This window comes from Oryx dammah, unplaced genomic scaffold (assembly GCF_014754425.2).
Source record: "Oryx dammah isolate SB20612 unplaced genomic scaffold, SCBI_Odam_1.1 HiC_scaffold_19, whole genome shotgun sequence".
Lineage (NCBI taxonomy): Eukaryota > Metazoa > Chordata > Mammalia > Artiodactyla > Bovidae > Oryx > Oryx dammah.
The window spans coordinates 42,293,298-42,437,476 of NW_024070203.1; the positions used below are offsets into that span (position 1 = coordinate 42,293,298).

Genomic DNA, 144,179 nt, shown 5'->3' on the forward strand with positions numbered 1-144,179 from the left:
CAAGGGAACATGCAGATTATACTAAGATCTTATGAGGAAGGGAAACTGCTGAATGCCTACATCTTTGTGATTCCCACACTGAGGCAAGACAGAAACACAGACAGCGGCCGACCAGGAGTCCAGCTCCTCCTGACTCTGCACATACTCCATCACCACATGTCCTGGCAATGGCACGAGAATGAGAAAAATCACGTGAAAACACTATAAACAGTCTTTCAGGCAGGACATGAGTAGCCTGTCTATCAGCTGTAGCTTGAAGGAAGTCCTAGGAGAGTTTGGGAGTGATGTCATGAAGGGAGTTGTTATGTATAAAATGATATCAAGCCTGGGCACTTTCGTATCCTCTGTTTTGCTTTGGACATTGGCGTTGTGGCCTGAAAGGTGACTCTGCAGATTATTCTTTCCATTAGCTTGGCTTGGCAAAGGAGGAAAGAGAACTGAAAGTAGCTGTCTTGGGGAAAGGGGTCTGAGTTTAAGAGAGGGTTTGTATTTTTATAAATAGAAGAGACTTAAGAATGTTTTTATGCTGGGAAGAGAGTCAGCATAGAGAGAGAGAAGAGAGGAGAATGTTTTTATGTTGGTAAGGGGAGTCAGCAGAGAGAGAGAGACACAATGTTAGAAATTAGCTACAGGGGTAATTTAAGGAGTAAGTTCCTTGAAGTAGCCCCTGAGTGCTATATCAGTTCAGTTCAGTCAGTCCGACTCTTTGCAACCCCATGAATTGCAGCACACCAGGCCTCCCTGTCCATCACCAACTCCTGGAGTTCACTCAGTCTCACATCCATCGAGTCAGTGATGCCATCTAGCATCTCATTCCCTGTCGTCCCCTTCTCCTCCTGCCCCCAATCCCTCCCAGCATCAGAGTCTTTTCCAATGAGTCAACTCTTCGCACGAGGTGGCCAAAGTACTGGAGTTTCAGCTTTAGCATCATTCCTTCCAAAGAAATCCCAGGGCTGATCTCCTTCAGAATGGACTGGTTGGATCTCCTTGCAGTCCAAGGGACTCTCAAGAGTCTTCTCCAACACCACAGTTCAGAAGCATCAATTCTTCAGTGCTCAGCCTTCTTCACAGTCAACTCTCACATCCATACATGACCACTGGAAAAACCATAGCCTTGACTAGACGGACCTTTGTTGGCAAAGTAATGTCTCTGCTTTTGAATATGCTATCTAGGTTGGTCATAACTTTCCTTCCAAGGAGTAAGCGTCTTTTAATTTCATGGCTGCAGTCATCATCTGCAGTGATTTTGGAGCCCAAAAAATAAAGTCTGACACTGTTTCCACTGTTCCCCCATCTATTTCCCATGAAGTGATGGGACCGAATGCCATGATCTTCATTTCCTGAATGTTGAGCTTTAAGCCAACGTTTTCACTCTCCTCTTTCACTTTCATCAAGAGGCTTTTTAGTTCCTCTTCACTTTCTGCCATAAGGGTGGTGTCATCTGCATATCTGAGGTTATTGATATTTCTCCTGGCAATCTTGATTCCAGCTTGTGCTTCTTCCAGCCCAGCATTTTTCATGATGTACTCTGCATATAAGTTAAATAAGTAGGGTGACAATATACAGCTTTGACATACTCCTTTTCCTATTCAGAACCAGTCTGTTGTTCCATGTCCAGTTCTAACTGTTTCTTCCTGACCTGCATATATGTTTCTCAAGAGGCAGGTCAGGTGGTCTGGTATTCCCATCTCTTTCAGAATTTTCCACAGTTTATTGTGGTCCACACAGTCAAAGGCTTTGGCATAGTCAATAAAGCAGAAATAGATGTTTTTCTGGAACTCTCTTGCTTTTTCCATGATCCAGCGGATGTTGCCAATTTGATCTCTGGTTCCTCTGCCTTTTCTAAAACCAGCTTGAACATCTGGAAGTTCACAATTCACGTATTGCTGAAGCCTGGCTTGGAGAATTTTGAGCATTACTTTACTAGCATGTGAGATGAGTGCAATTGTGGGGTAGTTTTGAGCATTCTTTGGCATTGCCTCTCTTTGGGATTGGAATGAAAACTGACCTTTTGCAGTCCTGTGGCCACTGCTGAATTCTCCAAATTTGCTGGCATATTGGCAGCACTTTCACAGCATCATCTTCCAGGATTTGAAATAGCTCAACTGGAATTCCATCACCTCCACTAGCTTTGTTCATAGTGATGCTTTCTAAGGCCCACTTGACTTCACATTCCAGGATGTCTGGCTCTAGGTGAGTGATCACACCATCGTGATTATCTTGGTCGTGAAGATCTTTTTTGTACAGTGCTTCTGTGTATTCTTGCCATCTCTTCTTAATATCTTCTGCTTCTGTTAGGTCCATACCATTTCTGTCCTTTATCAAGCCCATCTTTGCATGAAATGTTCCCTTGGTATCTCTAATTTTCTCAAAGTGATCTGTAGTCTTTCCCATTCTGTTGTTTTCCTCTATTTCTTTGCATTGATCACTGAGGAAGGCTTTCTTATCTCTCCTTGCTGTTCTTTGGAACTCTGCATTCAGATGCTTATATCTTTCCTTTTCTCCCTTGCTTTTTGCTTCTCTTCTTTTCACAGCTATTTGTAAGGCCTCCCCAGACAGCCATTTTGCTTTTTTGCATTTCTTTTTCTTGGAGATGGTCTTGATCCCTGTCTCCTGTACAATGTCACAAACCTCCATCCATAGTTCATCAGGCACTCTATCAGATCTAGTCCCTTAAATCTATTTCTCATTTCTACTGTATAATCATAAGGAATTTGATTTAGGTCATACCTGAATGGTCTAGTGATTTTCCCTACTTTTTTCAATTTAAGTCTGAATTTGGCAATAAGGAGTTCATGATCTGAGCCACAGTCAGCTCCTGGTCTTGTTTTTGCTGACTGTATAGAGCTTCTCCATCTCTGGCTGCAAAGAATATAATCAAGTTTTTGCTAGATAATTATTTTAGCCTGAATGGGGCTCAGGGCACAGAGGTATCAGCACTGATCTGGAGGAGGGATGGGTTTACAACTGAGCTGAAGGAAGGAGTGAAGAGAGGGTGCAGATACGGGTGTGTTCAGAGAGGTATGGGGTTTAAGTTGGGAGAGATAACACAATGACATCTGAGTTCTTTACAAAGGAGATAAGGTTCACTGCCTAGAGTGAGAGGGAAATAGGTAAGGCAGAGGGCTTCTGGAGATTGGGGGAGGTTAACAATAACTGTGAAATGGACAATAGAAGAGCTGCCTTGTGTTGAGGGCATAACTGAGGTTGCAGACCATTTGTAGTGTGAACAGTCTGTATGGTGTTAGGATTTTCTTTACCTGGGGTAACTATTTATGGGAAAGAAAGGGGAGAAGAGGCAGATTTACCAAGAGCTGAGCCATTGCTGGGCTTCCCAGGTGGAGCTAGTGGTAAAGAACCTGCTTGCCAGTGCACGAGATGTAAGTGTCGTGGGTTCAATCCCTGGGTTGGGAAGATCCTCTGGAGGAGGGCACGGCAATCTACTCCAGTATTCTTGCCTGGAGAATCCCATAGACAGAGGAGCCTGGCAGGCTACAGTCCATAGTGTCACACAGAACTGGACATGACTGAAGTGACTCAGCACACATGCACGCATAGGCATTCCTATATAATTTTTATTTTTAACAATCCTGTTATATGTGTGGATTAATCAATATTTTCTCTCAAAGACTTCAGGTGGATACAAATAAATGAATATCCTGAAGTGCATTTTGTAGCACTAAGACTTTAACTGATTAGAATTATTGATAAGACAAGCTCTAACTCAGCTATGCCCTGAAATTCCTTCTCACCTGTCACTCTCATCTTACTCATCCTGGACTTCCCTGGTGGTCCAATGGTTAAGAATCCACCTGCCAATGCAGGGGACACAGATCTGATCCCTGGTCCAAAAAGATCCCCCATGCCACGGGGCAACTAAGCCTGTGCGCCACAACTACTGAGCCCCCATGCCATAACTACCAAAGCCTGCATGACTGAGAGCCTGTGCTCTGCAACAAGAGAAGACACTGCAATGAGAAGCCTGAACACCGCAACTAGAGAGTAGCTCCTGCTCGCCACAGCTAGACAAAGCCCTCGAGCAGCAACAAAGCCCCAGCGCAATCAAAAATAAATGATGAAGAATAAACAAAGGAATAAAATAAACGAATGAATAAAGTACCCATCCTTTCACTCATTTCATATGTCTTCTGCTTCATGAAGCTTTCCTTAACTGCTGGACCTAGATGTCAGTTCTCTTTCCTTTAACATCTCATGGCACTTTGATGATAATTCTCTTACGATACTTATACACTGCTTTCTGTAGTAGAGGTGTTTTTTTTTTGCTATTTAACTCCTGCACCATTAGGCTCTAAGCTCTCTGAGGACACTGTATTCAATGCATCCCTGTAGCATCTGGCATGGTGCCTTGTGCCCCATAGGTTTGAAATTAACACTTGAGGAAGTGAATGGATTATGAAGAGGAAATCCCAACTTTACAAAGGAAGTAAGTTAGGATGTGAATATTCTCTTTTTCAACAAAGCTTCATGCTTTTGCTAAATAATTAGTTCTTATAAGGCATTTAATGGGCTTCCCTAGTGGCACTAGTGTTAAAGAACTCCCTTGCCAATGAAGGGGACATAAAAGATGCGGGTTCAATCCCTGGGTTGGGAAGATCCCCTGGAGGAGGGCATGGCAACCCAATTCAGTATTGTTGCCTGGAGAATCCCATGGACAGAGGAGCCTGGTGGGCTACAGTCCCATAGTGTCACAAAAGAGCCAGATATGACAGATGCAACTTAGCACGCCTGCACATACAATGCATTTAATATATAATTTACAAAATTTCAATTGAACTAGAAACACTTCAGTTTCAAAATTTGAACTGACCTAGAAACAATTTCTTTGTACAAAGTACATGTAGGAAACCACTAACTTTGGATTATTTGCTAGCTCTCATGTTTTCGTTAACAGAAATTGTTGAAACTGAAGGTCTTTGTTCAGACTTTTCACTTTCTCTTGGTTATTTGTGCTCCTCTTGGAAACTCTAGCTCAGCTTTTAAGGCCAAACATAATTCTCCAAAGTAGGAGAAGGTGTAAGCAATAGACCTCATTTTAGGATGATTCAGTCTGGGTGAGAGAGCACAACCTCTGGAGTCAGGTATTCCTCAGGTTCAGTCTCGTCTCCACTCGCTACCACGGAGTTCAAGGAAAATTGTACTTCCCTGAATTATGTCCTTAAAAATTAATGGCAGTAATAACACATCTAGCTCACAAGTGAGTGGTGAGAAGAAAGTATATGTTAAGTACCTAATCCCAAAGCTCAATAAATGATATATTCCTTAACTCCTGAGCCATGATTGTATCTGCTTCTTTCATGGGTGTAAGCGGTAGTGAAGACGGAAATGGCAACCCTCTCCAGTATTCTTGCCTGGGAAACCCCATGGACAGAGGAGCCTGGTAGGGCTGCAGTTCACGGGGTCACGTGACAAAGGACACATGCATGAGGAGGGTGGAGGAAGATGTGCTGGTGATAATGCGTTGGCAGTACACAGGTGGAAAAGTTTTCTGAAAAGGTGCCTTGGTGAGAAAATTAGATCAATATCAGCCCTAGTCTTTGGAGATGTAGATCTTCACAGTGTGCCTTTATATTTGGCTTAAAACCTGTTCTTTTCTGAAAGAACAGGTTATTATGCCAAAATGGGATTACACAAATACATTACAAAACAAAATATAGTTTTTGAAAATTTCCTAAGATGTCTGTGTTATTGGTCCTGTATATAACTTTCTGTTCTTCAGAAAGAGAGGAGTCACATAGCAAAGGAAGTCCTCAAAGGATCACCTTACAGGATCTACACTGAGGAGTCCCTACAACTTTAGTTATGACACAGTAGAAAATGTCTCTGCTAATGACTTGAGCATTTTATTTCTTGGATCTGTGATCACTTATTATTTTAACCTTTCAAACCCAGTAATTTTAAAGCATTCGACTCAGCTACAGTACTTTTATTGGCCTGGAAATGTTTTATTGCAGCTTGGCTGACATTTTCCCTTACTAATGTCATTAGCACTACTTAAAAATGAATTATGTAGGGGTGTACAGTACTACCTTTGTTTTGAGAAAATATTACAATTTTTATGAGCACATGAGGTGGGTCTCGTGGGAGTAAACATTAGCAACATATATCTTTCTGATTCTCCAGGCATGCTTACATTTCTAATAAGCACAAGTAGTTTGGCTTGGAAAAAGGCCTAGAGTTAGATTTATTTTTTCAAGATCATGTTGATTTTCATAACATCCCTTAAAGAAAAGTCCGGCTTCAGAGTCACTAAAGCTTAATTAAAATCTCTAGCACACAGTGTGTTAATATCCCTTACCGATTTTGGAGTTTTAGCTTCTGGTAATTATATGCTAACACTGGTGTTCAATAGGTCATTGAAATCAAATTAATGCAGGCATCTTTAAAGTCAGCTATTAAGTTCATCTACAACATTTTCATATTTAAAAAGTACAAAATAAAGGAAAAGGGTTGTTGTTTAACCTTGGAGAACCCTGAAGGGACGGACGAAAACAAGCATTTTCATGGGAAAATAAACATTATCTGTGGAAAGAAATCCTAAGTAAAGAAAATGGAAAAGCAAAGAAAGAACAAAATTCCTTAATATGCAAATGATTTGCTGAGTCTTTAATAGGTAAAGACTCAGGGTCCCAAACTGTGTTTCCTGGTTCTGTGATAGTGCCTGTAGAACTTCCAGTTTCTGGGTGGGACTCTCAAAGCGACGTCCTGAGGCCTCAGAACTGGAGTTCTTGAGGGCAGGGCTGGTGATCTGTGTTTTCACAAGCCCTCCAGACTCTCTTGGGCTTCCCTGGTGGCTCAGCTGATAAAGAACCTGCCTGCAATGTGGGAGACCTGGGTTTGATCTCTAGGTTGGGAAGATCCTCTGGAGGAGGAGATGGCAACCCACTCCAATATTCTTGCCTGGAGAATCCCATGGACAGAGGAGCCTGGAGGGCTATGGTCCATAGTACTGCAAAGAGTAGAACATGACTGAAGTGACTTAGTACACACCACGCACTATATAGAAATCTGTTATAACATTTCTGGCTCAACTGAGGAAAACTTGATACTCATTCACTATATTTACAAGTGTATTCCTTTCAACATTTTTCTGTTTTATTTTCTGCTTTATTAGATTTTTAAAATATTAATAGCAAAAGTCATAATGCTTGTTAAAGAAGTCAGGCACTACAGAGATGTATATATGAATATAAATGTGCCATATCTGTGTTTCAAATAGCCTTTTTTCTTAATTTAAGTACAATACATGTCCAATCTAAAACATTTAGAAAAGGTAGCCAAGCAAAAGCACTGAATCACACACAGTCTCCTATTCTGAAATAACCCCTGTTAATATTTTGGTGTAGCTCTTTCAATTTTCCCAATACTTGTATTTATTAAAAATGGTACCTACTTTTTTGCAATGGATCTTTTTTGCTCACTACTGTCTTCTGGGCATTCCTCTGCATCATTAAAATGGAAAATCTTGCATTTCCTAGAGCATGAAATCATGTATTTCCTAAAGCATGATATGTAATATGTGCCAGAGTTGATGCATAAAGTATTTTTTTAGCACTACATAAATACATTTTAAACATTTTTAATGGTTGTACTTTTTGTTTGTGAGTAACTGAAAAATACAACTAGTATATTGAGCCTGTAATTTTGCAGATATTGTTGCCTTTAGTAAGGCTAAAGAAGGTACCACTGTGATCATCGACCCTTATGAAGGCTACGTGGATTACACTGTGATCCTTGGTTGTGCCCATGAATGTTTCAAGCAACTTCTTGCAGTCGATGACAGTGAGGCGCTCATCCTATCAGTCCCAGTGTTCCCTTTCAATGACGAAGTTTTAACTGGCCTTGTCCAATCCCAAAATGAAAATCAGAGCTAGCCTATCTATGTAATTTAACAAAAATCAGTATAATGCTCTATCCTAGATAAAAAGGAGAAACAAGAGAGAATAATTTATATAAAAGAATATATATTTTAGCGAATTAGGTGGCTGGTCTTGACTACTATGGTGGACCTAATGGGAGATTCAATGAGAATGTGAGGTTGTGAGTACAGACATAAACAGATGAGTTTCAAGGTAACTCAAATACTGTGAGTGGCATGGCCATTGGTGATGTTGATTTTCCAAAATTGTGAACAACTTTTGGTAAAGTTCTGAACAAGATAAAGAATGGTCTTCCCTGATGTACAAGGTAGCTGCATTTCTGGAAAAATCAGCATATATTATATGAAAGCTGGGCAAAAAATTTTGCATTTACATATTAAATGGATTTAGGTCTGGCTTAGGTAATTATGGGGCTTCCCTGGTGGCTCAGCTGGTAAAGAATCCACCTGCGATGCGGGAGAACTAGGTTCGATCCCTGGGTTGGGAAGACGCCCTGAAGAAGGGAACAGCTGCCCACTCCAGCATTCTGGCCTGGAGAATTCCATGGACTGTATAGCCCATGGGGTCGCAAAGAGTCAGACACGACAGAGTGACTTTCACTTTCCCTTTCTAGGTAATTATGGGCTTCCCTGGTGGCTCATACAGTAAAGAATCTGCCTGCCAATGTAGGAAGCCTGGGTTTGATCCCTGGGTTGAGATGATCCCCTGAAGAAGGAAATGGCAACCCTCTCCAGTATTCTTGCCTGGAGAATTCCGTGGACAGAGAAGCCTGGTGGGCTACAGTCCATGGGGTCACCAAGAGTCAGATACAACTGAATGACTAACACTTTCACTTTCTTTTTCAATCATTTCTCCAAGTTTTTATGAAGACATTTAGAGGGTTAGCAAAGAGGTATTTATGATCTATGGGAATAATTTCTTCTTCATTTCTCAAAGGACTGCTTAATGGAATTGCCCTCTAGTGTGTTCAGGGACCAAAGGACAATTCCTCCCATCCCTACAGAAGCACTATGGTGGGGGAAAAGTTTGGTTGGAAGATCTGGTTTGTAGTTAATGTTACCCTTTTCACGTAATGAGCTTTGTGATCTTGTGCAAGTCACAACCTCTGTAAGCTATAATTTTCTCACCCATAAAAATGTACTAAAAATACACTGCCTCACCGAGCTGTGAAGATGAAATGAAACAATGTATGTGAAGGTGGCTTGTAAATGCTAAAGCATGATATAAAACGTTAGTCGTTGGTATTATAAGAGTGCAATATCTAGTCCCACCTTGAGAGATTTTGAAAGCACAATTCTCTAGCTTCACAGATACAAGTTTCGTGCAATGAATGCAGGTAATTTTTGAATACCATATGGGGACAGTATCTAGAGAAAGTGAAGAGTATGAAAGGAAAGAAATAAATTCCAGTGAGAGGCTCTCTCTTTACAGCTTATTCCTTCCTGTGCCCTCCTCAGCAAACACTGGGGCCTGATTTGGCACTGCAGCAGCACTAATCTCGGGCTTTTGAGCTTTTCTCCTTATCATCAGATCTCATGGACAACATCGGGTTACCCAGAAGTCACATTACTGGTTAATCTAGGATTGGTCTGCTAGCTCAGGATTTCTGAGTTCAGGCTAGGACGAGAATTTGCTATTTCTGGCAGCCTATATATTGTTGGGAAAATGAATGATTTTCACTGAGACTCTGTTCTCTTTCTATATTTCAAATTATTCGAATGGTCTCTTTCTGTGAGTGGATTCAGGTAAGAATTAGCCCCATGAGGTGCTTATCGGAAAAGATAAGATCCAGAGAGTATAGCCTAGAGTGAAAACGGCATGTTCAGAAGGGTAGGGGACAACACTGAAAGCACCCAGCTTTGAGATGTATCTCTGACACTTAACCACCCTGGGCCTTGATTTCCCAGCTTCAAAGTCAGGCAGTTAGACCAAAACTGAGTCATGAGGTCTCCTACGTCTCTGCCCACATTTAAGATTCTATCATTCCATGGGTCAGTTTAGAGATTAGGGAGTATACATTCCCAACCTCCTACCATGGGCAGGAGAGGAAGTGCTCCACTGGAGGGTCCCAGACGGACCTTTGGGAGGAGTAAGGATTCCACTCTGTGACATCACAATGTCCAGCCCAGGCTCAACCCTGGCTACTGAGAAGGAGAAGTTATCTGATATATTAAAGGTGGGATGCTACCTGATGGAGCTAGAAGGAATCAGCCAGCCATGACTCCGGTTCAGGTACGTGACATTTGCTAAACTCAGAACAAATTTACTGTGTCTAAAGGAACAAGGGGCTTTCCTGGTGGCTCAGACAGTAAAGAATCTGCCTGCAGTGTAGTAGACCTGGGTTCAACCCCTGGGTCAGGAAGATCCCTGGAGAAGGGAATGGCTATCCAGAGGACAGGACTACAAGATAGGTGTATCTCCAGGCTTAGGAGTAAGAGTGTTAAGCACAGAGATGATGCACCAGTTACTTTCAGGCAATGTGAAAGATCCAAATGAGCAGGCCAAATGCCGCAGGAGCTCCCAGCAGAAACACAGCTGTGGCATCTTCTCCAAACAGCCAGACTTCCTACTGTGAAGACAGACCACAAGGACATTTCCAAGACGGTTGGTGCCTAGTCCTCTCCCTATCCACTGAGGGGTGCAAAAGAGGCAAGGGAACCTCAACAGGTCAGTGTAAAATTACTTTCTAAAACCGTCTTCAATTAGTGCCTGGTGATGTCTATTCTTTTATCTAGGTATTCTTCTTTTAAAAGCTTCTCCCCAGAATGATGTGAGTGGGTGCTAAGACGCTTCAGTCGTGTCTGACTCTGCGTGACGCTATGGACTGACCGAAGCCTTCCAGGTTCCTCTGTCCTTGGGATTCTCCAGGCAAGAATATTGAAGTGGGTTACCATGCCCTCCTCCAGGGGATTTTCCAAATCCAGGGATCGAACCCGAGTCTCTTATGTCTCCTGCATTGGCAGGCAGCTTCTTTACCACTAGCGTCCCCTGGGAAGCCCCAAATGAGTAAGATACTCTTTGTGACCCCATGGACTATAGCCCACCAGGCTCCTCTGTCCATGAAATTCTATGGGGAAGGATAAACTAAATGAAAAACAAGTTAACTGAAAGAAGTATTTTAATAGAAGGGTGTATGAAAAAAATGCAAACAAAATAAAAGGGAGGGAAAAATATTATGGATTAGCAAGCAATATTGATTCTCAAGTCTGCTTTTGAAGTTTCAAGGCTTAAAAGGCAGAAGGTCACTCCCAGAAACAGTGAAAGGGAAGGGCCTTCTGGTTGAGAAGAAAGTAAAACAGTTCAGAGACTGTCTACCACTCCTCCCCCTAAAGAACTCACACTAGTGAAATCATCGCTGGGGAGGCAGACAGTTCTGTTTTCTTTACCTTGCCTTGGGGTTTTGGCTTCTAACTTATTTGTTTCTTCCTGGAGTCTCGAGGCCCTGGGAGGCTCTGAGTGACGGCAAATAGCTGCTCTGTTTACCAGGAGGGCGGAGGGTGGGGTGGGTGCCAGGCTCTGACTCATCCACATTGGCTGCCCTCAGCACACCACGACCCCAGAGCCAAGTGCAGGACTGCTCGAGCAGGCACGCTGAGATTCGCCTGCGAGATCCCAGTTTATTGCCATGTTCCTTTCCCAAGTGGAAGCAGCAGTCCAATGTTCTGACAGGGAGATTAGTTGCCCGCCAGGGACCCCAAGAGGAACAGACAAGCCGGGGAGACCCAGTCTCTATCCACAGCACACAGTTTTAACACTCTGACCTCCAACACCCTGGGAATAAATATATCTCAGCTGCAAAGCTAATATTCACTCACTCTATAAAAGTAGTAATAATCCGAAGCATGTAAATAAACCCAGAGGCTCAGATAAAAACAAAACGTGTTTGCACATCGACTCTAGCACATATTCAACTTCCATCTAGAGAAGCCACTATGATTTTCACAATTAGATTATGACCCCATCTCAAGTCCTTGGAAAGTAAAGGCTCACTGGTCCAGTGTTTAGACTTTATTCATTTTATAGTCATTGAAAACGACATTTGTGCTGTGCTAAGTTGCTTCAGTCGTGTCCCACTCTTTGTGACCCTATGGACCATAGCCCACCAGGCTTCTGTCCATGGGATTCTCCAGGCGAGAATACTAGACTGGGTTTCCATGCCCTCCTCCAGGGCATCTTTTCCCAATGCAGGTTTTGAACCTGCAAGTCTTATGTCTCTTGAATTGGCAGTTCTTTACCACTGGTGCCATCTGGGAAGCCCTGAAAACTATGTTTAAGTTTAACCTAAAATAACATCCACAAAACACAGAATATTCTAACTTGTCTACATTTACATTTATTGACTATAATGTTCTCTGACCCTTGTGTTAGTCACACACCACAGACTTTTAGAGTTGTGGGGGGATGGGGAGGGTAACTAAACGATCATCCATTCCAATGTCCTAATTTCCAGAAAAGGAAACCAGTAGAGAGAGGTTAAATATCTTGACTTAGGCCATTGAGCTAGTTAGTGCTATCTGGAGACTAAGGCTTAAATCCTCTCACTCTCAGCCTGGTGGCCTCTTCATACTCCCTGCCCCAATTCATCCTGAAGGAATTTACTGGTTCACACTTGGACTATTTTAATTTCTAAGTCAGAATATTCTAAGGTAAGGAAATCTCCTTTTATCACCTTAGTGTGGTTATTGGTAAACTCAGGTACTCTAGGTAGGTGACACTATTCACCAAAGTTCGCCCAGCCTTCAGCTCCAAACAAAACAAGCTTTGACCAAGGTCAAGAGAAAGCACCTAAGACCTCATTCAAAAGGCTGAGAATACAATGAAAATGAATCCAGGGAAACGGATTGCCTACTCTGCCTTCTGACCTGATTCAGTTCAGTTTAGTCCATTTCAGTTGCTCAGTCATGTCCAACACTTTGTGACCCCATGGACTATAGCACACCAGGCTTCCCAGTCCATCACCAACTCCTGGAGCCTGCTCAAACACATGTCCATCAAGACGGTGATGCCACCCAGCCATCTCATCCTCTGTTGTCCCTTTCTCCTCCTGTCTTCAATCTTTCCCAGCATCAGGCCTGATTAGAAGTAGTCTATTTGGGGAAAAAAAAAAAAAGGCATTTATACAGTTAATGAGCATTTTGCTTTATATTAAATATACAAACTTTCTGTGGCCTTTTCCAGTTTAGGTAGATCACTTTTCTTGTGTGCAGTAGTAATAGTTGTTCAGTCAAGTCTGCCAGGCTCCTCTGTTCATGGAATCCTCCTGGCAAGAATACCAGAGTGGGTTGCTATTTGCTATTCCCTTCTCTAGGGGATATTCCTGACCCAGAGATTGAACCTGTGTCTCCTGGGTTGCAGGCAGATTCTTTGCTGTCTGAGCCACCAGGGAAGACTTTGCTTATGTGTATGCATGTGTATACTCTGTGGTATGTATGTGTGGACTCTGTAAATGCACGTGAGTAAACTTAATCTGGCGGGCATGGAGGTTTACACCATCAGTGGTAACTGACCTATCTTTATTACCTAGTTTGTCCCCTATATGAGGCTTTCCTGACTTAAACCATGAATTAACATTTTGTTTAGAGTTATTGATAATTTAGGAGCAATCTTAGGCATGTCCAGAGTTCATTTTATGTAGAGTTGTCTATGTCTTGCAGCTCTGATTAATCTGTAAGTTTGAGTCCAGGCACACCCTGATACAGATACTCAGAGTTTTCCCCAACTGAATTCATTACAAGTGTATTAACCTCAGCCTAAAGTACCCAAATCTGAAAGAAAATGAAATGAAAAATTGTTTGATATAAGCACAGATCTCATTTGTATAGCCATCAGCTCCAAAGATCTGATTAATATTTTCTAGGTCACTAGCTTGTTTTTTAACTCACTGAAATGCATTTATCCTATAAGGATCTTCTATAGGTTTCTGGTTTTCCAGACAGATTGTCTTTAATAAAAGAGAATTATGAAATGATTACCAACAGGAAAGAAGATTCCATCATGGCATAGGGTTTAAACAAATCAGTGGTTATATCTTTCAGCTTCCATATTCATTTCAAAAGTTGTGCAATAGATTGAGTAATTTTATACATCTTATCGCACAAAATGGTAGGAGAAAGCTTGACTATGAAAAATGGAGAGATAAGAGGAGCTTTCGTTTCAGATTCTCCCTTGTGGGTTCTGAACTTTCAAATGTCTCCAGTAAACTGAAACACAGGTATGCCGACTGTAGTTCTGAAAAGCTTTCCACCTGAGAAAGGCATCCTGACAAGTGTTATTAACAGCTGTGGGAGAGAAAAAAGAGAAAGGGAATCTGCCTCCCCAGAGATCCTGAGACATTTGATTCTCTCCCTCTCTCTGTCCCCCACTCCTCTCCTCCCTCTCTCAATGCCGCCACCTGGGGAGCCTTGGCAAACGGCCACACCTGGATGGTGGACACATGCCAGACACTCCCCTTCAACTTAGCCCAGCCCCCATACCCATTCTCCCAAGGATTGTGCAACAAGTCCTTTGTAAGCCAAGGTCTGTGAAGTCTGGAAAGGAATGTGACCTGGAGCCAACAGGCGCTGCTGCCACCAGGGCCAAGAAGGAACTCTCCTGCTGTTTACCTTGCCCTTGGGGGAATCACAGAAAGTGCAAGATGTGCTCTAAGAGGAAAGAGAATGGAGCCCTTGGCAGGAGTGAGAAGCAGACACCCCAGGGCCTTCTGCCCTCGTCTCTGCCAACCTCCAGAGGCGAGCTTTGGGTTGCTCTCAGGAGAAGACTCTGAATCAGTTTTGAGTCATTCCACTTCCGGTTGTGCCTCTACTGAACGCTGTGAGTGGTAGGGCCCATTCCTCCAGTTCCCCAGTGTAGGATGAAGGGTGATCGTACTGGTTTATATGTGTGTGTGTGTGTGTACTCAATTGTGTCCAGCTCTTTGAAAACCCATGGACTGTAGCCCACCAGGCTCCTGCCATGGGATTTCGCAGGCAAGAATACTGGAGTGTGTAGCCATTTCCTCCTCCAGGGTATCTTCCTAGTGCAGGGATCAAACCCACATCTCCTATGTCTCCTGCATTGCAGGAGATTCTTTATCTGCTGAGCCATCAGGGAAGCCCCACGATGTAGTATAGTTAACTATTGTATTATTTTACCAATACTGCTTATAAACAAAAGGTGGTCCAAGAAAAACAGACTTGTTAGCCAGTTGAGAAGACCACTCACTTGACAACTATAATGCCAGTATTCTTCTGCTCCTTTCAAGCATGTTTAGAATGCAAAGCCATTTCTGTCAGCAGAGGTGAAAGCTTTCCCTTCGTGTTAGAATCAGTTCTTTGTATGCTAGGAACGAACACTATCTTACTCCTCTCACCAGCATATAACTTCTTGTATCCTGTCCTTCCAAGGTGGTTATTATCCTTTCTTCTTTCTACCCCAAATGAATTCAGTGTCAATCAAATCTGTAGTTTTTGACAACGGACGAGGACCCAGTATACCAGGCAATAACAAAATACAATGTTTGCCATAAATTGGGTTCTTTTAACAATTAAGGATTTAGGTGAGGAGATGAGATATATACCTGTGAAGAGTTCAAAAGCAAAGGAAGAACTGCATAACCATGTGAGAAATGATTTTATGGACGTCAGAGTGCCCAGGACTTCAAGGTGCCCAGGGCAGAGGCAAAGTTGTCTCCAGTGCTTAGGTTGCTCCTCACAGCACAGTTAGGACTTGAGAGAACTTTTGAAGAGAAGCAGAACAGTGACTGATGGAGGAAGACCATTTTCTGGCACAAATTTTGGCCCCCGCACAGTGGGTCTTGTCCCGCTCAGCCCTCATCTCCACCCTCTCCCTGTGCTTTCACAACTCCTTCTTTGCATGTGATGTGAACAGCTCACCAGGTTGCTTTGGAACAAGGAAACTGGAGTCATGGAAACATGACACTCCAGGAAGGATGAAACCCACCCTGACAGGTGCTCTCTGTGAAAGGGCCTACCTGCCGTAACCAGAGTTGTGTTGGACTTTAATTATGCACCTGGGCTTCCTGACTTTACATCCCAAGTCAACATGTTCTAAATCTGATTCATTATCTTCCTCCAAATCTGATCTCCTTTTCTGACTCCCATCTCGGCCCATGACCTCAGCATATTCCCAGCTATTCTGGCTAGAACCATGAGTCCCCCCTGGCACTTGGCCACCAGGCCCAGGAGGTTATGGCTCCATATCTCTTTGGAATCCATCACTTCCTGCCGGTTCTGCTGGCTGCTACCCTGGACCAGGCTGTTTCCCATCATGTTTCCCGGGGTAAGTCATCTCCCCGGCTTCATTCCTCTGCACTCTGCTGGTCACATCTTTCTAAAACAAACTCTAGAGTTTGTCACTTGCCAGTTTAAAAACAGTTCAGGTTTCCCACTGTTTAAAAAAATGAGGACTGAACTCATCTTGGGCTTCCCAAGTGAATCAAGTGGTAAAGAACCCATTGACCAATGCAGGAGACGTAAAGGACGCATGTTCAATCCCTGGTTTGGGAAGATCCCCTGGAGGAGGGCATGGCAACCCACTCCAGTATTCTTGCCTGGAGAATCCCATGGACAGAGGAGCCTGGCAGGCTAGAGTCCATGGGGTCACACAGAGTTGGACATGGCTAAAGTGACTTTACTTCCCTGGTGGCTCAGACGGTAAAGTGTCTGTCTATAATGTGGGAGACCTGGGTTTGATCCCTGAAGTTGGGAAGATTCCCTGGAGAAGGAAATGGCAACCCACTCCAGTACTCTTGCCTAACTCATCTTGGCTTTCAAGAGGTCTTTCACTGTCTCTAGCCTCTCTGGGCTGCGCCTCTCCTCGGCCAGCTGTTCACCTGGTCCTCCCCACCCTGTGCACTGGATGGATCCCTTTGCTTCCCTTTCTCCAGCTTGCCCAGAACTTTCCTGCCCCTGTGTTCTTTCTTATGCGAGTCTCTTCTGACAGCTAAAATCCTGCACGAGTCCTCCTCAAAGGGGTGACCACTTTCTTCCCCCATTATTTATGATCTCCTCATGACATTCTTATTATGTATGACCTTTTATGCTGAAGGAGTAAGCTGGGTGTCGTTGGAACAGCAGGGAGAAGGGAGCAGAAGAATGTTTTAAGACAGGGATTAACATGTCAAAGATGATTCCCAGGTAGCGCTAGTGGTAAAGAATCTTGTCTGCCAATGAAGGAGATGTGGGTTCAATCCCTGGGTTGAGAAGATCCCTTGGAGGAGGGCACAGCAACCCACTCCAGCATTCTTACCTGGAGAATCGCATGGATGGAGGAGCCTGGTGGGCTACAGTCCATGGGGTCACAGAGTTGGACACGACTGAGCCACTGAGCACACAGCATGTCAAAGACTCAGAGGAGACATTCTGTCTCTTCTGACCAGTTCACAGGAGTTGGTGGAAGTCGAGTCTGAGTCAAGGGGATGGAGCTGGGAGGAGATGGCTCTGGAGAAAGATGCAGAGGCTAGCCCTGCTATGGAGCTGGGACTTCAGCTTGACATCAGCAGGCCACTCTAAAGGGTTATAAGCAGGGCAGGGACAGGATACTAGCATTTTAAAAGAATGTAGTGTTCAGAGAAAAGACGGGAACGAAGAGAGACTAGAGAAAGCAGTCTCAATTAGGACGCTGGCAGGGTAAACCAAGGAGGTGATGAACTGGGTCTAGATTAGTGACAGTGGAAAGAGAGGAAGACAGTGGGCTTCCGGAAGCTTTAGAAAGGAGGACTAATGAGGCCTGGTCGATGGACCAGGCCTGGGTTACTTGGAGGAGAAGTGAAGGAAGACAGCCAGAAAAGGCCCAGCAGACACTGTCCTTGGTGCAGTATCACTTCCTGATAATGCCTCGCACCAGGAAGACTTCATATTATCCTGAAAGAAAGAGGAGGCAACAAGGATTTCTTGCCTTAGGTAACTCTACTTTTTTTTTTTTTAATTTATACTTATTTTTAATTGGGGGATAATTTGTTGACAATATGGTGGTGGACTCTGACATACATCAACATGAATCAGCTCCAGGGATACATATGTCCCCTCCCTCCAGAACCTCCCTCCTACCTCCCACCCCATCCCACCTACGTTTCTGAAAGAGAAAACTGGAAGTGGTGTGGAGCATGGCCAGAAAGGAGAAGACTGGCCATAGACAAGACTAGACGGCAGAGCTACTGAGGTGGGGTGTTAAATGCTGACAGCGCACAGCTGCTCAAAGCAGCGGACCCTTCTTGGTAATTCTTCCTCAAACATAGCTTAATGAAAAAAAAATAGTGTTTTAATTGAAAAGTTATATATGCATGTTGTAAAAAAAAATTAAACAGTGGCTACGTAATGAAAAACAATTCTCCCCCCACCCCCCAGGCCCCAGTCCTTTTCCTCCATGGAGATTCTGCAAGTTTTACATACTCTCCAGAAAGGTTTTGTGCATATACGAATGTGTCTGAGTATGTATTATGAGTACTATGCGCATGCTGCATCTCTGTGTACGTATGTGTATACACAGATGCACAGATCTACTTTTTAAAATGAGATCACTATACAGAAGCCTTGTGTGTGTTAATTGCTCCGGTCGTATCCGACTCTTTGAGACTCCATGGACTGTAGCCTGCCAGGCTCCCCTGTCCATGGAATTCTCCAAGCAAGATTATTGGAGTGGGTTGCCATTCTCTTCTCCAGAGGATCTTTCTGACCCAGGGATTGAACCCTATACTGTAGGTCTCCTGTACTGCAGACAGATTCTTTAGCATCTGAGCCACCAGAGAAGCCCAAACATAGGCCTTCCTTTTTTTAAAAAATGGGAAACTGTGTTGCGTTATACCATTTTTATGTCAGCTTCATTCTCAGTGTCTACTATGGCTATGCTCCTATGGTGATCTCACAAACCCCCTGTTGATTAACATCAAAGTCAAACTTGGTTTTGAAGTGTCCTTTTCCTTGTACCCCATCCTCAGCTCCTCACGCGGTGGCTGCTTTAAGCTCTTCCTGGCTCCACTCTGGGGGCACTCTCTCCTTTCACACACCTCTTTTCAAATCTGGAGTAAGAGAACTCCCCCTGCAGCCACATGAATTTAGCACAAGCTAAATTTTCTTCCATCATGGAGTCAACTGGCCAACCTGGCTTATCAGATCATATTTCTTGGGCAAAAAGATCAGTCTTTTCTCTAAATCTATGAAATGTGCTTAGAACTATACTTATACAGGTGCAGCAAGGCAGGTTATCAACTCTAAAATGTCAGAGCCCCACTGCCAATCAGAGTTAGGCTCAGAGCAGCAGATATTTTTCTTCTCAGAGATGATGCTTTCAATAAGGCTGGCCAAGGACTCTCCAGACACTTAGCTTTTAGAGGACACTGTAGTTGATGCAGGCTCCGGATCTCTTTCTTTCATTTACTAGAGTCCCTGGGGCTCACAGGTATTCAATGAATCTTGGTGAATAGACATCTATGCCTATAAGTATCATTCCTGATGGTCTTCCTGTTATTTTGCTTTTCAAAGACTCAGTGAGCATTTTATCCTCCATTGCCCTTCACAGTGTAAACAGTAATCAGACCCTTTTTCCTCCCCAAGTTGGATTTCAGGGTGTGTGTGCTAAGTCGCTTCAATTATGTTCAACTCTTTGCGACCCCATGGACTGTAGCCCACCAGGCTCCTCATTCATGGGATTCTCCAGGCAAGAATGCTGGAGTGGGTGATTATGCCCTCCTCCAGGGGATATTCTCAACCCAGGGATCAAATCCTTGTCTCCTGCACTGGCATGCAGATTCTTTACCACTAGCGCCATGTGGGAAGCCCTTCATCCTGTTCTACCCATCCCCAAAATCTGCCCATAAGGCCAAGATAAAATGTACATGAATCAAAAATTCTACAGGGGTGCCACCTGCTGATTCACTCAGGGGACAGGCCTGGGCTTTCCCTTTGTTGGGTCTGCTCCTCGGCTTACAAGTTGCTGCTCCTTACTTTCTACCTCCACAAGCACTGTCAGGAAACACTGTACTGGGAGCCCCTAAACCAACCTTGTATAAAGGGGACTCCTCTGTCCCCTCTCAGGGCTGCTTCCTGCGAGTCCCCTTCGTTGGGACAACATAGGCAGTCCTAACAGTGCGGCTGAGTTGGGTAGGTCACAGCAAACCTCGGTTCCTAGAGAGGAGGAATCAGAGGTTCCTCTTGTGTCTTACCCAAGTTTACAGTCACGGGCTGAGTCATCTGTCCCCCAGGCCAGTGTTCCCCAGAGATATCAGTTCTGAGAGGGTGGGGGCAGGGCTGCGGGGGCAGGTGAAGAACAGTTTATCTCCAAGGCAGCAGCCGAGGGGCAGAAAGACATGCAGGCTACGGCAGACGACAAGGGAGGACAGCACCCTTCTTGCGTGTCTGCCTCCATGTACACTGATGTATGATAACTGGACCATACAGAAGGTTGAGCGCCAAAGAATTGATGTTTTCAAACTGTGGTGCTGGAGAGGACTCCTGAGAGTCCCTTGGACTGCAAGGAGATCAAAGCAGTCAATCCTAAAGGAAATCAACCCTGAATATTCATTGAAAGGACTGACGCTGAAGCTCCAAAACTTTGGCCACCTGATTCGAAGAGCAGACACATTGGAAGAGACCCTGATGCTGGGAAAGACTGAGGGCAGGAGGAGAAGCGGGAGACAGAGGAGGAGATGGCTGGATGGCACCTTCGACTCAATGGACATGAGTTTGAGCAAGCTCTGGGATTTTGTGATGGACAGGGAAGCCTGGCGTGCTGCAGTTCATGGGATCGCGAGGAACTGGACGTGACTGAGTGAGTGAACAAGAACAAACAACAACAGCACAAACAAAGCAAGTATTGCTCGAGATGCTGGGATGGGATGGACCTTTCTTATGAACAGAAGCAGATCCCCTTTAGTCTTCATGTTTTACTGGAAGGGCCTGGAAAGGGCTGAGATTCCCATCTGTCTGGCATTGAAGTGAATGACTCACTATGGACCCCATTCCCAACGGAAGTGGCTTTGGCTTATACCATGTATTCACAGAAACTCAGCTTGACTGTTAGTTTGCAGGGATCCACCCAGAGAATTCTCCATGGCAGGCCAAACAGGCATGCATTTGGGCTGCATGGGATGACGTTTCTAGATTAGATCCCTGGCCTGGCTCCCTTTGTTTTGTTGTTGGTCTTTTTCCAGAGCCTGCAAAGCTAATGACAAGAGCTGAGGGCAGCTGTGCTTGTGTCAGCCAAGGCTCTGAGGACATCGCCCTATATATGCACAGAGAGACAGTCCTTGGTGGGGACAACTTGGGGAAAAAAAAAAGTAAAATAACATTGCTTATTTTTCTCAACATCATTCTACTTAAAAAAATTTTAAGCCTAAAAGGGGGGCTGCCTTGGTGATGCAGATAGTAAAGAATCTGCCTGCAATGCAGGAGATGCAGGTTTGATCCCTGGGTGGGGAAGATCTCCTGGAGAAGGGAATGGCTACATACTCCAGTTTTCTTGCCTGGAGAATCCCACGGACAGAGAAGCCTGATGGGCTACAGTCCATGGGGTCACAAAGAGTCGGATATGACTGAAATGACTTAGCACACACTCTCGCATGCACGAGCAACTAACACACATACACAAACATAAAGGATAAATGAACTTCAGGTGCTTTGAGAGTAATAGAGCCATTGTTGTGAAGGCAGCACACCCTAGAGGTGGATAAAGAATCTGGAAGGTACACAGAGACATGGTTGCTCATCCTGGCGGCTAAGGACTCGCTCATGCCCTTGGACAAATATCCACTTCACTGCCTGACTCGGGGTTCATGGACCTGGGAGACCTGTGCACCAACCAAAGCTTTGCTAGTAACTGTCTGGTGTTAACATGAAACTCCTGAGCCTCAGAGGAGTCTCTTGGCTTATGAAATGGGAATAAGAACTCTTTCCCTGCCTGCCTGACCCAGCTTCTGTGGAGGTCAAATGAACATATGTGAAGATACCTTTAACCATCGAGTACTCTATGTTTTTTTCCTGAGTGGGACATAATGTCTTTTGATGGAAGTGAAGAAGTTTGGGATGAGAGTGGTGGATAATGGTGAAAGGATTAGGGTTCCCCTAGGACACACAGGCAAACTCTGGGAGATAGTGAGGGAGAGGCAGGCCTGGCGTGCTGCCTTCCATGGGGTCTCAAAGAGTCAGCCAGGACTTGGCCACAAGACACACAGAAGGTATGAGGCAGGGTTGCAGCTGGTAACAGAGATCATGGGTTTGTGGTGCTGACATCTGCCTCAGCCATGGATGCACAACTGGATGTTGGCTGGGGTGGTGAAAGGAATTGGGAGCATGGACAAGGGAATATTATAGTTACAGTATCTAGGCTGAACAAAGAGAGGGCACAAGAAAGGAACAACTGATAGATTTGGGGAGCTGGGGGGTACTAGTGAGATGGTAGTACCATGAGCACAGGGAAGTTAGCTGGTAAGGTGGGCAGTAGTGGGTGAGGCTGGAGTTCAAGGTTTGTGAGCTGGAGAACATCCAGGTATCTGAACAAGGCGTCACAAGGGAGGGTGTGCTGGCTGGGAGGGCTACATAGGAGCTGAAGGACCCCAGGTCAAAGGTCAGTGACAAGACTTGGGGTGGAGAGAGTGAGAGCCGAGTGCCAAGATCCTGAGGAATGTGGGTGAGTTGATAGGCTTGGGGATAGCCATGGGGCAAATGGGACCTGTGGATGGTAAGGACATCAGAGGTGGGGGGCAGAGTGTCTGGAAGGCTGGAAGGAGAATGCTGCTGCTATTTTGTAGGGAGGCCCACAAAATAGAATGGCCCCAAAGCATGCTCAGATTTAAAAGTTGATATGCAGTATACATGAAGTGGTCACTTTATGTACAGATCATCAAAAGTTGTAGGGGCACCTTGGCCTCAACAGGTAAACCTATACGTGTGTGTGGTCAGTCGTGTCAAACTCTTTGCAACCCTTCGGACTGTAGTCCTCCAGGCTCCTCTGTCCATGGAATTTTCCAGGCAAGAATACTGGAGTGGGTTGCTGTGCCCTCCTCCAGGGATTAAACCCGCATTTCCTGTACTGGCAGGAAGACACTTCACCACTGTACCACAAGAGAAGCCCATGTAAACATATAGAACAAACTGTTTTGGAAAACTCCTTTTAGCCATTGACATTTTAAAATATTGTAGGCTCAACAGCATGTGGGAGTTGGTTTGCACCAGTGGATGAGGGATGCACATCAATACATTTTCTGGAATTTTGACAAGCTGAGTGTTATGTTGGTTGCTTGAAGCAGGCCTGTGAGGGAATAGGTATGCCAAGAAAATTTGCAAACACTTCACCACTAGGGCTTTTTCTCCCCTGGAAATCTGGTTGTTGAATATTTTCTAGCACACCACTGAATAGGCCTAATGAGAACCTCCAATTTGCCCAGCCTTACAGTCCTGTTGTGGGTTTAACTGTGTCACTAAAGGAGAAACGCCGTAATCCCCAGCGTGTATGAATGTGACCTTCTTGAAAGTACGGTTCTGCCCATGTAATTAAGATGTCAGTTACGATGAGGACGTCCTGGATTAGGAGTTGCTGCTGTTTAGTCGCTCAGTCATATGACTCTTTCGTGACCCCATGGACCGTAGCCCCCTCAGGCCCCTCTGTCCATGGATTTCCCAGGCAAGGATACTGGAGTGGGCAGGGTGGGTCCTTCATCCCACATGACTGTAGCCTGTAAGAGGAGCCGCAGAGACAGACTCACACAGAGGGGAGCACGGTGTGAAGACAGAGCAGGGAGGACACTGCGGCGATGGAGGCAGAGAAGGAGGCGTGCCAAGGATGGCCCCACGCCCGAAGCCAAGAGGGTGCCGCGAGCTTTGTTCCCTCGGAGCTGCCGGAACAAACCCACCTGGCCCGCAACACCTCGATTGCACACTTCAGCCCCCCAGGACTGTGAGATGATACGCTTCCGTTGTTCTAAGTCATCCACTTTGTACTAGCTTGTTCAGCATGGCTAGAAACTGACATACCTGCCATGCCATCCCATCTGGGCCCCAGACTGGTGGAAGTTCCCCAGTGAGAACTGTGGAGGGAAGGTCCCTGTTCCCGTGCTCTGGCTCCCAGGGAACCCCTCCTCTCCCCTCCCCAGCCCGTCTGTCCTGCACTGTGATCTGCTCCTCCTTGTCAGCTGCCTCGGATTGTGGAGTGTGCTTTTTTTTAAAAAAATTTTATTTTAATTGGAGGATAATTGCTTTACATTATTGTGATGGTTTTTTGCCATACGTCAGTATGAATTGGCCATAAGTACACGTGTCCCCCTCATCCTGAATCCCCCTCCCACCTCCCTCCATATCCTATCCCTCCAGATTGTCACAGAGCACCAGTTTTGGGTGCCCTGCTTTATACATCAAACTCACACTGGTCATCTATTTTACATACGGTAATGTATATGTTTCAGTGCTATTCTTGCAAATCATCTCACCCTCTCCTCCTTCCGTTGAATCCGAAAGTCTATTCTTTATGTCTGTGGCTTCTTTGCTGCCCTGTATGTAGGATCGTCAGTATCATCTTTCCAGATTCCATATATATACACGTTAATATATGACATTTGTCTTGCTCTTTCTGACTTACTTCACTCTGTATAATAGGCTCTAGGTTCATCCACCTCATTAGAACTGACTCAAATGCATTCCTTTTTATGGCTGAGTAACATTCCATTGTGTATATGTACAACTTCCTTATCCATTCATCTGCTGATGGACATCTAGGTTGCTTCCATGTCCTAGCTATTATTGTAAATAGTGCTGCAGTGAACACTGGGGTACAGGTGTCTTTTTCAAGCAAGGTGAAAAGACAGCCCTCAGAATGGGAGAAAATAATAGCAAAAAAAACATCTGACAAAGAATTAATCTCCAAAACATACAAGCAGCTCATGCAGCTCAATACCAGAAAAATGAACAACCCAATCAAAAAGTGAGCAGAAGACCTAAACAGATATTTCTCCAAAGAAAACATAACAGGTGCATAATAAACACATGCTGCTCAGCATTGCTCATTATTAGAGAAATGCAAATCAAAACCACAATGAAGTATCACCTCACACTAGTCAGAATGGCCACCATCAAAAAGTCTACAGACAGTAAATGCTGGAGAGGGTGTGCAGAAAAGGGAACCTTCTTACACTGTTGGTGGGAATGCAAATGGATACAACCACTATGGAGAACAGTATGGAGAGTCCTTAAAAAACGAGGAATAAAACTAGCATATGACCCAGCAATCCCACTACTGGGCATACACCCTGGAGGGTGCTTTTAAGCATAGATGAGTTGTCTCCTCTTCTAACTGGTAACGAGAAGCTGTAAATTCAAGGTAGCTGAGGGTGAGGCCAGTGCAGCCATTTCAGACTGCAGTGTGCTCCTGCCTTTAAAACACCTAACCCCTCTTGCTGGTTGAGGAACACCTGACTAAGATCTGGTGTTTCAGAACCTCTGTGATGTGCCAGAGAAAGAGAGAGCGAGCGAGCGAGAGCAGGAATGGCTCCTGGCCTCTGCCTCCCCCAGCAGCAGCCAGCAGGCACTGATGTGCTGGTTGTGGATTTGCTGCCTGGAGCTCTTGGGTCTTCTGCTCCGGCCCAGTCAATGGGTGTGAGACCTCTGAATTGCAGAAACTGCCCCAAAATTTCCCCCTTCAGACAGAAACCTCAGAACAGATTTTTATAAGGTTATGTTTTAAATCCCCCAAATGCCTGGCTCCTCGACACTATTGCAAAACTTCAGCTCCAGAAGAATGCAGCAAAAGGGCGGTGTCCCCTCTAGCCATGCCTTGCCCCACCCTGATATTTCCGTGAGTGTTTTTCTTGGTGATTCTCAGAATCTCAGGTAGCTGAGGGAGCTGCGTCAGCGATGAGTTATCTGTCTGTGCGTGTGTTCAGTCCTGTCCAACTCTTTGTGACCCCACTGTGGCACGCCAGGCTCCTCTGTCCATGGAATTTTCCAGGCAAGAATACTGGAGTGAACTGTCATTCCCAACTCCAGGGATTTCACCCATCCAAGGACTGAACCCCGGTCTCCTGCATCTCCTGCAAGCAGATTCTTTACCATTGTGCTACCTGAGAAGTCCAGGGATATTAAATAGAATGGGTGATTTGGGGTGAGGACTGTTCAGAAGCTGAAATTCCTGTTTATAGTTCATTACATTTTGAACACCAGAGGGCGATACAGTCACAGGGAATAGCTGCTCGGCTTCATTTTCTTAATGTGAGATCAAATGTTGAAAATTGTTCTTTTGACTGTTTCGCTCTGTCTCTAAGAAAGAAACAGCAAAGGCTTTTGAGACCACTTTCTGGATGTCCAAGTCCTGACACCTGGTCCTGGGACACCCACCAGAGGGTGCTGGGCAGGGTTACAGCTTCCTCTGTGGGGAAGCCCTTGTCACTGACCCTCCCACCCCAGGCTGAGACTGTCCGTGCTTGGCTCTTTGGGAGGGTGTGGATTGTGTCCCAGGTAAGAGCTACTTCGTGTGGGGACCCGGCTTGTTACTTCCAGGGCCAGTCATTTAACTGGTTTCCTGAGTTCTGTACTTAGTGTCTGGCCCTGATAGAATGGAGAAGCCCGAGAGAGAAGACCCTGCAAGGAGGGCTGAGGGACTGCAGGGGTCCTGTGGCTCCCCTGGAGGCTCAGACAGTAAAGAATCTGCCTGCAATGTGGGAGACCCAGGTTCGATCCCTGGGTCGGGAAGATCCCCTGGAGAAAGGGAATGGCTACCCACCCCAGTATTCTTGCCTGGGAAATCCCATGGACGGAGCAGCCTGGCAGGCTACACAGTCCATAGGGTCACACAGAGTTGGACATGACTGAGTGACCAGCGCTCTCACTAGTTTCACTTTATCGGTTGTTGCCCTGACAGGTGGTGGGTCTTTGGTGGTGGCCAGCTGGCCAGTCTGTGTGTCTGTGGCCCTGGATCAGCTCTCACCAATGGTCTCTGGCTGCGAGGACATTCTGACAGAACGTTCATGGCTTCCGGAGCACTCTGCACAGTGGTGTAGGACCCATGGAAGAGTCTGGGAGAAGCAAGAGCAGAGCAGTTGGGAATGCCCAGGGGAGGCTTGACAGGGGTGGTGAGGGCCCTGGAAGGGGTGACAGGGCTCAGCTTTGGATCTTTGAGCCTTTGAGGAGAGCCCAAGCTGCACAAGTGCCCACCTTGGTAGACAGGAGGGAGACAGCATCAGAGCCTATCTAATCCTGCAGGCTTAGAAGCCATGGATGTGTGTGTGTGTGCCCCTGACTACATAACTCACTCAGAAAGGAGACTGTCTATGGGTGGTCCAGTGGCTAAGACTCTGAGCTTGCAATGCAGGGAATCGGGGTTTGATCCCTGGTCAGGGAACTAGATTCCACATGCCTCAACTACGAGTTCGTGTGCCACAACTAAGACCCAGTGAAGCCAAATAAATATAAAAAGAAGAAAAAGAAAGGGACCTGTATACTTTCACCCACTGGGAGAGGCATCTCAGCTCTAGCTATTTAGTCTGTGCACCTTCCAAAGGCATTCAGCAGACAGCAAGACTGTGCTTAGCAATGACATGTTGTCAGTTGTAAAGTACCACTTACTCCACAACAGAAGAAGGTCGTGCAGACCAAAAAGCTGTGCCAATGAATTGATTACAAGTTAGTGGGCCCTACCTGTTCATCTGAAAGTCAAACCTTTAGCAAACTGAGGGGGAAATGTGTATTTACAATGCTGCTGCTGCTCCAAAGCCATTTCAGTCGTGTCTGACTCTGTGTGACCTCATGGACCATGGCCCGCCAGGCTTCTCTGTCCATGGGATTCTCCAGGCAAGAATACTGGAGTGGGTTGTCATGCCCTCCTCCAAAGGATCTTCCTGACCCAGGGACTGAACCTGTGTCTCTTATGTCTCCTGCATTGGCAGGCAGGTTCTTTACCATTGGTGCCACCTGGGAAGCCCTGTACCTACAACAGAGGGCACAAAGTCATTGCCATTATCCCAATGAATAAGTTGAAATGTTCCCCTGGAAAATCCACTGTGGACACTAGAAACTGGTGCAAGTTCAGAGGACTGCCCCGCTTCCAGGCCTCTGGTTTTTGCAGGAACTGCTTGACCACGTGCACGAATTAGAGAGGATTCTCGGCTATTTATGATTCTGTTTCTCAATTGAGCCTTTTAAATTAACAAGGATATAAAAGGACAGATTTGGAAGTAGAGTACGTAGGTGGGGCCCTAGTTCCAGCTTCCTGCCCCTCAGGATTGATGTTCATGCCTGGGGAAAGTGACATGACCACAAGTAGTCAGTTAGCTCTTTCCTAAAACAGACACTCAGTGTCAGATAATGTATCTGACATGTGAAAAACCTTAGGAAATTACCAAGTATGATATAAGGGCAGTTATTAATCTCTAGAAGGAATCCTTTAGTATTTCTCTCTGTTTCAAATACATGTCTGTTACCTGTGCTGGGTGAGGCTTCATTTGAAAGTGGGCCTTATGGCACTAGTGGTAAGGAATCCACCTACCAATGCAGGAGATGCCAGAGACGAGGATTGGATCCCTGAGATGGAATGATCCCCTGGAGGAGGAAATGGCAATTCACTTCAGTATTCTAACCTGGAGAAGCCCATGGACGGAGAAGCCTGGCGGGCTACAGGCTACTGGACATGACTGAGCAATTAGTGGGTTTATTAAAGACATATCTATAGGCCAGTGCTATTAAACTACTACTTAAATGCAAAAAAAAAAAGAGAGAGAGAGAAATGACTACTATTCTGGTAGCTGTGTGCTCTGTTGGTTTTGTAGTCTGTTGGCCACATTTATATGACAATGTGCAGGATAATCACTATACTGGAAACCATATTGAAGGGAAATTTTGCCTTGAGTAAAGGTTTTTATCTTTGTTTTTGTCCTCTATCTCTTTTAGCTAATTAACAAAAGAGACATCTTGAGCTAATGTGAATGGGGAACAACTACAGGCAACATCAAGGATCAACGTTCTGCTTAGAGACATTCTGTCAAATAAACACTTCTGTTGGACTTGACGTCTCCTTGGTTTATCACAGCAAGTGCTTACTGTAAGTAAGCGACAAGGTGTTTAAATTTCACATCTGTGAAGTCCATGTTATGTTTCCTAGCAGGGGACAAGACACAATCAATATTTTTTCAGTAATACAGGTCTCAGATTCAGAGCTTTATTTAACCAAACAGATACTGTCCTTGACATTGAACTACATATTGAACCTCACTAAGGAACAGGCTTATTGATACTTCCTTGTTTAAAGCCATTACTCCAATTTTTTTTTCATGAACTTTAAAACATACACCATCTGGCTCATTCACAGATTGATAAGCAAGGGAATATATTAATAGACTGTGAACTCCTGAAGCAAAGCTCTCTGGTGAGTTAGAGCCTGGGATGTGACATCAAAGCTCGGGTCCACGGCTTCAGTTCAGTTCAGTTCAGTCGCTCAGTCGTGTCCGACTCTTTGCGACCCCATGAATCCATGGCTTACTAGCTGGTGAATCTGGGCAGTTCATCAGCCTCTCCAATCTTATATTCCTCCTCTGTAAAATAAGGATAGGAGTATACCCTCCTCATACTTTGTAGGGTTCCAATAAAAAAATCTAACTAACATGTAAGTTACCAGCATCACCAGCACCATTATTACCACCTCTAAAAATGCCACAACCCCCAGTACAATGTCTTGCACTATATGCATCGCAAAGCTCATTCTGCTTACTGATGGATTAGAGATCTGGGGTGAAATCTACCAGGATTGCACATTCAAATTATTAAAGCACTTTCAGCATACTCTGTTTCAATTTTAGGGGGCAGAGAGAGAGCAATGATTGTCTTAACAATTGCTCAAACCCCAACCCTAGAAAATAATCATTAGATTTGTGTTTATGAAAGTCCCTAGTGTCATTCTTGGCACATCTATACTAGACATTTGATAAAAGGTCTAAGAGATAAAAAGGGTTCATATTTTATGACCGTTTGCAGAGAAGAAAAGCGGATTAAAGTGACTTGCCCAGAGTCTACAGGATTGTTGTTTTTGGATAATTTTTCTTGATTTAAACTATGAGAAGCCAAATTTTATTTTCTGTTGAATCACACAGATGTCATTATTTTACCCAAGTGCTTTCTTAGGAAACCCAGGCAAAGGAAAATTCCTCCAGACAGCTGTTTGGTCAACAAGCGCTTCTCATGTTACTTAACTAAAGTTGTCAGGTCCAGTGAATCTGGGAACCGGTCAGCATTGCTCTTAAAGCAGTCAGCTCTACAGAACCACCTGGAGCCCCAAAAGTGCCTGAGCGGAGTCCACTGTGCAAGATGTTGTGTTGGGTTAAATCCAGGAGATTTTTGCTTTAGGACACCATGGGTGTCACCTAGACATCAGAATTCTTAAAACCTTTCCCAATGATTCTAGAAAGAGTTCCTCTCTAGTTCTTCCCTCTTTGGGTCTTCTATAATTCTTTTTAAAACTGAAGTACAGTTGATTTACAATGTTATATTAATTTAGATGTATAGCACAGTGAGTAAATATTTTTATAGACTATATTCCATTTAAAAGTTGTTGCAAATAACAGATATATATTTCCCTGTACTGTACAATATATCCTTGTTGCTTATTTATTTTCTACATAGTAGTATGCATATCTGAATCCCATATCCCTATCTTGTCCCTCCCTTTCTCCCTCCCCACTGGTAACCACTAGCTTGTTCTCTATATCTATGAGTCTATTCCTCTATTGTTATATTCATTTGTTTGTTTCAGTTTTTAGATTCCACATACAAATGATCACAAAGAGTAATTGTCTTTATCTGGCTTATTTCACTAAGCATAACACACTCTAGGTCCATCCACATTGTTGCAAATGGCAGAATTTTTTCTTTTTACAGCTGAGTAATATTCCATTGTGTGTGTGTGTGTGTGTGTGTGTGTGTGTGTACACACACACATCTTCTTTATCCACTTATCTGCTGATGGACACATAGATTGCTTCCATATCTTGGCTATTATAAATAATGCTATGAACACTAGTGAGAATGTATTTCTTAGAATTAGTATTTTTGTTTTCTTTGCCTAACAGTGGAATTGCTAGGTCATGTGGTAGTTCTTCTCATACTGTTCATGGGGTTCTCAAGGCAAGAATACTGAAGTGGTGTGCCATTCCCTTCTTTAGTGGACCACGTTTTGTCAGAACTCTACACCATGGTCCATCTTTGGTGGCCCTACCTGGCATGGCTCATAGTTTCATTGTTAGCCAAGGCTGTGGTCCTTTTTAGATTATTAAGAAGCCTTAAGATATTAAGATACCTTCTTATATATCTATATTCTTAGATATTAAGCCTTAGAAGAGCCAAGGCTTTTGGCTCTTCTTATGTATTAAGAAGAGATGGCAAGAATACACAGAAGAACTCTACAAAAAAGACCTTCATGACCCAGATAACCACAATGATGTGATCACTCACCTAGAGCCAGACAGCCTGGAATACGAAGTCAAGTGGATCTTAGGAAGCATCACTACAAACAAAGCTAGCAGAGGTGATGGAATTTCAGTTGAGCTATTCCAAATCCTAAAAGATGATGCTGTGAAAGTGCTGCACTCAATATGCCAGCAAATTTGGAAAAATCAGCAATGGCCACAGGACTGGAAAAAGTCAGCTTTCATTCCAACCCCAAAGAAAGGCAATGCCAAAGAATGTTCAAACTACTGCATAATTGCACTCATCTCACATGCTAGCAAAGTAATGCTCAAAATTCTCCAAGCCAGGCTTCAACAGAAATTCCAGATGTTTAAGTGGGATTTAGAAAAGGCAGAGGAACCAGAGATCAAATTGCCAACATTTGTTGGATCATCAAAAAAGCAAGAGAGTTCCAGAAAAACATCTACTTCTGCTTTATTGACTATGCCAAAGCCTTTGACTGTATGGATTACAACAAACTGTGGAAAATTCTTAAAAACATGGGAATACCAGGCCACCTTACCTGCCCCCTGAGAAATTTGTATGCAGGTCAAGAAGCAACAGTTAGAACTGGACATGGAACAACAGACTGGTTCCAAATAGGGAAAGGAGTACATCAGGGCTGTATATTGTCACCTTGCTTATTTAACTTATATGCAGAGTACATCGTGAGAAATCCTGGGCTGGATGAAGCACAAGGTGGAATCAAGACTGCCGGGAGAAATATCAATAACCTCAGATATGCAGATGACACCACCTTTATGGAAGAAAGTGAAGAGGAACTAAAGAGCCTCTTGATGAAAGTGAAAGAGGAGAGGGAAAAAGTTGGCTTAAAACCCAACATTCAAAAAACTAAGATCATGGTATCTGGTCCCATCACTTCATGGGAAATAGATGGGGAAACAGTGGAAACAGTGTCAGACTTTATTTTGGGGGGCTCCAAAATCACTGCAGATGGTGACTACAGCCATGAAATTAAAAAACGCTTGCACCTTGGAAGAAAAGCTATGACCAACCTAAACATCATATTAGAAAACAGACATTACTTTGCCAGCAAAAGTCCATCTAGTCAAAAAACAAAAACTTTGGTTTTTCCAGTAGTCACGTATGGATATGAGAGTTGGACTGTGAAGAAAGCTGAGTGCCGAAGAATTGATGCTTTTGAACTGTGGTGTTGGAGAAGATTCTTGAGAGTCCCTTGGACTGCAAGGAGATCCAACCAGTCAATCCTAAAGGAAATCAGTCCTGAATATTCATTGGAAGGGCTGATGCTGAAACTGAAACTCCAATATTTTGGCCACTGATGAAAAGAACTGATTCATTTGAAAAGACCCTGGTGCTGGGAAAGATTGAGGGCAGGAGGAGAAAGGGACGACAGAGGTTGAGATGGTTGGATAACATCACTAACTCAGTGGACATGAGTTTGAGTGAGTTCCCAGAGTTTTTGATGGGCAGGGAAGCCTGGCATGCTGCAGTTTGTGGGGTTGCAAAGAGTGGGACATTACTGAGTGACTGAACTGAACTCAACTGAAGTGATGGTAGTTTTATTCTTATTTTTTTAGCAACCTCTGCACTGTTTTTCATAGGGACTGCACAAATTTTCATTCCCACCAACAATGCAGGAGGGTTCTCTTTTCTCCACATCCTTGACAAATGTTATTTGTCGACAGCTATTTAGATGGGTGTGAGGTGACATCTCATTGTGGTTTCAATTTTCATTTCTCTGATGATTAGGGATATTGAGCATTTTTTCAAGAGTCTGTGGGTCATCTGTACATCTTCTTTGGAAAAACATTTATTCAGTTCTTCTGCCCATATTTTTCATCAGCTGTTTGTCTTTTCATGTTCAATTGTATAAGCTGTTTATATATTTTGGATATTAACCTCCTGTCAGTCACACCATTTACAAATATTTTCTCCCATTCCATAGGTGGTCTTTTCATTTGTCACTGGTTTCCTTTGCTGTGCAAACATTTTAAAGTTTAATTAGGTTCCATTTTAAAATTTTTGTTCCTGTTTCTTTTGCCTTAAGAGACAAAGCCAAAAAGATATTGCTGCTATTTATGTCAAAGAATGTTCTGCCTATGTTTTCCTTTAGGAGTTTTATAGTATTTGGTCTTACATTTAGGTCTTTAATCCATTTAATCCATGAGTTTATTTTTGTGTATGGTGTTAGAGAATGTTCTAGTTTCATTCTTTTACATGTAGTTGTCCAGTTTTACCAGCACCACTTACTGAAGAGACTGTCTTTTCTCCATTGTATATTCTTGCCTCCTTTGTTGTAGATTAAATGACCATAAGCTTGTGGGTTTATTTCTGGGCTCTCTATTCTGTCCCATTGATATATCTGTTTTTGTGCCAGTACCATGCCGTTTTGCTTACTGTAGTTTCAGAGTGTAGTCTGAAGTAAGGGAGCTTGATACCTCCAGCTGTGTTCTTTTTTCTAAAGATTGCTTTGGGAATTCAGTGTCATTTGTAGATTCCTGTAAATCTTAGGATTATTTGTTCTACTTCTGTGAAAAATGTCATGGGTATTTTGACAGAGAGTGCATTTCATCTGTAGATTGCTTTAGGTGGTATGCCCATTTTAACAATATTAACTCTTCCAATCCAAGAACATGGAGTGTCTTTCTATTTTCTTTGTATCATCTTCAATTTCCTTCATTAATGTTTTACAGTTTTCAGAATATAGATCTTTCATCTCCTTGGTTAAGTTTATTCTTACATATTTTTTTCTTTTTGATGTGATTTTAAACCAGATTTTTTTTGTCTTTCTGATAGTTCATTATTACTGTTTCAAAAAGCAATAGATTTCTGTATATCAATCTTGTATCCTGCAAATTTACAAAGTTATTTATTAGTTTCAACAATTTTTTTTGTTGAAGACTTTAGGGTTTTCTAGAAATAGTACCATGAAATCTGCAAATAGTCACAGATTTAGTTCTCTTCCAATCTGGATGCCTTTTATTTCTTTTCCTTGTCTGATTGCTATGGCTAGCAGTTCCAATACTATATTAAATAGAAGTGGTGATAGTGGGCATCCTTGTCTTGTTCCTGACTCTAGAGGAAAGACTGTCAGATTTTCACAGTGAGTATGATGCTAACTGCGTTATTGGTCTTTTTATGTAAATGCTCTTTATTCTGTTTGAATTTTTGTTGTTCAGTCACGAAGTCATGTCCAACTCTTTGGACCCCATGAACTGCAGCATGCCAGGCATCCCTGTCCTTCATTATCTCCTGGAGTTTGCTCAAATTCATTGAGTCAGTGATCCTATCTAACTATATCATCCTCTGCCACCCCCTTCTCCTATGGTCCTCAATCTTTCCCGGCATGAAGGTCTTTTCCAGTGAGTCAGCTCTTCCCATCAGGTGGCCAAAGTATTGGAGCTTCAGCTTCAGCATCAGTCCTTCCAATGAGTATTCAGGTTTGATTTCCTTTAGGATTGACTGGTTTAATCTCCACGCTGTCCAACAGACTCTCAAGAGTCTTCTCCAGCACTACAATTTGAAAGCATCAATTCTTTGGCACTCAGCCTTCTTTATAGTCCAACTCTCACATCCTTACATGACTACAGGAAAAATCATAGCTTTGACTATATGGACTTTTGCTGGCAAAGTGATGTCTCTGCTCTTTAATACGTTGTCTAGGTTGGCCATAGCCTTTCTTCCAAGGAGCAAATGTCTTTTAATTTCATGGCTGCAGTCACCATCTGCAGTGATTTTGGAGCCCAAGAAAATAAAATCTGTGACTGTTTCCATTGTTTCCTCATCTATTTGCCATGAAGTGATGGGACTGGATATCTTTATCTATACCCACTTTGATGAGAATTTTTATCATGAATGGATGTTGAATTTTGTCAAATGCTTTTTCTGCATTTATTGAGATGATTATGTGATTTCTTTTAGCCAGATCTTATTGTGGTGTATCACACTGATTGATCTGCAAATACTGGACCATCCTTGTATCCCTGGAATAAATCACACTTGATCATGGTGTATAAGTTTGATTCTTTTAACATACTGCTGAATTCAGCTTATTAATATTTTGTTGAGGATTTTTGCATCTATATTCATCAGAGATACTGGCTTTAATTTCCTTTTTTTGTAATGTCTTTGTCTGGTTTTAGGATCAGGGTAATAGTATAATGAATTTGGGAGTGCTTTATTCTCTTTTTTATTTTTTGGAATAGTTTGAGCAGGACAGGTATTAGCTCTTCTTTATATGTTTTGTAAAATTCCCCTGTGAAGCTGTCTGGTCCTGGACTTTTGTTTCCTGGGAGTTTTTAAATTATAAATTCAATTTCACTACCAGTGATCAGTCTGTTCAGATTGTCTATTTCTTTCTTATTCAGTCTTAGAGAGTTGTATGTTTCTAGAAATTTTCCCATTTCTTCTAGGTTATCCAATTTATTGGACTATCACTGTTCATAGTATTCTATGATATTTTGTATCCTTGTGATATTATTGGCTGTTATGTTTTCCTCTATCATTTCTTATTTTGTTTATTTGGGTCCTGTCTCTCTTTTATAAGCCTGGGCTAAAAGTTTATCAATTTTATTTGTCTTTTAAAAAAGACTACTGTTGGTTTCACTGATACTCTCTTTTATTTTGGTATCTACTTTATTTTCTCTCTGATCTTTATTATTTCTTTCCTTCTGCTGACTTTGTTTTTCTTTTTCTAATTCCTTTAGACATTGTTAGGCTGTTTATTTGAAATGTTTCTTGTCCTTGAGATAGGCCTAATCACTATACACTTCCTTCTTAGAACTGCATTTTACTGCATTCCATAGGTTTTGGAAATTGTGCTTCCATTTTCACTTGTCTGGAGGTATTTTCTGATTTATTTCCTCTGTAATTTCTTCATTGACTCATTGTTTTTATGGTAGCATGTTGTTTAGTCTCCATTTTTTCCCCTAGTTTTCTTTCTGCAATTGATTTCAAGTTTCATACTACTGTTATCAGAAAAAATGCTTGATATAATTTCTGTCCTTTAATATTTGTTGAGACTTATTTGGTGGCTTAGGATGCGATCAATCATAGAGAATGTTCCACATGTACTTGAAAAAAAATGTATATTCTGTTTTTAGATGGAATGCCTTGTAGATATTTATTAAATCTAGTTAGTCTAATATAATTTAAGATCACAATTTCCTTATTGATTTTCTGTCTGGATAATCTGTCCATTGATGCAAATGGGATGTTAAAGTCCTCTATTACTATTGTGGTTTTGTTTCTCCCTTTATGTCTATTAATATTTGCTTTATATATTTAGGTGTTTCTATATTAGGTACATATATGTTGATAAGTGCTATATTCTTTCCTTATATTGATCCCTTTATCATTATATAATGCTCTTCTTTATCTTTTGTTAGACTTTGTTTTAAAATCTGTTTTTTTCTGCTATGAGTATTGCTATCCTCAGTTTCTTGTCATTGCCATTGTTTAAATATCCATTTATCAAATATTGAAATATCTTTTTGCATACTCTCATTTTCAGTTTGTGTGTGTTTTTACTTCTGAAGCGAGTCTCTTATAAGACAGATCCTGTTTTTTTCTTTTTTTCTAATCAGCCACCCTATATATATTATCTTATTAAAACATTTAGTCTATTGACATTCAGAATTATTATTGCTAGGTGTGTACTTATTGCCATTTTGATATTTCTTTCTGGTTGCTTTTGTAGTTCTCTGTTATTTTCTTCATTTAGTTTCTTTCTTTGTGGTTTAATAATTTTTTTTGGTTATGTGCTTGTTTTCCTTTCTCTTTAATTGTATATCTGTTGTAGGTTTTTGATTTGTGGTTACCATCCCCCTTAGCCTTCTATGATCCTATGCTTTCTTCATATTTATAGATCTAGGCACTTTAAAATTTCCATCCTCTTTGTAACCTCTTTATATTTATTTATTTATTTAATTTTTATTTTTACTTTATTTTGCTTTACAATACTGTATTGGTTTTGCCATACATTGACATGAATCAGCCCCAGGTGTACATGAGTTCCCAATCCTGAACCCCCCCTCCCACATCCCACCCCATATCATCTCTCTGGGTCATCACCGTGCACCAGCCCCAAGCCTCCTGTATCCTGTATCGAACATAGACTGGCGATTCGTTTCTTACATGATAGTATACATGTTACAATGCCATTCTCCCAAATCATCCCACCCTCTCCCTCTCCCTCAGAGTCCAAAAGTGTAACCTCTTTTTAAAAGGGACATTTTTTAACTTTGAAAAATTATGAAATGTAATAGGAATTAACCAATTTGCATTCTGAAACATGAACACTTGGTTTTACCAAAATGCCAGAATTGTTCTGTAATTTTGTTTGAGGTGCTGCTGGACTGGTAGCCAATAATCTCTTAATTTTACATAGTCAAAGGAATAACTTATCTTTTCCCTTTCTAAATTCACTTAACAGAATGAATTTTACCCAGATGACTCTTCCCTTTGAAAAGTGACCTGAATTCCATATAATAGCAATAATAACAACAACAATGTAGTGGGGTGATAACAGTAACAGAGATAGCAATAATAATGCCTTTGTTCATTGCATTGGGTTCTTTAGATTTGTTTTAGATTAGGCCTCCCCTGGTGGCTCAGATGGTAAAGAATCTGCCTGCAATGCAGGAGACCTGGGTTTGATCCCTGGGTAGTAAAGATCTCCTGGAGAAGGAAATGGCAACCCACTCCAGTATTCTTGTCTAGAGAATGCCATGGACAGAGGAGCCTGTCCATGGCGGGCTACAGTCCATGGGGTCATAAAGAGTCAGACATGATTGAGCAACTAACACTATTTGTTGGAACTACGTGCCCTTGTATATCACATGTTCAAAAAGAGTGGTGTTTTGATCTGCTGATTATATGTCAGTTCAGTTCAGTTCAGTCGCTCAGTCGTGTCTGACTCTTTGCGACCCCATGAATCACAGCATGCCAGGCCTCCCTGTCCATCACCAATGTTTATGATTCTTAGGTTATTTTGGTTGAATATTAAAATTCATCTAGTACCTGTTGCAGATTCTGTGCTGATGTATTGATACTAGCCATTGATTATAATAACCCTAACCCTACGTGGCAATTGAGAGAGGTATATAAAAGGCCTCCAGGAGCACCTAAGGGAATAGTGAAGACCCCATAAACAGAATGCACATCTATGAGTGTTAAGTTGCTTCAGTTGTATCCCACTGTTTGTGACCCCATGGATTGTATACTGCCAAGTTCCTCTGTCCATGGGATTCTCCAGGCAAGAATTCTGGAGTAGGTTGCCATGCCCTCCTCCAGGGGATCTTCCCCACCCAGGGATTGAACCCACATCTCTTTCATCTCCTGCACTGGCAGTCGGCTTTCTTACCACTAGTGCCACCTTGGAAGCTCATAAGTAGAATACACAGGGAAAATTAGTATGTAGTGTCCCATTCCCCAATACAAACAGACACACATAGACTTCTCTCTCCAATTTTCTAACTTACAGAAAGGCCACATTGCTTAGCCTTGGAATATTTTCTAAATTCCCCTCTTTAAACTTCAATGATTATACTAATTTTACAGTATATTTAGTGCATTTTGCATCAAGGAGTTATTGATGTGCTCCCCATGAGTTATGTCCTTTAACAAACATCATTTAAACGTCACCATTTCTAGGAAGCCTCACCTGTTTAAGCGGAATTTCCTGCTATATCTTCAGATTATATATCAGAAGCCATACATATATAGGCATGTGCTGACATTCTATGTGTTAGAGTGCACCTCAGCATGAATGTTTTACTTCTTCAATTTAAGTGCCTAGGCCCATTGAATATGCTCTTCCTCCTGCCTAGAGTATGCTTGCTTCTCAAGTATACTTGAGAAGTACACAAACCCAGTCATTTGGTTCTTTTTAGATATTTGCTTGGCTGTTTTTGTTCAGGGAAGCTTTTTCTGATCTTCCTTTGTATGGTCTTAACATTTACATGGTCTTGTAACATCTCTCCAAATTCTTATATTTATTTGAGCAATCATTTGAATAATATCTGTCTCTGTTAGTAGGCTGTAACTCTGTAAACCACAAACCCAGAGTCTGTAATTCTGTTTACCAGGGTATTTCTAGCATTTAAGCAATGACTAGATCTAGTAGGTAACCAACTGGTGAATGACTAGATGAACAAGAAACTATGTTTTCTCTCTGAAAAACAGTACAGTTCTACTTCACCTAAGAGTTTTGCAATATTTAAAAAATTATAAACTTAGAGCTTTTGTCCTTGTAATTAAACTTAAAAGTTTCTGGACAGCAAAGGAAATGATAAGCAAAAGAAAAAAGACAATCTATGGACTGGGAGAAAATATTTATAAACAATGCTACTGACAAGGGCTTAATTTCCAAAATATACAAAAAGCTCATACAGCTTAACGTCAAAAAACAAACAACTCAATCAAAAAATGGGCAGAAGACCTAAATAGACATTTCTCCAAAGAAGACATTCAGATGATAACAGGAGTGTGAAAAGATGTTCAATATTGCTAATTTGACTTGAGAAATTTAATTAGGGAAATCCAAATTAAAGCTACAATGAAGTATCACCTCAAAGCAGTCAGAATGGCCATCATTAAAAAGTCTCCAAATAATAAATGCTGGAGAGGGTGTGGAGAAAAGAGAACCTTTCTACATTGTTGGTGGGAATGTAAATTGGTGCAGCCACTATGGAGAACAGTAAGGAGGTTCCTTAAAAAAATAAAAATAGAGTTACCATATGACCCTGTAATCCAACTCCTGGGCATATATCCAGAGAAAATTCTAACTGAAAAAGACACAAGCACCCCAAAGTTCATACAGCACTACTGACAACAGCCAAGACATGGAAACAACCTAAATGTCCACTGACAGATGAATAGATAAAGACACGACATACCATATAGTAAGTGAGTGAAGTCGATCAGTCGTGTCCGACTCTTTGCGACCCCGTGGACTGTAGCCTACCAGGCTCTTCTGTCCATGGGATTCTCCAGGCATGAATACTGGAGTGGGTTGCCATTTCCTTCTCCAGGGGGTCTTCCCGACCCAGGGATCGAAACCGGGTCTCCTGCATTGGAGGCAGACGCTTCAACCTCTGAGCCACCAGGGAAGCCCTACATATAATTATTACTCAGCCATACAAAAGGAATGGAGTAATATTTGCAGCAACATAGATGGATTTAGAGACTATCATATTAAGTGAAGGAAGTCAGGCAGCAAAAGACAAATATCATATGACATCATTTAAATGTGTAATCTAAAGAAGTGATACAAACAAACTCATTTATGAAACAGAAGTAGACTCCCATAGAAAACAAATGTATAATTACCCACAGGGAATAGTGGGGTGTGTGGGAGAGAGATAAATTAGGAGTTTGGGATTAATGTGTATACACTACTATATAAAAAATAGACAACAAGGACCTACATATAACACAGGGAATTATACTCAGTATCTTCTAATAACCTATAATGGAAAAGAATCTGAAGAAGGATACATACATACATACATATGTATATCTATATGGGCTTCCTATATATATATATATATATATAAAATCAATATACACACACACATATATAGCTGAATCACCAAGCTACACAGCTGAAACTAAGGCAATGTTGTAAATTAACTATGCTTCATTTTTTTTTTTTAAGGACATTTTTCTTAAGCTTAAGTGATGCTGGAACTTCAGTATTTATTTCTAAATGTCTTTAGTTCCACACCACCCCTCCCCCACATCCTCATCCCATTCTTTGCATGTTGATGGGCTGCTTTCTAAACTCTGGCTGGAAATCAGGATCTATGAGAAATGACCATTGTATCTGAAGAAAAAATACAAAACAATGCTATCTAGAAGCGAGAGTGCTCTGAAATATTTGCACAAAATAGCACTAGGATTTGTTGTGTGTCATGCTAAGAAGCAAACTTAAACTCTACAGTCAACTTCAGGAACAAGATCCCATTTTGCAGAATTCAAGAGTAACACCTGTTTCATTTAACCCTTGTTCAATCTTTATGGTCTTACTCAAAATCACAGGGAACTATTCTCTCATGTGATCTTTTTATGTTACATGAGAGTTTTAACAAGAAGTTTCTAATTCTTAAAACCACCTCAGTCACCTCAATGCCTATTAACTAAGATTAGAGTAAAATGTTCAGATATGAAAACTGTTGGATTAATGTAGTGAAAAATTGTAGTTTTCCCCTTATTAATGTTATATGGTCCTTCCAGTAATTTTAAAGCAATTGATTAGTATTAGCCTTAGACCAAAGGAAAATAAAACTTAAAAGAACTCAACTTGACCCTGAATATCCAAAGCAACCTTCCGAAAGAACCACCAAGCTGGAGGTATCACACTCCCTGATTTCAAACTATATTATAATGCTATAGTAATCAAAATAGGATGGTATTGGCATAAAGACAGACATATAGATCAGTGGGACAGAATACAGAGCCCAGAAATAAACCCAGGCTCATATGGTCAATTAATCTATGGCAAAAGAGCTAAGAATACACACTGGGGAAAGGACAGTTTCTTCAATAAATGATGTTGGGAAAACTGGACAGCCACATGCAAAAGAATGAAACTGGATCACTATTACACCATATGCAAAAAATCAACTCAAAATGGATTAAAAAGTTGAATGTAAGACCTGAAGCAACAAAACTCTTAGAAGAAAATGTAGGTTTGGAAGTACCTTTTGACATTGGTGTGGGTGACAATATTTTGGATTTGACATCGAAAGCAAAGACTAAAACAAAAATAAGCAAGTGAGAATACATCAAATTAAAAACCTTCTACGCAGCAAAGGACACCATCAACAAAATGAAAAAGCAACCTACCAAATGGGATAAAGTCTTTGTAAATCATATATTTGACAATGGGTTAATATCTAGAATATATAAAGAATTCATAGAAATCAACAGCAAAACAGCAAGCAAGCAATCCAATTAAAAGTGGGTAGAAGATCTGAATAGGTATTTTTTCAAAGAAGGCACAGAGGTGGTACATGAAAAGGTGTTCAACATAACTAATCATCAGCTGACACAGTAAGGTGTCACCTCACACCTGTCAAACTGGCTATCATCAAAATGTCCGTAGCAAATGTTGATGAAAATGTGGAGAAAAGGGAGCCCTTGGTGCACTGTTGATAAGAACGTAAATTGGTGCAGCACCTATGGGAAAGAGTACTTCAAAAAATAAAAAAAACTACCACATGATTCAGCAGTTTCACTTCTGGGTATTTATCTGAAGGAAATAAAAACATTAACTCAAAAAGACACCTGTACCTCCATGTTCATAGCGGCATTTTTTACAATAGCCAAGATATGGAGACAACCTGTGTGTATCAGGGGATAAAGAATATATGGCAGAGAGCACTTAACCATAAAAAAAGGAAATTCTGCCATTTGTGACAACATGGATGGATCTTGAGGGTATCATGCCATGTGAAATAACTGAGACAAATACCATATCATCTCACTTACATGTGGAACTTGAAAATAACCTGAGCTCACAGATATAGAGATCAGGTTGGTGGCTGCCTTAAGCAAAGCGGGGGCGGTGGGGGCGGTAATGTAGCAGTGGTGACAGTTGGAGGTGGTCAAAAGGTACAAACTTCTAGCTACAAAATAAATATAAGTCATGAAGATGTAATGTATAGCATGGTGGCTATAGTTAATAATACTGTGTTGCCTATTGAAAGTTGCTAAAAGAGAAGATCTTTAAAGTTTTCAAGAGAAAAAAATTTATAACTATGTATGGTGATGGATGTTAACTAGACTTGGTGATCTCTTAGCAATATATATAAATATTGAATCATTACATTGTACACCTGAAATGAATTAAATATGTCAACTATATCTCAATAAAAAAAAATTAAAAGAACCCAGTTTGCATGTCAGAGGATAGCCCATTTTCTTGATTGACAGTTCTGGTGGAAACCTGGAGGCAGTTTCATACCAGCATTTGGTTGAGCCCAGCACCAGCTGACTAATGATCCAATTAGATACACAGATACAGCATGTATTTTGGTATCACTGGGTATGCCTTGTAATGGCAACCTTTAAGTTCATGCATGTTTTATTCTCTCTCTGTTGTGTTTTCCAGAGGGATAATCTATTGGCTGATAGAGTAGCAAATCAAAAGTAACTCGACGCCATTGATTCGCTTAAGCTCGTGTGGGAACAATGGAAAGAGGCAGCTACTTACTCTGAAAGAGTGGAACAGGTATGAAATAGTTCCTTTTGTTGCTGCCTTTCTTTATCTCTTTGCACACCTATTTCCAGACCAGTTGAAAACAGCAGTGGTTCCTGTTTGAAAACACAGGATCGGAGTTATACGAACAGGTACTGGGGATTATTTGTGACATTCCAAGTTGTCTTGTCTTAAGGATGCTGTTTATATAAGTACCAGTGCAGTCAAGAGGTAATTATTTTTCAATAACAAATTGTAATCACACTAGGGAAAGTTAATACTTTAAAACAGGCTTAGCATTTTGGATGTGTGTTTAGCTTTAAGATACAATGCTCTCTGAATAAGATCTTGCTCCAATAAATAGATTTCTATAGAGGGTTTACAGATGTAATAAGAAATGGTAAAACATGTTGGTTTCTCCAATCACAGCCATCAAAAGTGTTTTTACTGTTTAATGATCTAATCTCCTCTGCCAAGAAAGGCAGAGTCTGATTTTTTTTTTCCATTTTCAAAATTCACATAATAGATAGAGGTGAAACTTCTTTTATTCTGAAGGAAACATTTCATGTCACCATGAAGATTTTAGCACAGCATTTGTAGGACTCCTCGAGTTAGTACCTTTAAAATATGTGCTTATTTTGAATTGGATGTTTGTCACCATTGGAGCACTGAGCCTTCTTTCAACTGTATCTTTATCAAGAGACAGGTGAATGTGGTTTGGTAGTGACTGTTCAATGGTTATGATATTCATGGATTGTAATGCAGCTAGGTGACTCAGATGGTAAAGAATCTGGCTGCAATGCAGGAGACCCAGGTTCAACCCTCTGGGTGGGAAGATCCCCTGGAGAAGGAAATGGCAACCCACTCCAGTATTCTTGCCTGGAGAATTCCATGGACAGAAGAGCCTGATGGACTACAGTCCGTGGGGCTGCGAAGAGTCAGACACAACTGAGCGACTAACACAAATGCAGCTAGAAGGTAATTTAAGTTCAGAAGATTAAGTATCATATACCTATCATGATCAAAATTAAATTACTTAATAACTTTACATAATAATTTTTTCTCCATTGGATAGTATAGATGAGAGACTATGAATAAATAATAAAGACTTGAATTTTACATAGGAATATGAGCATTCAAAAGGCTAAGAGAAAGAACTCATAAAAATTATATTTTATATAAGGCATTAAACAAAGGTATGGCTCCATTACTTAAGTTTAAGGAGAGTTTTCAGCAGATGTTTGAACTATTGCCCTGCAGTTAGTAGGTTCTTAGCATAATGTCTTTATTTTCACAAATTGAAACAAGTAAGGGTTTCAATGTATTGCTCTATTGAATTTGACACTAAATGTTATCTACATTAATAATATATGAAGAGTCTGGTTTCTAGCTCACCAAGGGCACAGAAAAATAACAGGTTGTTGTTTGACACACAAAAAAGCAGACGTGCAGTCTTTGTGTTCCTTTCTGTTTCCGTTTGTAGAATAAGCCAACTACTAACAACACTGACCAACTGTTGACCAACTATCTTTTCTTAGATGTTGTCTAAAAGAAAATAATTTGATATTTTGGGAATAGGGCAAAGAAGGTGAAACATAAAATAATCAAATTTCAAACTCTCTGTAACAACTCATTCTCAGTATTAATCAACCCACAACATAAAGCCATCAGCTACTGGATTTCTTTTTTAATTTCATTTATTTTTAAAATTTATTTAATTGGAGGCTAATTACAGTATTGTAGTGGTTTTTGCCATACATTGACATGAATCAGCCATGGTTGTACATGTGTCCCCCATCCTGACCCCCCCCCCACCTCCCTCCCCATTCCATCCCTCAGGGTCATCCTAGTACATTGGCCCTGAGCACCCTGCTTCATGGATTGAACCTGGATTGGTGATCTATTTCACATATGGTAATATACATGTTTCAAAGATATTCTCTCAAATCATCCCACCCTCACCTTCTCCCAGAGTCCAAAAGTCTGTTCTCTTTTATATCTCTTTTGCTGTCTTGCATATAGCATTATCATTCCATCTTTCTAAATTCCATATGTATGCGTTAACATACTGTATTGGTGTTTTTCTTTCTGGCTTACTTCACTCTGCATAATAGGCTCCAGTTTCATCCACCTCATTAGAACGGATTCAAATGTGTTCTTTTTAATGGCTGAGTAATATTGCATTGTCTATATGTACATCTAGGTTGCTTCCACATCCTAGCTATTGTAAACAGTGCTGCGATGAACATTGGGGTACATGGGTCTCTTTCAGTTCTGGTTTCCTCGGTGTGTATGCCGAGCAGTGGGATTGCTGGGTCATACAGCAGTTCTATTTCCAGTTTTTTAAGGAATCTCCACACTGTTCTCCATAGTGGCTGTACTAGTTCACATTCCCACCAACAGTGTAAGAGGGTTCCCTTTTCTCCACACCCTCTCCAGCATTTATTGTTTGTAGCCTTTTGGATAGCAGCCATTCTGACCGGCATGAGATGGTACCTCATTGTGGTTTTGATTTGTATTTCTCTGATAATGAGTGATTTTGAGCATCTTTTCATGTGTTTGTTAGCCATCTGTATGTCTTCTTTGGAGAAATGTCTGTTTAGTTCTTTGGCCCATTTTTTGATTGGTTTATTTTTCTTGTATTGAGCTGCATGAGATGCTTGTATATTTTTGAGATTAATTCCTTGTCAGTTGCTTTGTTTGCTATTATTTTCTCCCATGCTGAAGGCTGTCTTTTCAGCTTGCTTATAGTTTCCTTCATTGTGTGAAAGCTTTTAAGTTTAATTAGGTCCCATTTGTTTATTTTTGCTTTTATTTCCATTACTCTGGGAGGTGGGTCATAGAGGATCCTGCTGTGATATATGTCAGAGAGTGTTTTGCCTATTTTCCTCTAGGAAAGCAACGTAGATTACAGTGTGATTAGATTTCTCAACAAAGAGATGATTTGAAAAAAAAAAAAACATAAATGAAAGCAATAGCCAGCTACGACGTCTTCTTGGGGGTGAGTTTCTATGTATGGAACTATTCGAGAGATGGAATCTGCCTTCTTTTTTCCACTGGGGAGAGGAGTGTGCAAAGAGATGGCCGTGGGGCAGGGAAGGATGAATCCCAGATTGTTTCCAGGACTATTTCAGCCCCCAAGTAATCCCCTCTCTTGTTCCACACCTGCAATAATTTTAGGGGGCAACCTTGGGGGAAAATAAGGCCCAGTCAAAATTGAGAAATTGTGCATATTTGTGCTTTGTTGAAACTGAGTTTAGGACAGTCTGTTGATTTATGAGCCATGGCATCTCTCTTATTTCATGAGATAGATGATGAAGAGTGAACAGATTTTATTCCCTCAGTTGAAACTCTTTCTTTTGAATGCTGAATATAGAGTAAAATACATAAAGCAAAGGTATTTCTTTTATCTCTTAGCTCTCTTGAATAGCTTTCTATAAATTTCCTTTATGAAAATGTCTTAACCCAGATTTACCACTGCTTCTTTTATCCATAGTAGTAATGTCTACATAACTGAATCTGTTTGGTTTGAATATCTTAGTGTGTGTGTGTGTGTGTGTGTGTGTGTATTCTGTTTGTAGAATAAGCCAACTACTAACAACTCTGACCAACTATTGACCAGCTATCTTTTCTTAGATGTTGTCTAAAAGGAAATAGCTTGATCTTTTAATTGAGGTACATGACACTAAGCAATGTTGGTTGACCAGAATCTAGTGAAGCTATACTCAAAAGAAAACAATGTATATAAATTTGTGTATATGGAGGAATTTCGCTGGCTCAATCCAAGGAAGAATTAATTGACAAACTGTGGGAAACAAGGAGCTGCAAGGGTACCCAAACCCCATCTAGGTTCTATCTCCATCTCTTGCTCCTGCTCGTCCTTGGCAGGTCTGTTTCAATCTCTCTCCTTTCAGGCCAGCCAACAATACCCAAAATTTACATTTGACAGGTTTTTACCATGAGAGATTGTTCCACATCCAAAAAAATAAAGAAACTTAGGGAAGGACTCTGACTTGGCTTGGGTAAGGTACCTACTCCTGGTCTAGTTGGCTACAATGATCTCTGGTCAGAAGGCCCCAAAAGGCATTTGTTAAGTTGGCTTGTCCTGTGGTGTGCTTAGCTACTCAGTCATGTCCAACTCTGTGACCCCATGGACTGTAGCCCACCAGGCTCCTCTGTCCATGGGGATTCTCCAGGCAAGAATACTGGAGGGGGCTGCTATTTCCTCCTCCCAGGGGATCTTCCTGACACAGAGATCAAACTTGCATCTCTTGCATTAGATGACCATCTAAGGTCATCCAAGTTGGCTTAGATGACCTATAACTCCATATTCTACGGTCTTAGGATTTGATTCATATTCTTAGTGACTTGGGGATCTTGCTACCCAGTGAGATCTTACAATCTCAGAGACAAGTATAATTACTGTGGTTTATTCCTTGCCGACCAAGTCACACAGAAATCTCTACTTTCCAAATCCCATTCATTCATGGCAAGTAGTGTGACCTGTCTGTCTGCCAGTTGTCTCCATTTCTGGGAGCAGTTAGGTAAAGTGTAGGGCAGAGTATCAGTGTCCTGAGTTAATATGTGAGGTGGCAGCAGGAGAGAGGGGACAGGAAAGGAAGTAGGGAGTATGTCAGGCAATTTTTCCTTCAGTTGTGAATACTCAGCTGGGCTGTGGTTCCAAGAGAGGGCTGAGCTGCAGACCTGGAACACAGGGGTGAATGACCCAGCCCCAAGTCCTGAATTGTTTATCTGCTAGGGAAACTGTGATGGAAGGCGAGAAAGGTAAGGTGGAGCAGTAACTAGAATATGTGTTATGATTTACTGCATGGCTGCCAGTCAGTTTGAACATCTGCTAGATTGTTTGTGTGGGTGTGCTCAGTCATGTCTGATTCTTTGAGAACCCTTGGACTGTAGCCTGCCAGGCTTCTCTGTCCATGGAATTCCCTAGGCAAGAATACTGGAGTGGGTTGCCATTTCCTTCTCCAGGGAATCTTCCTTACACAGGGATCAAACCCACCTCTCCTGCATTGGTAGGTGGATTCTTTACCAATCAGTGCCACCTGGGAAGCCCAGATTTTGTTTGTGCTAAGTCACTTCAGTCGTGTCTGACTCTGTGTGACCCCATAGATGGCAGCCCACCAGGCTCCCCGTCCCTGGGATTCTCCAGGCAAGAACACTGGAGTGGGTTGCCATTTCCTTCTCCAATGCGTGAAAGTGAAAAGTGAAAGTGAAGTCGCTCAGTCGTGTCCGACTCTTGGCGACCCCATGGACTGTAGCCTACGAGGCTCCTCCGTCCATGGGATTTTCCAGGGCAAGAGCACTGGAGTGGGTTGCCATGTTTAGTGGCAGGCAAAATTAGAATTCCTCCTCTTGTTCTTGTGTGTACCAGACACTAGGAACTAGGGCCTCTCTGGCCTCTGGAAGCTCGACTTGCATGGACAGCTAACTGAAAGGAGACAACATAGTCATGCCACCAGATGAGGCTTTATCCTTGGGTTGTTGTCCTTGTTAAGTCAGTTTTTTCCTCAGTGCCTTGGGGTCTACAGGATTTTTGACTGAGGTCTGACTCTCTTCAGCACCAGCTTCCTTTTCTCCTCTCACGGAGCTAGATGCTCACAAAAACATTCTGAAGTTCTTTACACTGTTCTTAATTGAATTGCGTAGGACCACAAGTGCTTGCTGTGCCATGCTGGAATCTCAAGGGCCTCTAAGACCACTGGAACCCACCAGGCAACATCCAGAAGGCTCTGTTCTTATCTTTGTTGGTTCAGTCTAGTCTGGTGGGAGCAGAGCTTGAAGGTTGGCTTCAACCAAGCCCACCCGTCCCTGGGATATGCCTGTTTGGGTCTGCAGCTTCACTGTTGTCACCAGGGGCTCCTTGTGTAGAACATGAGAGTCTCCCCAGCCCTGACACCATCTCCTGAGCCCTGGAACATTCATTCATCCACATTTATTCATTCTTACAGCACTTGATGCACAAAGCCCAAAGCTGGAAGACAGATGATAATTTTCAAGGAACTTCTGGTCAGAGGAGCTTGAAATCTAAGTAGTTTTGTTTTTTATCTTGTTTTGTTTTTGTGATAAAATATAACAGAGTTTACTATTTTGTTTTAAAGTGCACAATTCAATTACATGAAGTAAAATCGCTGTGATATTTAACCATCACCATCGCCTGTTCTAGGTACTCATATAAGAGGAATCATATACAATATTTGTCCTTTTGTGACTGGCTTATTTCACTTAATGTTTTCAAGGTTCATTTTATTGTAGCATATGTCAGAATTTCTTTTCATAACAATAATATTGCACTGTATTTATATACCACATTTTCATTTATCTGACTTTTATGAATAATGCTGCTATGAACATTGGTATCTTTTAAATATATTAACTCATTTAATTCTTATGACAGCTCTATGAATTTAAGTACTTTTTTGGTCTCCAATTTATAGATAGGGATAGTCATGTAGCTGGTCACGGCAAGGCCTATATTCAGACCTATAGTCAGAATGCCGTGCACACTCTGAATTATACACTGTGCCTCCTTTAATAGAAATAGTTCTTTAAAGTCAATATGTCCTCGGTACATCATCTGCATTATTTCTAAATCCTTAAGATGCCCTTATGATGTGGGCTTTATTATCCTCGTATTCCGAGTGAAGATATTAGGTTTGGCAAGACTGCATGATGGATGCAGGAATGCCCCAGTGTGTTTGCCTCTCTGTGCTTCCCCCACAGCCAGAAAACAGCAAAAGGCAGCGCCATGGGACATGGGGCAGCACAACCCCTTCTGTATAGACCACAGGGAGAAGAGTATCTTGGATATAGAACTCATGAGCACTGTGGGGGGACTCGGTACCCCATAGTTGCAGAGATGGTCTAACCAGGCTCTCAGATGAGACTAGGAACATTGTGTTTTGTTTTGTTTTTGATACTTACAAAATGTTGGGGTTTAGTTTTTTGTTTGTCTTTAAGAACTCATACTCTAACAATGGCTACGCCGATAGAGTCAAAGTTAAATCGATGATTATTTCCATTGTTGGCTACATTTGGAAAAGATATTTTAAAAAGGACAAATTCTAACCAAAGAAATCCTGACAGAAAAAAGTCTACATATTACATATGCCTGACCTGAGAGGATCAGTTTTTAACAACTCTAAGTTAGCTGGCTATTTAGATAACATCTTGCTTCTATTTAGCCATGTGGACAAAGCCATATTCCATTGGCATGACTGCGTGTAGCCCTTAGGATCCTGACCTGAAGCTCTGGTGTTGGCTTCCCTAATCCTTTTCTCCCCTCCTTTCTCAGCTGACACAAAGACGTACTTCAGATCAACATTTTACAAACACTCAGAAACAAACTCTCTTCCCTTTAGAGATCCGGCATGCATAACCTTCACAGCCATCTCCCTCTTTGGTTTTGCAGTTTGAGAAAATGGCATGTAACGTACCTAACCAACGACAGCGGACAATGTCAACATCTGGAAAAGCTCTGTATGAAATTCTTGGTCTGCATAAGGGAGCATCAAATGAAGACATTAAAAAGACCTACAGGTACAGAGGAAGTTCAGTGATGGCACTTCTTGTACTACTAGTGATAGCTATGTTGTGATTGGTGAGTTTCAGAGACATAAGCTTCCGGCTGAGGCCTGGTAATCAGAGCTTTGGAACTCATGTTCCATTCCCTATTCCACAGCTGAGCAGTTGGGAACAGAGAAGCATGATGCTGATTTTATGAAAGAACTCTCCTGTGATGCTGAAAGGTAGTCTTGTGTTCTAATGTTGTTAGAGAGAGAGACAGACAGACAGACACTGCGAGTGACCAGGAATTGTGCTTAACTGACATGATAGCACGACCACACACGGCAGAGGGTTTTAAATAAATAAAGGGGGCTTTCTTGCAGTTGCTGTATTGTGCTATGCTTTTCAAGTCTTCCATTTTGATCTTTCATATCTGATCTAGTTCCAACTTAGCTCTTGTTGGGGAAAACTGAAATAACTTTCTTAAAAGCATCAAGGAATTTTAAAAAGGATTAAGTATAATTATTTTGCAAAATTTGGAAATTACTAAAAATGAAGATAATAACATTTATCCATATCTTCACCTCTACTGACAATCACTGAAATTTTTATTCCAGTCTTTTAAAAAAAATCTCAATAATACAACCCCAACCTCTCGGCCTCTGGTAACCACCAGTTTGTTCTCTATATCTGTGAGTCTGCTTCTTTTGTGTTATATTCACTAGTTAATTGTATTTTTTCACTCTTAAATTTTTTTCCAGATTCGCGCCTTTTATATTTTAGGAAAACAATTTTTTTCTCTGTTTTATTTAATTTTTTATCTTTATACAATTTTTAAAGGTTACTTTCCTATTTACACTTACTACATATTGGTGATATTCCCTGTGTTGTACAATACATCCTTGAGCCTACATTCAGTAGTTTGTAAGTTGTAACTTACATTCAGTAGTTTGTAACTCCCACTCTCCCACCCCTATACTGGCTGCAAGTATCTTTTTGAATCAGAGATTTTGATTTTTTTCGGATACATACCCAGGAGTGAAATTACAGGGTCATATGGCAGTTCTATTTTTAGTTTTCTAAGAAATCTCCATACTGTTTTTCACAGTGGCTATACCAATTTATATTTTAAAGAGGATCTATCGTGAATATAGGTGCTGTTTAATATTGTGATTTTTAATGCCTGTAGCCTAGGCTATTCTGTAACTTAATTAATTTAATGTAAGCCATTAAAAAATATTTTAACTTACTTATTTGGCTGCAGTGGGTCTTAGTTGTGGCATGTGGGATCTAGTTCCCTGACCAGGGATCAAACTGGGCTGCCTGCACTGGGAGCGCAGACAGCCACTGGACCACTGGAGAAGTCCCATGAGCTATTTTTCAACATGTAAATTCTTTTAATTTACCCTATACTTAATATCCTTGTACATAAATGGTAATCATATTTCCAATTATTTCCTAACTTACTGAAAAATAAAACTGTGCCTTTAGAAGAAAAATGAATCAAAAGACAAATGAAAGTTTCAGATTTTAATCAGTTACTTCTTGATTTGACCTTGATTTAGGAAAACTTTTTTTTTTTTTTGCTGTATGGAAGTTTAAAATCTTTAAGTAGGCAAATTTGTTAGTCATTTTCTTTATGGCTTTTGCTTAATCTGTTGTGGTCAAAAAGCCTCTCTCGATTATAATATTATAAAAATATTTAACCATTATCTTCTTATAGTACATTTATAATTTTGCTTTTATATATTCAATCTTTGATCCATTTGGAATTTATTTTGACATGAGAAATGAAGGTAGGATTCCCAATTATTTTTTTCTTAAATCACTAGCCCACCAAAATTTATTGAATTCTCCATTTTTATCTACTGATGGAAAATTCTTTGGCTTTGGATTAGAACCTTCACCATGTGGTAAGCTGTGGGACCTGAAATGCCTTCAAGAAGCACATGTTGAAAAATAAATGACAGTTGTGAAAACTGCCATTTGGACCCAAATAGTTCTGTGAAATGGTATATTTCGATCAAAGTCAATATCAAACTTCTAGTTTACTTAACTTAATGTGCTAGAAAAGTCTTTTCTGTTTCATTGCTCCCTAGAGTTACCCAGGAGTGTGGCTAGAAGCTGTTTGGCTTCCTGTGCTTAGATGTCCTTGGTGAAAGGTCATTAAACTTGACCTTTAAGGCTCTGGGCTGAGACATTGTGCTGGGGGTGAGACTAGGAATCAAAGTAAATGCACAATACGTATAATAGCTAAAAAGATGCTTCCCAAATTGGGAAAAAAAGTGATGCCTAACTATAAGTTCTAGAACCCACTTTACAAATGTGACTTTTAATTGCCTTTATTTTGTAAACAGAAATTTCAGGTCATATCCTAATTAAGGCACTAATTATGCTGAGTAGTTTGCAAGTTTAATCATTACAACCTAAAGTCTCTTCATGTAATCAGTGTCTTCCTATTAATTTTGTTTTAATGTCATACAAATATTATTTTTTCAGCTGATTAGGATACTAGTATGCTGCCAAAAGTCTCTCCTTCTAACTAAATTACACATTTGTATTCTGCTAGTTATTCAAAATGTATGAGCAGGCTGAAAAATCCACTGAGAATATTATTCTTATATTCAGGGATCTGGATCAAAGCAGTGACAATACAGTGAAATTAAAAGTCAGTGAAGTTTAATAAAATTACCAACTGTTGAATCTATACACTGCTTGACCTCTGTTGTAATCCTTGGTTGTGCTCTTGAATAAAGTTGAGCTAGAAATTTTATTTTGTTTTTGAATACATAATATATTCACCTGATTAACATGAGATCACATAAAATGAAAGTGGTGGTTGCTCAGTCGTGTCAGACTCTTTGTGACTCCATGAACTGTAGCCCATCAGGCTCCTCTGTCCGTAGAATTCTCTAGGCAAGAATACAGGAGTGGGTTGCCATGCCCTTCTCCAGAGGATCTGCCTGACCCAGGCATCAAACGTAGGTCCCCCACATTGCAGGCAGATGCTTTACTGTCTGAGCCATCAGGGAAGAACACATAAACAGGCATGCAAGAAAAAAGTCTCCTTCCTACCTCGTATCCCCCAGGTTCCCTCCCCAGGAAAACAATCCCCTGTGTACCCTTCCACAGAGAGATCTTACGCCTATATAAGCATACACAGAGACCTCCTGGTCTAGGCAAGATGGTATAGGCTTGTCTCTCCCAGTTCCTCGTGCTAGACATGACAAAAAGCTTTGGAAACAACTCAAGAGACAAAAAAAGAGAGCCTTCGAAAGGTAGAAGGAAGAAGAAAAGGGGAATTAGTTAGGGACCACAGGAGCAAAGGAACAGCACTGTGACAAGGCCTCTGATGACTCCACATCTAAGAAAAGGTAAGCCAGGCCTGGCCTTTCCTGGCACCCGCCATAGCAATGGAAGGCAGCCAGGTGGTCCTACACTCCCTCCAAACTGAACGGGAGCCCTGCCAACAGCTCTAGGCAATCTCCACAGAAACGGGGACCCACTGAATGTCTCCCAACAACAGCCAGACAGGGGACTTTCCCCAGCCTGAGACTCCCCTCTCTTACCAGAGACCCCACTTTACAGGGGAAATTAACACCAAGGGATTCTACCACAACAAACACCCACCCCAGGAAGTGTTTTTGTCTCTGCTCCTGGAGATTCTCTTTCCTCACCTAAAGGCACCAAGACACCCAGACTGAGGAGGCTCCTTTCCCTTCTTCATCTAGAACCAACAAGCACCAGTAGGGGCCCCAGAGGCAGGAGACAGACCAAGCTGACCAAAACAACACCATAAGGGTCTGAAAATTAGATTGTCATTGGAACCACTGACCACAAAAGTAGGCTAGGACCTGCAAGCTAAGCTCTAACAAAGTGAATGACTGTTAAAGTAAAACATTTAAATAGGACCCAGAGGGGCTTCCCTGGTGGTCCTGTGGTTAAGAATCTGCCTTGCAGTGCAGGGGACTCCGATTTGATCCCTGGGGTGGGAAGATTCCACATGCCACAGGGCACGTAAGCCCATGTACCACAACTACTGAGCCCATGCCCTAGGGACCACGAGCCACAACTGCTGAGTCAATGCATGGCAACTACGGTAGAGCTGGTGCTCCACAACGAGAGAAGGCACAGCAACGAGAAGCCGGCACACGGCAACTAGGGAGTAGCACCCACTCACTGCAACTAGAGAAAAAGCCCGGACAGCAACAAAGACCCAGCAAAGTCAAAATAATAAATAAATAAATAATTTTTAAAATAGTGTTTTATTTTAAAAAAAATAGAAACCAGGGTCTCATAATAGCCAAAGTGTCTAGATTAAAATCACTCATTGTATACAAGGAAAGAAGGAAATCCCAACTTGCATGAGAAAAGATAATCACCTTACTCCCACACAGAGATGAACCAGTTATTGGAATTATCTAGGTATCCCAGAGTAACCATCAAAAAAGATTCAATAAGCAATTGCAAATTCTCTTGAACCAAGTGAGAAAAAAAAAGAAATTTCAGCAAAGAAATAGAAGTAATAAAAAGAACCAAATGGAAATTAAAGAACTGAAAAATTATAGAAATAATACAACTAACTGGATGAGCTTAGTAGTAGACTGGGATAACAGAGAACAGAAATCAGTTGAGGGCAGATCCATGGAATATATGCAAGCTGAACAGCAGAAAGAAAATAAACTGAAAACAAACAGTCACAGGAAACTGTGAGGCCATTAACCAAAGAGCCAACTTTTATAGCACTGGTGTCCTAGAAGAGGTGGAGAAAGAGTGGCATGGAATGAATATTGAAAGAAATAATGACTGAAAATTCCCCAAATTTGGCAAAATATACAAACCTATAAATCAAGAGGTTAAGTGCATCTCAAATAGAATAAATCTAAACAAATTCATGCCAAGATACATCATAATTAAACCTTTGAAAACTAAAGACAAAGAAAATATCTTAAAAGCAGACAGAGAAACTATATAATACCTATATGGGAACAGTAATTCAAATGACAGCAGATTTCTCATCTGAAATAATAGTGACCAGAAAGAAGTGATACGATAGCTTTCAAATGCTTAAAGAACTGTGAATTCTATGTCTGGTGAAACTATCAGTCAGTCAGTCAGTTCAGTCGCTCAGTCATGTCCAACTATTTGTGATCCCATGGACTGCAGTTTACAAGGCTTCCCTGTCCATCAACAACTCCTGGAGTTTACTCAAACTCATGTCCATCGAGTCGGTGATGCCATCCAGCCATCTCATCCTCTGTCATCCCCTTCTCCTCCTGCCTTCAATCTTTGCCAGCATCAGGGTCTTTTCAAATGAGTCAGATCTTCGAATCAGGTAGCCAAAGAACTGGAGTTTCAGCTTCAGCATCAGTCCTTCCAGTGAATATTTAGGACTGATTTCCTTTAGGATGGGCTGGTTGGATCTCCTTGCCGTCCAAGGGACTCTCAAGAGTCTTCTCCAACACCACAGTTCAAAAGCATCCATGCTTCAGTGCTCAGATTTCTTTATAGTCCAACTCTCACATCCATATATGACCACTGGAAAAACCATAGCCTTGACTAGATGGACCTTTGTTGGCAAAGTAATGTCTCTGCTTTTTAATATGCTGTCTAGGTTAGTCATAGATTTTCTTCCAGGGAGCAAGTGTCTTTTAATTTCATGGCTGTAGTCATCACCATCTGCAGTGATTTTGGAGCCCAAGAAAATAAAGTCTGTCACTGTTTCCACTGTTTCCCCATTGATTTGCCATGAAGTGATGGGACCAGATGCCATGATCTTAGTTTTCTGAATGTTGACTTTTAAGCCAACTTTTTCACTCTCCTCTTTCACTTTCATCAAGAGGCTCTTTAGTTCTTCTTCGCTTTCTGCCATTAGGGTAGTGTCATCTGCACATCTGAGGTTATTGATATTTCTCCTGGGAACCTTGATTCCAGCTTGTACTTCATCCAGCCCAGCGTTTCTCATGTTGTACTCTGCATATAAGTTAAATAAGTAGGATGACAATATACAGCCTTGAAGTACTCCTTTCCCTATTTGGACCCAGTCTGTTGTTCCATGTTCAGATCTAACTGTTGCTTCCTGACCTGCATACAGATTTCTCAAGAGGCAGGTCAGGTGGTCTGGTTATCCCATCTCTTGAATAATTTTCCACAGTTTGTTTGGCATAATCAATAAAGCAGAAGTAGATGGCTTTTTTGCAACTCTCTTGAATTTTCTAGATCCAACGGATGTTGGCAATTTGATTTCTGGTTCCTCTACCTTTTCTAAATCCAGCTTGAACATCTGGAAGTTCATGGTTCATGTGGTGTTGAAGACTGGCTTGGAGAATTTTGAGCATTATTTTACTAGTGTGTGAGATGAATGCAACTGTGCGGTAGTTTGAGCATTCTTTGGCATTGCCTTTATTTGGGATTGGAATGAAAGCTGACCTTTTCCAGTCCTGTGGCTACTGCTGAGTTTTCCCAATTTGCTGGCATATGGAGTGCAGCACTTTCACAGCATCATGTTTTATTTGAAATAGCTCAACTGGAATTCCATCACCTCCACTGGCTTTGTTTGTAGTCATGCTTCCTAAGGCCCACTTGACTTTACATTCCAGGATGTCTGGCTCTAGGTGAGTGATCATACCATTGTGATTATCTGGGTCATGAAAATCTTTTTTGGATTGTTCTGTGTATTCTTGCCACCTCTTCTTGAGATCTTCTGCTTCTGTTAGGTCCATACCATTTCTGTCCTTTATCGAGCCCATCTTTGCATGAAATGTTTCCTTGGTATCTCTAATTTGCTTGAAGAGATCTCTAGTCTTTCCCATTATACTTCAGGAATTAAGGGGAAAGAAAGACATTCTCAGATTAAGGAAAACTAAAACAATTAATCACTAGCAGATCTACTCAAAGAATGGCTAAAAGGTGTTCTTCAAAAGAAATAAAATGATGAAAGAAGGAATCTTGGATCTGAAAGGAAGAAAGAACATGAAGGACACAGAAATATTGTTGTTCAGTCGCTAAGTCTGACTGTTTGCAACCCTAGGGACTACAGAAATATGGGTAAATACAATTGACTATCCTTCTCATAAGTTTTTTAAATTATATATGATGATTGGTATAAAAATTATGTGTACTTAGTCATTCAGTTGTGTCCAACTCTTTGCGACCCCATGGACTGTAGTTTGCCAGGCTCCTCTCTCCATGTGATTCTCCAGGCAAGAATACTGGAGTGGGTTGCCATGCCCTCCTATAGGAGATCTTCACAACCCAGGGATCCAACCCAGGTCTCCTGTATTGCAGCCAGATTCTTTACCATCTGAGCTACCTGAGAAACCCATGAAAATTTTATAGCACCATCTGATATTCAATGCAATGACTTTTAAAGTGGAGAGGATAATGGGATCTAAATGGGAGTAAAGCTTCTGCACATCATTCAAATTGGTATAACACTGTTATCAGTAGACTGTGATAAATATATACCCAACCACTAAAAAGAGTAGACAAATTAATAGATTCCAAAAAATACTACAAGTAAATCAAGATTGAATCCTTAAAAATGTTCAAATAACCCCCAGGAAGACAAGAAAAGGGAAATGGGGAAATGAGAAACAGAGGAAACAAGCAGAAATCAAATAGTAAAATGACAGACTTACGTATTAGTAATTATATTAAATGTAAATGGTCTAAGAATGTTAAAATTTCCCTTTCTTGTTATACAAATGGTGATGTACTATCAGTCCTATCTTGTGTGTTGCATTCTTTTTTAATATATCTTGGAGATCATTCTAAGAAATAATCAGTTCATAAGGAAGTTTCATTGTTTTCACAGTGCTGTATAGCCATACGGTGAATGAATCCTTTCTCTGTCAATGGATATTTAGGTTGTTTTCCATCAGGGCTTCCTTTTTAAACCAACTTAGAGCTGCTCAGAGAAGGAAACAGAACGTTTTCCATAGTCCCATAAAGGTAGACAGAGGTGGGAAGAGGAGAACTATTTTGGTTCTTATCCACTTTTCAGCTTTCATAAGTCCCAATTCTCAATTCCTGAGCAAGTAGCTAATGGACTCAGCTAGATCAGATGCTCACTCATGAATGCCTGGCTCAGGCTAGAGATCTGGAATCACAAATCCCCACTACCACTTAGCAAGGACTGTGGGATCCAACTCTATGGGAAGGAGAAGTGGTAAGGTTCTCAAAGAGGGGATACAGAGTTGGATGGGAAATTATCAATATCTTTAGCTCTTTATTTTTAAGAGAGTATCATAGACAGAAGCCTCACATATCTCTCTCCGTCCCTTTCTGGGTCTATTTAGAAATCTTTATCCTAGAACTTTTCTGTGAGTAAACCATCTCTTTTCCCCATATCATTGTTTTTCCTGTATTATGAGTACAATCATGGTTTGTTAGTCACCTGATAAATTGGAGCCCCCAGCTCTCTCAAAGGACATCAAGGAGTATGACAAAAGGAAGGTTTCTACTGTGTCAATCCACAATGTACCAAAAGCTCTTGCCTCACTCAGATTTTGTGAAGAGATCATTTTTTCAAAGTGCATGGAGCCCTTTGTGGAAAAGCACAATGAAATTACCAGGTACTATTATGAATGGACAGATACTCTCATTATCCTTAAAAGTCTGAAATTATCCTGCTATTTGGTGCTACTGTTCAAAAACCATTTATCTAGCACAAGGTGAGTTTCTGTACCATGTCAAAAGTGCCACATCACAGAATGAGATTATGCTGTGAGTCTTTTTTTTTTTTTCCAAACTTTGAACTTTTTATTTTATATTGGGGGTATAGCCAATTAACAATGTTGTGGTAGTTTCAGGTTTGTGCCATGAGTCTTATCCAGGGCCTTCCTTATGAAATAAATCTGCTTTTGGTATCATGGAGTGTAATAACTCCTAAGAGTGTGAAGTCTGAAAAAGTGAAAAAAAGTGTTAGTCACTCAGTTGTGTTGGACTCTTTGCAACCCTATGGACTGTAGCTCCTCTGTCCATGGGATTCTCCAGGCAAGAATGTTAGAGTGGGTTGCCATTTCCTTCTCCAGGGGATCTTCCCAACCCAGGGATCAAACTCAGATAATTGCAGGCAGATTCTTTACCATCTCAGACACCATAATTCCCAGGAGTTTGAAGTCTAAGCCTTATTTAATCCAATTTTCCCATAGCTGGGTCATGTCACTTGATCCCAACAGGGTTTCATAAGATGAAGAAAGATTTCCCCCCATTCTCCCACAGCCTAAAAGTCTTTACTCCCCCTTTTTCAAGCTGTCTGAAGAAGACTTACTTGAGTTAATCTTTTAAAGTTCAGATATACCCAAAATAGTTAAGTATTTACCCATCTTTCCCATATTTGCTGCAGCTTTAAACAGACATGCTTTTCCCTCTTGCCTAATTTAAGCAGCACCTCTGAACCAACAACATTTTTGAGTTAGGAAGCTGGTGAAGAAGGAGACAAGACAATAGTGAATGGAAAACTAGCAAATAGAGCCAGCTGTGCAATTTAGAGAATCTAAGTCTTGAGTATTTACAATCTCATCTGTAACTTAAATGGTAGTATTTATTTACACTGATGTGTACACTGATGTGAAGTTACTACATGTGTACTAACTTCACTCATGTGAGGTTAGATAAAAACAAACTTAAGATGGTCGAAAAGAAGGCTGCTTGGTCTCCATGGTGTTTATGGCACAAGAGCCTAACATATGGTTGGCCAACTGGAGGAGAAATCAAAAATTGAGCTCTTTCTTAAGTCCTCAGAGAACCACAGAATCAGAATGAATCATTTGTACGTTAGTACCCGGGTCTCTTTGTCCAAGGATGAGCTTAATTTCTCCTTGTAGACAAGGTACCAAAACCTTGGTTCCCAAGGTACCAGGGACTCAGTTGATTCTTCTGTTTCATTCAACTTCACCTGGAACTTTCTGGAAATTGTCTTCCACCTCTGAAGAGGTGAGTTGCCTCAGCCTAGACTGAAGTGAGGCAAATGGTGTTTTCACAAGAGGAAGGAAAGATTGTCATTTCCATAGAGATCTGTGGTAACCCAATATGTGGTGCTTTTACCCATCTTTATCAGCAATTACAGGTCATAAGAGAGGTGCTTATGAATAAAGTTTAAATGTCAGGGGAGTGCATAGCTAATAGAAGAATTGTAAATATTTACAAGGCAAAGTGATGATTCAAGCTCACAAAATAAATTGAAATTAATCTCTATTGAGCACTAATTTGCTTCCTGAATTCTAAACCTTCCCCTGAAAAGAAGAGTAGCTGAGGCTATGCCAGAGTGCTCCTCCAGGCTAGTAGGAACTTCCCTTCTGTAGCAGATCCTCTTAGTTCTTCCTCTTAGCTGAACTTGATCTAACTTGATCAAGTTGAACTAACTTGATTCTCTTCATTCTTCATGCAGCATCTATTTTGATTATTCCTGGGCTCTAGAATCATTATGATCAATGATTTTTTTCCCCACTCACTCATTCACTCAATACCTGTTTACTTTGAATACTTATTATATTACACTGTGAGAGATGAATATATTTCTATATCTAGATATGTATATTCATCTCTCACCATGATGGAATACCAGCTGAGCTATTTCAGATCCTAAAAGATGATGCTGTGAAAGTGCTGCACTCAATATGCCAGCAAATTTGGAAAACTCAGCAGTGGCCACAGGACTGGAAAAGGTCAGTTTTTATTCCAATCTGAAAGAAACGCAATGCCAAAGAATGCTCAAACTACCGCACGATTGCACTCATCTCACACGCTAGTAAAGTAATGCTTAAAATTCTCCAAGCCAGGCTTCAAAAGTACTGGAAATGAGAACTTCCAAGTGTTTAAACTGGATTTAGAAAAGGCAGAGGAATCAGAGGTCAAATTGCCATCATCTGTTGGATCATAGAAAAAGCAAAAGAGTTCCAGAGAAACATCTATTTCTGCTTCATTGACTACACTAACACCTTTGATTGTATGCATCAAAACAAACTGTGGAAAATTCTTAAAGAGATGGGAATACCAGACCATCTGACCTGCCTCCTGAGAAATCTGTATGCAGGTCAAGAAGCAACAGTTAGAACTGAACATGGAACAACAGACTGGTTCCAAATAGGGAAAGGAGTATGTTAAGGCTGTATATTGTCACCTTGCTTATTTCACTTGTATGCAGAGTATACCATGCGAAATGCTGGGCTGGATGAAGTACAAGCTGGAATCAAGATTGCCGGGAGAAATATCAATAACCTCAGATACGCAGATGACACCACCCTTATGGCAGAAAGCAAAGAGGAACTAAAGAACCTCTTGATGAAAGTGAAAGAGGAGAGTGAAAAAGTTGGCTTAAAAGTCAACATTCAAAAAACTAAGATCATGGCATCTGGTCCCATCACTTCATGGCAAATAGATGGGGAAACAATGGAAACAGTGAGAGACTATTTTCTTGGGCTCCAAAATCACTGCAGATGGTGACTGCAGCCATGAAATTAAAAGACGCTTGCTCCCTGGAAGAAAAGCTATGATCAACCTACAGCATATTAAAAAGCAGAGACATTACTTCACTGACAAAGGTCTGTATAATCAAAGCTATGGTAGTAGTCCATATGGTAGTAATCCAGTAGTCAAGTATGGATGTGAGAGTTGGACCATAAAGAAAGCTGAGCACCAAAGAACTGATGCTTTTGAACTGTGGTGTTGGAGAAGACTCTTGAGAGTCCCTTGGACAGCAAGGAGATCAAACCAGCTAGCCTTAAAGGAAATCAGTCCTGTATATTCATTGGAAGGACTGATGCTGAAGCTCCAATACTTTGACCATCTGATGTGAAGAACTGACTCATTGGAAAAGACCCTGATGCTGGGAAAGATTGAAGGTGGGAGGAGAAGGGCACAATAGAGGATGAGATGGCTGGATGGCATCACCGACTCAATGGAAATGAACTCCGGGAGTTGGTGATGGACAGGGAAGCCTGGCATGCTGCAGTCCATGGGGTTTCAAAGAGTTGGACATGACTGAGTGACTGAACTGAACTGATTTCTGTATCTATGTCTACTGATGGTGCTAGTGGTTTAGTCACTAAGTTGCATCTGACTCTTGTGACCCCCATGGCCTGTAACCCACCAGGCTCTGCTGTCCATGGGATTTCTAGGCAAGAATACTGGGGTGGGTTGCCATTTCTTTCTCTAATGTCTTTTTCTCTAATGCCATTTCTTTCTCTAATTGATATATATCTGTAAATACAAATTTTGTGCCATTTAAAGAGGTTAACTTATAAAGAGTTAGATTTAGTAAGGTTTAAAAGATACATATTAAACAACAAGCAAAACAAGGGAAGCTGTGGTGCAGGGGGATAGATTAATTTGAGCATAGAATTGATATCAATCATTTAATGAAAGTGAGTGCTTCATGCCCTTATTCGTTTCTGTTCCAGACACTATGGTAGGTCCTGGGGGTACAGTTCTAAGCGAACCATGGTCACTGATCTCATGTAACCTAATGAAGGAGACAAGAATTAATCAAATGGTGACAAAAATGAGTGCATAATTACTGATAAGGAGATCTAAAGGAAAAAAGGATGGTTCCATGAGAGTATATGACAAAGCCGATGTGGACCAAGCATTAGAGAAGTCTTCCACAAGAAACTTAATGCAGACTTAATTTTAGGACAAATTATACTAATTTTAGGACAATTTACACTGGCTTACCTGTTGGTCAGCAGTAAAAGAATCCACCTGCAATGCAGGAGATGCTCGTCTATCCCCAGGTAGGGAAGATCCCCTGGAATAGGAAGTGGTAATCCACGTCAGTATTCTTCTGGAACATTCCATGGACAGAGGAGCCTGGCAGGCTATGGTCCATGGGGCCATAAAGAATAGGACTCGACTGAGTGACTAAGTACAAATAAATACATGCATGAAAAGTATAAGTGAATAAATCAGTATAACAAAGCAATGCTTGTTTTCCTGGGTTCTTGAGCAATGGCCCTCAAGCCAAAAAACACAATATAGCAATTGAAAGAAATTATGTAGATGTAAATGTGAAAGCAAGAGTAGGAAGGTACAAAACTAACATTGTTTTCCTCGTTGGACGTTGCTACATCTTTTAGGTACCAAAATGTTCCTTAAATCTGCTTTATGTCTAGCAGTATTCTTGAAACAGAAGCATAAAGTATAAAAGTTTACTTTCAAAGAAATGTTTTCTATAAACTTTAAAAATACATTTTATTGAAATTCATATATGTATTAAAACTATTGATAAGTGATAACATAACTGGAAATAGTTGAATAAGGGACTCCTAAAGTCTGCTCCACCATAAAAACAACTAAAAATCTGAAAGATTTTTCAACTATCAAAAAAACTATTAGAATCAACCTTTTCAGAATCTGGAAACTGTACAAAAGTGGGTGAAGTGAAGTCGCTCAGTCGTGTCTGACTCTTTGCGACCCCTTGGACTGTAGCCCGCCAGGCTCCTCTGTCCATGGGATTCTCCAGGCAAGAATACTGGAGTGGGTTGCCATTTCCTTCTCCAGGGGATCTTCCCAACCCAGGGATCGAACCCAGGTCTCCCACACTGCAGGCAGATGCTTTATCCTCTGAGCCACTAAGTGATGATATCACTGGAAATAGATGAATAAGGGACTTCTAAAGTCTGCTCCACCATAAAAACAACTAAAAATCTGAAAGATTTTTCAACTATCAAAACTATCAGAATCAACCTTTTCAGAATCTGAAAACTGTACAAAAGCTTGTGGCAATTGGGGTGTACTTATTTTTAATTAAGTTGAATCATGGTAAGAACAGTGAATTTCATGGCATTTTAAATTATCCTAGTCCCACAACTTGCTCCTGTGCTCAGTTGTAACCTTGAAAATAAACTGCCTGCATTCATGGTACTCCTGGTACTAGAAGAAGCAGGAAGGACTTCATTTGCAAATAATTGTCATTGGATGATCTGTCTGGTGGCTTTCTGGAAGACCTATTTAAGAGATTTGTTTTATCTCACCTAAATGAAAACTCACCTAGTGCTAAAGTTGCCATGGAAAGGAGTGGGGGGTGAGGGGGAAGGGCGGGAGGAAGGGGATTTGTTGAAAACATTTATGGGCAAATTTGTAGTCATTGCTGCCTGAAGTAATGATAACAGTTGGGGTTAACAGTAGACTCACTAAAGAAACTTGGGAGGAAAGGCTAGGGAATGAGATACTTTGGGTAAAAAGGGCTTTGGAAAACTCTAACATATTTCTGGGAATCTATAAGCTACTCTCATGCTCAGGGCTCTGCATATGCTCAGAAAAGATCCAAGAAAGCCCTATTGGACTCTGAGGGAGAGGGAGAGGGTGGGATGATTTGGGAGAATGGCATTGAAACATGTATACTATCATGTAAGAAACGAATCGCCAGTCTATGTCCGATGCAGGATACAGGATGCTTGGGGCTGGTGCACGGGGATGACCCAGAGAGATGTTATGGGGAGGGAGGTGGGAGGGGGGTTCATGTTTGGGAACACATGTACACCCGTGGTGGATTCATGTCAATGTATGGCAAAACCAATACAGAATTGTAAAGTAAAATAAAGTTTAAAAAAAAAAAAGCCCTAGGGTCCCACTTCTGGCTGACCTTGAAGAGGTGTGCAAGCAGGAAGTGAAGGCTATTATAAGGCACAGTTGTAAACTGCCTAGCTGAGTGCTGAAGGTGTGTCCTAACAGACAAACTCAGAGCCCATCTGCAAAGACTGAGTGATTTTTGGTTCCAAATGTGTAAGAAAATCTGTTTAATCCTTAGCTCTGACCATCAAGCTAATGGAATAGAGACTTCAGTGGCCATACATGACTAAGAATACAGACTTTATAGAACTAGGTCAGAAATGTTACTAAACAACAACTACCACAAGTTAACAACTGAAAACCATAAAGAAGAGAATCTGATATGTACAGTTGCCAGATTATACTATTCAAAATGTCCAGTTTTCAAAACAAAATATTATGAGCCATGCAAAAACAAAAAGCAAGATAATAAGGCCCATATGCAGGGTGAAAAATAATCAATAGCAACTGTCCCTGAGAAAGCTCCAAATTTGGACATGTTAGACAAAGGCTTTAAATAAGCTAATATGTCAAAGGATAAAGAAAATCATATCTGAAGAACTAAAGGAAAGATGAAAATGGTATCTCATCACATACTGAATATTAATAACATAACAAAAATTATATAAATGAACAAAAATAGAAATTCCAGAGTTAGCTGAAAAGTATAATAACTAAAATGAAAAATTCACTAGAGAGTTTAATAGTAGATATGAGCAGGCAGAAGAAAGAACCAATGAAGTTGAAGATAGATGAATTTTTCCACATATACCATCATGCACACCAACATATACATATGAGTCCCAGAGGAGAGAAGAAAGAGAAAGGGGAAATAAGAATATGTGAAGAAATAATAGCTAAAACTTTCCAAATAAAAAAAATTAATCTACATATCCAAGAAGTTCCATAATTTCTAATTAGATAAACTCAAGAAAATCCTCACTGAGATACCTCATAACCCACTGTCCAAAGCCAAATAGTATGTTGAAATCAATGAGAGAAGAATGAATCATCATTTATAAACAGTCCTCAATGAGATCAACAACTGATTTCTCATTACAAACTATGAGGCCAGAAGGCAGTAGACCAATATATTCAAAGGCTGAAAAAATATATGTCAACCAATAATTCTATATTTACCAAAATAATCCCTCAAAAATGAAAAAGAAATCAAGATGTTTCTAGATAAATAAATAACTGTGTCATTAGTAGACTTCCCCTATAAGAAATCCTAAAAGGAGTCCTTCAGGCTGAAATGCAAATACACTAGTCAGTAACTTGAATCCACATGAAGACTTAGTGGACACCAGTAGAAGTAACTTCATAGGTAAAGATAGAAGACAAATTAATCTGTTTGCAATTCCTATTTTTTTCCCACCTGATTTAAAAAACAACTGCATACATCACACAACTCAGCATCAAAGAAATAAACAACCTGATTGAAAAGTGGGTGGAAGAACTGAATAGACATTTTTGCAAGGAGGAAAGGCAGATGACCAATAGGCTTATGAAAGGATGCTCAACATCACCAAGCATCAGGGAAATACAAATGAAAACCATAAGGAAATATCATCTCACACCTGTTAGGAAGATCGTTTTCAAAAAGATAAGAAATAACAACTGTTGGCGAGGACGTGGAGAAAAGGGAATTCTTGTGCAGTGTTGGTGGGAATAAAAATTGGTGTAGCCACTAGGAAAACAGTATAGTGGTTCTTAAAAAAATTAAAAAGAGAACTACCATCTGATCCAGCAATTCTACTTTTCAATATTTATCTAAAGAAAGCAAAAACACTAACTTGAAAGGATATCCATACCCATGTTAACTGCAGCACTATTTATAATAGTCAAGACATGGAAACAACCAAAGCGTCCATCAATGGATAAATGGATAAAGAAAGTGTGGTATATATTCAAGAAAATACTACTCAGCCATGAAAAAGAGAGAAAGCTTGCCGTTTCTGACAACATGAATAGACCTTGAAGGCATTATGCTAAGTGAAAAACTCAAAGACAAAAAGATGTGTGATCTCACTTAAATGTAGAATCTAAAAAACGCCCCAAACTCATGGATACAGACAGCAGACTAGTGGTAACAAGAGGTGTTGGGGCTGCGTGGAGTGAGTAGAGATGGTCCAAAGTTACAAACTTCCAGCTATAAAATGAATTAAGTCCTGAAGAAAAATACAAAGTAAAAAAAAGCAAAAAGAACAGACTTAAATGTTTTAACAGAGATTGAATTGCCATAACTTGATGTTGTATGTAGCTTTGCCATTAATATTATATGCTTAACTATTTACCATAAGGGGAAAAAAAATCAAATAATTAGTAGCATAATAATATTCCAACAAAGCTGTTGAGAAAGTGTTAGATAGCTTTGAAACTAGCAATTCATGTATATGTTAAACAAAACAAAAACAAATTTCTGTCTAAAGTAGTCAAGCTCACAGAAAAAACACAGAATTGTGGCTTCTATAGAGGAGGAAATGGGAAGTTGTTTAATAGATACAGAATTTCAGCTTTGCAAGGTAAAAAAAAAAACTCTAGAGAAAGTAAAAGAAAGAAAGATTTATGGCATGACATGTGAGTTTTTAAAAAAGAAAATCCCTTCACAGATGACTGTTAATACCAGATGTTGAAAACCACTGATTAAACTGGTGGGCAGAGGAGAAATGGGGCTTCCCCGGTGGCTCAGTGGTAAAGAATCCACTTGCAGTGCAGGAGACCTGGGTTAGATCTCTGAGTCAGGAAGATCCCCTAAAGAAGGAAATGGCAATCCATTCCAGTATTCTTGCTTGGAAAATTCCATGGACAGAGAAGCCTGGCAGGCTATAATCCATAGGGTCGCAAAGAGTCAGACACGACTGAAACAACTTAGCATGTGTACACATGGGGAAGAGAAAGAGGAGATAATTAACAGTCCAAAAGTTTGAAGGGGAGGTGAGGACAAAAAAAAAATAGTTTCCTTTTATAAAAAATGATGAATGTGTTTGCTTGCTGAGAAGGAGCTGATGGAGACATTACTGAAGCTACTGGAGTTGGGGGTAGGGATTGATGACTGATGGACCAGGATTTAGGAAGGTGCACAGTTAAACAGATTCTAGAATACACTGGAAATTTTAATTGTAAAAAGGAGAGGTTCTTCTTTTCTCTAAATAAAAGAAGGAGGGAAAGATGAATGCAATTATGCACAAGTATAGAAATAAAAGTGTGTGAAGGAGTTTCTTTCTAATGACCTCTTAATCCTTTGAAGTAGGAAATGAGGTTTCTTGTGGAGAGGGGTGAGGGAATGAGGAAGAGGAATCAAGAAGTGGCGAAAGCTTGAACACCTGCCACAGGAGACTTGAAAGGGAACTTACTGAGGTCAAGCAACAGGATTGGCCAGCTGAGGTGGGAAGCTTTACTGTTCCTGGTTTGCATGTTTTTGCAATCCTCTCCAGCAATACTGATCTCCCAGAAACAGGAGTGGAAGCAGTGGATTGCTAGAGTGTCATATGTTCCTGGGGGTATGTCAGGAAATCAGAGCTTTTAAGAAATTGAATGTAACTGATCTGAGTAGCACTACAAGAGTATGGCCATGCATGAAGTTGTTTGTCTAGTCAAGGAAATTGACTCAGTGAAATGGACCGTTTAAAAGAATAAGTGTTAATTGAAAAGAATAAGTGTTAATTGCTTTGTTGAGTCCGACTCTTTGTGACCCCAGGCTCCTCTGTCCATGGAATTCTCCAGGCAAGAATACTGGAGTGGGTTGCCATTTCCTTCTCCAGGGAATCTTTGCAACCCAGGGATCAAACCCACGTCTTGTCTGTCTGCACTGGCAATCAGATTCTTTACCACTGCGCACCTGGGAAGCCTCTCAGAGGCCCAGAAATTTTCTGTATCTGAGCCAGATACAGATATACCCTGTATTATATGTAGCTCTTGAGTCCTGGGTGAGGTGGTGGGCTATGGAGGAAAAGGATTAAATAGAGCACACAATCTTAGCGGCCCACTGAAGGCTGTCAGAGGCCCACTTGTGTCCGAACTTCCGGTCCTCCTCCCCTAAAGTAGTATTTTTATGATTGGTATAGATAAATACTTCTAATGTTGGCCACATTTTATCTACTGTGTTTGCACAAATATTATGGTCTATTCTATTTTATTGAGGAGGGTAAAGAGCTGCTCTTAAAATTAGTCATAGAATTGTAATGATCAGAAAACTATATAAAACAAGACTCTATCAATTGGCATTTGAACTTTAAAAACTTTTAAGTCTCACAATGAGAAATGACAAGCATAATGCCTCACGGAGTCAGGTAAAAATCCAGCAAAGGATCATTTTAAGTATGGTGGGATCACTGTCTCAACTGCCACTAGGGGTCAGCACTGGACTCTTGATGTGATTCTGTTATGCGAGAAAAGACTGATTCTCTGAAACAGATTATCACTAGCAGATAATCACAATGAGATAATAGATCATCACAATGAGATAACCACTGTTATCTCATGAAACCTGTCTTGAATCGTGAATGTGACTGTAGATCCCAGAAAACTGGAGAAATCATGAACCATTGCTGGGGTGAGCTGCTCAGATACTCCGTCTGTAAATGTGAGGAAATGATAGCACTGTGTAATGTGGCCTTCAGAGGGCCCTGGGTGAAGCTTGCCTGGGTAGTCAAAGTACTTGAATCATACACTTGAACCATATGGCAGCCGGTGTTTCGGAAACAATTAGACAGTAGGGGTGGTGCTGGCATCATTCTTTGCGATTCTGTTCCTTGACTCTGGTGGCTCAGCAGGTAAACAGTCCGTCTGCAATGCGGGAGACCTGGGTTCGATCCCTGGGTTGGGAAGAGCCCCTGGAGAAGGGCAAGGCTACCCATTCCAGTATTCTGGCCTGGAGAATTCCATGGACTGGATCGTCCATGGGGTCCCAAAGAGTCGGACATGACTGAGAGAATTTCACTTCACTTCACTTCCTTGACTCTACACCAATCCTGGCCCAGTGGCTCCAGCTTCCTTGAGTCCCACTTACACTCTTGTTCCAGCTTTCTCTCAGCAGCTTATTATACTAAAGTGCCTTGTGAGGAAGAAAGCTGTACTGAGTGCCAATGTCTGAAATGCTTGTGGCGGTTTAAGAGATTCAGGGGCTGATCAAGGGCAAAGATATACTCATGAGAGCTAGTAACACAACAGGTCTCACTGGATGGGGCCTGAACAGGGCTGCATGAGAGGGGAAGTCTCTGACAGCATGAGCCCATCCAGAGGTGTATGGCATGGAGGTTACCACCAAAAGGCAGGAGGCCAAGGGAACACCCAGGCGAGGAGAAGCTTGCAAAGGGGGTTACGTAGCTAAGTGATGTCACTCAGGACCACAGTGGGGAGTTTCTGAGTCAGAGAGTTCCAAGGGCCACAGCACTTTGAAGTCTCAAAACCACAAGACTCTCTTACCAATGACTGGCAGACGTGGGGTGAGTCTTGCAGATATGTAAAGCATATAGGCTCTAAATGGCTAACAATCTACTTGTTTGGATTATTTTAAAATTAACCGAGGAAATTCCCTGGCGGTACAGTGATTAGGACTCTGCTCTCACCGCCGAAGCCTTGGCTTCAATCCCTGGTCAGGCAACTAAGATCCCACAAGTCTCGCAGTATGGCCAAAAAAGTTAATAAAAAAAATACCTGATTGTGTGTAAATTTGTGTTTGGCACTGACGGGCTTTTGAGCTAATGGGTGTCAGTCTACAGCAAAGAAATAAACAATAAATTATTACACAGAGGCTCATTCATATAACAGTGGTCAAAAGCTCTTTGTGGAGTTAACATAGAATTGAAAGAAGGGAATATTGCTGCTGACTAGGTCACAATCTAGGAGAAGAGAAGCTGAGAGGCTGAGCGGGGCTCAATCTTCAGAGAAGGGAGAACAAACCTGGACACTGGCCCTACACGAATAGAAATCCTGCAATTCTATTTAGATGCCAAAGTACTGCAGCCCAAGGCAAAGCGCAAAATGGAAGGAAACCATCTGTGGTTGACAATTACTCTGGTGGTCCTCCATAAACCATATCCCCTGGACTTCTATCCTTGTGTAGTGTTCTTGAATTTGGGCCGGCTTTCTGACCTGATTTAACTAATAGAATGTAACAGAAGTGAGGATTACCTAAATCACAACAAGGCCTAGCAACTTCTACTTTTGACATTTGAGAAGTAGGACTACTACCCTGACATCATCTTGCTGTGAGGCATCTTACCCAGCCATGTGGAGAAGCTACATGGAGGGGAGCAGAGTTCCCAGCCAACAGCATTCACTGAGCTTCCACCACAGCAGCACCAACTTATCAGCAGGTCAGGGAACCCATCCTGGAAGCAGATCCTTCATTTCCAGTCAAAGCCAAAAAGAGCAAAGAAAAAATTGTTCTCACACAGTCCAACCCAATGACAACATTATAGGCAAAAAAATAAAATACTGGTTTAAGGTACTAAATTTTACTATAGCTTATTATACAGAAATAGACAGTGGCAACACCACCCTTGTATGGACGGTAACTGCACTTTGAGCCATCGGGGTGACTGAGAAAGTCTCAAGTCTTAATATTGGATCAAGATGATCCCAGTTTTGTAAGATCCTCCAGACATTTGAAAGTCGAACCTAAAAAACAACATGATCTTAGTATTCCAATGTGAAACCTGAAAATAAGAGAAAAGTATATTCCATGTATGTTAGTTCAGTTAGTTCAGTCGCTCAGTCCTGTCTGACTCTTTGAGACTCCATGAATCGCAGCACACCAGGCCTCCCTGTCCGTCACCAACTCCCCGAGTTCACTCAGACTCAAGTCCATCAAGTCAGTGATACCATCCAGCCATCTCATCCTCTGTCATCCCCTTCTCCTCCTGCCCCCAATCCCTCCCAGCATCAGAGTCTTTTCCAATCAGTCAACTCTTCGCATGAGGTGGCCAAAGTCCTGGAGTTTCAGCTTTAGCATCATTCCTTCCAAAGAAATCCCAGGGCTGATCTCCTTTAGAATGGACTGGTTGGATCTCCTTGCAATCCAAGGGACTCTCAAGAGTCTTCTCCAACACCACAGTTCAAAAGCATCAATTCTTCGGCGCTCAGCCTTCTTCACAGTCCAACTCTCACATCCATACATGACCACTGGAAAAACCATAGCCTTGACTAGACGGACCTTAGTCAGCAAAGTAATGCTTTTGAATATGCTATCTAGGTTGGTCATAATTTTTCTTACAAGGAGTAAGCGTCTTTTAATTTCATGGCTGCAATCACCATCTGCAGTGATTTTGGAGCCCCCAAAAATAAAGTCTGACACTGTTTCCACTGTTTCCCCATCTATTTCCCAAGAAGTGATGGGACCAGATGCCATGATCTTCGTCTTCTGAATGTTGAGCCAACTTTTTCACTCTCCTCTTTCACTTTCATCAAGAGGCTTTTTAGTTCCTCTTCACTTTCTGCCATAAGGCTGGTGTCATCTGCATATCTGAGGTTACTGATATTTCTCCCGGCAGTCTTGATTCTAGCTTGTGTTTCTTCCAGTCCATTGTTTCTCATGATGTACTCTGCATAAAAGTTAAATAAGCAGGGTGACAATATACAGCCTTGACATACTCTTTTTCCTATTTGGAACCAGTGTGTTGTTCCATGTCCAGTTCTAACTGTTGCTTCCTGACCTGCATGCAGATTTCTCAAGAGGCAGGTCAGGTGGTCTGGTACTCCTATCTCTCTCAGAATTTTCCACAGTTTATTGTGATCCACACAGTCAAAGGCTTTGGCATAGTCAATAAAGCAGAAACAGATATTTTTCTGGAACTCCTGCGTTTTCCATGATCCAGCAGATGTTGGCAATTTGATCTCTGGTTCCTCTGCCTTTTCTAACACCAGCTTGAACATTGGGAAGTTCACGGTTCACGTATTGCTGAAGCCTGGCTTGGAGAATTTTGAGCATTACTTTACTAGCATCTGAAATGAGTGCAATTGTGTGGTAGTTTGAGCATTCTTTGGCATTGCCTTTCTTTGGGATTGGAATGAAAACTGACCCTTTCCAGTCCTGTGGCCACTGCTGAGTTTTCCAAATTTGCTGGCATATTGAGTGCAGCACTTTCACAGCATGATCTTTTAAGATTTGAAATAGCTCAACTGGAATTCCATCACCTCTACTATCTTTGTTCATAGTGATGCTTTCTAAGGCCCACTTGACTTCACATTCCAGGATGTCTGGCTCTAGAAGAGTGATCACACCATCGTGATTATCCAGGTCATGAAGATCATTTTTGTATAGTTCTTCTGTGTATTCTTGCCACCTCTTCTTAATATCTTCTGCTTCTGTTAGGTCCACTTCTGTCCTTTATCGAGCCCATCTTTGCATGAAATATTCCCTTGGTATCTCTAATTTTCTTGAAGAGATCTCTAGTCTTTCCCATTCTATTGTTTTCCTCTATTTCTTTGCATTGATCACTGAAGAAGGCTTTCTTATCTCTTCTTGCTATTCTTTGGAACTCTGTATTCAGATGCTTATATCTTTCCTTTTCTCCTTTGCTTTTTGCTTCTCTTCTTGTCACAGCTATTTGTAAGGCCTCCTCAGACAGTCATTTTGCTTTTTCGCATTTCTTTTCCATGAGGATGGTCTTCATCCCTGTGTCCTGTACAATGTCACGAACCTCCCTCCATAGTTCATCAGGCACTCTATCTATCAGATCTAGGCCCTTAAATCTATTTCTCACTTCCACTGTATAATCATAAGGGATTTGATTTAGGTCATAGCTGAATGGTCTAGTGGTTTTCCCTACTTTCTTCAATTTTGAGTCTGAATTTGGTAATAAGGAGTTCATGATCTGAGCCACAGTCAGCTCCTGGTCTTGTTTTTGTTGACTGTATAGAGCTTCTCCATCTTTGGCTGTAAAGAATATAATCAATATGATTTTGGTATTGACCAAATTAAATTCATCTGGTGATGTCCATGTGTAGAGTCTTCTCTTGTGTTGTTGGAAGAGGGTGTTTGCTATGACCAGTGCATTTTCTTGGCAAAACTCTATTAGTCTTTGCTCTGCTTCATTCTGCATTCCAAGGCCAAATTTGCCTGTTACTCCAGGTGTTTCTTGACTTCCTACTTTTGCATTCCAGTCCCCTATAACGAAAAGGACATCTTTTTTGGGTGTTAGTTCTAAAAGGTCTTGTAGGTCTTCATAGAACCATTCAACTTCATCTTCTTCAGCGTTACTGGTTGGGGCATAGATTTGGATTACTGTGATATTGAATGGTTTGCCTTAGAAACGAACAGAGATCATTCTGTTGTTTTTGAGATTGCATCCAAGTACTGCATTTCTGACTCTTTTGTTGACCATGATGGCTACTCCATTTCTTCTGAGGGATTCCTGCCCGCAGTAGTAGATATAATGGTCATCTGAGTTAAATTCACCTATTCCAGTCCATTTTAGTTCGCTGATTCCTAGAATGTCTACATTCATTCTTGCCATCTCTTGTTTGACCACTTCCATGTATAAACGTACCCAAAGAAAGCTGGTATAGCTTAATAATATCAAAGACAAAAAGTATTACTAGAGAATAAAGGTGTATATTTCATAATGATAAAAGTTCAGTTCACCAGGAATATATAACAGTTGTGAATCTGTATGCTTCTAAAGACCATGGCCTATAGAAAGCAAAAAGTGAACTATAAGGAAAAGTTTGCAAACCTACAGAAATAGTGGGAGATTTCATTATACCTTGCTAGTAGAACAATAAAATGGAAAAGAATACAGAAGATTTGAACAAAAAGAATTAGAAAGAAAATTTATGTTTTTATATGAAAAAAGCACTGAACAAGTACAGAATGCATATTTTTTAAAGTAGACATGAAACACATAAAAATTGAACATGTAATGAGACATAAAGCAAATCTCAAATTTTGAAGGATTTAAATCATGTAGAATATGTTTTCCTACTGCAAGGGAAATCAACTTGGAAAGCAAAGAGACAGCTGGAAAATTCCCCTATGTCTGAAAAATTGGAGGCACAATTTAAAATAATTCATGCGTAAAATTATATGACAATTGACATTAGAAAAGATACAGAAGTTAATACTTCATATTAAACCTTGTGGAATGTAGTTAAAGTAGTACTTAGAGGGAAAGTGACAGAATTAAATGCACGTATTAGAAAACGGAATTCAGCAATAAATAAAATAATACATGATTAAGTTTATCCCAGGAACATCAGTTTCATTTAACACTAAGAAATCAATCATATTAATAGATTGAAAAAGAAAACACGTATCTTCTCAACAGATGCAGAAGAAAGATTTGATTAAAATTCAATATTCATTCATTCTTAGTGAATTAGTTAAAGAAGGAAAGAAGAACCCCTGCTTTAGTCACTCTTATTTGATATTATACTGGAGGTCTTATCCAGGAACATAAGGTAAGGAAAAATATAAATGATATAAGAACTGAAGTGAAAAAAAAATTCATTATTTGCTAATTATATGATTGTATATATAGAAAATACAAAAAAACCTATTATTTCTTAAAATTAATAAATTAGGTTAAAAGCTTTGTAGGAAAAAATCAGTATATAAAAATCTTTTACATCTGCAATAAATTAAGAAAAATATTTTAGTATCAAAACCATACAAGTGACTCAGCAACTTTCTCTCTGAGCCTGCCTATGTGCCTATTCACATGTACGTTACTCCTTTTCTCCTAACAAACACTTTGCTTGTTTCACTACTTTCCCTTCCTTGTGGAAATTCTTTTCTGCAAAGCCAAGAAGCCAGGGCCTTGTCACTGACCACTGGGCTAGTGGTTAGGATTTGGTGCTCTCACCACCACGACCTGACCTCAATCTCTGGCCCAGACCGAAGCCCTGCTTCCAGCCACTGCAAGTCAAGGCCACCAGAGATTACTTAGGACAAGGTAGCAATCAACCCCCAAACAGTCAACCTGAAAATCAAGGAATTTAAAACAGGTAAACAATAGGTAGTGCAGTGATAAAGAACCCGCCTGCCAGTGCAGGAGAAACAAGAGAAACGGGTTTGATCTCTGGGTCAGGAAGATGCCCTGGAGAAGGAAATGGCAGCCCACTCCATATACTTGCCTGGGAAATTCCAAGGACAGAGAAGCCTGGTGGGCTACAGCCCATGGGTTTGTAAAGAGTCTGATACGAGTGAATGACTGAGCAACACGCACACAAACAATAGATGTAAATAAAAAACTCAGGGCAATGGTAAATTTGAGGTGGCCGATTGGCTTTTCCAGGCTCCCTGACAAAACTCATTTCTTATTTGAAGGAATAAAGCCTTCTCTGGCTGCAAGGTTAATGCCCTCACAAAAAAATTTTTATGTTTTGATGAGTATTAAATTCTAGTTTTGTTAATTGAAATCCATATTAACAAAGACCCATTTCCCAGATAGTGATAGTTTCTTGCTATTATGTTTTATTGCTGAAAAGTTTAAGTGAATTATTCTAAAGCTTATCTCAGTAATCTATTTTAGGATAGAGATTAGATACCCTATAAGCTACAACTAGGAGAAACAAAGTTACATGTATATATCAGTGGACTGTATGCTAATTGGAGCTTATGGTGAAAGCAACAAAAGAGTGACTGTAGTTTCTGGAATAGGAAATTTCCAGAGGCAGAAAAGAATCATACCAAGAACAGTCAATTTGCATCATCAACTCAATGGACAGGAGTTTGAGCAAACTCCGAGAGATGGTGAAGGACAGGGAAGCCTGGCATGCTGCAGTCCCTGGGTCACAAAGAGTCAGAAAGGATTAGGCAACTGAACAAGTCAATTTGCTGATTTACACACAATATATCAGGCTCTAAAATAAGAACATTTAACAGCATGCCATATTAATACAGATTCTTAGTCGGTGACCAATGGATTGACCACTTGACTTCCCCTGTGGGTAAGGAAAGTGAAGGTCATTCAGTCCTGTCCAATTCTTTGTGACCCCATGGACTATAGTCTGCCAGGCTCCCCTGTCCATGGAATTCTCTAGGCAAGAATACTAGACTGGACTGCCATTCCTTTCTCTAAGGGATCTTCCTGACCCAGGGACCAAACCCAGGTCTCCTGCATTGCAGGCAGATTCTTTACTGTCTGAGCCACCAGGGAAGCATAACTGACAAATTCATGCCAAAGAACATTTCAGAAACTGTTCACACTACTGATGTTTCAGTCTTTCATCCAGATTCTCACAGTGTCCCAGAGTCTATGAAACAATGTTGTAACTATTATAGATGAGCAAACGGAAATCCAAGCAGTGGACATTGATCCAGACTCTAGCAACTTACAGGGTTTGACTTTGTGGGCACACCAAAAATGTGGCCATCAGAGAGAAAAAGCAACATGCAGACTCTCCTTGGAAGCCTGACTGTAATGTGGATTGTCATTCATGCCTCAACATTCAAGAATATGCTACAGTTAAAAGAAAAAATATGAAGAAATCTACTGAAGAACCTTCAGCTGGAGAAATGTGACCAAACTCAGGGTAACATCACTTGCCCGACAAACAAGTCCTGTCCTCTCTTAACTTTGACTTTTTATGGACAAACTTTATCTGTCTGCTAGATTACACAGCACTAGTAAAGATATAGTTCAAGCCTTGACCACTAACGCTAAGTGAATCCCTACAACATTAAAACTGTATGAACTTAGCTTAACACACAACAAGGACCTTTTACAGTTGTTTAGTTCAGTTCAGTCGCTTAGTCGTATCCGACTCTTTGCAACCCCATGGACTGCAGTACACCAGGCCTCCCTGTCCATTACCAACTCCCGGAGTTTACTCAAACTCATGTCCATTGAGTTATCCAACCATCTCATCCTTTGTCATCCCTTCTCCTGTCTTCAGTCTTTCCCAGCATCAGGGTCTTTTCCAAAGAGTCAGTTCTTCACATCAGGTGGCGAAAGTATTAGAGTGTCAGCTTCAACATCAGTCCTTCCAATGAATATTCAGGACTAATTTCCTTTAAAATGGACTGGTTGGATCTCCTTACAGTCCAAGGGACTCTCAAGAGTCTTCTCCAACACCACAGTTCAGAAGCATCAATTCTTCGGTACTCAGCTTTCTTTATAATCCAACTCTCACATCCATACATGACTACTGGAAAAACCATAGCCTTGACTAGATGGACCTTTGTTGCCAAAGTAATGTCTCTGCTTTTTAAAATGCTATCTAGGTTGGTCATAACTTTCCTTCCAAGGAGTAAGCGTCTTTTAATTTCATGGCTATAGTCACCATCTGCGTGATTCTGGAGCCCAAAATAATAAAGTCTGTCACTGTTTCCACTGTTTCTCCATCTATTTGCCATGAAGTAATGGGACCGAATGCCATGATCTTAGTTTTCTGAATGTTGAACTTTAAGCCAACTTTTTCACTCTCCTCTTTCACTTTCATCAAGAGTCTCTTTAGCTCTTCTTTACTTTCTGCCATAAGGGTTGTGTTATCTGCATATCTGAGGTTATTGATATTTCTCCCAGCAATCTTGATTCCAGCTTGTGCTTCATCCAGCCCAGCATTTCTCATGATGTACTCTGCATATAATTTAAATAAGCAGGGTGACAATAAACAGACTTGATGGACTCCTTTTCCTATTTGGAACCAGTCTGTTGTTCCATGTCCAGTTCTAACTGTTGCTTCCTGACTTGCATACAGATTTCTCAAGAGGCAGGTCAGGTGGTCTGGTATTCCCATCTCTTTCAGAATTTTCCACAGTTTATTGTGATTCACACAGTCAAAGGCTTTGGCATAGTCAATAAAGCAGAAATAGATGTTTTTCTGGAACTCTCTTGCTTTTTCCATGATCCAGCAGATGTTGGCAATTTGACCTCTGGTTCCTCTGCCTTTTCTAAATCCAGTTGCAAGATCTGGAAGTTCACAGTTCACATATTAGTGAAGCCTGGCTTGGAGAATTTTGAGCATTACTTTGCTAGGTTGTGAGATGAGTGCAATTGTGCAGTAGTTTGAGCATTTTTGGCATTGTCTTTCTTAGGGATTGGAATGAAAACTGACCATTTCCAGTCCTGTGGCCACTGCTGAGTTTTCCAAATTTGCTGGCATATTGAGTGCAGCACTTTCACAGCATCATCTTTTAGGATTTGAAATATCTCAACTGGAATTCTATCACCTCTACTAGCTTTGTTCATAGTGATGCTTCCTAAGGCCAACTTGACTTTGCATTCCAGGATGTCTGGCTCTAGGTGAGTGATCACACCATCGTGATTATCTGGGTTGTGAAGATCTTTTTTGGACAGTTCTTCTGTGTATTTTTGCCACCTCTTTTTAATATCTTCTGCTTCTGTTAGGTCATACCATTTCTGTCCTTTATCGAGCCCATCTTTGCTTGAAATGTTCCTTTGGTATCTCTAATGTTCTTGAAGAGATCTCTAGTCTTTCCCATTCTATTGTTTTCCTCTATTTCTTTGCACTGATCACTGAGGAAAGCTTTCTTATCTCTCCTTGCTATTCTTTGGAACTCTGCATTCAGATGGGTATATCTTTCCTTTTCTTCTTTGCTTTTGGCTTCTCTTCTCTTTACAGCTGTTTGTAAGGCCTCCTCAGACAGCCATCTTGCTTTTTTTGCAGTTGTTTAAAGGCTTGGTAATATTTCAGTGGCTCAGATGGTAAAGAATGGGGGAGAGCTGGATTTGACCCTTGGGTCAGGAAGATCCCCTGGAGAAGGGAATGGCAACCCATTCCAGTATTCTTGCCTGGAGAATTCCATGGACAGGGGAGCCTGGCAGGCTACAGTCCATGGGGTTGCAAAGAGACTGAAAGACTTTCACAGGACAGAAACTTAGCTTAATACATGACAGACATTTTACAGTTGTTTAAAGGCTCGGTAATATTTTAGCTACACCGAACTTAATCCTTAACTGACATATTTGATTAGACAGTTTGTTCTATCCAGTTATTATAGTACCTGGCTCAAAAGGATAAGGCCCAAGGAATTTTAATGTCTATTAACGCATAATGGAAAACATTATTTAGAGCATGGATTCTTAACAATCACTGGGCTCTTATCCCCAATGGCATTACAAAGTGCAGTGACACCTGGCACCAAGGAACACTAACCTTATAGTGTAGTGAACAAGAGTATCAAGGGCCAGTTTCATGTGTTACCTATTGTATTTGGAGAAGAATATTGGTTGCCTCGTTTCACTGGGAAATATTTGGACTTTGATAACCATACCTAACGACTGACGGATTGTGATGAGGCTACTGAGGTCCTGCTCTGTGGACCAACTTCTCACATTTGGAATCCTGCTTATTGGGGACCTCCATTAACTATTCTGAATGGACTATCTTCCCTAAATCCTATGTTTTTTTTAAAAAAATGGATGCTCAATTTTCTGTATTGTAACCAATGATGTAGAAATTGTTTCTACATATCCAGTTCAGTTCAGTTCAGTTCAGTCACTCAGTCACGTCCGACTCTTTGCGACCCCATGAATCGCAGCATGCCAGGCCTCCCTGTCCAACACCAACTCCTGGAGTTCACTCAGACTCAAGTCCATCGAGTCAGTGATGCCATCCAGCCATCTCATCCTCTGTCGTCCCCTTCTCCTCCTGTCCCCAATCCCTCCCAGCATCAGAGTTTTTTCCAATCAGTCAACTCTTCACGTGAGGTGGCCAAAGTCCTGGAGTTTCAGCTTTAGCATCATTCCTTCTAAAGAAATCCCAGGGCTGATCTCCTTCAGAATGGACTGGTTGGATCTCCTTGCAGTCCAAGGGACTCTCAAGAGTCTTCTCCAACACCACAGTTCAAAAGCATCAATTCTTCGGTGCTCAGCCTTCTTCACAGTCCAACTCTCACAGCCATACATGACCACTGGAAAAACCATAGCTTTGACTAGACGGACCTTAGCAAAGTAATGTCTCTGCTTTTGAATATGCTATCTAGGTTGGTCATAACTTTCCTTCCAAGGAGTAAGCATCTTTTAATTTCATGGCTGCAATCACCATCTGCAGTGATTTTGGAGCCCCCCAAAATAAAGTCTGACACTGTTTCCACTGTTTCCCCATCTATTTCCCATGAAGTGATGGGACCGGATGCCATGATCTTCGTTTTCTGAATGTTGAGCTTTAAGCCAACTTTTTCACTCTCCTCTTTCACTTTCATCAAGAGGCTTTTTAGTTTCTCTTTGCTTTCTACCATAAGGGTGGTGTCATCTGCATATCTGAGGTTATTAATATTTTTCCCGGCAATCTTGATTCCAGCTTGTGTTTCTTCCAGTCCAGCATTTCTCATGATGTACTCTGCATAGAAGTTAAATAAACAGGGTGACAATATACAGCCTTAATGTATTCCTTTTCCTATTTGGAACCAGTCTGTTGTTCCATGTCCAGTTCTAACTGTTGCTTCCTGGACTGTATACAGTTAGGAACCCCTTTTTCTGGATGCCTAGTACATGTTGATCATTTATATTGGAAGGGGACCACCTATTACTGTCCCCTCGTGAGAACTCAGGTATTATGGACCCAAATGTTATTTCCTACTTTGTCTGTTCCTAATATTAGCTTCCCCTGAGAACCTTTATGTAAGATTTTGCAAGGAACCAAAGTGCTATAAAATTTCATAGATAAATGTCATCATACCTTGATAGAACATTCTGCTGTTATTACTATTGCTGCCAAAAAGTTAATAGACATAGGAATTGATGTATAAAAACATACTAATCATTCATGGTGGGACTTTTTCTTTACTAAATCCCCTACACTCAAAAAATTATTGCCTACTTGGTAATCCCTTGTTTCTTTGATGATTTTTGTTTGACTATTTGGATTTGTGGTCTGCCTTGTAGGGTTAAGAAAACCACTCGTGTTATTTTGCCTTATTCCTATGCTGTTCAGTCTAAACAATCCTGAGGCCCACTGTTAGGGAAATTAAAATGGAGGAAATCTTGTTAGGGCTTCAGAAGCAGGAGAGCAGGGCTCTGACCTTCTTCTGACCTGCCTGGACACTGCTCAGATTCCTTGTCTGCAAGCACAGCAAGTCAGGTGGCACTTTAGATAAGAAAGGAATTCTTGGAATTCCTGAGCTCCTGAGGGTCTGGACACCCCTCCACACCAGCCCCCACCTTCCCCCAGGGTCTAACAAAATCCTGTGACTCACAGTGTGAAACAAACAGCATTGTAAAAGTCATAAAAACCAAAGCTGCATTTTTGTATGCAAATTGACAATGATATCAGTTTGTGGCCTGGGATTATAAGCAGGACCCCACAAAACTACAATTTGAAGTCTTACTTGTGGGGGGATGTACTGCAAAGGACCACTTCCCAGTTGGGATTCCAGACTGCTGTCAGTGATGGAAGTCTGGGTGGAGGTCAGTCTAATTTGGTAAAGTATACTCTGTTGTTGTTGAGTTGCTAAGTCGTGTCCTGCTCTTTGTTGACCTCATGGAGTATGGCCCACCAGGCTCCCCTGTTCATGGAATTTCCCAAGCAAGAATACTAGAGGCGGTTGCTATTTCTTCCTCCAGGGGATTTTCTCAACCTAGGGACTGAACCCACATCTCATGCTTGGCAGGCAGATTTTTTGCCACTAAGCCATCAGGGAAGACCATAAACTCTGCTACTTTTTTTTTTTTTTTTCTATTTCTTTTAATAGAATAGACTGTGTATTGAAATTAAGTCAACTAATCTTCTATAAAAAATTGAAATTGTTTATGTGTGTGTAAAGAGTGATTTCTTTTGTTAACAAATTCTTCAAACTGAAAATGAAAGTAAAACTTCCAACAAAACAACAACCAAAAAAAATACACAAAAAATTAAGTTCCTAGAAATAAAGCTAATAAAATATATGCAGAGCTTAAATGGTAAAATGATAAAGTTTAACTTCCAAATAAGTAGACACACCTTACAAATATCAACCTCTAAATTAATCTACAAAGTCAAATGTAATTGTAATAAAAATCCCAACAGAGTAAGTGTGTGTGTGTGTGTGTAAACTGACAAGCCAATTCTAAAATTTTTGTGGAAATATAGAAGGACCAGTATAGCCACAGAACTCTTGAAGAACAGCAATATGGAAGAATTTGTTCTTTAATATACCAAGACATTTTAAAAACACTGTACCTAAGACTTGTTAGCTCAGAAATAGCCAAACATACTAATGTAGCAGAATAGAGATCCTAAAATATAGGAAAAGGAATTTATCTTTCTAATAAATGATGCTAGGGCAATTGCATATCCAGATTTTTTAAATGAAATTGTATGCTTACTTTCTACTATTTAAAAATCAACTATAAATGCATCAGTGAATTCTATGTGAAAGTCCAATCTATAAAAAGTTTAGAGTTGAAAGAGTTTATAGGACAATATATTCCCTAATTCAGGAATAGACTGACTGCTGCTGCTGCTGCTGCTAAGTTGCTTCAGTCGTGTCCGACTCTGTGCGACCCCATAGACGGCAGCCCACCAGGCTCTCCCGTCTCTGGGATTCTCCAGGCAAGAACACTGGAGTGGGTTGCCATTGCCTTCTCCAAAGACTGATTAATTCAACTAACTAAAGTTAAGAATTTCTGGACATACAGGTGGCCAAAATGCACATGAAAAGATGCTGAATGTTACTAATTATCAGAAAAATGCAAATCAAAACTACAAGCAGGTATCCCCTCACATAGGTCAGAAAGGCCATCATCAAAAAGTCTACAAACAATAAATGCTTTAGAGGCTGTGGAGAAAAGGGAAGCCTTCTACTCTGTTGGTGGGAAGGTAAATTGGTTCAGCCACTACAGAGAACAGTATGAAGGTTCATTAAAAACTAAAACTAGTCACCATATGATCCTGCAATCCCACTCCTGGGCATATATCCAGAGAAAATAATCATTTGAAAAGATACATACACTCCAACGTTCACCACAGCACTATTTACAATAGCCAAGACATGGAAGCAACCTCAATGTCCAACAACAGACAAGTGGGTAATGAAGAAGTGGGGCATATATAAAATGGAATACTATTCAGCCATAAAAAATGAAATGATGTCATTTGTAGCTGGTGCTACATCATCTTCAGTTGAAATCATACTAAGTGAAGTCAGACAGACAAATATTTGATATCACTTATATGTGGAATCTAATTTTAAAATGATACAAATGAACTTATTTACAAAATAGAAACAGATTTACTGACTGACTGACTTTGTTTGAAAACAAATGTATGGTTACCAAAGGGGAAACAGAGTGGAGAAGCATAAGTCAGGAGTTTGGTATTAACATACACATACTACTATATACAGTACTGACTTCCCTGGTGGCTCAGATGGTAAAGCATCTGCCTACAATGTGGGAGACCTAGGTTCGATCCCTGGGTCAGGAAGATCCCCTGGAGAAGGAAATGGCACCCCACTCCAGTACTCTTGCCTGGAAAATCCCATGGGTGGAGGAGCATGGTAGGCTACAGTCCATGGGGTCACAAAGAGTTGGACACAACTGAGCAACTTCGCTTCACTTCGCTACTATATATAAGACAGATAACCAGGAAGGACCTACTTTATAGTACAGAGAACTCTACTCAGTATTCTGTAATAACCTATATGAGAAAAGAATCTAAAAAATAACGAATATATGTTGAGATATAACTGAATCACTTTGCTGTACACCTGAAACTAACACAACTTTGTAAATCACCTATATGCCAAAAAATTTTTAAAAAACAGACTGGCAGAGAGTTGTAAGTAGATCTCACCAGAGTGGTATATGGTGTAAGGGAGAGAATTGGGCACTACAATTCTTGGAATTATTCCACTGCCTCAAAATAGGTAGATCATAGGAGCCTTTGGTAATTACAACTATAAATCCATATTGATCTTATCTGCCACTCACTGAATTCATTATGCTTTTCAGTTGAAAGCTGTTATTGGATTTTGAAGTGGAAAGTACAGGTATTGATGCTATTTCTAATGTTAGTTATTACTCAGTCGCTAAGTCATGTCCAGTTCTTTGTGACCACATGGACTGCAGCACGCCAGGCTTCCCTGTCCTTTATCTCCCAGAGTTTTTAAACTTATGTCCATTGAGGCAGTGATACCATCCAACTATCTCATCCTCTGTTGTCCCTTTTCCTCCTGCCCTCAATCTTTCCCAGCATCAGGGTCTTTTCCAGTGAGTCAGCTCTTCGCATCAGGTGGCCAAAGTATTGGAGTGTCAGCATCAGCATCAGTCATTCCAATGAATATTCAGGGTTGATTTCCTTTAGGATTGACTGGTTTGATATCCTTGCAGTCCAACAGTCTCTCATCAGTTTTCTCCAACACCACAGTTATATATGTATGTATACACACACACACACACATATATATATATCAGTATTAGTTACATATATATCAGTAATCAGTAATATTAGTTACAGCCATATCAGATTAACAGTGATTAAGAGTATAGAAAGATTTGGAATTAAAGGTGCACATTCTGATTGAACATTATTATCAGCTTTAAGTATAAAATGAGAAATTACAAGAAAGATCTGTAAAATGAATAGGCAATGTTGGCTTCCCTGGTGACTCAGCTGGTAAAAAATCTGCCTGAAATGCAGAAGACCTGGGTTTGATATCCAGGTTGGGAAGATCCCCTGGAGAAGGGAATGCCTACCCACTCCAGTATTCTGGCCTGGAGAATTCCGTGGACTGTATAGTCCATGGGGTGGCAAAGAGTCCACACGACTGAGTAACTTTTACATCACTTCACTTCATATTTAAATGTGCTTCAAGCATCCCTCTTTTTACCCTAAATTCCATATGTGTTTTCCTGATGTATGGACAACGAGGTGAGTCATTAATCTTGACTGTGTGACTTTGGCAATTGTGTGAGTTGTGTGACTTTGGTAGCTGCCTTTGTTAGCCATACTTTCTGAGGATTCCTTGGAGCCAAGAGCATCTGCCAAGAGGAGTCAAAATGCTGCTGATGACAAGGAATTGGATTTGTTACAGATGGAAATGCTCCAGCCTCTGAATTTGCCAACTTTATTGTTAGAGGAATGTGATAAATGGTTGTGTGCCTCTGCCCTTGTAAGCTGACAAAGATCCAAGCAGCTTAAAATGATAGGCTCCACTGGCTAAGTCTTGGGCAGTGGGCCATCCATCTACAACTGAACCCTAGAAATAAGAAGTATATATAAAGAGACATTTTCCAGGTTTTTTTTTTTTTTTTTCTTTTAGACCTTTGCATTTAGTTGTCCTGGACACGATCTCTGGAACTGGTAGGGGGAAATTCTGCAATTGTGTTCTAGGGCACGGAGTGAGAATTCTAGGAATACTGAGCCATTAAAATGAAAGTGCTTCAAGAATCCACTTGAGGCTTTTTGATAATGATTGTTGTATTATTGAAGTTTGAGGACTTTTTTCTTCCTTTCTCCCTCTCCACTCTAATTTGGTAGTGAGTCATTTAAGACAGCAAACTTTAAACTCTTAACTATTAAAAGAGCATAAAATTTTTTTGCTGCAGCTTAAAAATGCTTAGGGAAAGGAACTACATGAGCAGTATGTATAATTTTTTTTTAATTTTATTTTTACTTTATAGTATGTATAATTTTTTAATAACAACAAAAAAAGAATTACCTATAATCCCAGTTAAGTGTGGTTATAACCTTCCATTATTCTCTTTACTTATTTTTCTGCTATATTTTCCCTATAAAAGGCATATTTACAACAGTCTGTGTGCATATGCACATATGTGCATGTGTACATGTATAATGTGTATATGTGTGCATGTCAAAGTCACCAAAGATCTCTATATCACTAAATCCAGCAATCACAGCCATCATTGCATGTGACCAGTCAATGGTACTTGACACAAGTGACCACTCTTTTCCTTGAAATACTTCGTTCACTTGGATCCCAATATCCCATATTCTCCAAATTTTCCCTTCTGCACCATTGGTCTTTCTTCTTCTCTTTTGTGTTTCTTCCTTCCCAAAACTCAGCCCTTGCACTTATCTTGGATCCAACTCTCTTGGGAATCTTTTCCAGTTTCATGGCTCTAAATACCACCTACCTGCTAAGAACTCCCAAATGTATATCTCCCAGAGTAATTCTCATTTGAACTCCAGGCTCGTATATCTCTACTCCATTATACTTGGAAGTCTAACAGCCATCTCAAAGTTGTTCAAATAGAACTCTGAATCCTAGCAAACCATTTCTTACTACTGAAAAAACAAAAATCTCTTGCCAACTTTTTAAATAGTAACTCCAAACTGCCAATTACCTGAGCTGAAACTTTGATGCTATCCTTGATTCTTCTTCTCTTTCACATCCCACACCCAATCCATCAGCTAGCCCCCAAGGTGTATCCAGGATCTGACCACTTCTAACTAATCCACTACCACACTGGTCCAAACCACCATGAACTTCCCCTGAAAGAGTCTCCTGCTTTTGCATTAGTCCTCGCCAAGACTTGAGTGAGTCTTCTAAACTTAAATTCGGATCATAACCACTTTTCTTCTCAAAACACTCCAGGGACTTCCCATATCACCCAGACCAAACGCCAAAGTCCTTGCAATGTCTATTAACATTTACTGTGTCTTACTTTTAAAATTTAAGAATATGTGGGAGAGAGCACCGTGCTTGGGGTTAGATTGCCTGTGTTCAAAGCCTGGCTCTTAGCTGTATGATGCTGATCTTCCCTGGTGGCTCAGGAGTAAAGAACCTGCCTGCAGGTTCAATCCCTGGGTCAGGAAGATCGCCTGCGGAAGGAAATGGCAACCCACTCTAGTATTCTTGCCCGAAAAGTCCCGTGGACAGCTCATGGGGATGCAAAATAGTTGGACAGGACTTAGGGACTAAACAACAAAAACATGACGTTGGGCAAGTTACTTAGCCTCTCATCTCAGTGGCTAAATTTCCTCATTGTAAAATGGGATTATCATAATATTAATCTCATAGAACTGTGGTGAAGATTAATGAATTAATATTTATAACATGCTTACAATAGTGCTGGCATGTGGTAAACATTATAAATTTTAAAAAATGACAAAATTGGCATTTTTGTGCTATTAGAAGATTTTATCATAAATTCTACACATAAAAAAATGTCTCCAGTAAGAATTTATAGATACCCCAAACATCTCTCAAAAAATAAGGATGAAATGTGTTTGGTGAAACAAATTTAAAATGAACTATAGGGTCACAAAGAGTCGAACATGACTGAAGCGACTTAGCACGAATGCACGCATCATTGTTTTAGTCTTCTTGTTTATTCTGAGTTCAGAGTTAGAATTTATTATATACCATGATTTATGTTTTTAAACATTTTGGTGCTTTTTAAGCATCCTGACACTAAATTGCTTATTCATTCACCTACTTCCTAACCAGCAATGCTTTAATTCCTAAAATAGGTGTTTTTTTTTTTTAGTTTATTGTATAGATTGGTTTCTAAGATACACTTTATTGTTTTTTGCTCTACTTATGCCTTTTATTAATGCATTGAGGTGAAACAATTCAATCTACATTGATAAAATAAACAAAAGCTTAAGGTGCATTCCTACATATACCTATTAAATATTACGGGTACAATAGGGAGAGTAAGTCACGTGGAATTTCCATAGACAGTCATACAATTAATTGATTTTGTAGAGGAAAAAACACTACAGACTCAATATTGAACAAGGCTTTTATCAATTTAAATCTGTCTGTGGAGGGAGTGGGGAAAGAGTCCCTAGCCAGAGCCTGATCATCATAGCTCAGTTCTTACATCCATTTTACACTTTTAACATTTCATTATAACTGAAGAATAAAGAATACTCACAAACCACCCACCTCTGCACAATACACACACACAGCAACACAACATATATTTATACTCTTCTGGAATTGCCTTATGATCCACAGAGGAGAAAAGGCCTTGGACTCACAAGAAAACTTCTACAATTATTTTAAGTGGGAAGACCTCCTTGAAAAGAGGTCAAATACACATTTGAATACAAGGTAAGTCACAGTGTTTGCCCATTAAAAAAAAAAAAGGAATTAGGATTTGTGAAAAAATTGTGAATAGGTCATAAAATTTATTCAAGAGTGTATAAATGAGAGATTAAAAAAAAACTTTATTTTGTATTGAGGTATACATAACCTATTAACAATGCTGTGAATAGTTTCAGGTGAACAATGAAGAGACTCAGCCATACATAAACATGTATCCATCCTCCCCCAAACTCCCCTCCTGTTCAGCCTGCCACATGACATTGAGCAGAGTAAGATTTCTTTTTTTGACAGCTGAGTTTAACTTTTAGAATATGTGGTATGACGTTTTGTTAATTCTGGAAAAGTCTTGCGGTTCTAAACGAAATTGTGGTGTAAACTGGTCCTGTTGCTGGAACTCTTAAAGGCCTCTGCATGTTGAGGTGGACTACACATGAGCTTCCGGGGAAAAATAAACATCAATTTTTTGCCAATAGCAAAATCTCTCAGATTCATCAACTATGCAGCTATGGAGAATTCCTTTGAGGATGTGAGGGGGAAAACAGTACTATTGAGCCTATACGTTAGAAACACGAGTTGACAACAAAACCTTGCTTAAATCAAGATTATTGTGAACTTTATCATGTTGTGGTATTTACATGTGTAAAAAATGGACAAATGAATAATGCCCTTCTAGAATGTCATTGTAATTCCTATTGAATAACACCTTTCCTCACTTCTTTATAATTTTAAAAGAAAACTTCCTTAGTTAAATCAATATTATTGTGAAACTTATAATGTCAGGTATTTACATGTATAAAAGATGAACAAATGAATAACGCCCTTCTAGAATGTCATTGTAATTCCTGTTGAATAACACTTTTCCTCACTTCTTTTTAATTTTAAAAGAAAATTGGCCTTAAAACACCATCCAGACAAGAATCCAGATGATCCAGGGGCTGCTGAAAAGTTTAAGGAAATCAACAACGCCCACACAATTCTTACTGACATGTCCAAAAGAAACATTTATGACAAATATGGATCACTGGGACTCTATGTGGCCGAGCAATTTGGAGATGAAAACGTTAATACCTACTTCATGCTGTCAAGCTGGTGGGCAAAGGTAAATCGGATTTTTTGTTTCCCTTGAAAAAAATTTCCTGAAAGGTCATGATATTACTCACTCTTTTAGACTCCATCTTAAAGAAAGCCTAACCTTAGTATATTACTAAACTCTTATTAATAAAAGAGCTATCACTTGGACTGAAAGCTGTTATGATATTTAAGGATCGTTTTTGCTTTAGCTTACCGAATGATTATAAAATACAGCATGACTTAAAATACTTCTAGACATTAATTATGTTTGAATTTGAAGCTTCAGGTTAATTCTGACTGCCCTCCCTACTCCCATAATGACTAATTAAGAACTGACTCATTGCTGAAAACCAAAAATAATTAATTAGCCTGACAACTGTTTAAAAATTATTATGGGACAAATTCAGCTATGTACCTTCCTATCTATAGCACAGTGAACATCAGTGAACACAATGCTAGGGAGAATGCATGGAAATTATGTCACAGGTTCACGTGAAGCCTGATGCGGGGTAGTGGAGAAGGAAATGAAGGGGAAAGGTGAGAATTAAGTAGTGGAGGACACTGAGTTGGAGAGACAGAGAGGAAGAGAGAGGGAGAAAAAGGATATCTAGTCAAGAGAAAGGCAGAGAAAGGCAGCATTGTCAGGACTTAGTGCAATCAGAATTGACTTTTGACAGTAGTGTGATTTGCTAGGAATTCCTCATATAGGCATGTTTGATGATAGTTTCATATTTGTTTACAAGTGTTCAAGGCTTCCCAAGTGGCGCTAGTGGTAAAGAATCTGCCTGCCAGTGCAGGAGCCAGAGGAGACCTGGATTTGATCCCTGGGTCTGATCCCTGGGTCAGGAAGATCCTCTGGAGTAGGAAGTGGCAACCCACTACCCCAGTATTCTTGCCTGGAGAATCCCACGGACAGAGGAGCCTGGTGGGCTACAGTCCATGGGGCCACAAATGTCAGACACAACTAAGCACACATACACACGAATATTCATATCCTTATCTTCTGATTACAGTATATTTACATTTGAATCATACATATAGTCCATTGGCATCTATTTTTTGGACAGTTCATGTACATGTAGTAAGTTTACGGTTCATATATCTCATGAAATCACATGCACTCCATGTAACATGAAATCACATGTTACAACTCAATTCACATGAGTTGTAACAAATAACTTAAGAAACTGCAGATCTCCAGAGTCAGGAGTCATGTTCAGTAGTATTCTGATTGCCACCTTCTTCCACAAAAATAAATCTTGCTAAATTGAGTGGCTATACATATGCAGGATGAGAGAGGATATCCCTGGTGGCTCAGACAGTAAAGAATCTGCCTGCAATGCAAGATACCTGGGTTTGATCTCTGGGTCAGGAAGATCCCCTGGAAAAGGGCATGGCAACCCACTCCAGTGTCCTTGCCTGGAGAATCCCTTGGACAGAGGGGCCTGACAGGCTACAGTCCATGGGATTGAAGAGTCAGACATGACTGAATGACTAACACTTTCATTTTCATGGGGAGCAAGTCTGCAGCCTAAAGCCTCCTTCACCTTCTACAGTCCTCAGAATTCCTTTCCTTGGGGATAAGTGGGGTTCCCACTGAAACCTCCTTTCTTTACTATTGAGGACTTGGGAGGGAGACAAATTTCTGCCAAGAGGATGTGGAACTTGGAATGAGAATGTAAATACTGTCAATGTCATTTATAATGATAGATTGGACATTTATGTAAAATACAGGTTTTTGTGGACTTACCTGGGAAACTAACCTCCAGATATGACATAATGTCCATGGGAAGATATGTCCAGAGTTCTAGGTAATTACACACTAGTACCTGATTGCATATTGGAGTCTACCTGGCTAAAAAGGAGAATCAATTCCCTTGTCCAGGAAGTTGACAAAATTGATCAAAATTCATAGAGTTAAGCAGAAGCTGTAGGTAGTATAAGAGATACGTGTGCTAAGTTGCTTCAACCCTTTGCAACCCCATGGACTGAAGCCCGCCAGGCCCCTCTGTCCATGGGATTCTCCAGGCAAGAATACTAGAATGGGTTACCATTCCCTCCTCCAGTGTATCTTCCCAACCCAGGGACTGAACCCCCATCACTTATGTCTCCTGCCTTGGCAGGCAGGTTCTTTACTACTAGCACCACTTGGGAAGAACAGTGTAAGAGATATACATAAAATAATTCCTGATGTGGTTCTTTAAAAATAAGGCTACAAAAAAATCTACCTTCCCTTCTGTTTGTGCCAAAGCCTCATTGCACAGTATCCATCAGAGTGCCCCAGCACATGATGATCATGTTTTAAGTATCATTACATGTATGAGTCAGTGTACCGATTTCAAAATGTGTATTTTAAAAACAATGAACACCTACTTGTATATTATACTACACTAAGCTCTGTGAGGATAAGGCAAGGTTATTTCTGAAATAGGCAAGCAATCCAGCTGGAATAACTAAAGAACAAAACATGCATTAAAGGAAATTTTCAGAGAAGAGAAAAAATTTGGGAATGAAATAGGAAAAGCAAAAAAGGACAACAGTAGGTAAAGAAATGGGTAGCGTGTTGGGGAAACAGCTCCAGAACACTGCACAGGAGGGTCTTAGAGGCTGTTGGTGAAGAGGAAGCTTTTTTGTACTTTTCAGATTAAGAAATTTACAACTCTATGAAAATGCAGAGAATCCACAGCAAAAAAACTGTAGGTGTGAGGGTGTATAAAATCACTTCCGATTTCAAATAACATATTTTTAATAAAATCGTAAACTTATTTTGCTCAGTTAACAAAGATGGCCTCGTTTCTACTGCAGATTAGATTAGGAGAGTATAATCTTTTAATCTTTAGCTATGGTGAACTAGTGAGGAAACTTTTTATATACTTGTGGTAAAATCCTGGTGTTGTGCACTAGGAGGAAAAAAATCATTTGTTTATCTACTAATCAATAATCAATCAATACATTCATTCATTCAGTAGGTATTTCTTGTCTACCACACGCCAAATACTAAACCCTGAGGTAGAAGAGGGATTGAAAGATGACTAATATATAGTTCCAGCCTTCAAGAGGCTCATGGTCTGAGACAGAATTATAAACTGATCACTGTCTTAAACTTTTCAGAATAACTGAAAAGTTTTGTCTTGTCAACAAAACAAGACTACGGTGGACATTTGTATGGATTATGGTTGGGGCACAGAGGAGGAAGTAATTGTTCTGGTGCATGACTGCTAAGTCACTTCGGTCATGTCTTTGAGACCCCATGGATGTAGCCCGCCAGGCTCCTCTGTCCATGAGATTCTCCAGGCAAGAATACTGGACTGGTTTGCCGTGCCCTTCTCCAGGGGGAATTGTTCTGGGGGAGGTGGGCTTTCTGGAAAGATGACAGAGAGGATCGCTGAGATAAACTTACACACGGAGTGGGTATCTGTTGGATGACTGGGGGGTGGGGCGGGGGAATGTCCAGGCAGATGAGTCCACAGGAAGAGCAGAACTATGGCAAATACGGCAGGAGGGGAGCCATGCTGGTGCAGGGGAGGCACTGTGAGAGGCCAGATGACCACTAACAAGGAGCTCCAGCTTCTTCTAAAAGGCAAGAAGAGTTGCTGCATGGGTTCACGAGAACACGCATGTCAGAAAACTCCAGCAGTGATGTGTAGGCTGGGTTAGAGGCAAGAGTGGCCACAGGTAGGTCAGTTTTGAGGCTACTGAAATAGCCTTCTTTATTCTTCTATTCCAGAGCAAAGACAAAGAAAAGTGAAAGTGAAAGTTGCTCAGTTGTTTCCGACTTTTTGCAACCCCATGGACTACACAGTCCATGGAATCCTCTAGGCCAGAATACTGGAGTGGGTAGCCTTTCAGGATAAGGGGCTCTGTTCTAAAGCCCTACCACTCAGGATACAGATGATGGGGGTGGGGGAGGGTGGGGTGGCGCGGGACAAAGGTCCTGAGGAGAGAGACTGCAGGACTTGGTGACCAAGGGAATAAGGTGGTGGCAGGGCTGGCTATCCATGGCTCTTTGGTGAGAGTGGTTCAGTGCCCATGGTCAGCTCGTCTGACCTGTAGAGGGTATGTTTTCCGGTTTGTTTTGCTTGCTCTGCTCTTAATAATGATCACTGTGACTTAAGAATAAAGAAGAAAATGTCATACCTCGTGACTTTGACTGCAAGTCATTTGTTCCTGGCTCGTTAGGCAAAATTTTATGAGAAATTTGTTTCCAAGGAAACTGAAAAGATAGTCCTCCACAGAATAAGGAATGAGGGTGAATATGCAGTTTGTGGGATGAAAACTGTGATGCCTCCAGGTCGTTGGAGGTACATGGGCAAAACACTTGATTTCTGGGATCTCCTATACCCCTGTACCCCTCACCCCTGTTTTGCTTTGCCTCTCTTTCCTCTAGACTCTGTTTGTCATCATTGGCCTCTTGACCGGCTGCTATTTTTGCTGCTGTCTGTGCTGTTGTTGCAACTGCTGCTGTGGACGCTGCTGGACTAAGTCATCGATGCCAGAAGAGGACTTCTACGTGTCTCCAGAGGATCTTGAGGAGCAGATCAAGACAGACATAGCAAAAGGTGGAGTGACATGAGAATAGAGCAGTGGGTGCCCCTTCACGTGCCTGGCCAAGCACCAAGTCCCACGGTGATGGTCATTGCCAAAGTGAGAGAGATGCAACAACCAAACTGGGGGAAGAATGCCACAGACTTTTTCCTTTGATACTTGTTTTGAGGAAGATAAGAGGAATTTATCTTTACCAGTCACAGAAAGAAAGCACAAACTGACACTGAAAGAAGTCATGAGATAAGCTGATCACAAAGCAAAGGTTCATAGTCACATTATGAGAGAGTGAACTACGGATCCAGGGAGGTTGGGTGGGAATCCCAGGGGTAGGACAGCCAAGGTAGATATTTATCCCAGGAAAAGCACTTCAGTCTGTTAGTTTAGGTTTATGCTGTGCTCAGTCGTGTCTGGCTTGGACTGTAGGCCACCAGGCTCCTCTGTCCATGGGATTCTCCAAGCAGGAATACTGGAGTGGGTTGCCTTGCCCTCCTCCAAGGTATCTTCCTAACCCAGGGGTCAAACCCGTATCTCTTGTGTCACAGGCAGATTCTTTACTGCTGAGCCTCAGGGAAGCCCTATTATGTTAGGATCTCTATTCAAATAGAAGGGAATGGACATCAAGAGAAGTCAGCAACCCTTGACTTTTCTTCTTTTTGATTACTTTGAAAATGCATTTGGTTAAAACTGGTGGATGGTAGCCTTCCCTGGAAATTCGGCTTCCTTCATTCCCACGCATTCAGAGCTAGCTTCAAACCATGCTAGCATCAAGCGTGTCATCCTACAAATGGGACTGTTTGCTAAACTACCTCCATGTGTTTATCAGTGTGTATGCATGGCTATGGTATATTCCTTGATTCTTCAAGTTCACTCATTGAACAAAAAAAAAATGTAAAGAAAGGTAAAATCTCATAGAATTAACATCAGGAATACTCCGTACTCCCTGGGAAACGCCTTTGTTTAAACAAACTGGAGTCAAACCTGCCACTGTCCTCTCTGTCTTGCAGCCGTAATGCCACAGTCATTTTCTCCCGCAGACTGGATCATTATTCTAGATAATAGGCTTTATCACTAAGTCACAGAGAAGCCTGGAAATAAAAGAACTACTTGATAATTCAGGCAGTGATCCCTGGATGAGGGCATGGCAATCCACTCCAGTATTCTTGCCTGGAGAATTCCATGGATAGAAGAGCCTGGTGGGCTACCGTCCATGGGGTTGCAAAGAATCAGATATGACTGAAGCACCTGAGCAGGTACTCAGACAGTGATGCAGGGCGCACTTCTGTGGACTGATTCTTTGGATGACAATGAAGCACAAATTCCATGACATGAGACAGAGCAGGGACTCTTTAAAGGTTTCGAGGTACTTTTAATTCCCTATCAAATATGATGCTAAATAATACCCAATTATTACCCACCCTGAAATGGCAACCCACTCCACTACTCTTGCCTGGAAAATCCCAAGGGCGGAGGAGCGTGGTAGGCTACAGTCCATGGGGTTGCAAAGAGTAGGACTTGACTGAGCGAGCGACTGAGCGACGACTCCAACTTAAAGGAGTCGTGTGAACCTGGCTTGGTCTCAGACCATTTCAGGGTTGGGATATCAGAAGGGGTGTCTATGCCAGCTGTGACTCCTTCCTATGGGGACCAGCAGGTGGCCAGTGAGGCAGATGGGGTTTGCTCCTACCATTTTTTATTACTGCCCATGTGGCCAAATTGTAGGCCCACGGTGAAATACAATTACAACTTTCTTTTGCTTAATTTGGGATACAAAGGGCACATATATAATGGGGCATACACACCAAAAAAGAGCAAGCAAGTCATATTACTCGTGAATAGGTTAAACAGAAATATATATGTATAAACTCTTCTTCAGGAATGAACCATGGACTGTGACAGAACTTGCTTAAGAATGATGAGCCCAGTGTACTTCCTTGCTGGTCCAGTGGTTAAGACTCCATGCCACCAGTGCATGGGACACAGGTTTGATCCCTGGTTAGGGAACGAAGATCCTCCATGGGTAAAGATGATGAGACCAATGCATTTTTCACATCTGCTCTTTGGAGGGAGATGGCAACCCACTCCAGTATCCTTCCCTGGAAAATCCCATGGACAGAGGAGCCTGGTGGGCTACAGTCCACGGGGTCGCAAAGAGTCGGACACAACTGAGTGACTTCACTTTCACTTTCAAACTGACATTCAGCCCTGCCCATCAACAGAAAATTGGATTAAAGAATTACAGAACATGACCCCACCCATCAGAACAAGACCCGGTTTACCCCACAGTCTCTGTGAAGAAGTTTCCATAAGCCTCTTATCCATCAGAGGGCCAACAGAATGAAAACCATAATCATAGAAAACTAACCAAACTGATCAAATGGACCACAGTTCAGTTCAGTTGCTCAGTCGTGTCCAACTCTTTGCGACCCCATGAATCGCAGCACGCCAGGCCTCCCTGTCCATCACCAAGTCCCGGAGTTCACTCAGATTCACGTCCATCAGGTCAGTGATGCCATCCAGCCATCTCATCCTCTGTCGTCACCTTCTCCTCCTGCCCCCAATCCCTCCCAGCATCAGAGTCTTTTCCAATCAGTCAATTCTTCGCATGAGATGGCCAAAGTACTGGAGTTTCAGCTTTAGCATCATTCCTTCCAAAGAAATCCCAGGGTTGATCTCCTTCAGAATGGACTGGTTGGATCTCCCTTCAGTCCAAGGGACTCTCAAGAGTCTTCTCCAACACCACAGTTCAAAAGCATCAATTCTTCAGCACTCAGCCTTCTTCACAGTCCAACTCTCATAGCCATACATGACCACTGGAAAAACCATAGCCTTGACTAGACAGACCTTAGTCGGCAAAGTAATGTCTCTGCTTTTGAATATGCTATCTAGGTTGATCATAGCTTTCCTTCCAAGGAGTAAGCGTCTTTTAATTTCATGGCTGCAGTCACCATCTGCAGTGATTTTGGAGCCCCAAAAATAAAGTCTGACACTGTTTCCATTGTTTCCCCATCTGTTTCCCATGAAGTGATGGGACCGAATGCCATGATCTTCATTTTCTGACTGCTGAGCTTTAAACCAACTTTTTCACTCTCCTCTTTCACTTTCATCAAGAGGCTTTTGAGTTCCTCTTCACTTTCTGCCATAAGGGTGGTGTCATCTGCATATCTGAGGTTATTGATATTTTTCCCAGCAATCTTGATTCCAGCTTGTGCTTCTTCCAGTCCAGCGTTTCTCACGATGTACTCTGCATATAAGTTAAATAGGCAGGGTGACAATATACAGACTTGACGTACTCCTTTCCTGATTTGGAACCAGTCTGTTGTTCCATATCCAGTTCTAACTGTTGCTTCCTGACCTGCATACAGATTTCTCAAGAGGCAGGTCAGGTGGTCTGGTATTCCCATCTCTCTCAGAATTTTCCACAGATTATTGTGATCCACAAAATGGACCACAGCCTTGCCTAACTCAAAGAAACTATAAGCCATGCCATGTAAGGCCACCCAAGATGGATGGGTCACCATGGAGAGTTCTGACAAAACGTGGTACACTGGAGAAGAAAATGGCAAACCACTTCCATATTCTTGCCTTGAGAAACCCATGAACAGTATGAAAAGGCAAAAAGATAGGACACTGAATGATGACGTCCCCAGGTCAGTCGGTGCCCAATATGATACTGGAGATCAGTGGAGAAATAACTCCAGAAAGAAAGAAGAGACAGAGCCAAACCAAAAACACCCAGTTGTGGATGTGACCAGTGATGGAAGTAAATTCTGATGCTCTAAAGAGAAATATTGCATAGGAACCTGGAATGTTAGGTCCATGAATCAAGACAAATTGGAAGTGGTCAAACAGGAGATGGCAAGAGTGAACATCGACATTTTAGGAATCAGCGAACTAAAATGAACTGGAATGGGTGAATTTAACTCAGATGAACATTATATCTACTACTTTGGGCAAGAACCCCTTAGAAGAAATGGAGTAGCCCTAATAGTCAACAAAAGAGTCTGAAATGCAGTACTTGGATGCTGTATCAAAAATGACAGAATGATCTCTGTTCATTTCCAAGGCAAACCATTAAATATCACAGTAATCCAAGTCTATGCCCCGACCAGTAAGGCTGAAGAAGCTGAAGTTGAATGGTTCTAGAAGACCTACAAGACCTTCTAGAACTAACACCCCAAAGAGATGTCCTTTTCATCATAGGGGACTGGAATGCAAAAGTAGGAAGTTAAGAGATACCTGGAGTAACAGGCAAATTTGGCCTTGAGTACAGAATGAAGCAGGGCAAAGGCTAACAGAGTTTTGTCAAGAGAATACATTGGGCATAGCAAACACCCTCTTCCAACAAGAACAAGAGAAGACCCTACACATGGACATTATCAGATGGTCAATACTGAAATCAGATTAATTATATTCTTTGTAGCCAAAGATGGAGAAGTTCTATACAGCCAGCAAAAACAAGACTGGGGGCTGACTGTGGCTCAGATATGAACTCCTTATTGCAAAATTCAGACTTAAATTGAAGAAAGTAGGGAAAACCACTGGACCATTCAGGTATGACCTAAATCAAATCCCTTACAATTATAATGTGGAAGTGAGAAATAGATTTATGGGATTAGATCTGACAGACAGAATGCCTGAAGAACTGTAGACAGAGGTTCATGACATTGTACAGGAGGCAGTGATCAAGACCATCCCCAAGAAAAAGAAATGCAAAAAGGCAAAATGGTTGTCTGAGGAGGCCTTACAAATAGCTGAGAAAAGAAGAGAAGCTAAAGGCAAAGGAGAAAAGGAAAGATATACCTATCTGAACACAGAGTTCCAAAAAATAGCAAGGAGAGGTAAGAAAGCCTTCTTCAGTGATCAGTGCAAAGAAATAGAGGAAAACAATAGAATGAGAAAGACTAGAGATTTCTTCAAGAAAATTAGAGATACCAAAGGAACATTTCATGCAAAGATGGGCACAATAAAGGACAGAAATGGTATGGACCTAACAGAAGCAGAAGATATTAAGAAGGGGTGGAAAGAATACACAGAAGAACTGTACAAAAAAGATCTTCATGATCCAGATAACCACAATGGTGTGATCACTCATCTAGAGTCAGACATCCTTCAGTGTGAAGTCAAGTGGGCCTTAGGAAGCATCACTACGAACAAAGCTAGTAGAGGTGATGGAATTCCAGTTGAGCTATTGCAAATCTTAAAAGATGATGCTGTGAAAGTGCTGCACTCAATATGCCAGCAAATTTGGAAAACTCAGCAGTGGCCACAGGACTGGAAAAGGTCAGTTTTCCTTCCAATCCCAAAGGAAGGCAATGCCAAAGAATGCTCAAACTACCGCACAATGGTACTCATCTCACACACTAGTAAAGTAATGCTCAAAATTCTCCAAGCCAGGCTTCAGCAATACGTGAACCGTGAACTTCCCGATGTTCAAGCTGGATTTAGAAAAGGCAGAGGAACTAGAGATCAAATTGCCAATATCTGTTAGATCATCAAAAAAGCAAGACAATTCCAGAAAAACATCTACTTCTGTTATATTGACTATGCCAAAGCCTTTGACTGTGTGAATCACAACAAACTGTGGAAAATTCTGAAAGAGATGGGAATACCAGACCACCTGACCTGCCTCCTGAGAAACCTGTATGCAGGTCTCGAAGCAACAGTTAGAACTGGACATGGAACAACAGACTGGTTCCAAATCAGGAAAGGAGTACATCAAGGCTGTATATTGTCACGCTGCTTATTTAACTTATATGCAGAGTAGATCATGTGAAATGCTGGGCTGGATGAAGCACAAGCTAGAATCAAGATTGCTGGGAGAAACATCAATAACCTCAGATATGCAGATGACACCACCCTAATGGCAAGCAAAGAGGAACTAAATAGCCCCTTGATGAAAGTGAAAGAGCAGAGTGACAAAGTTGACTTAAAACTCAACATTCAGAAAACTAAGATCATGGCATCTGGTCCCATCACTTTATGGCAAATAGACGGGGAATCAATGGAAACAGTGAGAGACTTTATTTTGGGGGCTCCAAAATCACTGCAGATGGTGACTGCAGCCAAGAAATTAAAAGATGCTTGCTCCTTGGAAGAAAAGCTATGACCAATCTAGACAGCATATTAAAAAGCAGAGACATTACTTTGCCAACAAAGGTCCATCTAGTCAAAGCTAAGATTTTTCCAGTAGTCATGTATGGATGTGAGAGTTGGACCGTAAAGGAAGATGAGCACTGAAGAATTGATACTTTTGAACTGTGGTGTTGGAGAAGACTCTTTTGAGAGTCCCTTGGACTGCAAGGAGATCCAACCAGTCCATCCTAAAAGAAATTAGTCCTGAATATTCATTGCGAGGACTGATGTTGAAGCTGAAACTCCAATACTTTTGCCACCTGACGCAAAGAACTGACTCATTGGAAAGACCCTGATGCTGTGAAAGATTGAAGACAGGAGAAGGAGATGACAGAGGATGAGATGGTTGGATGGCATCACCGACTCAATGGACCTGAGTTTGAGTAAGCTCCGGGAGTTGGTGATGGACAGGGAGGCCTGACGTGCTACAGTCCATGGGGCTGCAAAGATTCGGACACGACTGAGCGACTGAAAAGTTCTGAAAACTGACATTAGGTCATGTCAGGGGTCACTGGGATCTCCTATAATATCCATCAACCCAGTCCATCACTGGCAGAGAACAGAAGGGAGCAGTGACACAGGAGAGCACTGTCATTGTCAGCCAGGATGTCATCCTTATCTCTTCCTTTATAGCGTGGAAACCAAAATTGGGTGAGTTAAATCTAGATATCACAAATCCAGTGTTTCACTCTTCTCTGAAGAGCCACAGAGTCTTTCCTTTTTAAATTAGACAAAAGCTCTACCCAGTCATTTCAGCAGACCTTCTCTGTAGTCCTTTCTGGAACAGAAACACATACTCAGTGCCAAATGCCACCCAGGTTTCCTTCCTACAGAGTTGTTGGTGATGAATTTATGTGCCACTCACTGTCCTCAGTTCTGACACTCCAGAGCTACCAGTTCCATTGCAAAGGTCAGATTACAGACTAAGTGAATCATGAACCCTTGACTGTGTTACTATAAGCCTTAACCAAAAGGAAAAGCTGTATTCTATTCTGAAGTATTTTAATGCACAATTATTCTAGGTTCTTGAGGGCCAGAAACTTAACACAATCTGTACAGTCCTTTTGGAGGAAAAAAAACATAGAATTACAAATACAAAATTAGATCTGAAAGTGAATATCTATCATGAAAAAAAGAAATTACAAAAAAATTGCAAGGCTTAAAAACTCATAAACATCTTAAATGTCACAGATTTTGAAAAATAGCAATAGTTTAATTAACTGCCTGGCACACCTTTATAATACTCCCTGCCATAATTTCTGGGTATATCTTCTTTCATTGCCTCTTTATTTAATAGCAATTTCATTAACATCATTTACTGTAGGGGCAATAGAAAAATAATTGCCTTTCCTCTAGCTGCTGCTGCTGCTGCTGCTAAGTCGCTTCAGTCGTGTCCGACTCTGTGCGACCCCATAGACGGTAGCCCACCAGGATCCCCCATCCCTGGGATTCTCCAGGCAAGAACACTCTAGCATGTCTGTTCAAAATTTGTTTTTTATTATTGGTAGATTATAAAAATTTCAATTTTACATCTCATTATTGATAATGTTGTCTAACTTTTTAGGGATGTTGTCAAATTTACGAAAACGTCTATCCAACTTATTTCATATATAAGATGTAAAATTTGGAAGAATTTTTCTACAGACCAAGTTTGAATACACATTTGAAACACTGTTGCCCCTCCCTCACCTAATCCTTCTAGGATCAGAGCACAGTGGACACATATCTGGTGTGGATCTTCAAGTCTCTTAAGCAATTAAATTGGGACGTTGAGTTACAGAAGTTATCTCTAAGCCCACTTCTATGCCAGTATGGCTAGCAGTAATTACACACAGAATTGCTACAAACCACAAACACATACCCCATAGTTTCTGGTCAAGAGTAGTGGTACAGGGTGGCATTTGCTAGTAAAGAGGAGAGATTTACTTGGGTTATTGTGTCTGTTCCATCCATGCGAAAGGGTGTAACCCAACTTCTACCCTCAAGAAATAAAGGAAGGAAGTTCAAAACAGTGGCATCTTCAATAGTCTCTGCAAACTTTACAACTTGTAGACTGATTCCCATCTCTTTCTCAAAATAAAAGTAAAATCCCGGTGGGTTTCTAGGAACACAGGGGAATTTTATTATTCTTATTAATCAACTAGGAGCAAAGAGAAGAGAGACAGTATCTTGGTGGGTTGCCCATCCCTCCTTTTTGTCTTGGAAAATTTAAAGCCTGAGAGATAAAGGTAATGGATATCACAAATTAGAAGTTCTACTTTGTGAAATTTTGAGCACTATAAGTAAAACAAGCTCATCTAGACTATACTCCTCTGTTAGATTAAGGATACAATGAAGTCAAAATTCTACCAGCCAAGAGGGCTGCAGAGACCATCCTGAGACAGAACACTTTTCCCTAGGTCTGCGTGTGTTAGCGTGTGTGTGTGTGTGCATGTGTATGTGCGTGTGTGTGTGAGAGAGAGAGAGAGAGAGAGACAGACAGACAGAGACAGAAAGGAAGGAAGGAAAGAAAAGAGGAAGGTGGTATAGAAACAAGAGCATAAATGGAAACCTAGCTTTACTGAACACCCTGGCAAAGAGAACCAAAAATACAAAAGATAAATTCAGTTTTTTTTTTTCCAAGCACTGGTCTGCAAATGACCAATTAAAACCCTAAAATTTCCTTGTGGAGTCATAATTTCCCTATTTTTTTTTTTTTTGAAGGCAAGGGCATACGGTATTTAAGGGAGAAGATATTATAGTGTGCTGACCTTGGATCTAAAAACGTGAGAGTCAGTGCAGAGAAAAATCTGTTGACTGCTTAGCTGCTCCTGCCAGTCACCTGGATGAAGCCCAAACAAATTCACAGCCACTGAGCTGAAGAGGCCATATGGCTTGTAATTAGACTCACCCTCAGCCAAGATATTGAGACATTTATTACATTTACTCTTCAGCATTCATCGCACTTTACTGCCCAGTGAAAGGGCACCAAGAAAGAGATTAAATTCATCCTTCCTCTTTTCACCAGTCCCACTCAATCCCCTTTCTAACCATCCCCCAATCCAAAGGATTTGATTTCTAAAAATAATTTATGGAAAATAACTGTGGTGACTAGTCCAAAGCCCTTTGCTGATAAAGATTCTGCCTGCAATGAGGAAGACCCAGGTTCGATCCCTGGGTCAGGAAGATCCCCTGGAGAGGGAAGAGCTACCCACTCCAGTTCTTGCCTGGAGAATCCCATGAACAGAGGAGCCTGGCTGACTATTGTCCACAGGGTTGCAAAGAGTAAGACACGACTGAGCAGCTGACAGTTTCACTTTCTATATGAAAATATCAAGTAAGCATCACTGAGGCCCAGGCCTGGGGAGCAGGACGACGAGTGAGTCAGCTCAGAATACTGCCCTAGAAGCAGTTCAAAGTGGACCCAAGGCTTCTTCAAAGTCTGCCTGCTAAGATTCAGTGAGCAAATTTACTCGACAGGTTTATCAAGATAGTCTTTCAAGCACAAACACTTATTGAGCACTTTTTGCTAGGAGCTAGAGCAAAGAAATGGCAACCCACTCCAGTGTTCTTGCCTGGAGAATCCCAGGGATGGGGGAGCCTGGTGGGCTGCCGTCTATGGGGTCGCACAGAGTCAGACACAACTGAAGCGACTTAGCAGCAGCAGCAGCAGAGCAAAGAAAGATGCCATCCCTGAGGTCTTAGACCTGACAGTCTAGCAGAGGAGATAGGAAGACAAATAGTAAAGAAATAATCGCACAACAAGCTAGTTAACTTAGAGGTACAGCAAGTGTGCCAGAGGAGAAGCACGGGGCTGTGACAGTGAACACTAGGCGGCCTGACCCGGACGCAGGTGAGGACCGCTTCTCAGAGGGAGTGACACTTAAAGCTGAAAACTTTAAGGAGAAGTTAAGGGGTAGGAGATTATGGGGATGGAGAATCCTAGAAGAGAGGAATCTTTTTTTTTTTTTCAAGTATTTTATTTTAAAAATCTATTTATTTATTTGGCTGTGGATCTTGCAGTTGCAGCACACAGGCTTAGTTGCCCCCAGGCATATGGAATCTTAGTTTCCCACATCCCCTGCAATGGAAGGTCGATTCTTAGCTACTGGACCACCAAGGAAGTCCCAGAAGGGAGGAATCTTGATACTGGCACAGCGTTTGGCACACAATCTCTCTGTATCCTGTGGACAAGAGGGTAAATAGAGCTCTAGATGCTGGGCAAGGCGGGGATAGTCTTATTAGGCTGTTCTATTGCAGAGTTTTTATCAAGAAATAGAATGAAGCAGAAGTTATGCAGAGATCATATTTGCAAATAACCCCAAACTGGGCTACATCCAGATAAGGGCTCATAGCATCAAAGCAAAATGTGATAAGCAGAAAACAGCTGGTCTCCTGAAAAGTTTGCTAGACAAGAGCAAGAGACGTAGGATTTAACTAGGAAGAGAGGAGAAGGAGTTGAGAGAAAACCCAGAAGATTCTGGGGAAGAAAAGCAAAAAGGTGGTATCAGTCACTCAGTCATGTCCGACTCTTTGTGACCCCATGAACTGTAGCCCACCAGGCTTCTCTGTCCAGGGAATGCTCCAGGCAAGAATACTGGAGTGGGTAGCCATTCCCTTTTCCAGGGGATCTTCCCAACCCAGGGATCGAACCTGGAGGTGAAATATTATTCAACCTTAAAAAGGAATGAAGTACTGAAAAATACTGTAGGATGAATGAACCTGGAAACATTATGCTAAGTGAAAGAAGCCAGATGCAAAAGGACAAATACAGTATAACTCCACCTACATGAAATATCCAGATAGGTAAATTCATAGAGGCAGAAAGCATATTGGTGGTTGCCAGGGCCTGGGTTGGGGGTTGGGGGAAAGGGGGAGAGGAGGAACAGGTAACGACTGCCTAATATGTACTGGGTTTCCTTTGGGGGAACTGTTTTGCAACTAGATAGAAGCAGTGAATTATATATTTAATATATTATGAATGTACTAACTTGTTCACATTAAAATGGTTCATTTTATGTTATGTGAATCTCACTTCAATTAAAAAATATCTGTAGTAGAGGAGAGGGGTATACCAAGAGTTGATTACAGAAAGAAGCTAAACACCCTTTCTTCAGAAAAGGAGAATGTTCTTTGTTTCCTGCAAATTCACCCATGAGGCAAGAAGCAAAGGATACCACAAAGTATCAATATTCACAAGTGTGGGGAAACAGGAAAGTTGATCATCAGCCTTTGTGCCAGCTACCTCGAGAACAGTACACTGCTAGTGGCTAAGACAGGAAAGGGCTTTGAATTACACAGTCCCATTTCAAGCCCCAATTCTGTTAGTTACTGGTAGAGATTTGGGGGGTGATTCACTTATTTTATCTGTTATTGTTTCTACTTATCCAGCATATACAAGCAAATATTACGACCTGTTTATTGCCATTACCTGTAAGTTCTTTGCTTGCTGTTCCCTCTTCAGAGGTAACTCTTATCTTAAATCATGTTTGATCATTTTCCTTTTTAAATCTCAGTCTTACTGAGATGTTTACTTGACATACAACACTGTTTGAGTTTGAAGTGTCACTGTAGGATTTGAAGCCTTTTGGGGTCTGATTTAGCCTTTTGTTGTTTCTACTGGCTCTTACCCAGTGTTCACTGTTTCTATTTCTAACTTCCACTCACTCTCACCCCCTTCTCTCAGTCTCTCTCCTTCTCTTTCTCCTTATCTCTCCTACCTGTTTTACCTATGAGCTTATTTCTTGCAATTTGTGGGGGATTCTTTAAGGCTTGGGTTGAAGGTTGGAGTCATCCACTTCTGCTCAGTGCTTTTGCACTGGACCATTTTAAACTAAATTTTCAGCTTGAGGTTTCTTGGAACACATAGGTATTATAAATTTGGCCTGCCAAATTGTGTGCTCATTGACTTGCCAATAAACATTTTTTAAAAGGCTCTTCCCTGCTTCACAAAAACTCAATACCAGCACGTTTCCTTGCAGATTTAGGAGTATGGTGACCTAAATCATAATCATCCAGGGTACTAGCTTTTTGTGGACTTGTGGCTTCTCTGTTGGCCCAGAAAGTAAAGAATCCACTTGCCAATGCAAGAGACCTAGATTTGATCCCTGGGTTGGAAAGATCCCCTGGAGTAGGAAATGGCAACCCACTCCTGTATTCTTGCCTCCCATGGACAGAGGAGCCTGGTGAGCTACAGTCCATGGGGTCGCAGAGTCAGACACAACTGAGCAAGTAACACTTCACTTTTACTTTTGTGGACAACCTCTATTAGACAGCTCACCTAAGCAAGCTCTGGGTTTTGACCTCTGTCCCACCCAGGGCCATATTTGCAACTGTCCACTGCACAACTCTAGGAGGTACTTTTCATGCAGACTTAACACGTAGTCTATATGACATGGGTGGTGGCCCTGTCCTCATACTCACAAAATGGTAACTAAAGCTTAAGTTTATTGGTTTTAGAAAATTGCCTTGAGGTGAAAGTTGCATTTAGAGCTTTGGTTTTAAAATGTTATAACTGAAAGAACTTAAATGGAGAATAAAGACTATAAATCCTCCCTTTTGAAGGCCTTTAAAAGGTAAGATCCTCAATATTTTAGCAATTGAATTGGCTTGCCAATCATCACTTCAACAAATATATCTACCACTTGCCCCCGTTAAAGGAAACATAACATGCTAAGAGGGTGCTTATTGGTTTTCTTTGTTTATTTTCAGATATGGACTTTCCAGTTGTTCTCCAGCCCACAAATGCAAATGAGAAAACACAGCTAATCAGAGAAGAACCTCGAAGCTATTGTACAGACTCTTAATAGTGAGCCCATTGAGGGTCCACAGTACCTCCTCTTGGTTCAGCCATGTCTCCAGGTGTTCTTGCTGGGGGAGGAGAGGGGACATGAAATGCTGTGAACTTTTCCACATTTGTATTTTATCTTTAGGTTAAGGAAAGACGACTGCTACATAATTTTCTCAGTATGCAGAGCCACTCTTTGAGTAGAATTCCTAATGGAAACACACATTCCATTTTGATGAATAAAGGCCTGAAGAGTTGTTTTATGCTCCTTGCCTGAGGTAAGACAGTGGCATTGGACAGGCTTTTTGAGCCTTCCCTTTATATGAGCCAGACCTCAGTCCTCATAGACTAAAGTTGTATTCTGAAACCAAAGCCACTTTTCATCTATTTAACTAAATGCAGTATTAACATCTGCCTTTAACTATCATCAGCGAAACATACATGAGAATTTAGGAGAAATTTCTTGTGTGTGTGTAGAGATTTTTCCTGTCATATACAATATGGCCACAGAAATATTTCAAGAGGCAGGAAGAAATTATTAGGTAAAGACATATCATATTAAAGTATAGTTTTGAAAGATTACAAATTATCACTTACTGAAAACTAACAAACCAGGAAGAAAGAAGTTTTCTGTGTACTTTTAGATGGGCATAAAAACAAAAACAGAACTTCAGCCCTGTGAAATGTTGTAAATGATCCCCAAAAAATCATTCTGGGCACAAAACAGCCCCAAACAACGTGTCTGACAAATTTAAGTTAAAATATTTTTTGTCCAACAGGCTTAGATTAGCCACATTAAGAAAAAGAAACACATGAGGTAAAGGACAGAATTCTAAATTCTGTAATTTAAATTTAAAGGCATATCACTTATCCTATTTTCAGCCGTGACAGTGATCAGAAATACTGCCCATGTTGAACATCTATGCTCAGAGGTCATCTCTGCATTTACTTGACTCTTATATTCATCAGGTGGTAGAAGCCATATGCTCTTTCTAAAACAGTGAGCAGCAAGTGTTTATTTTTTCCAGATCTTCCCTAGTTCTTAATGTAAGCTTGGATTTTTCAAGATCTTATGTTTTTACATAATACTGCATGAAATGCCATTTCCTTTTTTCTTTGTTTCTTATTCTACCCCCCCATTACAGTTAATTAAAGTTAAATATACATTGTAAGTGAGAATTAGTGTTATAGCTCTGACAGTTCTGACATAATTAAAACTCTAACTCATGTGTTACTGGAATTTTTTTTTTTTAATCAGCATAATTAAGTACAAAGGGCCCTGGTTTGAAATTTAAGAACCTGGTTCTAACTAAGCACTCACAAACTAGCCCTGTGACCAAGTGAGATAAGAATGAGATGGCTAATCTCTCTATGACTCTGTTTTCATATCTTCTCTGTTTACCTTCCAAATTGTTGCAAGACCAAGTAAAATAGTTGAAAGAACTCCAAAAAGTCAAGTATTTAACAAGTTTAAGATGGTTTTATATGAGTTTGTATATGTTGATACACAGAGACAAATGTGATGAGACTTCTGTATATGAACTCTCACCCAACAAGACCCATGAAAATACCCAATACTAATAGCCCAGTGACCAGCAGGTGCTCAGAACCGTCCTCAACACATGAGTAACTTTCCATTTGAAGGGAACAATGAGATGAACAGCCTCACTTCTAAGTACTTGGAGCCACTACTTTTCCTTCTTGAGGTCTCTAAGCAAAACAGCAGTCCTGCTGTTGAATAGTAACCTACAAGTCACAAAATTCACCTTCTCTTTCTCCCCTCGACCTCACTTTTCTTTCTCATAGAAAACTTTCTATTTCCACCCCCAGCTTTCCCACAGAGCCAGTACAAGAGTGGTTTTGATGAAATAGGTCATGAATTAGAATCCCAATCAGATGTGGAATTAAATTCCTAGAGGTGTTCCGGCCAAGGTTTTCTACATAGGGCTAGTTTTAGTTACAGTGCTGCATGGCAAATGTAAGCACGTGGATGTCTGTGAGTGAGGGAACGAGTTCTACAGAATGCCCCTTAGCTACACAGGCACAAGGACCAACTCTCCATCTGAGGAGGGGCCACATAAGCGTCTGTGGAGTTGCCATCTGGAATTGCCTGCTATTATTATGAATCCACAAGCATCTTAGCAGAGAAGCATCAAGGAAAGAAGGGACATGCTAACTGTGATCCTCAACAATGATCCCAGTTCATGAAGGGTTAAATGAACTGCCCACTTCAGTGCTCACTACCTAATCCTGGCCTCCAGGCTATAAGAGTAGGGGGTTTCATGAATCAACCATTTACTTTTTTGCTGTCTTACATTTGTTGTTGTTCAGTTGCAGAGTCGTGTCTGACTCTTGTGACCCCCATGGACTGTAGCCTGCCAGGCTTCTCTGTCCATGAAGAGAAGTGAAGTGAAGTGAAAGTCGCTCAGTCATGTCTGACTCTTTGTGACCCCATGGATGTCATACAGTCCATGGAATTCTCCAGGTCAGAATACTGGAGGAGGTAGCCTTTCCCTTCTCAGGGGATCTTCCCAACCCAGGGATTACATTGCAGGCAGATTCTTTACCAGATGAACCACAAAGGAAGCCCCTCTGTCCATGGGATTCTCTGTTTGACACTCAAACCTCTGATCCAATTTTAGAATTTATTATTATTTTTTTTTAATTTCAGCAGCCTGCCACCCCTTACTTCTCATGAGTGAGAAGGCAAATGTCCACTTCCAGGGCAACAGTCCTCAAAGCAAAGAAAGACCTTTATTTGACAATCACGAGTCCTCCTCTCTAAAACTACTCTTCTTCTGGCCTGAAGCCCTCCTGAGAACCTAAGTAATAGTCATCTTCATATTATTCCTGAGCAGTTTGAGACCACAAAGGCCCAGAAATTTAGATTAAGTCATGAAAACCCAGCTTCTGTAAAACAAAGTTATTTCCAAATTGTAGGAGGTTCACATTAGCAGTGATTTCAGAACTACATCTTAGGGTCAGCGTTTACATCTGTATTCTGCACCGTGCTACAATATGAAGAGACTATTAAATACTTGTTGACTAACTGATCAATTCTCATAACATAGACCATTTCTGAGAAAAGCCTTTCTCCAAAAGGAGACCTAAACATGCTCAGTGCCAGATGAAGGGGTAAGTGTGGTACAACTTTGGAATTTTCATGCTCTTCCAGGGCTGTCCTCAAGCAAAACTGAATTCCTAGAATCAAATAAGCAGTTACCAGACAGTTGTTATCACATTCTGCTCATTTCTAGGCTGCCAACTGAACTTTCTAATAGCTGAAAAATCTATCAATTTTTCCCATGCCTGAAAGCCCCCAGGCACATCCTTGTTCCCAGGTCCAGGAAGATGAATCTTACCTACGAGGGTTTTTCTTGTTACTTCTGAGTAATCTGCTCTGGTACCCAAATTTCTTCATTCCTGAGACGCTGTCCAGATTGATGAATCTCAAGGTTTCATCTACAATATACTTTCTTTTCTGGTGAAGAATTTTTGGGGGAAATTTTTAGTACAAATATTCACTCTGGGAATGAGATTTCAATATTTTCTTAATTATCTTCAGAATGATCTATTTGGGCATATATACATATTAACCATTTACTAAACTGATATTTTCAGAATTATAATCACAAAAAAAACTATTTTAAAGCTAACCCAGGTAGCTTTATAAATGCAACAAATGAAAGCCGTTAAGCAATGAAAATTACTGCCTATGTATTAAGTGCTAGTTACCAGTCCTTTCCAACTCTTTGCAACCTCATGGATTGTGGCCCACCAGGCTCCTCTGTCTTTGGAGATCTCCAGGCAAGAATACTAGAGAGGGTTGCCATTCCCTTCTTCAGGGGATCTTCCCAACCCAGGGATCAAACCTGGGTTTCCTGCATTGCAGGCAGATTCTTGACCATCTGAGCCATCAGGGAAGCCCATATATTGATTAACTTATTATTAATGGCTAATAATTTTCTATAAAATGCCTTCAAAATTTCTTTAATGTATTTGGCAAGGAATTTGTTTTCTAACTCGATATACAGCAAACTAGGAAATTTAATTTTTAGTTACCAAAATCTGAAAGGTACACGTTATATGTCTTAATAGAAAATAAAAATGATTCACTTCCCTGCTTATCTCCTTTTTTTAGTTTCATCACTTACTTCTTCCTAACCCATCCCATCCCCCAAACTAAACAATTTGAAAGGAGGTGGACTGTGTTGGCTTTTAGGACCACAGGTGTGTTTGAAGAAAGATGGTTCATTCTTTCATAAATTAAAATTATAAATTAACAATAATAACCAGTAGTCATTGTGCTCCCTGGTGGCTCAGTGGTAAAGAACCTGCCTGCTGATGCAGGAGACATGGCTTTCCCTATTATTCATTTATAACCCCCCAAATCAGTACTCATAGTGCTTTCATGGTCACTTGCAGAGACACACAGAACAGCAAAAAATCCCAGCTGCTCAGGGTACATGTTCCCAGCAGAGAGTAACAAGATAACATTCTGTTTCAGCTCTCTTACTGTAAATAAGTATCACTTTTTTTGGTGTGTGCTTTCTGTTTGAATCTCATTGTTTAAAATGCTTAAAAGCACAGAGCTGTCTACTGTTTCTAAGCACAAGAGGTTATAGTGTGCCTTACAAAGAAAATGTGTATGTTAGATAAGCTTCTTCCAGGTATGAGTAATAGTGCTATTGGGCATGAGTTCAATGTTACTGCATCAAAAATATGCAGGTATCTTAACAGAAGCATAAATAAAACAAGGTTGTATATTAAATAAGGTGTCTTAACAGAAGCATGAATAAAACAAGGTTGTGTATCGATCACTGAATGATGAAAATGTTGTGAACAGAGGCTCACAGGAACTTAGCCCTGTATTTCCCCAGGAGCAATGGTTCAGTATTTACTAAATCAGTGTTTGTGGTGTCTTCATAGACCCTAACTACCATGAATAACAAGAATCAACTGTAGCTCCCCTGGACTTGCCCAGAACAGTTCCCTTTCTGACCTTGGAAATAGCACCTCTGTGGTTTCTCACAAACAACCTTCTTGGAGACAGTAAATATTTACAGGAAGCCATGGATGAGGACTCAGCAAACCCGAATTCAGCTCTGCTCCCCGAGTCTGGAGGGTCATCCTGAGGAAATTATTTAACCTTTCTTTGTAGGGCCTTGTGATCTGTAGAACGGTTTCCTTAATTAAAAAGGAAGAATGTGAAAGTACTTTCAAGCAGATATGTGTAAGGTATTTTTCCAAGTTGAACAAGGGCTTTTCAGATCTCAGGATACCTTGGCATGATTTTCATGAAGCACCACTGTTAACAAATTTTAGAAACTTGATCATTGTGTTTGAGAGATAAGAAGAGCATTCCCTTTAGTAAATGGAACACTTTGTTACTCCCAGAATGTCCTGGTCATCATTTGTTCTTGCCTGATGTCAGAAACTGCCTTTCAACCTCCTTCCTCCCAGGGAGCAGTCCAGCATCCAGTCACTCTAACTCAAGTGTCCAACTGGTAACAAGTAGTGCCAAGGAAGGAGTCCTGGCTGGTGACTCAGGAAAGCTGAGATCTTATCTGCCATTGTTCAACTTTGTTACTGAAGGTAAGTTATTTCACAGCTTTGGGTACCAGTTCCTTCATTTAAAAGTAATTTTCATTAAATGCTGTCCTAGATGACAACTATGGGAAGGGGCTGATAGAGGATGAGATGGTTGAATGGCATCACCGACTCAATGGACATGACTCTGAGCAAACTCCGGGAGATGGTGAAGGACAGGGAAGCCTGGGGTGCTGCAGTCCCTGGGAGATAGAAGAGTCAGATATGACATAGGGACTGAACTGAGTTCATGGGACTGGCTGCCCCACACGTATTTGGATGTGGTCAAACAAAACAATACCAAACGGTACAGGAAAGAAAGCAAGTTTCTCTTTCCTCACTATCTCTGTATCAGTTTGCTGGGGCTACCATAACAAAATATCACAGGCTGGCTGGCTTAAACAACAGTTTATTTTCTCAGAGTTGTGGTGGCTTGAAGATCAAAATCAAGAAGTCAGCAGGTTTGATTTCTTCAGAGGCCTCTCTCTTGGGCTTGCAGATGCTTGCTTCTTGTCATGTGTTCACATGATTGTCTGTGTGTCTGGTGTTTCTTTCTCTTCCTAAATCCTTATAAGGACATTAGTCATATTCGATGAGGGCCCACCTTAACAACACCATTTTAATTCTCTTTTTAAAGGGCCTATCTTCAAATAAAGCCACATTTTGAAAGCCAGAGGTTCAATATAAGAAGGGGAGACACAAGTTAGCCCACAACACAGGTCATTAGTTTCTCAAAATCATCTCAGATTTCAGTTTCCCTTATATTTAGATGGTGAGTTCTTTATAAAGCTCTATGTACTTGCTTTGCTTTTTAGAAGTTCCTAATTAGTTTTGGTTTTCTTAAAGTGACATGCCTTTATCGTATCTCCAAGTTCTTACTGTAAAATAATCCATTCCTTCATCAAAGATCATCTTCCTAGAACCCCCTGACCTCTTTCGTTTTTCCTAATTTGCCTGATTGCTTTATTGACTTGCTACATCACTGTCAACCTGGGATTTGCGGGCCTCTGATCTTTGAGCAGCTGCCTCTGTGCCTGAAACCTCTTGGGGAGACCCGTGGGGAGAATGGTTCTGTTTCTGCAAGCTTCTAGACTGTGTATATTCTGACCTGTGATTTTTCTCCATCTTGGGACATGCATCCATTCAGACTCATTTGCTTTCCACAATCCCAGAAATTATTTAAAACTTGAGGTTTGCTCATTACACCTGCTTTGTTTTCCATGCGTGACTTTTTCTTCTTGCATATCTTTATTATCTTTCACTGGGACCCTACGAAGAAGGGACATAATCATATGTACCCAACCTTTCTCATTGTATCCTCACAGGACTGGAAGAGAGGCATGTCTCTGTGGCCTCTTTTATAAGGACACTAATTCTATTCATAAGGGCTCAGCCCTCACGACTTAATCACCTCCCATAAGCTCCACCTCCTAATACCATCAACTGGGCATTAGGTTTTCAACATAGGAATCGGGGGCCGCCCTGCACCACTGCCCCTCACATGGGGAGGGGCTCAGGGGACATGAACGTTACATGATAGTGAAGCCACACCCGACAGTAACCACCCTAAGAAAAGGGAGTAAAGAAAAAGGGCAGCAGGCACGCGGGGGGGGTGAAGAGGATGGGGGGTATCTCAGTTCTAACACACGAGTTGGGAGTTTCTCCCCAAGTTAGGAGTCAGACGGCGTCCAGCGAGCCATACCCGGCCGGTCTTTGTGCGCACGCGTAAAACAAACCTCCGCCAACGACCGCCCTCTTGTCCGGCTCCCTCCATTGCGCATGCTCAGTGTGATCTCTTAGTCAAACGCGCTCTGGTTTTTCTGTATTGAATCTCAGCGGGCGGGGCCCACAGCTCGGCTGTCCCTTCGATAGCTCAGTTGGTAGAGCGGAGGACTGTAGTTGATATGTTAACCGAGAGACATCCTTAGGTCGCTGGTTCGACTCCGGCTCGAAGGAGACAAATGTACTTTTGTCGAGCCTCCTATCATCCTTTCCACGCAAGGATCTCTCTGATAATCCAGTACGTTCCAGAAAACAGGTGAGAGCTCTTTCGCGGCAGCTTTGGTCTATGGCCGCTTCCTGGGTGTGAAATCTTCTGCGAATCCCGGAATCGGGAACAGGAAGTCCAAGTTCCCAGAGGGGCAGAGTCAGCTCTTGGCGGGGCGGCTGCCAGGTCAAGGTTTTCTGCTCGTTTCTAAAGCGTCTGTGGCGTTTCCGAACCCCTGAGTCACAAAACAGCCATGCCGCGTCCCCGGGGCCAGACCCCCAACCTTGTCTTCAGAGCTCAGGCGAGGTCGGCGATACGAGTGCTCGTGGCGGCGGCCGTGAGGAGGTGGGAGATCGGCAAGGGGGATCCTAAGCCCAGGAAACTAAAGTACCCGAAGCGTAGAAACCCGACTCAAAGTTACCAGGATAAGTTGAGAGAGCGTTCTTCCGCTCCCTTCGATAGCTCAGCTGGTAGAGCGGAGGACTGTAGACGAATGTCGCCAGCCATCCTTAGGTCGCTGGTTCGATTCCGGCTCGAAGGAGAGGGTCTTAATTTTGTTGCTTTGGCCTTAAACTATGAAGAAAGGTCAAGAATGTGGTCAAGAGTATTTATCTTCTGTTGTAAAAGCTCTGATCTCTCTCTAGAGGAAGAGATAACCAGCCGTGGCCAGCGGTGGGGGATTAGCTCAAATGGTAGAGCGCTCGCTTAGCATGCGAGAGGTAGCGGGATCGATGCCCGCATCCTCCAGTTTTTCTCTTGGTCTCCGGGTGGTAGTTTTCTTTAGATTCTCATTCGAGTCTAAGTAGAGCTGAAAGTTAGCCGTAGGGCAAGTGAAAAGTTAGGCGAGCTCTTGAGTTTACCGCTACTAAAACATCCCAGGCAAGGGCTAACGGGTGCTTGCAGGGGTAAATTTAAAAATTTTAAAGTTTTAGATCCATTTACTTTGCGTAGTTCACGAAATAGGTTCGTTTTCTTTCCAAAATTGGCGATAGACTGCAGTCACGTCTGCCGGCACTCACTGTCTTTTGTGATTGATGGCTGCTCTTAAAGGGACCCATATGAGCCTAATCGTTAGGGGGAACCGACAGAGAAACAAACAAAAAAACAAAACAACAACAAGAACAAAAAAACAAAACCCAGAACTTGGAAAAGGACGCTGGCTACTTTAAACTTATGTTGAGCCTGGGAGGCGAGGACTGTTCTTGTCCATCTCAACTGCATATAGTGGGATGCCTGGCTCTTGGTAGATCCAAGACAGATAAGATAAAGCAAGGGGTACCTGAGGACAGATAAGGAAGTGGGAAAGTCCCTGGACCCATAGGCTTCTTGTTTGAGGATTCTAACGTCATTTCCCACCTGGTAAGTAACTTTGGAGAATTAACTAGAGACCACCACCAGGAAGGACTCAACTGGGCTGCCCTAGAGTGTAGCCTGTTTGGTTAAACAAAGACGTGACAAAAACAAACACAGATACACACAGTCACTGAAAGATTCAGAAATTCAGCAGAACACACACAAAGCCTTTCCTGGTAATAAAGTCTTTTCATCATACTTTCCTATACGATAGCCCTGAAAAAGTTGCACAAACCATACTGCTGGTTGTCAACACAAAATATAAACCTTCTAGACAAAGGCAGAAATACCTTTTGTGAGGGTTAACAATTAAGAAATGAAAATACTTTTATTTATGGCCATTTTAGGATTCTAGACAACCTGTATATTTTTTGTTATCAGTGGTTACAACCTGCCATTTTTTATTGGCATATCTTTCATTTTCTAGGACAGCCTCCATTTTTAATTATTTTCAGTAAAGTCTCTTAGTTGGCTATATAATGATTTACTTAAACTCTATCATTATTTTTGTGGAAACAAATTTATAAAGTAGGAAAGAGAATCCTTTTATCAGATAATATGTCCCAATTTCTGGTTGGGATGATAGGGGTTCTAGCTGGCTGACTATAGAGGAGCTGGCAGTGAAACTGTAAATAACTATAAGAGCAAGAAATGGGTAATAAGTAAAGGAATAGGAAGGAAAACACCCCAAAGCCAGGTGGAGACCACACATTTGGGGCAAGTGAGCTGGGTGAGAACTCAAAGTCTTAGGATCAGCAAATCAGGTGTAGGATGGAATTCATATAAAAAGTCTGAAAGTATAAGCTGAGAGGCACTACTACTGAGTGGTTAATCACGTGGGCTGTGAGACCCGACAGACTTTCTTGGCTTTGTCAGTCCCTCGCTGGGTGACCTTGGGCAAGTTGCTAGACAGACATCCTGGTGCTTCCATTTCCTCATTGGTAAAACAGGGATAATAATAATGGAACCTACTCTTAATGAAGATATAACATATGAAGTCCTTACTGCAGTGCCTGGCACATAGTAATCACACAATGAACAAGCACTGTTATCAGTGTATGTTATCTGCACACCACAGAGGGAAGGACTGGAGGGGATATTCTAAAGGTTTCTATGTGTGTTTATATAAATATATATGGAACTGAAGGAAAGAAATGCTTGATCTCTGGTGCAGGAAAAGTAAAACAATTCTAAAAATACAAAATTATGATTAAATGAGTTATGACCATGTAATAGTATAGCCTTTGAAATTATATTTATTAAGAACATCTGTTGACTTTCAGTTCAGTTGCTCAGTCATGTCCAACTCTTTGTGACCCCATGGACTGCGGCATGCCAGGCTTCCCTGTCCATCACCAACTCCTGGAGCTTACTCAAACTCATGTCCATTGAGTCAGCGACGCCATCCAACCATCTCATCCTCTGTCGTCCCCTCCTCCTCCTGCCTTCCGTCTTTCCCAGCATCAGGATCTTTTCCAGTGAGTCAGTTCTTCACATCAGGAGGCCAAAGTATTGGAGCTTTAGCTCCAGCATCAGTTCTTCCAATGAATATTCAGGACTGATTTCCCTTAGGACTGACAGCTTGATCTCCTTGTAGTCCAAGAGACTCTCAAGAGCCTTCTCCAACACCACAGTTCAAAAGCATCAGTTCTTCGGCACTCAGCTTTCTTTACAGTCCAACTCTCACATCCATACATGACTACTGGAAAAACCATAGCTTTGACTAGACGGACCTTTGTTGGCAAAGTAATGTCTCTGCTTTTTAGTATGCTGTCTAGGTTTGTCATAGCTTTTCTTCCAAGGAGCAAGCATCTTTTAATTTTATGGCTTAGGAATTGACTTAGGAAATGTTAATAATTGAATGTTAAGTGAATAAAGAATGTACAGAGCAATATAAACAAACATAAATTATCTGCAGAGAGCACTGAAAAATGCACTAAAATGTTAATATTAGTGATCTTTGACTAGTAGGATTACTATGACTTTTTCTTCCTTAAAATTTAAAAATATTTTCTAAGTTCTATACTAAATATTCATTATTTTAATTGAAAATATGATGAATTAAAAAAATAACAGCTAGCATTTATTGAGCACTTCCTACAAGCCAAGCACAGTTCTAATTACTTCACATGTGTCAACTCATTTATTTCTCTCATAAAGAAAACACCAGGCCCAGATGCCTTTAGCAGTGATTCTACCAAGCATTTAAGGAAGAAATACTAATTATACATAGACTTCCAGAAAACTGAAGAAGAGGGAGTGTTTGTCTAACTTATTCCATGAAGCCAGCATTATCTATCCCAAAACCAGGCAAAGATATTACAAGAAAACTACAGACCAATATCCTACATGAATATAGATGCAAATTTTTCAACATTTTAGCCAATTAAATCCAACAATGTATAAAAGGGAAAATACATCATAACCAAGTGGGTTTTTTCCAAGAATACAAGACTAGTTCAACGTTCAAAATTCAATGTAACTCATTATAATACTAAAGAAAAAACTACATGGTCATTTCAGTAGATGTAGAAAAAACATTTGACAAAATTCAACATCCAGTCCTGATTTTTCAGACTGTCAGCAAACTTGGAAGGGAGGGAGAAGGGAACTTCTCCAACCTGGTAAAGGGCATCAGTAAAAGACACATTTAAAATAACACTTAGTAATATGAATGCTTTCCTCTTAAGATCAGGGAAAAAACAAGGAAGTCTATTCTGAGGTATCTGCTGCTGCTGCTAAGTCGCTTTAGTCATGTCCGACTCTGTGCGACCCCATAGATGGCAGCCTACCAGGCTTCCCCCGTCCCTGGGATTCTCCAGGCAAGAACACTGGAGTGGGTTGCCATTTCCTTCTCCAATGCGTGAAAGTGAAAAGTGAAAGTGAAGTCGCTCAGTCATGTCCAACCCTTAGCAACCCCATGGACTGCAGCCTACCAGGTTCCTCCGTCCATGGGATTTTCCAGGCAAGAGTACTGGAGTGGGGTGCCATTCTCTGAGGTATCTAGCCAGTGCAATATAGCAAGAAAAATGAAATAAAACCCTCCAGATTGGAAGGGAAGAAGTAAAACTATATCTATTCACAGATAATTATTTAAAATACTGATTATAAGTAGAAATGATGATAGTTTATATGTTTTGGGGTTAAATAAAATATATTAATAAAATTAATTTCATTGGTTTGTGTTTTTTAATGTGGCTACTAAAATTTAAAATCATATAAATGGTTCATATTTATCACTCAAATCTTTCTTTTTTTCTTTTTCGGCCACATGGCATGTGGAATCTTGGTTACCCAATCAGGGATTGAACCCACACCCGCTGTGAAAGTCTTGGAGTCTTAACCACTGGACCACCAGTGAAGTGCCATTTAAATCTTATTTCTACTGGACAGTTAGGTCAGAAATGTAGTTAGGGGCCAAATCATATCAGGCCTTAGGGATCACAGTGAGGATTAATGTCTTTATCCTAGAGGTAATATGACCATAATGGGATTTAAATAGAGAATGACACATGAGAAACAAACTGCAGAAGGCAAGAGTGAATTCAGAGAAATCAGCTGGCAGGCTAGGGCACAGAGAAGGTAAGACTAGACTGTGCGCACTAAGAGCGGAGCCAGCTGATCTTTATCTTGATCTTGGAGCCAAGGTAAGGTTTTCAGACATGGCCACTGGGAAGGCCTTAGGCTAAAGTATTTGTTACTTGTTGGGACTGTCACTATTTATTTCTGGGAGGTGAAGTATGCCAAGAAATGTTCAGAGGAAAGTACAATATGTTAGTTTTCTAACATCTCCTCAGAGATGTTTATGATGAAGTAAAATCATAAACAACAGATTTGGAAAAGGAGTAATTATCAAGAAGAAAAAAAAGCTTTCAGCCAAAAGTTTGCAAACTGTCAATGAAAGAAATGCCATAGTGTTAACTTCTGTTAGGTACTTTTCAAGTGAGTTAATTTTTTTTAATTTTAGATTTTATAAAATATTTCTTTTCATTAAAAATTTAAAAATGACATATCCAAGCTGCCTATTGCCAGAAAAACAGCGAAATGGAAAAGGTTGACAATATAGACAGAAGGAAAATGTTAAGTATTTTTTAGATGTCATGAGTTCTTAGTGTAAGAAGAGAGAGAGAGGGAGGGAGGGATGGATAGATGGATGGATGAATGCTGCAGGGAAGAATTAACAATCTTAGTTTTTTGGTTTGCAAAATATTAAGCATTGGCCTTTGTTCTGGCATTGGGATCAAAGTGATTTTCAGGAGACTTAGCTGGTGCTGTTCTTGGACCTGACAGTCTCAGTCCACTCATGACCCAGTGCTCCAATCTAATGAAACTTTTCTTTAGCAATCCCCAACTGTCTGCCTCCATATCTACCCTGTCTGGTGTTTCTCTCCCCGTTTAATGATTTAGTCAGCCACCAGCTTTCTCATTTCCAGTGGGTAAAAGAAGGAAAAATTCTTCTTCCTTTACCTTAGAGGAGGAGCTGGGAACAAGATCAGCCATTTAGTTGCTGTTGTTTTCTTTTCCACCAGGGCTGCACCCTACCTCACTGCTTTGCTTCAAACTACATCTGTTTTTTAATTCCCTGTAGCTCCACCTTCCATCTGTTTTGTTTGATGAATGACTAGTTCCTTGAGCTAAGCCTAGATCATTTTCAAGTACCTGAGCTTGCAATCATCTGTGTTAAAGAGACAAAAAGAACGCATGAAATGAATGAACTGAATTCATTTCGTGAATGAATGAAAGAACACATGAAAGGGTAAATAAAATGCTGAAGGCATTCTGGAATCCTCGGGAAGGGTAGCATTCCTGATACTGAATCTTTGGTAACTAACACCTCCTATTCCCAGAGTGCTCTATCTTATTTTGCAAGTTGGAATCAAGAGTTGATGTTGCAATGAACAGTGGGGTACATGTGTCTTTTTGCATTATGATTTTCTCAGGGTATATGCCCAGTAGTGGGATTGCTGGGTCATATGGTAGTTCTATTTTTAGTTTTTTAAGGAACCTCCATACTGTTTTTCATAGAGGCTGTATCAACTAACATTCCCACCAAGGACATGTGGACACTGATGCAGAAGGGGAGGGTGGGACAAATTGGGAGATTAAGATTGACATATATACACTACCGTGTGTAAAACAGATAGCTAGAGAGAACCTGTTACAGAGCACAGGGAGCTCTGTGATGACCTACAGAAGTAGGCAGTGGGAAGGAGTCCCAAGAGGGAGGGGATAAATGTATACACAGAGCTGACTCACTTCGTTGTATAGTAGAAAGTAATACAACATTGTAAAGCTATTATATCCCAATAAAAAAATGCAAAAACAAAAAGAGTTGATGTTGTTTTTCTAACTATTCTTGAGTTAGAGGAATTTCATATCACACTAACCAGAAAGTACAAAATCCACCAAAAAAGGGAGACTCGGTTCCTGCCAGAGAAGTCTTCATATACATTTCAATTTTCCCCAGAGATTTTAGCATCTCATGTTCTAGGGCTGGTGTCCAGCCCCATGTGGTTATTTGAACATAAGTTTAAGCTAACATGGGTTAGTTGGACATGGGTTTGATCCCTGGTTTGGAAACTAAGATCCCACATACCCTGGGGCCGCTAAGCCCATGAGCTACAACTACTGAAGCCCATGCCCTAGCACTCATGCTCTCCAACAAGAGAAGCCCATGCACTACAACTAGAGGGTAGCCTCTGCAACTAGAGAATGCCCACATGCAGCAATGAAGAGCCTGTGTACCACAAAGACCCACTGCAGTCAAAAATACATACATTTTACAAAAAGAGATTAAAAATTCTCTGTGACCCCATGGACTGCGGTGTGCCAGGTTTCCCTGTCCTTCACCATTTCCCAGTTTGCTCAAACTCATATCCGTTGAGTCAGTGATGCCATCCAGCCATCTCATCCTCCATTGTCCCCTTTTCCTCAGTCTTTCCCAGCATCAGAGTCTTTTCCAATGAGTCAGCTCTTTGCATCAGGTGGCCAAAGTTTTGGAGCAATTGGTATCCTGCAAATACTTTATTTTTGGGGATGGTGTAGCACTAAGAGATTTTTGAACCTTATTTTCTTCCTTTCTAAGATGAAGTTGCTTAAAGCTCAACATTCAGAAAACAAAGATCGTGGCATCCGGTCCCATCACTTCATGGGAAATAGATGGGGAAACAGTGTCAGACTTTATTTTGGGGGGCGCCAAAATCACTGCAGATGGTGACTGCAGCCAAGAAATTAAAAGATGCTTACTCCTTGGAAGAAAAGTTATGACCAACCTAGATAGTATATTCAAAAGCAGAGATATTACTTTGCTGACTAAGGTCCGTCTAGTCAAGGCTATGGTTTTTCCAGTGGTCATGTATGCATGTGAGAGTTGGACTGTGAAGAAGGCTGAGCACCGAAGAATTGATGCTTTTGAACTGTGGTGTTGGAGAAGACTCTTGAGAGTCCCTTGGACTGCGAGGAGATCCAACCAGTCCATTCTGAAGGAGATCAACCCTGGGATTTCTTTGGAAGGAATGATGCTAAACTGAAGCTCCAGTACTTTGGCCACCTCATGCAAAGAGTTGACTCATTGGAAAAGACTCTGATGCTGGGAGGGATTGGAGGCAGGAGGAGAAGGGGACGACAGAGGATGAGATGGCTGGATGGCATCACGGACTCGATGGACGTGAGTCTGAGTGAACTTCAGGAGATGGTGATGGACAGGGAGGCCTGGCGTGCTGCAATTCGTAGGGTCGCAAAGAGTCGGACACGACTGAGTGAACTGAACTGAACTGAAGATGAAGAACACACTGAGATCTGCATTTGACTGGATTCTGAAGTCTGAGTTCATCTGGCCTGGTAGCTGGCAGTCAAGAGTCTTCCCTTTCAGTCATCACCCCTCAGTGCCAAGTCCACTGCTGGGTGTAAACTCAGGTTTTTAGGGACTCATGTTGCTTCCTTTGACTTATTTGGGGGACTGGGAAACTTATGGAGGAGCTGAGAGCCCATAGCGGTTCTGCTTTAGCTTCTCAATGTGTCTAACCCTTGCCGCAGTGTGGCAGGACTCAAGAATCGGGGATATTGGTGCTTCAAACTTTGGCAACTTCCTGTGACATTACCCCAACCCCCTATGCTAGTGTCTGTAGGGGGTAGTGGAATGGGGTAGGGGTAGGAGAGGGGGGAAGCCATGCACCACCTCTCTACAGCCCAGGATACCATCAGGAGACTAAGCTGGTTCTCACTTCTCTGTGGAGGCCCAGGCCCACTCTAAATCCCAGAGTCCTGAAGCTGACTTCAATTCTGATTCAGTTACAGAATTTTCCCCATCTCTCAGACTCTGAATGATATGGGAAGACACTGAAACCTTCTGGCTCCTCCCTGGAGCAGAGTGTCCCACTTGCTGCTTACATGCCCACACCATGCATGGCTGGTCTCTAAGCGGGGAGGAACCAGGCATGGAGAAAAGATGATGAGGAGGGGAAGGCAGTTCTTATCCATCAGCATAGCTCTTCTTCCTGCAGGCCTCTTGGTAGTTTTTCCTCTGTAGCTTCCAGGGGCCGTTCTAAGACGAAAGGCAGAGAGCAAGAAGGTGGAGAGTGAAAGCAGAGAGTGGAGATCAACTCTGTCAGAGAATGCAACTGGGGATTCTCAAAGTCCATGCAGTTTCAGAGTGTTTTTTCCTACACACGGTGCTAAGTTAGGTTATGAAAAAGATAAGAGAACTGAAATCCAGCCAGGGTGAGATCACTTTCCCAGGATCACCAGGCCAGGTGGAGGTGGGCGCTGGCCTCCTGACTCACTGTGCAGCCTCTTTCCGAATCCTCATGGTGGCTCTGGCTCCAGCATCTGAGTCACCCCCATGGATTCTACTCTTGCAGCCACCAAAGTCCATTTCCTCTTCCTTCCCCACTGCAGTCCATTGACCGGTACCGGTATCATGACCTCTCACCTAGGCTATTGGCAACAATGTTCAGTCTGGTCTTTAGCAGGGTCACCTTCATGCTGACCCGGCTGCGTGAGATCCTCCAGCTGCTACTGTGAGATGAACCTAACCAAGGCATAGCTCTCTTGGGGAGCCGTCCCTGTGAGACACTCTCAGTGACTTCCTGCCTAATTTATTAAGTGTTGAAAACTCTCTAGCTCAGTATTCATGGGCTGCCAGCGCGCCGGCAGCATGTTTGCACTCCAGCCCGAAGCATCGCAGGCTCTGAGCAGTCCCGGCTCCCCTGGCTGTGCCTTTGCTTGGAAGCCCCACCTACGCCCCATAGTGACACGCCCACTGGTGTCCAGGTGCCTGTGGATCCACTCCACCCATGAAACCCCCCTGACTCCCCTGAAATTCTGTACTTCTTTGTCACATTTTGTTTTGTACTGTGATTCTGTATATATTCATCTTATCTCTACTAATTGTTAAACTGAGCTCCTTGAAGACAATGACTGGTATCTTGTTTGTCTTTTAAGACATATGATAAACATTCAACGAATGTTTTTCAAAAGAATGGATTCCTCTTAAAGGGATAGGGTTGGCTAGAGTGTATATTGTTAAAGTGCTTTTCCTAGAGTTGCAAGGACTTTCACAGTATAAACTTCATCTTTCTTAGAAAACAGCTCTTATATTATGCTCAGACCACCACAGCCCATGTAATAATAAACACAGTTAACTGCCTAGGCTAGGTGAACTGAATTAGCTCAGTAAAAAAAATGTCACCAATCTCCTTCTTCACTATAGTTGCTAAATAGATACTGAAAGGAGTAACAAAATTCTCCAAAGATCCCTGAAGTGTTTATGAATCCATATAACTTATTACTAGCTAATAGAGCTTATTAGATTCTCAATAAGCTTTTGGTACACACAGCACTAAGGGCACATATAACCAGTCACAACAACCTATTCCTTACTGGTAATTAAGTGCACAATGGGGCTGTGTTAACAAATGTATTCATTGTATGCGATTTTTAAAATCAAGCAGAAATAAAGCAGCAAATTCATTACATTAAAAAATAGACATGTATTTCTTATTTCATTTTTTATCTGATTTTAAATATTTAAATAAAACATATAGGAGAAACTGTTGTTTAACAAAATCCTGGCAAATATCAGAACTGATATTGATGAGTTAAGAGCAAACCAAGAATGATCAGAAATGACCAGGGAAACTATCATTTTTTAAAAATCAACTTGGTAAATAAGACCAGTGCAAAAGGGTGTAGGTATTCCAGACCAGACAAAACCCAAGTATGGAAGCAGGACTCTATCTTCACTTCCATTGAAAATGGTGCTGGTATCTGTCCCCCATTATATGGAAAATAAAATAAAATAATGGGTCTGCTACCCCATGTGCCACTTACTACCTCGTTACTGGTTCTGGGAGCAAACTAAATTTACATTTTTAAAGATTGTCAAAGTTTCTTTGTGTTTTGGGGCATGTGTATGGGTGATGGGGTATGGGATTAAAGAGGAATAGGAAAAGGGGAGAGAAAGGAGCATAATAGATGTTTTCGTTTTTTGGGTTTTGCTAAAGATTTTTTTTTTTTTTTTGATGGGGACCATTTTTAAAGTCTTTATTGAATTTTTTACTATATTGTTTCTGTTTTATGTTTTGGTTTGCTGTCCATGAGGCATGTAGGATCTTAGCTCCCTGACCAAGGATCGAACCCACACCCCCTGCACTGGAAGTTGAAGTTTTAACCACTAGCTGCCAGGGAATTCCCAAGAGCTTTATTATACAACTTAAAAAAAAAAAAAAAAAAAACTGAATCATCAACTGGTGTTTAGATCTGTTAGAATTTTGTGAATAGTTATATGGTGAAAAGATTTGAAGTCAGTTTTTAAGTTGGAACTTTTCCCATTTCACAACCCTCACAAAAATGAAATATTTACCACTAAGCAAGTCTTTTTAGTTGCTTACCCTTGTGAAGCCAGGATAATGATATAGAAGACCTGTGCTGTTTGTTTTCACTGAAGACAGTGTGATCATGCTACTTTTGGTGACTTGCTTCCTAAATTCTCAAGGCAGAAAGGGCATTGGTTTCACAGTGAGACTCCTGGACTACATTGTCCCTGGTCCTGGAAGCCCATCACCAAGTCCTTCCTGAGCGCTCACAGAGGGCACGGCTCAGTGACTCGGCACCAACATTTGCATTTGTTGTTGACAACTGTCGGCTTCACCTCTTCTCCTTATAACCCCATCTAAATGGGGTTTGTAACCCTCCCTCCCACCCACTCCCTTCACTCCCTAGGGAGGGAATGCTGGCCCCTGTTCTCTGTCACCTGTCAGAATCCATCCTGCTGTCACTGGCTTATATGGACAAGTCAGTCTGCTATCACGTGACCCTCGGCTGCTAAAAACAGCTCGAGCGCCCCTGTGAACCTGGGTCTGAAACAATGTCCTCCGCCGAAAGAAACGCAAAGGACACTTGATCACCCAATCCTTGGAATTATTTCCAGGTATCACTTGCAGAAGCCGTTCGGAGCAGGCTTTCCCTGGCAGAGCACACAGGGACGGCCAGGAGATGAGCGCATCTTTGAATTACAAGTCTTTTTCCAAAGAGCAGCAGACCATGGATAACTTGGAGAAGCAGCTCATTTGTCCCATTTGCTTAGAGATGTTCACCAAGCCTGTGGTCATCCTCCCCTGCCAGCATAACCTGTGCAGGAAATGTGCCAGTGACATTTTCCAGGTAGGTTTGTTGAGAATGCAGACGGTAGAAAAGGTTTCCCTCTTCTCCAAACCCAGTGCTTCACTTTGAGGTGAATTTCTTTAGAAAGCTTTATAAGGTTGCATTTGCTTTAAAAAAAAAAAAGTTTTTAAAGTGATTTGCTTTGTGCTTTGCTGTCAGCCTTCTGCTCTCAAATCTAATTTTATTTCAATACTAAGAATCATATTTGTTTAAAAAAATGGAATCTGTTTCAAAATCTTGGGCAGTAAATGAATTACTGCCTAAGACATTAATGCTGGAGTTTCTAGCTGGAACTTTTGGTTATGAAAATGCTGGGTGGAAAAGCACCTTATGCTGAAAACGGTCCATCACACTGGACCATGTTGGCCCACGTTTTTAGACCACTTGCTTGCTCATAAGGCCCTGTGGGGTGATCTTGAGCAAGAGAGTTGATATTGTTTGTAGTGACAGAGAGGGAGAGAACCTCAGGAAAGCTACCTATGGCACTACTCAATCTCTCTTTTCTTGCTTGGCAAGAACAGGCCTCTAACCCATACCTGCCCACAAGAGGAGGTACCACTGTGGCCTCCGGGGGCCGGTTCCGCTGCCCGTCCTGTAGACACGAAGTGGTTTTGGACAGACATGGGATCTATGGGCTTCAGAGGAACCTGCTGGTGGAAAACATCATTGACATCTACAAGCAGGAGTCCACCAGGTATGGTTCATCCGTGTGTCAGACACGCTCGACGCTTGTTTTTATTGTTTGTTTTAGTGGGTCACTCTACTGAATGCTTATTCGCCAATCATGAGCTAATTGTTTTATGGGGAAATGTTTTTCCAAGTAAGTCTTTCCCGGGGGAGTGAGAGTTCCTCTTGGGAGGAGAGGAGGAAACTGATGCCAGTGCCTTTGTATCAATTTAAGACTGAAGTAACTCATTAACACTAATCTAGTTCAGACAGTATTATTGAAAGAGGCATAATACTGCCCCCACCCCTGGCCTTGTACGGTGTGTTAGTTGCTCAGTCGTGTCTGAGTCTTTGTGATGGCATGGACTATAGCCCACCAGGCTCCTCTGTTCATGGCATTCTCCAGGCAAGAATACTGGAGTGGGTTGCCATTACCTTCTCCAGGGGATCTTCCTGATCCAGGGATCGAACCCAGGTCTCTTGCATTGTAGGTAGATTCTTTACCATCTGAGCCACCAGGGAAGTACAGCTTGTACTACCATCCCTTGTAGATGTTTCTGCATGTCACCGGTCCTTTACAGCTCCAGAGTCTACACAGCCAAAAAACTAGAGTACAAAACTGTACAGAAAATGAAATAGAAATGGCATCTTCCCAAATCAGCCCGTTATTAGTTCAGACAGTCTCATTTTAAATTAACTAGAGGATAATAATAAAAACAAAACCTTCTAACAGAGTTAGTCATGGTAATGACTCTGGTAAGTAGCAAAGCAAGGCAGACTTCCAGGCTTTAGCAACTTAAGAGTTTAGAGACATGGGAGGAAAAAAAAAATGGAACTCAGGTTATATTTCCCTATTCTCTAGGTTGTTCTTACTGTATACTCTTGGCATGTACCTGCTTATTGACATGCAGCATCCACATCAGTCATTTTTTATTTTTTTGAAAAGGGCATTTTTATTCATCGAATCATACCGGCTATAGAATTCCTTTCCTAGAGACAACACTGCGGGAGTCCATTCCTAGAAGGCCTGGTGTGAAGGGCCCTTTTTCAACTGTACACAAGTTAGTCTGGTCCACAACGCTTGATAGCGATACTGGGACCATCCAGAAATGACCTCACTGTGCTTCCTAGTAGGAGACACAGATTCATGGAACATCTGCCGGGCTCGAAGAGCCTGGGGCTCTTAGAAGGAAAGCTGTTCCATAAATAGAACATATAATCATTGTAATTGCTATGGCTATTCATTTCTGCTTAAGATTCAAAACTAAATTAGATAGTGCCACGATATAGATGGCACTGGGAGGAAGAGTTGCTGATGACAGACTGAGTCAGCAATTTCCCTGACTTCCAAAATCTCTTGAGAAGGAAAGCACCACTGTTCTAATTAAGATTTGATCTCCTTTTATTTTATTACTTTAAGATACATATATCTATCTACTTTTTTTTAAGAGACAGTGTACTTGTCTCTTAAAAAAGGTACACTGTCTCTTAAAAAAGTTAATCAGCCAATTAATAACCAACTGATTATTATGGCTGTTTATATAACATCTGATTCAGTGTCCGAGACAGTGCCTTGCACAGAATAGTTGCTCCCGAAGTGCCAGATGACCAAGTGACACCATAGATCTTCCCACACATTCTACTTATTGCAATAGTTTTCTGTTTTGCTATTTGCCACAGTGAGAGCTTGAATGATACGAAATGATAACCGTAACTATTTACTAGTGCTGCAGTCCATGGGGTCGCTAAGAGTCGGCACGACTGAGCGACTTCCCTTTCACTTTTCACCTTCATGCATTGGAGAAGGACATGGCAACCCACTCCAGTGTTCTTGCCTGGAGAATCCCAGGGACGGGAGAGCCGGGTGGGCTGCCGTCTATGGGGTTGCACAGAGTCGGACACGACTGAAGCGACTTAGCAGCAGCAACTGTTACGTAATCCAGAGAAGAGGAGATGTTAGCATTTGTAGCATGAGTAAAACAAGACACAGGCTGGTTTTAGCTCTAAAGTCAGTGAAGCGCATCTGCCAAAAAATAATGTACAGGTGAGCAAATTGTATAAAAACAATGAACCAAATTTCCAACATCAAAGCTCAGAGCTGCGTAGACTAGTGGTGTTTTTGTGATTATCAAATTCTTCTTCTGTTACTACTTCTTGAACCTCAGACTTGCTTTTGGGGCATTTTTAATTGGTAGCAGAACCACCAATTGTACTCAGGGCTTGGGCACATGTTTGGATATAAACATAGTTGTTTCCTGAGGGCTGGCAGCTTTATCAGCCCAGAACTCTAAGCCTCAGGGTACAAGAGGAGACTCTGAAATCACCTGGATATACACAGTGGGATAAACCCTGGCCCACGTTGGGGTGAAGGCAGAAACGGCAGGTGCTGGTCAACTCTGACCTCCCACAGAATGGCTAGAAATTGTAGATCTTGACAAAGCCTGGCCTTCTTTTTTGGGGATGGAAGGCCCTCTGTGAAATGCAGCATGTGGGATCTTAGTTCCCTGACCAGGGATTAAACTCATGCCCCCTGCAGTGAAGCATGGAGTCTTCAATGCTGGACCACCAGGGAATTCCCAACTTGGCTTTCTTATCGAGCCTTCTACCAGGAGCTAAACTAGCCACAGTTCGGGGGTGGAGATGGGGTCATACGAGAAGGAACTAATTTTACCAATATCAATAATGAACATGATGAAAGTGAAAGTGTTAGTTGCTCAGTTTTGTCTGGATCTTTGTGACCCCATGGACTGTAGCCTGCCAGGCTCCTCTGTCCATGGGATTTCCCAGGCAAGAATACTGGAGTGGGTTGCCATTCCCTTTTCTGGGGGATCTTCTCAACCCAGGGATCAAACCAGGTCTCCTGCATTGGAGGCAGATTCTTTACCATCTGAACCACCAGAGAAACCAATGAATATGATAATTAACTTTAAAATACAGTAAGCCAAACTAATATGTGTTGAATATGTATCTGCCACTGTTCAGGGTGCTATACACATGAATCATGTATAATTCTTTAATTTTTACAGTCTTGTGAGGTTGTGATTATTATTGTTGTTGTTCAGTGGCTCAGTCCTGTCTAACTCTTTGTGACCCCATGGACTGCTGCACAGCAGGCTTCCCTGTCCTTCACCATCTCCCAGAGCTTGCTCAAACTCATGTCCATTGAGTCGGTGATGCCATCCAACCATCTCATCCTCTGTTGTTCCCTTCTCCCACTGCTTTCCATCTTTCCCGCCATCAGGGTCTTTTCTAATGAGTCAGCTCTTCGCATCAGGTGGCTGAAATATTGGAGCTTCAGTGGTAGCATCAGTCCTTCCGATGAATATTCAGGACTGATTTCCTTTAGGATTGACTGGTTGGATCTCCTTGCTATCCAAGAGACTCTCAAGAGTCTTCTCCAACACCACAGTTCAAAAGCATCCATGCTTCAGCACTCAGCAATCTTTATGGTCCAACTCTCATATCCATACATGACTACTACAAAAATCATAGCTTTGGCTATATAGACGTTTATTGGCAAAATAATGTCTCTGCTTTTTAATATGCTATCTAGGTTGGTCATAGCTTTTCTTCCAAGGAGCAAGCATCTTTTAATTTCACGGCTGTAGTCATTACCATCTGTAGTGATTTTGGAGCCCAAGAAAATAAAGTCTCTCACTGTTTCTACTGTTTGCCCATCATTTGCCATGAAGTGATAGGACCAGATGCTATGATCTTAGTTTTTTGAATGTTGAGTTTTAAGCCAACTTTTTCACTCTCCTCTTTCACTTTCATCAAGAGGCTCTTTAGTTCGTCTTCACTTTCTGCCATAAGGGTGGTGTCATCTGCATATCTGAGGTTACTGATATTCCTCCCAGCAATCTTGATTCCAGCTTGTGCTTCTTCAAGCCCAGCATTTCTCATGGTGTCCTCTGAATATAAGTTAAATAAGCCGGGTGACAATATTCAGCCTTGATGTACTCCTTTCTCAATTTTGAACCAGTCCATTGTTCCATGTCTGGTTCTAATTGTTGCTTCTTGATCTGCATACAGGTTCACAGATGGCAGGTAAGGTGGTCTTGTATTTCCTTCTCTTGAAGAGGTTTCCACAGTTCGTTGTGATCCACATAGTCAAAGGCTTTAGCACAGTCAATAAAGCAGAAGTAGATAATTTTCTGGAATTCTCTTGCTTTTTTTTGATGATCTGACAAATGTTGGCAATTTGATCTATCATTCCTCTGCCTTTTCTAAATCCAGCTTGAACATCTGGGAGTTCACGGTTCCTGTACTGTTGAAGCCTAGCTTGGAGAATTTTGAGCATTACTTTGCAAGTATGTGAATTGAGTGCAATTGTGCAGTAGTTAGGAGAAGGCAATGGCACCCCACTCCAGTACTCTTGCCTGGAAAATCCCATGGACAGAGGAGCCTGGTGGGCTGCCGTCCATGGGGTCACAAAGAGTAGGACACGACTGAGCGACTTCACTTTCACTTTTCACTTTCATGCATTGGAGAAGGAAATGGCAGCCCACTTCAGTGTTCTTGCTTGGAGAATCCCAGGGACAGGAGAGCCTGGTGGGCTGCCGTCTATGGGGTTGCACAGAGTCGGACACGACTGAAGCGACTTAGCAGCAGCAGCAGCAGTGCAGTAGTTTGAACATTTATTGACATTGGGATGAAATTCTTTGGCACTGTCTTTCTTTGGGATTGGAATAAACCTTTTCCAGTCCTGAGGCCACTGCTGAGTTTTCTAAATTTGCTGGCACATTGAATGCAGCACTTTAACAGCATCATCTTTTAGGATGTGAAATAGCTCAGCTGGAATTCTATCACCTCCTCTAGCTTTGTTCATAGTGATGCTTCCTAAGGTTGTAGTCATTATTATTATCACCTTATTAAAATTTTTAAATATTTTATCCTGGTGGCTTAGTAGTAAAGAATCTGCCTGCAATGCCAGAGATGCCTCCTGCACAGGAGACATAGGTTTGATCTCTGGGTTGGGAAGATCCCCTGGAGAAGGAAATGACAACCCACTCCAGTATTCTTGCCTGGAGAATCCCGTGGACAGAGAAGCCTGGTGGGCTACAGTCCATGGGATTACAAAAGAGTTGGACACAACTTAGTGACTAAACAACAACAAGGACAACTCAAAGCAATTTATGTGCATATACATAATTTTAAACATTCCAGTAGCACTACAAGGCTTCTAAAGAGAGCAGCATTCCTGGCCCTACCAGGTCTCTTGGCTGCTAAGCCTCACCTCCCAGAGTCAGCCATGTTTAATTCTTTCAGTTTTTCTTTTGCTGTTTATCACCTAGAGCCCTGTGCCCACTACTAGTAGCTCCTCTCCCTGGATTTTTCAGTTTTAGACATTACTTACTGACTTCACTGGAGACAATGAGGGCTAAACCCTTTCGTGGTTGGGCTTCACTTTCTATGGTACATTTACTTTCCCCTGGGATGAACCCCTTGTTTCCTAGATCCTTTTTCATCTCCTTTATTGGTTTACTCTATTGTTTTTGTGGAGCACATCCTTAAGTAATCCCCTAAAGTGTGCAAAAAGTCCCCTTTTCAGCCCTCCCCACTCTCTCACCTTCTGGGTACCAGGACTCTGCAGTCCCAGGGCCTTTACAGGGAAACCTGTAAAACTGAGGCAGGTTCCTCCCTGCTTGCTTCTCTCAAGAAGGCTATCGGCAGAACTAAGATGCAGTTCAAGCAGGTGACTTCTCTTTGTCAGTTGTTCACAATTTCCAGCATTTGCCTGCCATCTCTTTTTTACTGTCACCATGCTCATTTTTTTGTCCTTACTGATTCCTACCTTTTTATTCCCTGACTCTCATTTTAGTGGGATTTCAGCAGGAAATGTAAATAAGTAAAGGCCTATGTTATCTTGGCATATTTAATTAGAAGATCCCTAGTCCAATTTTCAGATATGAGGAAAGGCTGAGCCTGAAAGAGTTGAAGGAACTTGCCTAAGGCCCCAAAGCCACCACACGGTGAAACTGAACTGGGATTAATTAAGCTTTGAGATCAGTTTGACGCTAAAGGTGATGCCTGAAATGTCAGCACCAGATGCCCTTCCTTCAGGAAACTCCAGGATGGTCCCAGAAGCCCCAGAGAGCAGAGGGCGCAGGCTACAGACTCCCAGAGACCAGTTTGCATGGAACAGTAAGGGGGCCACAGCCGGCATTTGGCTCTGAGTCCAAAACCACAGCTAAGAGCTTGGCCACGCTCACCTCATGAAGTTGCCTTTATATCTTTATTCTACACACCATGTTTGTCCCAAGTCTGTTACATGTTGTGAGGTGTCTGAATGTTTTCCTTCCACACCCAGGTATAAGTGGGGGATGCCCCTCAGGCTGTATAGCCACACTGAGCAAGAAAGGCCTAATAAGGAATATTGCAGGCAGTCCGTGGTCTGTATTGCATAATGAAAAAGTCATCACAATCAACAACTACATGAACAGCCTGTGGCTGTTTCCACATTTTCAGTATTGCACACACTGCAAATGTCTGATCTCTACAACACTGTCTCTGATGAGAGCTGCTGACTTCAGAATAGCACATGGGACAAAGGTCACTTTTGGGGAATGTCTCAGGAAAAGGGCATCAGCAGTACCATCTCCCAGGAAACATGCTCCAGACTTGCTGACATTTATTCGGAGGTGGAAAGACACAGGATGGAAGGTTTTAGAGGTGGTGAGGCCTTTGACCATGCAAAGACCAAATCACTACTCCTAGTCTCTAGCTAACCCCTGGAGGCCTTTGCCATCTATTCTTAAGATATTTATTTATTTGGCTGCCACAAGTGTGAGTTGTGGCACTCAGGATCTTTCGTTGCAGCATGGAGGCTCTTAGTTGAGACATGTGGGATCTAGTTCCCTGACCAGGGATTGAACTTGGGCTCCTTACACTGGGAGCACAGAGTCTTAGCCACTGAACCACCAGGGAAGTCCCACCTTTGTCATTTAGAAATGGAGTCTTCTAGGTGTTGTCTGGTCTCTTCCTTGGTCAGTAGGGAGAGTCAAGTGACCGAGCTCTCCCCATTGTTCACATGACTTCTCTAGAGGAGCCGTTTTACTTTCGAGCATGGGGAATACTGGCAAATTCCCTTCCACCTCTCACTCATACATCCAGCAAATATTTACTGAGCGCCAACTCTATGGAAGGCACTGCTTTTGGCACTGGGAACCCAGCAAAAGAAGACAACCCATGACCTCTGCCCTCTTGGAGCTCACGTCCCATTGGAGGAAACAGACAATAATATATGTAATGGGATAGCGCATACGTGCTCAGTCGCTTAAGTCATATCTGACTCTTTTGTGACCCCACTGACTATAGCCTGCCAGACTTCTCTGTCCATGGGATTTCCCAGACAAGAATATTGGAACAGGTTGTCATTCCCTTCTCCAGGGGATCTTCCCAATGAAGGGATTAACCCACGTCTCCTGCGTTGCAGGCAAACTCTTTACCACTGAGCCACCTGAGAAGCCCCATAATGGGACAGTACTCAGTCATAAAAAAGAATGCAATATTGCCATCTGCAGCAACATGGATGGACATAGAAAATACTATACTTAGTGAAGTAAGTCAGACAGAGCAAGATATTTTATGTTATCACAAATGTGGTGTCTAAAAAAACAATATAAATGAATCTACATACAAACTACATCTTTACAAACCAGAAGGAGACTCACACCAGACATAGAAAACAAACTAATGGTTTCCAGAGGGGAAAGGAAAGGGAGAGGAATAAATCAGGAGTATGAGAGGAACAGATACAACCTGCTATACAAAAAATAGATCAGCAACAAGCATTTACTGAAAACCACAGGGAGTATATTCAGCATTTTGTAATAACCTATAATGGAAAATAGTCTGGAAGACATGCATATAAAATTGAATCACTCTGCTGTACATACCTGAAACTAACACAATATTGTAAATCAAGTATACTTCAATAAGATAAAAATTCAGTCCCAAATTTGAGATGCTTCTAAATAATCATGTGTTAGGGAAAATAAGGAAAGCTTTTGAACTTGTATTTAAATTTTTCAAACACTTGTGAAAACTATTAACAGCCTCAGGCTTTGGATAGGTCATATCCAAATTCCAGATTTCGTAGGCTCTACTTCCAGTAGGCTGGACCCCCCGCCACGGTCTCCAGAGAGAGCCTAAAACACCATGGATGACACAGTTTTGATCTTGATGTAACACCTAAGCCTCCCTGATGGTCAGGAGAGCATACGGCTGTGTGAACCTGGGCTCCTCCAGGTGATTTTGTAGCCAACAGTTTATCCTTAAGCACCAATGACTTGTCACTGCCCTTCTCTGCCTCTTCATAGCTTGGTCATCGTCTCACTAGCACATACAAACCCAATGCCCCATTATTACCTAGGCAGCTCTGAAAAGTTTTGGTTGGTGCTGACCTATTGGGAAAACTGAAAAGTGGGAATTATCTGTGAAATTTGCACTTCCGGTTTACCACCACATCCCAGAACAGCATTTTGCATTTTCCTTTTTGCCTCAAGTACTGAGTATAATTGTTCACATCCACTGAGCACAGACTACCTACTCTTAACTGCTGCTGAGTCCTCAGGAGGTTAAATAAATTTAATTTTCTGGGCTAATGGTAGAAGGGGACCCAAACAAATTAACAAAGCACTCGCTGACCTTTCCTCTCTTACATACAACTACTTCCAACTAGCACAGAGGTGAATGATCAGAGATCTGGGCTTCCCCAGCCTAGACCTCTCATTTCTTCTGCAGGGGCCAGAGGACACAAGCGTGGGGAGATGGGCCTCAGAGCCAGTGCACACTTAAGATTTCGTTTTCAGCTGCCTCCTCTTCTTTACCCAGATTTGTAAAATGTCTTTCGAGAGACTCGTGAATTTGGTGCTGAAGCAGCGCCTAAGAATCCAGTGTTCAACTTGCAGGAGTTGCACTAGCTGGTTTTTAAATCTCAAAATCAGCCATGGGGAAGCCCTCACACCACAGAAACTGGCAAAAGCTACAAGTCTGAGTTTCCATGTCCTCACCCCCAGGCTGGTTAAGTTGGTTAATTAGTCAGGATGCTGCTGCTAAACCCGTAGGGAATTTGGAGGGCTCTGAGCACGTAAGAGGGGCCCTGGTAGTCACTGGTGTAGGGTTGCTGGGGGTACAGGCATTGGGGGTGGGGAGGGGGGTTCAACCAACCACGCTCAGCTATGCCGCAACCTGAGCTGATCCATCGACCTTACCTCCTCCCAGACCAGAAAAGAAGTCCGACCAGCCCATGTGTGAGGAGCATGAAGACGAGCGCATCAACATCTACTGTCTCAACTGTGAAGTGCCCACCTGCTCTCTGTGCAAGGTCTTTGGGGCGCACAAGGACTGCCAGGTGGCTCCCCTCACTCACGTGTTCCAGAGGCAGAAGGTAACACACCCTCCTGCCCCTCCTCCAAAGCCCCTTCCAAGTGTGATTGAAGGAGAGATGCCCACAGGCATGACCATAGGGCCCTGAGGCTGCAGGGGAGAGGAGGGCGTTGGCAGAGCCGGAAGGACTGCTGCATGCCCAGGAGAGTGGTGGGGAAGGTGGGAGAGGGAAGGGTGCAGAGGGTCAGGAAGGGGTGTGGAGGGGAAAGGTCACTATTTTTCCACCATTCCAGGTTTAAGATGAATACTATTATGGGGCCCAGTCCCAGCTCAAGCTGCTCAAACACTGAGGTTCAGCCCATAGGAAATAAAAGCATAACTTCTTACTCCAGTCTCAGAATATTTTTCTTTGTTCATCAACCAAAGATTCCTTTGGCCCTCCTCAAGGTCTCTTCTCTCCCACTCCTATCTCATGGAGTTACAACAACTGGCATTTTGTTAAATGTTTCCTTAGCCTAGTCCTCATGCCTGGGTTAAACTGTCCCCCTAGATCAGCCCAGAACGCCTCCTTTGGATCTGACTCATGCACCCCCCATTCCAGGGCCTTAGCATCACCCCCTCATTATGAGCAAATATGAGGTGTCCCAGCTTACTGCTAACCTGCCAGCCTACAGCGCACAGGCAGGCAGGAACTTACCCATTTGATGCAAATGAACGAGGGGGTGTGGGCTCAGAGAGCTGTGGCCGAGTCTCAGCATCTAGGATTTGAGCAGCTCCACATCTCAGCTTCTTCCTCTAAGAATCACAGATTCCACAGTTAGTGTTTTACTGACCAAATATAGAATGGGAATCAAATTTGGAAGTCAAACCTATGTGCGACTCCAGTTACAACCAGTGAGTACTAACTGCTAAAGCAGCAGGATTTAGCAAAATAGCTATACAGTTATTTATTGTTCTATCCACTTATGACTTACCTGCCTCTTCCTTTTACCTGCCCCTCCCCAAAGTCACAGCCTATTAGAACTGAATGGTACCTAGGTCACACCATTCCCCCTCAGGGCCCTTAGACCACGAAGGATGGACAGAGGCAGGCTGACAGGACTTCCATCCTGTTCCTGTTTGGCCAGAGCAGCATTATTTGATCCACTGGGATTATATATTAGCTCCCATTTAGAAAAAGGGTTCTGCAGCTTTAAAATGTTTTACAAACACTGTTCTGGTCCAGTCTTCTCACTTTATGTGTGAGACAAGTAGGGTCCAAACTGATTACAGAGTTGCCCAACATCACAGAGAAGCTAAAAGGCAGAGTTGGACCAAGCATGTAGGTTTCCCGAGTCCCATTCATTCCCTAAGTATGAACAGTGGAATCGCTTCAGGTCAAAAGAGCATGAGGGGAATTTTAAGCTAAAAAAAATGTTTTCCCCTAGAAACAGTGCAATATTAGTTTCAAATCTGTAATGACTGAGTCTAGTATACGAGTATTTGTTTGCATCTAGCACAGAGAAGGGTGCATCACAGGTATTTGGTGAATAAAGGAAATATTTCCCTAGTAAAACTAATCCTGAAGGCTTCCTGGTGGTCCAGTGGTTAAGAATCCACCTGCCAGTGCAGGAGACATGGGTTCGATCCCTGTTGGGGAAGATCCCACATGCTGTGGAGCTACTAAGCCCATGTGCCACAACTAGTACTCACGCTCTGCAACAGAGAAGCCACTGCAATGAGAAGCCTGTGCCCCACAACAAAGAGTATGGCAACTAGAGGAAGCCTGCATGCAGCAACAAAGACCCAGCATAGCCAAAAATAAATATGTAAATCTTAAAAAAAAAAAAAACTGATCCTGAGCTGCACTATAATTCAAATAAATTAAAGGTCCGAATAATTCATGTTGGACCCCTGATGTCACTTATTGGTCTCCATTCATTTTATAAACAGTTCTTAGAATTATTTAGCTTGAATGTGCTATTCGCTGTCTATGGCCTATAATTCAGTGTTCTTAATGTTTTTTGGCAGAGTCACCGTCTTCATTAAGAATTTGATGAAAACTGTGAAGCTTCTTCCCAGACAAATGCATTTATACACCCATCCTTCCAGGATTTTATTTATAAGATTAGGAGATTCTCAGACCTCCCAGCCTCAGTGTTCCTCATTAGGGGGTTCTGTGGACCCTAAATTGAGAACTCATGAGAATAGTAGTACTAAGATGAACCCATAATCAGTGGAGGACTAGAAAGCCCCTAAAATCTTGAATCCCTCTTTTCTCTCCATTAGTCCGAGCTCAGTGATGGCATTGCTGTCCTAGTGGGAAGCAACGATCGGGTCCAGGGGGTGATCAGCCAGCTGGAGAGCACCTGTAAGACGATTGAGGTGAGTCAGGTGGCTTCAAGGGAGGGTAAGCCACGTGTTAGCTCTTGGGGTTTTGTGGTTCCTTCGACATAACTGTAGAAATCCCTGCTCCAACATTTCAGTCTTTCCTTATAGAATCCCTTCTGCATGTGTACATGCTAAGTTGCTTCAGTCATGTTCAACTCTTTGTGACCCTATGACCATAGCTCACTAGGCTCCTTTGTCCATGGGATTTTCTAGGCAGTGGTTGCCTTGCTCTCTTCCATGGGATCTTCCTGACCCATGGATTGAACCCACATCTCTTATGTCTCCTGCATTGCAGGTGGGTTCTTTATCACTAGAGCCACCTGGGCAGCCCAACATTCTTCCTGATGTGTCTCTAAAATATTCACCTCCTGGCACAGGAAGAGAAGATACCCCATGAGGCAACAAGGCAGATTACCACATTTATCAAGGTGGTGGTGTTTGTTGGGAAACCCCATTGTAAAGGGTTAGCTACAAGAAATATCAGTTTGGGGACTTCCCTGGTAGTCCAGTGGTTAAGACTTTGAACTTCCAATGCAGGGGTTCTGAGTTCAATCCCTGTCCAAGCACTAAGATCTCACATGCCACATAGCATGGCCAAATTTAAAATAAAAAATCATTTTCCAAGTAATGACAATGAGTGTTGTTAAAGCAAAAACTTTTTGTGGGAATTCAAACGGTTTTAAGAAATGCTGTTTGGTACTTAAGAAAAGCCGTGCGCAGATTTGAGCTGCATGGTGTTGTTGTTCAGTCTCTAAGTCGTATCCGATGTTTGCAACCCCGCTGACTCTAGCCCACTGGGCTTCTCTGTCCATGGGATTTCGCAGGCAAGAGTGCTAGAGTGGGTTGCCATTTCCTTCTCCAGGGAATCTTCCTGACCCAGGTACTGAACCTGCGTCTCCTGCGTTGGCAGACAGATTCTTTACTGCTGAGCCACCAATGAAGCCGTGTTCCATTTACCTGTATTCTTACAAAATGTGTATTGCTATATGCATGTCTTTCAATTTTATAAATGGTATTGTGTTGTACTTCTCATTCTGCTTAATTTTTTTTAAACTAAACATGCTTTAAGATCCATTCACATGTACATTCATTCCCTCAGTTTTCTCCTGGGAAAATAGAACTAAGTATCCATTTTATAGAGTTTAACCGTGAAAAGTTAAATAAGCATAAGCATAATGCTTAGCACAGTGCCTGGCATATGGAGAGTGCCTGATAAATACCCTAATCTGACCATTTTATTGCTTGAAAGGTGAATTATAGCAAAAGATAAAGGCTTGTTCCTAGATAACTTCAGGACATCATCTCATTTTAGATTTACACATCACTGAAGTCAGTACCCTCTCTTCTCTATACTCATATTCCTGAAAAGACTCATGATGGATTTGGAACTGGTTTATAGAAGGAAAGTTTCCTCTTGGTGAAGAGTTCAAAGAGATTCTAAAATGGACAAACTTTTTTTTTTTCCTTTTTCCTTATTCACAGAAAAGGCCAAATACAACTTTATCATTAGGCCATGAATCAGCACTTGGTATGGTACCACCCTGAGTCTTGAGTGTATAAATAGGAGTGTGTTGCTTGTGGGCAGTGAGTTCATCTCTATACCCATCTCTACTCAGACCTTCATCAGAGACCTCCATCAGGGGAATGGGCTTTCCGTCTACATGTTGAGGCTGGAAAACAAAAACAAGAAAAGCCCTGGGTGACACACTGCCGTTGAGCAAGTTCAAAGGTCTTAGCTCTGTTCAGACAACGTCAAAGGACACTGAGGACGAGGAGAGACTTGACAGCAGGTTTTCCTCCTGGAGGCTGGTCAGTAGCACAAAAGGAAGCCAATGGTTTTGTTTCATTGAGAACAAGATGAGAAGGAACAGGTTTGGAGCTCTGCCCGCAGGAAGGAGTTAGTGTCAATATCAGGATGAAATTTCTGGCAATGAAGGTCAGCATTATCACCCCTCTTATTCCTAATAAAAACACTGGGTGAATAGACACCCTTTTACAAGTATTTTCACAGTTCCCTGGAGGAACGTGTGTCATCGTCCCCCTCCAGACTTCAAAATGATTTGTAAATCATGAAGACTGCAAATTGGTATGTGTGTGTGTTAAGTCACTCAGTCGTGTCCGACTCTTTGCGCCCCCATGGACTGTAGCCCACCAGGCTCCTCTGTCCATGGAGTTCTCCAGGCAAGGATACTGGAGTGGGTTGCATAGTGAAGCACATGAGGGTCTCCTCTGCAATGCAGGTGAATTCTGTACCAGGGCCAGCGTCCCAGAGTGTCTCTTTTTCCTGTCCTTCCTGGCTTGGTTGTTTTCCTTTCTGGTTCCGTTCACCACCTGCCTGGAAACATCTTCTGAGAAGCCATGCGTGGCTCCCAGCCAAAGGGTGGGGTGCTGTTGTTGAAGCGTTCTCTTTTCTGATTGATGAAGAGCTCCACAGGGATGGGAACTAGAGCAGCCCTAGGGGTGGGCACCATCCTTCCCTAATTACACGCCCTCTCCCTGTGGGGCCCCAACACCTGCCCTTTGAGTGTAGCCTGTTCCTTGTGATGTCTAATTTTGTCCCTAATCATGTAATGTCTTGCAGGGTTAGGCTGGGCAAGCACCCGGCTGAGGACCAGCCCCTGAGATGCTGAGCTTAGAGTCAGACCCACTTGGGATTCTTGCTTTACAAATCATGTGTGCCACTGACATGAGCTTGAGTGGCAATGGGAGTGGCTTTGAGCTGGGTCGCAGTCATGAAGGGCAGTCTGAACTGCATTGTGGGGAGTGGCGTTCCCTTTTTGCTGTGGGCTGAAGGTAGATGGAGGAACTGTGGTCTTCTTAGTCCTCCTGGCTCTGAGACATTCTCAGAGCTCATGATGGCGGGTTTTTGGAGGGCCTTCCAGGCTGTTCTAGACAACCCCAGCATGATCTTAAGCTGTATTTACCTCTCCAGACCTGGAGCTCTTCTGGAACAGACTGGGACAGGGGAAGGGGCTGCTGGTGGAGAATTGTACTGCCTCAGGAGCTCTCTACTTCCAGAAACATGTGCTTGACTTTCATTCCTCATCCCTGGAAAATGTTCCTTCCCCCTTGTCTTTACAAAAGGCACCTATCCTGTTGTTCTTTGGTGCTCAGTTGTGTCTGACTCTTTTCGACCCCATGGACTGCAACACACTAGGCTTCTCTGTCCTTCACCATATCCCAGAGTTTGCTGAAACTCATGTCCATTGATTTGATGATGCCATCCAACTATCTTGTCCTCTGTCATGCCCTTCTCCTCTTAACCTCAATCTTTCCCAGCATCAGGGTCTTTTTTAATAAGTCAGCTCTTCGCATCAGGTGCCCATAGTATTGGAGCTTCAGCTGCAGCATCAATCCTTCCACTGAATATTCAGGGTTGATTTCCTTTAGGATTGACTGGTTTGATCTCCTTGCTATCCAAGGGACTCTCAAGAGTCTTCTCCAGCACCACAATTCAAAAGCATCAATTCCTTGGTGCTTGGTTTCTTTATGGTCCAACCATCACATCCATACATGACTACTGAAAGGTCACCAGAAAACCAAGAGAGCAGGCTATTCACACTAGCCCTCCCCAGGCAGCCAGGCTAGAAATAATCTTGTTCTGTGTGGATGCCCGTCTAGGTGAAACAGCTAAAAATATTTGATCTTGAGCTTTTCCAGTATCTGAAAACTACCACTTTTAATAAAATCCTCCAATGATTTTGCAATGACAACAAATCCATTATATTTCCAAAACTGATTTTTTTTTTTTTTTTGGCCACACCACACAAGCATGTGGGATCTTAGTTTCCTGACCAGGGACTGAACCCACATCCACTTCATTGGAAGTACAGAGTCTTATCCACGGGACTGCCAGAGAAGTCCCTCCAAAACAGTGGTTTTACCTGAACAGCTTTGAGACATTGTCCATGCAGTTACAAATATGAAGTAATTAATATAATAACAGTCATTTTAATAAGCAGGCCAGAATTTTTAAAGCAGCCTAACAGATGCTTGAAGAATATATTTCAGAGGTTTGAATTTTAACTGTGCCATTTAATGCTATAACCTTGGGCAAGTTACTTCTGCTTCCAGTCCTTCACCTGCCTCAGTGGTACAGGAGGGTTAATAAACTCTTTACAGTGTTGCTGTGATCACTAAGTGGGATAAGAAACACATGCTGGGGGCTCCCAAAGTGTTACCTTGTATTGTTCTCACACTCCGCTTGGAAAGAGCACACTTCACCTAATG

At 41.5% G+C, this 144,179-nt stretch overlaps 2 protein-coding genes and 3 non-coding genes across 10 annotated transcripts in view; all 5 read left to right on the top strand.

The window, feature by feature from the left end:
- The first annotated feature begins 43,454 nt into the window (after positions 1–43,454).
- DNAJC5B (DnaJ heat shock protein family (Hsp40) member C5 beta) lies at positions 43,455–109,547 on the top strand. Its single transcript, XM_040261307.1, has 5 exons — positions 43,455–43,526; positions 50,923–51,050; positions 90,364–90,577; positions 94,937–95,108; positions 107,917–109,547. Exons 2-5 carry the CDS (start codon positions 50,932–50,934, stop codon positions 108,009–108,011), a joined length of 600 nt encoding a protein of 199 aa, XP_040117241.1. The 5' UTR covers positions 43,455–43,526; positions 50,923–50,931; the 3' UTR covers positions 108,012–109,547.
- Positions 109,548–115,443: 5,896 nt separating this feature from the next.
- TRNAY-GUA lies at positions 115,444–115,537 on the top strand. The gene is made up of 2 exons: positions 115,444–115,480; positions 115,502–115,537. It is a non-coding gene; the product is annotated as a tRNA-Tyr (tRNA).
- Positions 115,538–116,020: 483 nt separating this feature from the next.
- Positions 116,021–116,109, top strand: TRNAY-GUA. The gene is given in 2 exon segments: positions 116,021–116,057; positions 116,074–116,109. It is a non-coding gene; the product is annotated as a tRNA-Tyr (tRNA).
- A 133-nt stretch (positions 116,110–116,242) lies between these two features.
- On the top strand, positions 116,243–116,315 carry TRNAA-AGC. Its single transcript has one exon. It is a non-coding gene; the product is annotated as a tRNA-Ala (tRNA).
- A 10,959-nt stretch (positions 116,316–127,274) lies between these two features.
- TRIM55 (tripartite motif containing 55) overlaps positions 127,275–144,179 on the top strand; it is a 47,612-nt gene continuing 30,707 nt past the window's right edge. For 5 of the 6 annotated variants that reach the window (XR_005724597.1, XR_005724598.1, XM_040261312.1 and 2 more), the window contains exons 1-4: positions 127,276–127,583; positions 128,105–128,277; positions 137,475–137,640; positions 139,848–139,943. Coding sequence is in view for 4 of the 6 variants with exons in the window: in XM_040261312.1 (XP_040117246.1) it covers positions 127,416–127,583; positions 128,105–128,277; positions 137,475–137,640; positions 139,848–139,943 (603 nt within the window). In the remaining 2 variants the exon portion in view is untranslated. Of the gene's footprint in view, positions 127,584–128,104; positions 128,278–137,474; positions 137,641–139,847; positions 139,944–144,179 lie in introns of all 6 variants that reach the window. The other variant, XM_040261309.1, reaches the window with a different exon arrangement.

Bases quoted from the DNA above. Each gene is read 5' to 3' on its own strand.
- DNAJC5B (XM_040261307.1), top strand. From the start codon at position 50,932: ATGGCATGTAACGTACCTAACCAACGACAGCGGACAATGTCAACATCT. The intron at 90,578-94,936 runs GTAAATCGGATT...TCTTTCCTCTAG, and splicing joins TGTCAAGCTGGTGGGCAAAG to ACTCTGTTTGTCATCATTGG. The intron at 95,109-107,916 runs GTGGAGTGACAT...GTTTATTTTCAG, and splicing joins CAAGACAGACATAGCAAAAG to ATATGGACTTTCCAGTTGTT.